The sequence below is a fragment of the Schistocerca serialis genome, chromosome 6 (genome assembly GCF_023864345.2).
Source record: "Schistocerca serialis cubense isolate TAMUIC-IGC-003099 chromosome 6, iqSchSeri2.2, whole genome shotgun sequence".
NCBI classification, from domain to species: Eukaryota; Metazoa; Arthropoda; class Insecta; order Orthoptera; family Acrididae; genus Schistocerca; species Schistocerca serialis.
Window position 1 is genome coordinate 696,397,852 of NC_064643.1, and position 144,179 is coordinate 696,542,030.

General features: G+C 41.2%; 1 protein-coding gene across 4 annotated transcripts; it reads right to left on the reverse strand.

Annotated features, from left to right (window-relative positions):
- Positions 1-32,339: 32,339 nt before the first annotated feature.
- Positions 32,340-108,406, reverse strand: LOC126484355 (zinc finger protein 532-like). Of its 4 annotated transcripts, XM_050107822.1 has the most exons (5): positions 108,228-108,406; positions 69,392-69,467; positions 68,489-68,569; positions 38,298-38,473; positions 32,340-35,394 (listed from the first exon to the last, which is right to left on the reverse strand). In XM_050107822.1, the coding sequence occupies exons 3-5, from the start codon at positions 68,495-68,497 to the stop codon at positions 32,637-32,639; spliced, it is 2,943 nt and encodes a 980-aa protein (XP_049963779.1). In that variant the 5' UTR covers positions 68,498-68,569; positions 69,392-69,467; positions 108,228-108,406; the 3' UTR covers positions 32,340-32,636. The 4 variants fall into 4 exon arrangements, with proteins under 4 accessions (XP_049963779.1, XP_049963777.1, XP_049963780.1 ...); XM_050107820.1 differs by lacking the exon at positions 69,392-69,467; XM_050107823.1 differs by lacking the exons at positions 69,392-69,467; positions 108,228-108,406 and adding an exon at positions 82,086-82,353.
- Between the last annotated feature and the right edge of the window lie 35,773 nt (positions 108,407-144,179).

Sequence of the window (144,179 nt, forward strand, 5' to 3'; positions counted from 1 at the left end):
GCCACGATAATGCGTTCACTATGCTGTTTATAGTAGCTTACCCGCATTCCTATTTTTTTATTCATTATTAAACCTACTCCTGCATTACCCCTATTTGATTTTGTATTTATAATCCTGTATTCACCTGACCAGAAGTCTTGTTCCTCCTGCCACCGAACTTCACTAATTCCCACTATATCCAACTTTAACCTATCCATTTCCCTTTTTAAATTTTCTAACCTACCTGCCTGATTAAGGGATCTGACATTCCACGCTCTGACCCGTAGAACGCCAGTTATCTTTCTCCTGATAACAACGTCCTCCTGAGTAGTCCCCGCCCAGAGATCTGAATGGTGGACTATTTTACCTCCAGAATATTTTACCCAAGAGAACACCATCATCATTTAACCATACAGTAAAGCTGCATGCCCTCAGGAAAAATTACGGCTGTAGTTTCCCCTTGCTTTCAGCCATTCACAGTACCAGCACAGCAAGGCCGTTTTGGTTAGTGTTACAAGGCCAGATCAGTCAATCGTGCAGACTGCTACCCCTGAAAAGGCTGCTGCCCCTCTTCAGGAACCACACGTTTGTCCGGCCTCACAACATATACCCCTCCGTTGTGGTTGCACCAACGGTATGACTATCTGTATCATTGAGGCACGCAAGCCACCCAACCAGCGGCAAAGGGGGGGGGGGGGGGGGGGGGGGGAGGTGGTGAAAATTGTTCAGATCGTAACTACTGTCTACCATTTATATTGTGGTCACAGAAGTCATGGGATAGCAACAGGCACACATACAGATGGCACTATAGCACTATATCATGTACACAAGGTATAAAAGGGCAGTGCATTGGCGGAACTGTTATTTGTTCTCAGGTGATTCATGAAAAGGTTTTCAATATGATTACGGCCACATAATGGGAATTAACAGACTTTGCGCGCAGAATGGTAGTCCTAGGTAGACACATGTGACGTAATCGAGAGGTCAGTTTGTGCACAAAATCGTGCACCAGCAACACTTTTGCATTTGTGGACAGCTATGGCATGGCATGGGATGGCTCAGTATTTCTGCAGGGAAGTTGCTGTACTATGCTGGGGAAAGAGAGGTTTGACATAACATTAGAAAGTATCCCACGACTTTTTTCACCTCAGTGTATTTTCATGGAAAATATGAGATACGTAAAGCACAATAACACAGTTAAATAGGTTAAGATTTCAGCTACATCGTACCACTTTTCCACACAGTCACCATAAATTTTTCTGCACTTGTGCCAACGATGAACAAGAACTTGCATACCATACCTACAAAAATTTAAACCATCGGAAACAAATCACTCTTAGAGCTTTGACAACAGTATCTGAGTCAGGGAAAAGTTGACCACTTGCTTCTTCATAGGCCCAAAAGATGGAAGTCTGAAAGTGCTCAGTCAGGACTGTATGAGGATGTTGCTACCACGTTGAAAGTGGAAGTTTGTCTTATTCTCTGTCATGCCTCTGGAAATTAGTGCCTTGTCACAGTCAGCATTCTGAATTGACAGATTTTAAATTTATTGGTCCTGTGAAACTGCACAATGTACAACAGATATTGCACCATTCTTTCATTACTTTCCACATTACTTGAATTCTTACGCATTATTTTTTAACAAGAAGTAATATTACAAAATATTGTATTACACTGTACACTTTAAGGATGCATTCTAATTGGTGTTATATTTTTGTTTCTTTTTTAGTTCTTTCTCACTGCACAGAAGCTGTACTTGACCAAGCAATACTTTGTAACTGATTTGAAATTGTTCCTATACATTATTATTTTTTGTGGATTTTGATGATGTTACACAATTTGGTGCCAGGGTGAAATATGCCTTTCTTTAATAGTGCTAAATTTGCCTGTTACACATGTGCATCATTTATTGGTCTTAGGTAGTAGCTGTGTACAGATTCACTATCAGCAGAGCATCGACTTTTACTGTTCAATTTTTCTTTTATAATAATTACAGTTTTATTTGTTTTTAGCTGCCTGCATGATGATTTTTGGTCTAGCTTTTCAAATGTAGTCCACGATTTCCCCAAACTGCTGCACCATACTGCTTTAAGCTCAAAGACATCCAAAAGAACCACACCCTGCCTCTCTCAGTAGACAGTGCATATCACTTTATCTAGAATTTCTTCTTTGTTGGAGAATCTGCATGTCACCATGCCACTGACTCTTCTGGACTTCAGCTTGTAGTAGTGACACTGACTCTCATCTCGCACAATGATGGTCTTCAGAAAACAGTCATATACAATGATGTATTGTGTAACGCCCCAAGGGCAGAAAACCCCAGTTAACAAACTTTGTGGAAACTTAAAGTAGGGAAGTGAATCATCTTGACAGTGACAGCAAATATTGACAATAAAATCTACAATGGTAATATTTTGATTAACACCTGTATCATTCAAATACTGAGAACAGCATGCAAAAAGGGGAGATAAAAGGAAAGGATTATCACAGATTCTTTATCAAACATCTATAGAATAAATTCAAAATCACATGAACGAAGGTTAAATCCAAGAAAGTAATTCAGTCAAAGATAACATTTACCATGGAAGAGAGTTGTAGATGCATCAAAAAGGAAATTCAATGCGACTACAATGCAACTTGGATATGGAAATGTTCAGTTAGTTAGTTGCTCTTGACTCGCTCTAGAGTACTTTCGCGATAGTTGTCTGGACGCAAACGCTATTAGAGTGATTCGGTTTTGGAAGTCTGATAATGCGTGAGGTAGATACTGAAGTATTGTTCAGTCATTTGACTGATGAAAGTTAATCTTTACCGTTCTCAACGTGACGATATAATAAGACGAGTGTTAGACTTTGATTGAGTGATATTGGTTTATCGGACTTAGCCTTCGTACTGATAAATAGTTACAAACCTTGAGAGCAATGGATCAATGACAGAAAAACAATTCGTAGTCTTGAGTAGGACACAATAAAACAAAGACATGAAGAAAGACAAGTTTGCCAATTAGTCAAAAGTTGTCGTCAGTGTCATGATTACTGAACTGAACAGAAGTTAATCTTGAATGACATATCGGTGTGCGTGTGTTGTAGGGACAAACAATTTATAACACAAATAACAATAAAATCTGAGTCAAAAGGTAAATCTTACGTGTCGCCTAACTCTTTAAACATTTTAAGTGACTAAGTGAGTACATGAATAATGGACCGCGAAGAGTGATTAGTTTAAACCAGTATTTAAAAAAAAGAAACATTTACTCTAACATAAGTTATCTCTGGAGTTACGTCGGAACGTTGTTAATAACTGGACGTAGCAATGGCATAGCAATGGAATAGTAGACAGCAAAATTTCATCCTCGCTATGTATGATGTGAAAAAGACCGTAATGATGAAATCAAGATTTTATTTCACCATGGAACTAACTGGGCATAAAAATAAAAAATTGGAGTTTACTAGTTCGCACAAACTGAGAAGACTGTTGCGGACAGATAACAGAATATTTCTAAACCACACAAGGAGCTGTGTTCTTATGAGAGTTACAGGTGCTGTTCCTCGTCACACCAACGGGGACAAACATTGTTACGAGTCACATCTCTTCCCGGCAAGTGAAGGAGGAGGGAAGGGATGTCACAATTGGTAGTTCCCAACAAATTTCCATTCAATAATAATCATTTTGTCTTGTGTAAGAATCCATCTCTCATACATTTTGTGATAATCAGTCCCACATAACATCTTGTCTATGACTTTACAGTTGACATTCAGCTGTGCACACAACCCGTTCTTTGTAATTTGCTACTCCTGATGGATGAGTTAACAGAGATTTCAGTATGGCAGACCAAGATGGACATTACAAATTGTGTGCTATCTGCCATTAACAACTGTTGTGATACAAGAGTTACATATTTCCGAAATTTTAATAACATGATTCCTTTCTCTAAAATACACTAGTCAGCCAAAATGTTGTGACCACTGCCCACCGCGCCGTTGGATGCCACCTGGTGACGTTGCGAGCGTGTGACGCGGTAACAGAAGTATGTAAATGGAGCAGACACAGATGGGGGACATCCTACTAAAGATACACGCTGCAAATGGGGAAATTCACTGATATAAGCAACTTTGACAAAGGGCAGATTATTATTATTATGCCTGCGAACGAATATCTCGAAAATGGTGAAGCTGGTTGAATGTTCAAGTGTAATGTCTATGGAAAGAGGTAGAAAAAAGTGAAACTCCCACTAGGTGCTAAATGGTTGGATGTCCATGATTCTTCACAGCATATGGGGTTCGGAGATACGTCTGCTCTGGAAAGAAGGAAGATGATGATTTGTGGCATCTCTGCCGAAAGAGCACAATGCTGGTGCACACATAAGTGCTTTGGAGCACACCTTCATCATGCATAGTTGAACATGGAGACTACCCCTACACGTTCTTACATTGACCCAATGACATCATGTTATGATTGCAGTGAGAATAGATCCATCAGGATTCGATTGTCGGTCAATGGAAATGTGTTGGCTATTTGGGAGAATCGAATTTTTGCTACAATAGATTGATGGTCGTCTCCACAAATGCCGTCACTAAGACGAATGGTGGCTTGAAACATGCAGTGCACCATGGACACAGGCTGGTGAAAGCAGTATTATGTTCTTGGAGACATTCTCCTGCAGTTGTGTGGGATATGTGGTAGGAATTGCAGACATGCTGACAGCTGCGAACCACTTGTCTTCCCTGACGGATTTCAACAGTGTAATTGTCTGCATCTCAGTGCCAGAACCATGCTACAGTGGTTTGAGGAGCATTATAGTGACCTCAAGTTGATGTCTTGGTGACCAAATTCTCCTGATGTAAATCCTATGGAAACCATGTAGGTCACTATCAGGCGCTATCACTGCATCCACAAACCAGCCACCCAATATTTACACGAATTTTATTATCTGTGTATAGACATCTAATGTCACATACCTCCACAAACCTACCAACACACTGTCAGATCTCTGATATGCAGAATCAGTAAAGAATTTTGTCAGTGTATATTGCTCAATATGAAAATTTGAATAGTGACAAACAAGTAGTATGATTCATTGGAATAATAAATTTTGAAAATGCCAAGGTACACAGACACCTATTTTTATGTTTCCTTTAATCTCTAATTTTTCTAATGAAAACTAACTTCACAACTGAGATCCATATGGGGTAAAAAAAAATTTGGAAACACCAAAAACACAATGCATTACCATGCCTAATATAGCGCAGGAAAACATTTGCCATTCCCAACAGCTTCCAGTCATCGTGGAATGGAAATGAAGTCCCATGTTTCTTGGTAGAGTGCAGGGGAACGATGCGGGAGATCCGCTCCACCATACTAGGCAAGGTCCTAATGGAGGTGGTTTGCCGTTGCCTTCCTCTGACCATAATGGGGATGAATGATGATGATGATGATGATGACACAACAACACCCAGTCATCTCGAGGGAGGTGAAAATCCTTGACCCTGTCGGAAATCGAACCCGGGACCCCATGCTTGGAAAGTGAGAATGCTACTGCAACACCACGAGCTGCGGACTCCAGTCATCATGGAGTAGATAAATACAGATTCTGTATGGTTTCAAAGGGAAAGCATTCTCCTTGCAGGATACTGGTAAGTTCAGCTAATGGTGATGGAGATAGATAGCAATTATGCACCCTTCTCTCCAAAGTAGACCTTGGGCTCAATGACATTGAGATCTGGTGACTGGCACCCAGGAGAGACGTGACAATTCATCCTTGTGTGCACAAAACTAGAATGCAATGATGCGAGCTGTGTGAGCAGGAGCCTTCTCACCTGGGAACACAGCATCATCTCTGGGGAAGAAATAATATGCCATGGAATGGACCTCATCAGCAAAAATAGTCACATAAACCTTGCCCAAATAGTCACTGAACCCCAGCCATGTTTCACTCTTGGTATCAAGCAGTCTGCATTGTAGGTTTCAGGTGGCATATGCCAGACATTACATGTGCATCTACATCATACTCCACAAGCTACCTAATGGTGTGTGGCGGAGGGTACTTTCAGTAACACTATCTGATCCCTCCAACCCTGTTCCACTCACTCACAAATAGTGAATGGGAAGAATGATTGTCAGTCCTGAAAAGTGTTGCCCAACATTTCAATAGTAAATCCCTCTACAATGCACAATGCCCCTCTTGTAATGTGTGCCAGTGGAGTTTGTTTACCATCTCCATAACGCTCTCTCGCCAGCTAAATGATCCCACAATGAATCACACCATTCTTCATTGGATCTTTTCTATCTCCTCTATCCGTCCTACCTGGTAGGGATCCCAAACAGATTAACAATACTCAAGAATCGGGCAAACAAGTGCTCTATAAGCCACTTCTTTCATGGATGAGTTGCATTTCCTTAAAATTCTTCCAACGAATCTGAGTTTGGTATCTGCTTTTACACTATCTATTTTATGTGGTCATTCCACTGAAGGTCACTTTGTATAGTTACACCTAGATATTTTACAGCAGTCATTGTCTCCAGCTGTTTGTCATCAATAGTGTAGCTGCACAGTAGTAAATTTCTTTTCCTATGTAAGTGCAATATCTTACATTTGTTTACGTTCAGGGTCAACTGCCAGAGCCTGCACTATTCATCGATTCTCTCCAGGTCATTCTGCAAATTCTTACTATCATTTGGCATTACTACTTTGGTATAGACAACTGCATCATCTGCGAATAGCCTTAAAGAGCATCTGACACTTTCTATTAGATCATTTATATATATTGTAAACAGCAACGGTCCTATCACACTCCCTGTGGCACTTCGGACATTATCTTTACATCAGTCGATTTTGTTCTGTTAAGAGTGACGTGCTTCAGTTCTATCTGCAAAAAAGTCTTGAATCCAAACGCATGTCTGCTCCAATACTCCATAAGCTCATATTTTTTTCATTTAACAGTACTGAGGGACAGTACCAAATACCCTGCTGAACTCAAGGGACACGGCATCAACCAGAGTGACATTGTCCACTGCGCTGTGGATCTCATGGAGGAACAGAGTGAACTGAGTTTTGCAGGACCTCTGTTTGTGAAATCCATGTTGATTTTTATAGAGGAGAAGTTAATTTTCCAAAAACATGATAATTCATGAACATAAAACATGTTCTACAGTTCTACAACATATTGACGTCAATGATATAGGTGTATAAGTGTGTGGATCTGTCTTACGGCCTTTCTTAAAAACGGGATTGACTTGCACTTTTTTCCAGATATTAGGTACCTTTCATTGCTCAAGTGATCTACGATAAACTACTGCTACAAGGGGAGCAAGTTCTTTCACATAATCTTTATAGAATCTTATAGGTATCTCATCTGGTCCAGACATCTTTCCACTACTAAGCGATTGTAGCTGCTTTTCAGTTCTGAGATTAGTGACCTCAATATATGTCATTTTGATGTTCGTATGACGATTGAAAAAGAGGGACAGTGTTACAATCTTCTGCGGTGAAACACCTTTGGAAGACAGAATTCAGTATTTCAACTTTCTCTCTGTAATTTTCCGTTTCGGTGCTGGTGTGGTTGTTGAGAGAATGAATAGATGATTTTGCCCCACTTACTGGTTTTACATACGACCAAAATCTCTTAGGGCTTTTACGCAGGTCAGTTGACAACCTCTTACTTTCAAAATCGTTGAATGCTTCTCTCATTGCTCTCCTTACACTCATTTTTGCTTCGTTCAGCTTCTGTTTGTCAGCTAGGTTTTTACTTCTCTTGAATCTGAGATGAAGTGCTCTTTGTTTATGTAGTGCTTTTCTGACACTGGTGTCTATTAAGCCACGGTGGATCTTACCCATCCCTTAAAACCTTGCTCAGAACATACTTGTTTAGGGCATACTGAATGACGCATTTGAATTTTTTTCCATTTGATGGCACTTTGGGCTACAGCATGTATAAGAAGAAGATGCACACCGATTTGTACCTACATGCAGATAGCTGCCACCACCCGGCACAAAAGAATGGCGTGCTCAAAACTCTTGTACACAGAGCTCACGCCATCTCCGACAGGGACAGTCTCCAACAAGAATTGGACCATCTGAAGACCGTGTTTCGGAGGAACGGTTACAGGGAAGGGCAAATTCAGAAGACTCTACATCCCACATCTGCAGCACTGGCGGAAACTGAGGATGAACCTCAGGAGGCGGCGGCCTTGGCTATTATTCCGTTTTGTGGGGCCTTATCCGGAAAAATTGGACGCATTTTACGTAAACACCAAGTGAAAACCATCTTCCATCCTCCAAGTAAAACAAAGAGCCTTCTTGGTAGTGTCAAGGACAACCTTGGTCTACATAAATCAGGGGTTTATCAGATACCTTGCCAATGTGGTAGTGTATACATAGGGCAGACCATTCGTACCATTGAGGACCGATACTGAGAACATTAACGGCACACTAGACTGCAAAAGCCCAGTAAGTCTGCAATCGCTGAGCATTGCCTGTCGGAACTCCACAGCATGGATTATGACCAAACCTAAGTCCTGACACAGACTTCCAAATACTGGGACTGTGTTATCAAAGAAGCCATAGAGATCAGAGTAAGGGAGCCACAACTAAATCATGACAGCGGTTACATCCTTCGCAAGGTGGGAACCCACGATCACCCAGATTAGGAAGAAAAAGGATATTTCCCAGAAGGTACTGACTTCAGGAGAGGTGGGAAGAATAACAAGAATGGTGCCGGCAGAGCCTCCTGAACGAGAAGACCTAGGACGCAGCGCCCAGACAGTGAGAGAACGGACGCTGTACCTGGAACGCGCGAGAGGTGTGGACCACACCGACTCATAGGAAGGGCCTGAGTGAGGAGCGGGAGTGGGACTGTCCTATATATACGTGGCGCTGGTCCATCGCTAGTCAGTACATCAGCGCACCTGATGATGGCAACGTGGTCGATTGCCAAAATTTTGTGTCCTATGCACACTCATACTAGGCTGTTCATCCAAGATTTATTTCGTCATAAAATACGGCTGGAGAAATTGAAGAATTACAACTCTGGGCACGATGCTACAAATAGACAGCTTAGCCTGCACCCCACATGCATTGCTAGTTGTCTTCACCAAATCTGCCAGTCGACAAAAGGAGCCGAGGATGGCCTCAGAACCCAAGCAGAAGGCATCATTTGTGCCGACATGTGCCACTACCTGCAGCCGGTTACACCCAGTGTTCTCGATTGCCGCTGGCAAGGCCTCCTCCACATCACAGATGAGACCTCCTGGCAAACATACTGAATGGACACTGGAATTCTTCCCCGCCTTGCCTGCTATCTCCCTAGGGGTCTCCAACACCAGCCTAACATTAAGGCTTCCAATGACAAGCATACCTCCCCTCTGTACTTGTCTGGACTGGACAGGAAAATCAACGACTGGATGAACAAGAGAAGCATCCCGTGCTGGCTCAATCATCAACACTGGGTAACACCTCGTACCTGTTGCTAACATGTAGGGAGCCAGCGACCTGGCCTGCTCCCTCTTTCGCCTTCTGTCCAATGACACACAAAACCACCACTATCTGCCACCCACTCTGGACTAAGGACAGACTGGTCAGATGTTGCATGTCAGAAGCTACAGCAATGTCCGGATCATCACGGGATTCCAGTGGCACAAAAGGTGTCACAGGTTTGGCACTGGTGCTCTGATGTCACTGAAACTTTGAGCATTAGCTAGAAGCTTGTTGACAGTAGCCAACGCAGCTTCCAGCTGTTTACGGGCAGCAGGGAACTCTCCTTGTGTCCATTCACAATAGCACAGTCCCTAGCCATATCCTACTGTGTATAAAATAGATATATGGTCTCAGATGGTGCTATTAAGTTTGTATAATTTCAAACTACGGCAGAGGATAATAAAGTAACACTACAAATTTCTGTGCAGGTTTCTCACTGTACTATGAGACTGCAAGGTATTAAACAGAAATTAATTTCTCTACTGAAGTTGATGTATTTACAGATACCTTTCATTAGAAACCATGTGAGCTGTGCGTGGCTCATGTTCCTGCCATCATGTATTTCACACCCTCTTTTTAACGTACTTCCAGCTCATTACGTTAATTTAAATAACTACTGTCACTGAGTTGCTGCTTTGCCTGGCCGTGAGCGGCATTGGCAGCGCATATTGATATATCCCCTCTCGTAGTATCTTTGCTCGACTGCTATTACTTCCCGCTCATTGTCTGTTGTAAGTTAATTGGTCGCAATTCTTGTTGAGAGTTCGGGCCTGCCAGTCAGCTGGAATGTGTCTGCAGCGCAGTCTGGACCTGCCAGATGGGAAGTCGCAATGTGCCACTAGTGCAGTCAGGTTAGAGCAGCAGTGAGGTCTGTGCCAACATGGCACCATTTCCGCCACGCATCACTTGAGCCAGGCCATGGTCTTGGAGGATCATCGGTCAGTTGTCCTACTGGACGACATGTTTTGGCTCGCTAATCGTTCATGAGTGTGTGTGTGTGTGTGTGTGTGTGTGTGTGTGTGTGTGTGTGTGTGTGTAGTTGGCGTTATGTACACTGACGACTGTTTTAGATGTTGTTGGCATTGTGAAAGGAGTCGGTCGGTTGTTGCGGGCAAGTGAAGTTATCTCCACGCGGTGCAGTCAGCTGGGGCTGCTGACAGCCCCTGTGCAGTGTCGGAGTGTGTGTGGAGCTGTCCGATCGCTATGAGCTTCATGCTTCACCGACCCAGGATGTCAAGGTTGAGTAGTGGATTCAACTACCCAGACCATGTCCATTCATGTTGTGGTGGTTCGTTTCGTTTGTTTGCTGTTGGGGAGGCTTTCCTGTGAGCAACACCGAGTGTTTCTACTGCTGAAATTTAGCCACCATATGGTGCAATTATTTTGGTCGACTACAATTTGGGTGCACCAGTGCAATTTTCTGCCTTGTGGCCTTCAGTGTTCTGGTTACCTGCCCTGGCCACTGACGTAAATTCAGGCAGTGTTCTTTTGGGTGAAGTTAACTATATTATCGTATTTCAAATTCAAGTGTACCAGCGGAATTTTCTGCCTAGTGGCTGTTAGTGTTCCGGTTACCTGCCCTGGCCACTTACGCAATTTCAGGCAGCGTCCTTTCCTCACCTGTTGTCGCTGTCCCACATGGTGTGTAATTTTGACAGCTAATACATACTCCATTGTGGATTATCACGTCTGTAACCTTTCCGGTTTGAGTTCTCATGTACTGATTGATGGGAAGCAAGTCATCGTGTCAGTCGGTCCGTGGCTGTCCCCTGGTTGGGTTCCGCCAGTTCAAGTATAGTTGGGTTCACCACCTGGCTCGCCTAAGTAAATGAGGGCAGACCGACCTCCCTGGAGGCTTCTGAGTGCCACTGGTGTTTAATTATCTGTTGTCAGCTACTTTAAATTCAAGGCTTATGGTTTTTTTTCTTAAAAATTGGCAAAATTAATTTTAAATTTATCTTTCAAGCTTGAACATTGCGGCCCTCTGCCTTTAAAAGATTATAGTAATATATCTGAAAATTTTCAAACTTAATTGTGGCCTTCAGGCACTGGTATTGCACCTTGCATATGTATGTTCTATCTGCTTAGCCATGTAGCCATGATATGTTTCTTTATTTATATGATTTGCCTCTGTAATTGCATTTTAATCTTGTTGATTTTTAAGATTTCTTGTTGTTAAACATTCTGGCCTTCTGCCTTTGAAAGTCTATGGTAATATATTACACAAATTTTGAAACTCAATTGTGGCCCTCAGCCATTTATATTGCACTTTGCATATGTTTGCTGGTTTATTTTTAAATTATTTTATTTCTATCTTAATTGGATTTTTATCTTGTTGATTTGTTAAGATTTCTTGTTGGAGACCTTCAGCCATGAAAGAGTTGCATTCGGTAAAGGTCCAGCTATGTGCCGCTTTGGTTGAAAGGTTATTAAATTACAATAAATGACAATTAGATGGAGAAACTGACCTCAACCTTTGGCCCTTTATACAATCTTATTACCTGTTCTGCCCAGTGGGTTTAGTGGGCGTATCACCCTGTTTACCGAAAAGTTACTGCACAAGATAAATATTCAAACTAGAATGCATTAATATAAACTGTATGCTGTCTACTAGCACAAAATTAAAACTTAGTGGTATGACAGTTCCTGGCGACAGGAAAATTTACACTAGGAAGTCAGCCTGCACAAGGATATTCACAAGACATACACAAAAACAAAAGCTACTTTAATGTGGCCACAAGTTGGAAATATTGTGAAACAAGATTGATTGGACCAAATGACTTTCTTCCAATGTTCCATACTCTAGGTTTTATGGTTTCAGCACAACATTTTCCTGTCACCAGCATTTGCATCACTGATAAGCGGCTTTGGAATTCCAGTATGTCCTGCATTTCCCAGCTTATGGGGCTCCTTTCATGCTGTTTTGGTTCTGACAGGACTTGTGAGTGTGACATTCAGTTCTGCAGTGACTTTTTGCAGCAGTTGTCCTCTTAATTTTTCAATCACAATCCTCTTCAATGACAATCTGTCACAACCACTCAACACAAATTTTCGTCTGTGTTGTGACTCAGCAGATGAAGTTATTCTGTTTTCCTTGTACGCATTATATATCTCCACTATGGTGTCTTTTAGATTGGTTCAGGTAGCACCCACTGTATGAGCACCAACACATTGACCACATTTGAACTCCGGTAGCTCCGAAATTATTTATTTAACCTGATCTGATTAGGGTCATAAGGCCCTTTCTTACACTGGACCAGGGTTTTACACGTACAGTACCTTTTCCACATTATAGTTACCTAAGAGATAATAATTTTAATATGACAAATAGTATTAAAATGATTTGAGTGTCTGTAGTGACAATGTGAGTACATAATACTGACTATGAACTAATAAAGTTAATATTGGCAGTAGTTTTATTACTGCAGATGCTACCACTGATAATAATAGCAGTAGCAGCAGCAGCAGAAGCAGCACCAGCAGTAGTAGTAGTAACAATAACAATGATGGTAGTGGCAGATATAAAAAGAATTTGTAGGTGTACAAATAGATGTTTTCTGATACAGCAAGTTCTGGGGAAAATGAAATTTAAGGAGACTGCACCAGCTAACAATAATGGGAAGATCTGGTTGGAAAGAAGGATGTAAAAGGTTAACGACTGCGTGCAGGGCCAATGATAAAGTACAAATAGATGTTTTCTGATACAGCAAGTTCTGGGAAAAATGAAATTTAAGGAGACTGCACCAGCTAACAATAATGGGAACATCAGGTTGGAAAGAAGGATGTAAAAGGTTAACGACTGTGTGCAGGGCCAATGATAAACATTGTTGCTTTAGTATATATGTCATTAACTGCCTATTGAAGCTGATAAGTGCATTAAGGTCAAGGAGAGGTATGGGGACAGTGTACATTGCCAAGACACTAGAGAAGACTGAGGGTATGGATATCTCTGCACGCAGTGACGATAGCTGTGCATATGGTGGTGAAATATGATCAAAAGAGTTGAACATCATAGGTGTAAGAAAGACAGGCATTCATAACCAGTTCCACATGCCATGACCTTTCCTGAGAAAGGCCTTGTAGGATAATTTGGTTTTTAACATTAATTGGGAGTGTAGGTGTTTGTACTGTTTTTCAGGTTAAGAGGAAACAGCTTTTGATATTTTTGTTGGGCACAGAGAAAAGTTGATGCCTTCTTGCATATTGCAGTTATGTGCTCAGTCTAATTTGGATTTTCATATATTATTAGTCCTATGCTCTTTGCTGCAGGAGAGAAGTTGATATTTGTCCCACTTAGGGTTAAAGATAGTAGGAATTACCAATAATTTGGGCTAATGAGCCTAGAATGATCAACCAGTACTGCTTGGGTTTTGAATGGGTTGCAATCACGACTATAATGGGCGTTCAAAAAGAAACGAGCTGGAGGCATAATAACAGAAACCAGTACCTGTATGTTAGAAGTATTGACCCTGGCTGTTGAGACACTTGTCCCATTGTGACACAAGGTGGTGAATGGCTGCCTCATAAAATTCCCGGGGCTGCGATGTTAACCAGTTCCGCACGTACAGCTGGATGTCATCATCGAAGGTGAATCGTTTGCCCCTCAGAGCATTTTTAAGGGGACCAAAAATGGCATAATCACAGGGAGAGAGGTTCGGGCTGTATGGAGGGCAGCTGAGAACATCCCATTTCAATTTCTGCAGCGGTGCCGTGACTGTGTTGGCCATATGAGGCTTTGCATTGTCGTGTAACAGAATAACCCCACAGGTGAAATTGCCTGGTTGTTTTGATTTGATCACTTGGTGAAGGGTGATCAAGATTCGTGAGTAATGCTGGGCATTCTCTGTTGTCTCATGCTGCAGCGAGTGAATCAGGAGGAGGCCATCTTGGTCAAAGAAGAACATCAGCATAACCTTTCCTGCACTCGTGAGGACGACGACTTCCAGCTGCACATGTAGAACTAGTTAGCATTGCAGCCCTGCAGATTTTATGAGACAGCCATTCACTGCCTTGTGTCACAGTGGGACAAGTGTCTCAACAGCCAGGGTCAATACTTCTAACATACAGGTACGGGTTTCTGTAATCATTTCTTTTTAAACACCCCTTATACACAGAACACTGTCTGGCCATGTGAGACACTTGCTATTTATCAAGGGCATTGCACAGTTGCTGTTAGTGGTCAAATACAACAATATCACCAGCATGCTTTGCTAGCATCTGTATTTATGCTCAAGTGTGCATTTTTTGTGATGTTCCATATTTTTGTCGAACCCCTGAACTTTAGATCAGAAAACCATGTATTGCTAGAAATAAAAACCATACTGTAATTAAAATAATTGTGACCTTTTTATTTCTTATATTGTTAAATGACTCATAAAATCAATTTTGGATGTGAAAACTAGCATTTCATATAAGGAAAATGATGTACTAATTTGATAATGTATACGTAATCAAGTGATATATGCATAAAGTAATGGAAATTATATATTTCTAACAGTAAATTAACTCTGAAAAGTGGCGCCCATTGGAGCCCTGGTGAAGCTATGATAGACCCAGGAAGCCAGTAGTAGACAACCTATTTCCTTTCACCAGTCAAATGAGCCTTGGATTGAAACCAGTACCAAAAGTGACAAAGCTTCTGAGCAGATCTGCTAGGTATGACAGTCCATATGGTCCCAATGAAAGACGGATTTGGCTGAAGAAATATATAATAATTGGGGCTATTAATGTTGTATCCTGAGAAAATATGCTCCAATCCAAGAAATCACAAAGATAATGACAGAAAGGAACATACCAATAATGAGAATAAGCAAGGTAAAAAAGAGAGAGAATCGTAGTAAGGTGTTGGAAAAGTATATAAGATGTGGTGGTCAAGAACAGACAAAATAAGAAATGGTGTTGCAGCTAAAGAACTGGTTAACAAAGTGCTTATGTGGAAAAAAGAAGTGACAGAATAATTCAAATGACATTTGAAGTATTTTATTTGTGCTTCCTTCTGTTACCTAATGTTGTTGTTGTTGTGGTCTTCAGTCCTGAGACTGGTTTGATGCAGCTCTCCATGATACTCTATCCTGTGCAAGCTTCTTCATCTCCCAGTACCTACTGCAACCTACATCCTTCTGAATCTGCTTGGTGTATTCATCTCTTTGTCTCCCTCTACGATTTTTACCCTCCACGCTGCCCTCCAATACTAAATTGGTGATCCCTTGATGCCTCAGAACATGTCCTACCAACCGAGCCCTTCTTCTAGTCAAATTGTGCCACAAACTTCTCTTCTCCCCAATCCTAATCAATACTTCCTCATTAGTTACGTGATCTACCCATCTAATCTTCAGCATTCTTCTGTAGCACCACATTTCGAAAGCTTCTATTCTCTTCTTGTACAAACTATTTATCGTCCATGTTTCACTTCCATACATGGCTACACTCCATATGAATACTTTCAGAAATGACTTCCTGACACTTAAATCAATACTGGATGTTAACAAATTTCTCTTCTTCAGAAACGCTTTCCTCGCCATTACCAGCCTACATTTTATATCCTCTCTACTTCGACCATCATCAGTTATTTTGCTTCCCAAATAGCAAAACTCCTTTACTACTTTAAGTGCCTCATTTCCTAATCTAATTCCCTCAGCATCACCCGACTTAATTAGACTACATTCCATTATCCTTGTTTTGCTTTTGTTGATGTTCATCTTATATCCTCCTTTCAAGACACTGTCCATTCCATTCAACTGCTCTTCCAAGTCCTTTGCCGTCTCTGACAGAATTACAATGTCATCGGCGAACCTCAAAGTTTTTATTTCTTCTCCATGAATTTTAATACCTACTCCGAATTTTTCTTTTGTTTCCTTTACTGCTTGCTCAATATACAGATTGAACAACATCAGGGACAGGCTACAACCCTGTCTTACTCCCTTCCCAACCACTGCTTCCCTTTCATGTCCCTCGACTCTTATAACTGCCATCTGGTTTCTGTACAAATTGTAAATAGCCTTTCGCTCCCTGTATTTTACCCCTGCCACCTTTAGAATTTGAAAGAGAGTATTCCAGTCAACATTGTCAAAAGCTTTCTCTAAGTCTACAAATGCTAGAAACGTAGGTTTGCCTTTCCTTAATCTTTCTTCTAAGATAAGTCATAAGGTCAGTATTGCGTCACGTGTTCCAGTGTTTCTACGGAATCCAAACTGATCTTCCCCGAGGTTGGCTTCTACTAGTTTTTCCATTCGTCTGTAAAGAATTCGTGTTAGTATTTTGCAGCTGTGACTTATTAAGCTGATAGTTCGGTAATTTTCACATCTGTCAACACCTGCTTTCTTTGGGATTGGAATTATTATATTCTTCTTGAAGTCTGAGGGTATTTCGCCTGTTTCATACATCTTGCTCACCAGATGGTAGAGTTTTGTCAGGACTGGCTCTCCCACGGCCGTCAGTAGTTCCAATGGAATATTGTCTACTCCGGGGGCCTTGTTTCGACTCAGGTCTTTCAGTGCTCTGTCAAACTCTTCACGCAGTATCGTATCTCCCATTTCATCTTCATCTACATCCTCTTCCATTTCCATAATATTGTCCTCAAGTACATCGCCCTTGTATAGACCCTCTATATACTCCTTCCACCTTTCTGCTTTCCCTTCTTTGCTTAGAACTGGGTTTCCATCTGAGCTTTTGATATTCATACAATTCGTTCTCTTATCTCCAAAGGTCTCTCTAATTTTCCTGTAGGCGGTATCTATCTTACCCCTAGTGAGATAGGCCTCTACATCCTTACATTTGTCCTCTAGACATCCCTGCTTAGCCATTTTGCACTTCCTGTCGATATCATTTTTGAGACGTTTGTATTCCTTTTTGCCTGTTTCACTTACTGCATTTTTATATTTTCTCCTTTCATCAATTAAATTCAATATTTCTTCTGTTACCCAAGGATTTCTACTAGCCCTCGTCTTTTTACCTACTTGATCCTCTGCTGCCGTCACTACTTCATCCCTCAGAGCTACCCATTCTTCTTCTACTGTATTTATTTCCCCCATTCCTGTCAATTGCTCCCTTATGCTCTCCCTGAATCTCTGTACAACCTCTGGTTCTTTTAGTTCATCCAGGTCCCATCTCCTTAAATTCCCACCTTTTTGCAGTTTCTTCAGTTTTAATCTACAGGTCATAACCAATAGATTGTGGTCAGAGTCCACATCTGCCCCTGGAAATGTCTTACAATTTAAAACCTGGTTCCTAAATCTCTGTCTTACCATTATATAATCTATCTGATACCTTTTAGTATCTCCAGGGTTCTTCCATGTATACAACCTTCTTTCATGATTCTTAAACCAAGTGTTAGTTATGATTATGTTGTGCTCTGTGCAAAATTCTACCATGCGGCTTCCTCTTTCATTTCTGTCCCCCAATCCATATTCACCTACTATGTTTCCTTCTCTCCCTTTTCCTACACTCGAATTCCAGTCACCCATGACTATTAAATTTTCGTCTCCCTTCACAATCTGAATAATTTCTTTTATTTCATCATACATTTCTTCAATTTCTTCGTCATCTGCAGAGCTAGTTGGCATATAAACTTGTACTACTGTAGTAGGTGTGGGCTTCGTATCTATCTTGGCCACAATAATGCGTTCACTATGCTGTTTGTAGTAGCTTACCCGCATTCCTATTTTCCTATTCATTATTAAACCTACTCCTCCATTACCCCTATTTGATTTTGTGTTTATAACCCTGTAGTCACCTGACCAGAAGTCTTCTTCCTCCTGCCACCGAACTTCACTAATTCCCACTATATCTAACTTCAACCTATCCATTTCCCTTTTTAAATTTTCTAACCTACCTGCCCGATTAAGGGATCTGACATTCCACGCTCCGATCCGTAGAACGCCAGTTTTCTTTCTCCTGATAACGACATCCTCTTGAGTAGTCCCCGCCCGGAGATCCGAATGGGGGACTATTTTACCTCCGGAATATTTTACCCAAGAGGACGCCAAACCATTATAACAGATAAAACAACACCACATAACAAACCTGACATCATACTCACCAATAAAAAGAAGAAATTAACAGAACTAATCGAAATATCCATACCCAATACAACAAATATACAAAAGAAAACAGGAGAAAAAATTGAAAAATACATGTAACTGGCTGAGGAAGTCAAGGACATGTGGCATCAGGATAAAGTTGACATTATACCAATTATACTATCAACTACAGGAGTCATACCACACAATATCCACCAATACATCAATGCAATACAGCTACATCCAAACTTATATATACAACTACAGAAATCTGTAATTATTGATACATGTTCAATTACCCGAAAGTTCCTAAATGCAATATAACATACCGTACAGTTAAAAGGAAGTGACGCTTGATCAAGGTCCGCGTCACTTTCCATTTTTAACCAGACTTAACGTCTGAGGAAAAAAAAAATAATAATAATAATTGAAGAACAGAAGAAATAATAATATTACTAATAAACTACTGTACCTCTAAATCTACAGTTGTGTGTGGACTGCCATGTCATGCCCATGCGAACCATTCATTGACAACTTCCTGAGGAACAGAAAAGTAATCATTCCACAAAAAGGGACTTCAGTGGAGCACAGGGAAATTAGTGAAGGACTTCCAAAGCAATCAGTCTTGGCTCCTGTTCCATTCAGTCTACATATCACAGACCTCTGGGAATATTTTCACATCAATATCCAAATACTATAATGCACAAATTACATGTGTTTATATGATGAAGATAAACATTTAAAGTTGCCAACTAAAGGAGAATGTAACCATTAGTTGCTTGCATGTATAGTGCATTGATAGTAGACTTGAAATATCTACTAGTACGTCCATTCTGATGAAAATCACTAGACTGTGAATTCCAGCAATGCAACTGACACAATACAACTTCCCAATACCAAAACCAATAATATAGTCAGTTGCGGGTGTGCTGTCTGAATGTCTGCGTGCACTAAACTCGCCATAGTGTCTAGTGCGAAACCTTGATACTGCTTGACTGATTATAAATGAAAATCTAAAATTGAAACACTGTATTACAAATGTTATTAGAAGATTTGAAGAAGCATGTAGTATTATAAGAGTACAACTGGAGTATGGTGGGGTTCTGATCAATGAACAACCACGACTTTATATACCAGAGCCTAATAAGGACACATTTGGTTATGTTCACTTGTGCTATGGATCAGTGCCAAAGAGCATATTCAAGATGTTTTATACTATGCAGTGTTTAGTTACAGGGGCTATTACATCAGTGCCAATCACCACATTGCTACTTGAAGGACACAAGCCATCTTTAAAACACTGAAGAAATTTGTTGAGAAGATATATTTTGACAAATATATGTCAGTGTAATATATGGGAACTGATGACTGACTGTACATCTGAAAAATACTGAGTAAATAAGTAAATTTTACCAAGATAGCAAAACACAAACAGATAGAAAAACTAAGAAACAGAGTACACAAAGCTTCAACAATACCAACAAAAACGGGTCATATGAAACAATAATTCTGTAAACTGATGTTAGTATGAGCTTAAAATTTCAAGATCAAAACAAATTGCAAAATGATTTAGAAAAGATATCTGAATGGTGCAAAAATTGGCAGTTGACCCTAAATAACAAAAAGTGTGAGGTTATCCACATGAGTGCTAAAAGGAATTAATTAAACTTCGATTACACAATAAATCAGTCAAATCTAAAGGCTGTAAATTCAACTAAATACCTAGGAATTACAATTATGAACAATTTAAATTTGAAGGAACACAGAAAATGTTGTGGGGAAGGCTAACCAAAGAATGTATTTTATTGACAGGACACTCAGAAAATGTAACAGATCTACTAAAGAGACTGCCAACACTATGCTTGTCTGTCTTCTTTTAGAATACTGCTGCACAGTGTTGGATCCTTACCAGACAGGACCGATGGAGTACATACACTACTGGCCATTAAAATTGCTACACCAAGAAGAAATGCAGATGATAAACGGGTATTCATTGGACAAATATATTATACTAGAACTGACATGTGATTACATTTTCACGCAATCTAGGTGCGTAGATCCTGAGAAATCAGTACCCAGAACAACCATAATAACGGCCTTGATAGGCCTGGGCATTGAGTCAAACAGAGCTTGGATGGCATGTAGAGGTACAGCTGCCCATGCAGCTTCAGCATGATACCACAGTTCATCAAGAGTAGTGACTGGCGTATTGTGACGAGCCAGTTGCTCGGCCACCATTGACCAGACGTTTTCAATTGGTGAGAGATCTGGAGAATTGCTGGCCACGACAGCAGTCGAACATTTTCTGTATCCAGAAAGGCCCGTACAGGACCTGCAACACGTGGTTGTGCATTATCCTTCTGAAATGTAGGGTTTCGCAGAGAGTGCCGTCAATGCAAACAAGAGGTGACCGAGACGTGTAACCAATGGCACCCCATACCATCATGCTGGGTGATACGCCAGTATGGCGATGACGAATACAGGCTTCCAATGTGTGTTCACCGTGATGTTGCCAAACACGGATGCGACCATCATGATGCTGTAAACAGAACCTGGATTCATCCGAAAAAATGACGTTTTGCCATTCGTGCACCCAGATTAGTCATTGAGTACACCATCACAGGCACTCCTGCCTGTGATGCAACGTCAAGGGTAACCGCAGCCATGGTCTCCAAGCTGATAGTCCATGCTGCTGCAAACGTCGTCGAACTGTTCATGCGGATGGCTGTTATCTTGCAAACGTTCCCATCTGTTGACTCAGGGATCGAGACGTGGCTGCATGATCCGTAACAGCCATGCGGATAAGATGCCTGTCATCTCGACTGCTAGTGATACGAGGCCGTTGGGATCCAGCACGGCATTCTGTATTACCCTCCTGAACCCACCGATTCCATATTCTGCTAACAGTAATTGGATCTCGACCAACGCGAGCAGCAATGTCGCGATATGATAAACCGCAATCGCGATAGTCTACAATCCGACCTTTATCAAAGTCGGAAACGTGATGGTACGCATTTCTCCTCCTTACACGGGGCATCACAACAACGTTTCACCAGGCAACACCGGTTAACTGCTATTTGTGTATGAGAAATCGGTTGGAAACTTTCCTCACGTCAGCAGTTGTAAGTGTCGCCAATTGTGCCAACCTTGTGTGAATGCTCTGGAAAGCTAATCATTTGCATATCACAGCATCTTCTACCTGTCGGTTAAATTTCGCTTCTGTAGCACGTCATCTTCGTGGTGTAGCAATTTTAATGGCTAGTAGTGTAGAAAAAGTTCAAAGAAGAGCAGCACATTTTATATTATCGCAAAATATGGGAGAGAGTGTCACTGAAATGATACAGGATTTGGGCTGGACATCATTAAAAGACAGGCATTTTCCCTTGCGATGGAATCTTCCATGAAATTCTAATCACCAACTTTCTCCTCCGAATGCAAAAATATTTTGTTGATACTGACCTACATAGGGAGAAATTATCACCACGATAAAATAAGGGAAATCAGAACTCGTACAGAAAGTTATAGGTGTTTGTTCTTTGTGTGCTGTACGAGATTGGATTGGTTGGTTTGTGGGATTAAAGGGACCAGACTGCTACGGCCATCGGTCCCTTTTTCCAAAAACTTTAAACACCCACAAAGAATAAAAACGAACAATGGAGTTGACAAGAGATGATACAGGACAAGAAAGACTCAGACAGAGACCAGATAAAAGAAATTAAAATCACACAGATTGTGACAGTGGTTGGCCGACCATAGAGACAAAAAGGAAAAGCCAACCACCTAGAAACACACTAAAAATCCGCAGGCCAAAGGCCAGACTCAACACAAAAAAAATGACAAACACATAGATCAAGTGATAAAAGCCCCATGCCCGAATAAGATGCAAAACTAAGCCTGCCATGGCAGTGTCATCTGTTAAAAGGGCTGGGAGTGTATCAGGAAGCGCAAACGCTGCCTGAGCACAGTTAAAAGGGGACAAGCCAACAAAATGTGGACCACTGTCAAAGCCGACCCACAGCGACATATAGGTGGGTCCTCACGGTGCAGTAAATAGCTGTGCGTCATCTGGATCTGGCCAATGCGGAGCCAACAAAGGACAACTGATTCCCTGCGAGTGGCTCACATGGATCACCGCAACACATTTGTCGTCTCCTGGATAGCACGGAGTTTATTTGGTGTGGTCAGGTTGTGCCATTCAGTGTCCCAAATCGCAAAAACTTTGCGGCGGAAGACTGCTTGCAAATCGGTCTCCAGGAGGCCAAAGAGGAGAGATGGTTTACTGGTGGCCTGTTTGGCCAGGCGGTCAACATGTTCATTGTCTGGTATCCCAACATGGCCTGGGGTCCAAATGAAGGTCATTGAGCGTCCACTCCGGTAGAGGGCATAAAGAGACTCCTGGATTAGCCATAACAAAGGATGCCTAGGGAAGCACTGATCGAGGACTTGTAGGCTGCTGAAGGAGTCACTACAAATGACGTAGGACTCACCAGAGCAGGAGCGGATATGTTCGAGAGCGCGATAGATGGCAACAAGCTCGGCAGTGAATACATTGCAGCCAGCTAGCAAGGAGCATTGTTCTGTATGGTCAAAGTGAGCGTAAGCAAAGCCAACAAGACCGTCGACCAGTGAGCCATCAGTGTAGATGATGTCTGAGCCCCCAAACTCGCCAAGAACAGAGAGAAAATTCCGGCGGAGGAACTCAGGTGGGACTGAGCCTTCGGGGCCAAGAAATAGGTCAGCCGAAGCTGCGGCTGAGGTATTGACTATGGAGGGGTACAGAAACGAGTCTGCAGGAAAGGTGGTAGGGGGGAAGCATCAAGGTCATGAAGAAGTGACCGGACACGGACAGCGAAGGGATTCCCAATTCTGGGCCGCCGTTGCGGGAGATGGACCACCGTGTTGGGGAAAAGAAGACGGTAATTTAGGTGACGAGGTGAACTATGGATGTGTGCAGTATAGTTTGTGAACAATAGTTGCTGCCGGAGCCACAATGGATAAACGCCCACTTCTACAAGGAGACTGTTCACAGGGCTAGATCGAAAGGCTTCCGTAGTGAGGCGAACTCCACAGTGGTGGACAGGGTCTAGTAGATGTAGTACAGAAGGGGCGGCTGAACCATACACCACGCTTCTGTAATCAACACGGGACTGTACAATGGCGTGGTACAGCTGCAGTAGAGTACGACGATCAGCACCCCAGTTGGTGTGGCTCAGGCATTGAAGTAGATTGAGATGTCGCCAGCACTTGTCCTTAAGCTGACGAATATGGGGAAGCCAACTTAAGTGGGCATCGAAGACCAGTTCCAGGAAGCGGTAAGTCTCCACTATGTCTAGTAGTTGGTCATCGGGGTAAAGTGCGGGATGTGGATGGACGGTATGAAGGCAACAGAAGTGCATCACACAAGTTTTGGTGGCCAAAAACTGGAAGCCGTGATTGAGGGCCCGTGACTGCACCTTCCGTATAGCTCCCTGCAGATGGCGTTCAGCTACAGCAGTAGAAGAGGAGCAGAAAGAAATACAAAAATCATCAGCATAGATGAGGGGAGAGACTGACGGTCCTACTGCTAGTGCAAGATCATTGACGGCTATTAGAAAGAGGGGGATGCTCAGGACAGAGCCTTGGGGGACCCGATTCTCCTGTGTATGGGGTGCACTATGGGAAGCACCAACGCGAACTCTGAAAGTGCGGTAGGATAAAAAGTTCTGTCTAAAACCGGGAATGGGCCACGAAGACCCCACTCACGCAGAGTAACGGGGATGTGGTGTCACCAAGTCGTATTGTAGGCCTTCATGAGATTGAAAAAGACGGCGATGAGGTGGTGTTGCCGGAAAAAGGCTGACCGAATGGCAGACTCCAGGTACACCAAGTTGTCGATGGTGAAGCGTCCTTGGCGAAAACCACTCTGGGACAGAGCCAGAAGGTCCTGAGACTCAAGGAGCCAACTCAACTGCCAGCTCACCATGCATTCAAGTAACTTGCAAAGAACGTTGATGAGGCTAACGTTTTTTTTTATGGTTTTAGGGTGCAAAACTGCTATGGTCATTAGCGCCCAGTCTGTGACTTAGGAAAAGCTAAAAAAAACGAAACTGGAAACCAGCAGCAATGGGAGCAAAACTCAAGAAAGTGGGGAAATCAAAAACAGAAGGAAAGCCTAAAAAACACACCTTTGGAGAGGGGGGGATGTTTGTCCCCAAAAAGAGCTTCAAATTACTCATCTCACTGGCACTAATGAACTCGAGAACGCGATCGGCTGATCGCGTGTCATCTGCTAAAACAGAAGATATATCAGGCGACAGCTGTAGATGGGCGCGTAATGGAGTAAAATAGGGGCACTCAAGTAAAAGGTGTCTCACTGTCCACAGTTGAGAGCAGTGGGGACAGTGTGGGGGAGGATCGCCGCTTAAAAGATGTCGATGGCTAAAAAGACAGTGCCCTATCCGGAGTCTAGTTAAAATTACCTCCTCCCGACGACAAGGTCGGGAGGAAGAGGTCCAAGCACAGGGAAGAGCTTTCATGTCCCGCAATTTATTATTGGGAAGTGTCGACCAATTTGCGTGCCATAAAAGAGCAACATGACGACATAAAACACTCCGTAGATCGTCGAAGGAAATCATGCGAATAGCTGGCCGAAGAAGAGAGACTGCAGGCTTGGCCGCTATATCGGCCACCACATTTCCACAGATACCACCATGTCCTGGGATCTAGAGGAACGCCACAGAGACGCCCACCAAGTGGAGCAAGTGGAGGCAGCCCTGAATCCGGTGGACCAGAGGGTGGACAGGGTAGAGAGCTTGGAGACAGAGGAGAGAGCTGATAGTGTCTGAGCAGATAACATACTGTATCCGCTGATGGCGACAGATGTATTGGACAGCCTGGAGAACAGCGTAAAGCTCCACAGTATAAACCGAACACTGGTCAGGAAGCCGAAATCGATTTGGGGTGTCGCCAACAATATAGGCACTCCCAACACCAAGCGATGTTTTTGAGCCATCAGTGTAAATAAATGTGGCATCCTTCATTTGTGGGCAGAGAGCAGCAAATGCCCGACGATAAACAAGAGAAGAGGTACCATCCTTGGGAAACTGACAAAGGTCACGGAGTAGGCAGGTCTGCGGCCGGAGCCAAGGCGGTGCTGTACCCCAAGTTTCCAAGAAAGTTTTAGGAAAGTAGAAGGAAAGAGAATGGAGCAGCTGACGGAAGCAGACTCCCGGATGAAACTGTGGCAACGATGGAAGAACTGTCCGTGGCTGAGACTCATTGAACTTACGCTTGTGAGCAGACACAGTAGATGATGAGGAAACCATTGCGGAAGTACCCCCACGATTACCGGCGTCTCCGATGGTGTGCTCCTTCCTTGTGGGGACCCTCTCTGAGGGCACTCCCGCCTTAGGTGATTGTTCACACCTCCCGAGAAATGGACGGAGGGTCCAATCGGCACTTTCGGAAGGTATCAGCTTGGGTAATCACTCCTCCCTGGGCCTGGCCGATACCAGGGGGTACGTATGTGTCCTACCTGTCTACCCGAGGCGGGGAATTACGGGTTACCCCGTCACCAGCTACGCATGGGAATGCGAGGGTCAGCCTTCAGACATGCACAGGGAGGAAGAAAGAGAAAGGGAGGAACAAGGAAAAGGAAAGGAAAGAAGAGAGGTCTCAAACGCCGCAGTGGAGAAAAGGGTAAAGAGTAGACGTAAGGAAAAAAGAAGGGCAAAGGAAGGACTATAACTGCCAACAGAGAAAGCATTGGAGAGAGACCGATTTACAGTTTCAAGCATCCGTCTACGGACGTAGGCACTAAACGTACCCCCAGAGGGGGAGAAAGGGGAGGGAGGAGGCGGAGGTGAGGCGGAGGGGCAAGATGGGGGATGGGGAAGGATGCGGAAAAGGAAGGTATGCAGCCCGGAAAGGAAGGAGGGCCACACTAGCTCGGGGTCCTGTGCTCACTATGTACGTATCCACAAAAGAGTTGTGGGCCCCACGGGGAGTTTGGGGGGGGGGGGGGGGGGGGGGGAGCTAGGGTGGTAGCTGTCTACCTCCAGTGGGTTTTTGCCAGGTTTCATAACGGGGATTATGATGCTTTCCCGCCATTGCGACGGGAACTCACCCGCAACCCAGATACGGTTGTAAAGGTAGAGGAGGCGTCACTGGCAGTCCACTGAGAGGTGTTTGAGCATCTGACAGTGGATGCGATCGGGCCTGGGAGCTGTATCAGGGCAAGCGGCTAGGGCACTGTGGAATTCCCACTCACTGAATGGAACATTGTACAATTCAGGATGGCGTGTGTGAAATGAAAGGCTCCAACCACTCTTTCAGGGAGCGGAAGGCCAGTGGGTAATTCACAGAAGCAAAACTCTGAGCAAATTGCTCTGCTAAGTGGTTTGCAATTGTGTCGGAGTCAGTACAGACCGCAACATTCAGTGAAAGCGCAGGGACGCTGATGGGGGTCCGAGAGCCATAGAGGTGCCTGATCTTGGCCCAAACTTGTGATGGAGAGGTATGGAGGCCAATGGTGGAGAAATATCTTCCCCAGCACTCCTGCTTGCGATGGCGAATAAGGCGGTGGGCTCGCACATGGAGCCGTTGAAAGGTAATGAGGTGTTCTAATGAGGGATGCCGCTTCTGACGCTGGAGTGCCCGCCTGAAATCTTTAATCCCCTCAGCGATCTCGGGCGACCACCAAGGCACAGTCCTCCGCCAAGGGGACCCAGAAGAACAGGAAATAGCAGAGTCTGCGGCAGTAACGATGCTGGTGGTGATCGAGTGAACCACCGCATCAATGGCATCATTGGAAAGAGGCTCAATAGTGGCAATGGAGGAGAACAAGTCCCAGTCAGCCTTATTCATAGCCTATCTGCAGTGGCGCCCAGAAGAGTGATGCTGTGGCAGTGACAGGAAGATCGGAAAGTGGTCACTACCGCACAAGTCGTTATGCACACTCCATTGGACAGACGGTAAGAGGCTAGGGCTGCAGATCGAAAGGTCGATGGCTGAGTACGTGCCATGCACCACACTGAAACGTGTGAAGGCACCATCATTTAAAAGGGAAAGGTTGAGCTGTGCCAATACGTGCTCAATAGTGCTGCCTCGGCCTGTTGCCACTGATTCACCCCACAGAGGGTTATGGACACTGAAGTCGCCCAGTAACAGAAGAGGTGGCGGCAATTGGGCTATCAGTGCAGCCAGGACATGCCGCGGGACATCACCATCCGGTGAAAGATACAGGCTGCAGACAGTAACAGCCTAAGGTGTCCACACCCAAACAGCGACAGCCTCTAAAGGCGTTTGTAAAGGGACAGACTCGCTGTGAAGGACATAGATGCAGACGCCACCAGATACTCTTTCGTTAAGCTGCCTGGTTCATATAATAACCCCGATAGCAACGAAGGGCGGGGATTCACATTGCTGGAAACCAAGTTTCTTGAAGAGCAATGCAGAGGAGAGGGTGAAGGCTGAGAAGTTGTCGGAGCTCAGCAAGATGGTGGAAAAAACCGCTGCAGTTCCACTGGAGGATGACATTGTCCATGGCCGAGAAAGGCATGAAGAGACTGGGGAGGCAGATTAGGCCACTGGGTCACCTGCTGCCACCGATTGAGTACCCGTGCAAGTGCTATCCATTGTGTCTGAGGGACCGGCGAGATCTAGGTCGTCAGCAGACACCAGAATCTCCACCTCATCTTCAGATGCAGAGCTTGAAGGTTGTGGTGGGGTGGGTGCCACTGCAAGTTCCATGGCCTTAGAGGTCTTCCTCTTGGACCTCTCTCACTGCTCCTTGGGTTTCACTGGCTGGGAGGGCTTCACCGATTCAGTCTCTGGGACGGAGGAGGATCGCGAAGCCCTATGACCAGCTGCTTGTGGGCACTTATGCCACTGTCAGGCGTCATCCTTCCTGCTTCTGGAAACCTGAGAAGGGAGGGACCCAAGGGACCCCTTGCGAGCGAGGGGCGCCGAAGAAGTTGGAAACGGGGACAGACGTCCCCGATGGGTGGGGGCTTGCTGCTCCCGAGGTAGGTGGTGCAGGAACAACAGGGTGGGTAGTGGCCCCCCATTGGCAAGGGGGCATGTGGAGTTGTATGGCTTGGCAATCCGGCTGGAATTCGCTGAACTGATGGGGCTAGCACGATTGTTGTAGCGGCGGCATATGAAGAAGTCATTCACACAGGATGTAGTCGGTCATATTTCCTCTTAGCCTCAGTATAGGTCATTCGGTCCACGGTCTTATATTCCATGATTTTTTGCTCTTTCTGTAAGATCCTGCAGTCTGGCGAGCAAGGTGAATGATGCTCTCCGCAGTTGACACAGATGGGAGGCGGGGCACATGGAGTATTGGGATGTGATGGATGTCCGCAATCTCGACATGTGAGGCTGGAAGTACAGAGGGAAGACATATGGCCGAACTTCCAGCACTTAAAGCACCGCATCGGGAGAGGGATATAGGGCTTGACATCACAGCGGTAGACCATCACCTTGACCTCCTTCAGTAATGTATCACCCTCGAAGGCCAAGATGAAGGCACCAGCAGCAATCTGATTATCCTTCGGACCCGGATGAACGCGCCGAATGAAATGAACAACTCGATGCTCTAAATTGGTGCGCAGCTCGTCATCAGACTGCAAAAGAAGGTGCCTATGGAAAATAATACCCTGGACCATATTTAAACTATTATGGGGTGTGATGGTAACGGAAACATCCCCCAACTTCTCACAAGCAAGTAACCTTCGTGACTGGGCAGAGGATGCCATTTTTATCAATACTGACCCAGAGCGCAGTTTGCACAAGCCCTCCACCTCCCCAAACTTGTCCTCTAAATGCTCTACAAAGAAATGAGGCTTTGTTGACATGAAAGGCTCCCAATCAGCTCTCGTACAAACTAGGAACCGGGGCGAATAACTGTCACTGCCATCCTGAGACTTACGTTCCTTTCCCGGTGTGGCCAGGCAGGGGAACGTTTTGGGATCATATTTCTGAGTGTTAAATTGAGCCCAAGAGTGCTTAGAGACTGTTGGCGGCTGGCCACCTGTGAGAGATGATGTACCATACTTCATTGCGGGTCATCTGCCCTGAAGCCACCCACTCCGACCAAGGGGCCTCCCCACGGGCACCACCCAGCCTCAGCAAGGGCCACCTGGCAGGATGGCCATTGCTGGGAGTCCCGATGCCTCAGGGAGATAGGCATCTACTCCTTGATGCCGTGGGGAGTTAACGGCACAGGCATCAGCAGAGCGGTCCCTGTGTTGTCAGGGGGTTACAACCAACAGGGTACATGGCAGCCCCACCACAACGGGCTGGCTCCCGTGCTGGATATTAGGTGCAAGGAAGTCCATGGTTGCCGTCTCCACAAAAACTAACACTGCACAGTGCATTGTGGAAATCGCACCCAGGAAGGTATCCCCGCCCAAGAGATGGAGAATGAGCGGGACAGCAATGCGACGACGAGAAATCTGGCTAAAGGTCTCAATGCACGATAGACACCACAATGCACCATGTAATGCACCCTTCCTCAATTGGCTCGCTCTTCGGAAGAATTTGGAAATATGGAGGTCAAATCCGACAGGGGACCATCACATATAGGCCGAAACGTTTGAGACTCCTTTTAGTTGCCTCTTACGACAGGCAGGAATATAGCGGGCCTATTCTTACCCCCGAACCTGCGGGGGGAGTACGAGATTGGAGTAATAGAGAATTGTGAAGGTGGTTCGATGAACCCTCTGCCCAGCATTTGCATGTGATTTGCAGAGTACCCATGTAGATGTAGATGAAAACTGTGATCTTAGCAAAACAAATGCAATGGAATTCCTCCGCCAGCACATAGCAGTGTGCATAATATACAGAGATGGATTCAAGTGGTGGGCCCTAAAAAATGAATGACGAGGGTTATACAAGCCACTCCCAGACTCTACCACAACAATAGCTGTGTTGATTATCGTACTGGGATCCTAACTATTTGTGCAGACAACCACTGAAGGAACAACAGTCACTAATATCTGATAGCATTAGAAACCTCACAACCATTTTACAAATATAATAGCTAACAAAAAGTTGATATCATATTCCAGATGAAGAGGAAACATAAAAAAATTATAATGGCTTGGACAAAAACGGCATTCTAGAATCCATGAAAATGAAAATGTAGATGCTCCTGCTATGGAAGCATCTGCAAAGGGGAATCTTTTAGTATGAGAAAATTCCAGAAACAGAAATAATTTACACATTCAGAAAGGAGTTGTCAAGGAACTGGCAAGACAAATGATTAAGAACATTTATTAACAAAGGCAGCCAATAAGCATTAATTTGTCCAATAATTCAAGTAATGCCAGGTTTCATAAGATGAAAGCCTCAAGAAGTTTCACAACAGATACTGCAAGATTGAAGATCAATCATTGCAGTTACAAGAAACACCTAAATAGGGTCAACCTTGGTGTCACATTCCTGGTTGTCCGTGGCAAGGAACAAGATCCAAGCCTTTTTTTCCCCTCAGTGTGTCAGGAATATAGGGAGCATAAATTGATTGAAATTAACCTTAGAGAACTTGTCCAATAGTTTCCAGTTCCAAACCTCATCAACTTCTAACAATATAGCTGTACATAAACTATTTAAACATGTCACAGAAACAGAACTATAGAACTTGTGCACTGTCTTCAACATTTGCAACAAAGTACCAAAACATTTGTTCCTGTAATTTAAGGTAGGCTTATACCCTATGTTTAATGTCTCTGTGTCAATAGAAAGAACATATGCAATATAAAAGAGAATTTATCAGTTTATAGTGCACTGTTAAGACAGACAATTTAATTTGTTCTATATAATATTCTTCATCTTATCCAGTTTCAAACATTGTAAGTGAAAATTTGTACCTTTAAATTTACCATAACTGTATGTACCTTGATTCCTGAAAGTCCATTTTGATACTGCATAATTTAGAAATGTTGGAATCTAAAGCATACAAAATCAACAGTAAGATGGCTGTGTGGGCAAATTCTAAAATCCAGCTTACATAAAAAAGTGCCTATCTCTCATCTTGGCCTGAGATGAGGGCTACCATTCCCTATCCTCTTCATCCAAAATAATATTCTGTTAATAAATGAAAAGCAACAGTTTGCTTTTGTTCTACAATATTACTTTTATTTTACAAAATAAAAGTAATATTGTAGAACAAAAGCATTTTCATTTATTATAATGTTGTTTTACCAAGAACTGACACAAGATTCTGTTAACATAATATTCTGTTGCCCATCAAGCCCAATCCCCAAGCTGCCCATGCTTGCAAGCAATCATGCACGTCCTTGGAGCATTCCCCTGTGGACAACATAGGCTGAAGTCCTATCCTTGCACCAGCTCTTCTGAGCCCTACAGCGAGGAGCTGTTTCTCCAATATATTTTTAATTTCCACAATCTCCCATCACTAAATATCCACTAGCCTTCTTCCCATTCCCTTACCATCTCTTGTTTTCCTATATTCTCATTTCCCTTACTGAATGAGCTTTCCAGGTCAGAGGAAAGCAAATTATGCCCAGTTAAACTGTATTCCATGAAGTCTGCTGCTTGGCGACTGATTTACCTTATTATTTGTCTACTAAAAGCTCATATTGCCTTGTAATGATGTAGGTGCTTGAAACACTAACGAGAAATTAATACAAGCTTGTAAAATTTAATAGATAATCTGGTATGGGTGATGTATATATATATCTACTATATAAAACATTAAATTCTTTTGAACATTGTTCAGACATAAAATCTCTAGTGTAACAAATGATGAAAGTTTTATACAAAAATAATAGTTGTCCAGCAATGAGTTTACTACAGTTACAGAAAACTTATTTTAAAGTGAAATTAAAAGAAAAGAAGGGATATGACAGCTATAAAAGGAACAAACATTTGACACATACTTTTATACTGCAGTGATTGAATTGCACTATTCTACATGTCACATAAGATAAAGCAAATAAAATTGCAACCTACCCCATGGGAGCATAAGATTTTTACATCATTTTAAGACAGAACTTCACATAGCGAAGAAATTAACAGTCATTTGATGAATCTGAGTAACATGTTATAAAACTTTGCTTTTAGACATATTAGCTAATAGCACACATTGAAATAACATTTATTAATGACATACATTGCTATGAAATGTGAGAAAAACTTTTACACAAACAATGGATGTCCACACATTATGCTGTTATTATTTGTCTAAGTTCTCGTTGTTTCTTGAGAAGAAATGCCATCCCATGCACACGGAAATGCTTATCTAATTCTTCCGATGTTTCAAAACTATCATGGCACACACTACATTTGTTTTCATCAGCTTCGTCATCTGATGATACAGTCACTGGGGAGAATCCATTGTAAGGGTCATAACTATCTTGTTTACAATTAAGATTTTCAGTTACATATTTTTCAACATCTCTTATGCCATGGCAGACTAAAAGGTGCTTCTCAAATGATGGTTGGACAATAAAACACATTCCACATTCCATGCATTGGAAAGAACTAGAATCTGTCTTATGAAGGACAATGTGCGATTCAAATTCACCTTTATCAATGTGGGTAAACTGACATTTGAAACATTCATACTTATTGTCTTCTTTTTTTACAACTGGGAATATAAGCTTTCCTGAACTGAAGGGTGTAACAGGTGCAGGTGGTTTGTCTTTGGATCCTAATTTTGACTTCTTTTTCTTTTTAGGTGGTTCAGGAGTTTCAGATTTTTCTCCAGAGGAAGTGTTTAGTGGAGGCTCAAGACTTTCACTGTCTTCTGGTTCCATTTTGATGATAGTACCTAACTCTTTCCCTTTCTGTGAATGTTCAATATTAATTTTTTTCAGAAGTGGAGTAAGTTTATGGATCTCTATGTTTTTGTGCTCTTTGCTAAAATGATCCTGAATATCACTGGACTGTATATTAATTAGCTTTTTGCAAATGTGGCACTTGAACTGCCCAGGAGGAGCTTTGGAATCAGTACTACTATGAGGGCCATTAAATGCAAAACGAGCACTTTCTTTAGTTTCTTCCAATTTTTCTGTCACTATGCTGCCAAGAGGTTTCAATTGCCTGGTAGTAGGTATCACTGTTGTGGGATGTGTGGCTGTAACTGTACTTGAAACCGGAGTTGCCATCAGTTTTGGAGCAGAAACAACAGCTAAAGTTTTATTAGGGCTATTTGCCTTCTGCAGGTGCACAATTGTTTTAGTTCCTGAAGTAAAAATACTTCCTGAACCTGAGAGAGCATTGTGTTTTTTTAAGCAGTTGTAACATTTGGAAGGAAGCATGGAGTATTGTTCCAATGAAGGAGAATGGAACACAATTTCTCTTTTGCATGAACTACAATTACGAATAACTCTACGGACTTTTAATACACCTCCATCTGTGCTTCTCACAGTTGCTTGTGCAGGCAAAATATTTGCTATTAGAGTATTCTTTTTTAAATCCTGCGTAAGTGTAATGTGTTTTGTTGGAATAAATCTGTTTCCATTTGTCTTCACAGTTACATTGCTGAGCCTGTTGTTGCCGTACTGTCTAATAGGTGGTTTTTCAGCCTGTGAAACCGGTTTCGGTTGTATAGTTTTTGGAGACGACAGCTTCTTCACCGGGAAGCTCCGGGTTAAAATTTTTATTGGAAGACACTTTGGGATATCAGACCTTTGGCTGCTTGTAGAAGTAGTATTATTCCAGTTATTATCATCAATATTATCAACAGATGTCTCTAGGTTGTTGGTGCTAACAGAATTATCACTGCTGTTCATATTATCAGTGGTACTGCTAACAGAGGTATTTTTACCCCCATCTCTGCATGCATTGTCAGTACTACAGTCAGATGCTATCATACTGTCTCCTTGTGAGTTAGTCCCCTGAGCACGATCTGCACACGCTGGTGATCCACTGCACTGGTGTGCTCCAAATACAGCCTTCTGCTGGAAGAAGTTTTTGCATCCAGTACACTCAAACCCAAACGCCAGGCACTTTTTACTGCGGGTATGTTCCAAAACATGACCAGCAATTTGTTCTTTTGGGGTGAGGCGATCTGGGCATATCTGGCACTGCTGAAATTGGAGAGTCTTTACATCCTTTTTCACATGGGCAATTGCCTTGTGTTGATCAACAGAAATAGTATCAAAGCATGCTATGGGGCACAAGTCACATTTAAACACTGTCTTGATGTGATCAGAAAAGTAGTGCATTTCAAGCAATTCAACAGAATAAAAAAGTGTTGCACATTTTGGGCATCTGAATCGAATACACCGAGACAAATGAAAACATGAATAATTGAGGTGAACCAGGAATGATGCCCAAAGAGAGAAGATACGTCCACACTCAGGGCATGTGTGGGGTCTCAATTTTTGATGATACCTCTTATGAGCACGAAGACTACATATTGATGGTAAAATTAATTTGCATTGCTGACATTCTAACCCAGGGTCAACATAACAGCTTGGCCTCAGTAAGTGATTCCTTAAGTCAATAAGAAGTTTCATGCCACATTCCTTGCACACCTCTGGCATTGTTAGGTTTTTGGAGACTTTAATATTACTCATAGCAGTTGTGTAAAGGGCATCTTCTACAGCTGTTCTTTGCTGAGCCTGTTCCTCTGTATGCACTGCAACTGCTGCATTTGTAGTTATCTCAGATGGAGCACCATTTTTGTTGAGTCCAACTGTTGCAGTAGATGAGGGTTTCACAAAAATGTTTTGGGTATAATCTTTGTTTTCGAATGTCTGTTGGTCTGTCCTAAGCTGGTCTTCAGCAAGAGGCGTCACTGTGACATGGAGTGTGTCAGTCAGATATCCTCCAGAGTCTGAGTGTTGTTGTAGGTGGTTCAGAAAGCTGCATCTATTGTAATCAGTGATAAAACGATTGCAGTTTTGACAATGATATTTTATTTGCAAGCTTCGCCTCTTCATGTGGAAATCCAAGCTGGATTGCAGCAGATACCTAGAAAGAAAAATCAGGCTGTAGCTTACACAACATTCAATTGGCAGCTAATTACAGGTTTGTATTTCTCACTGTAAGCTGTTCTTCAGAGGACAGTGTATGGTATAGTGTAGTTACTTCCATGTTCTATGGATAAATCATAATTGCAATCTCTGACTATGATAAGGAATGAGATGGTTTCACAAATGCAGTACCCCCCCCCCCCCTCTCTCTCTCTCTCTCTCTCTCTCTCTCTCTCTCTCTCTCTCTCTCTCTCTCTGTGTGTGTGTGTGTGTGTGTGTGTGTGTGTGTGTGTGTGTGTGTGTGTGTGTGTGTGTGTGTGTGTGTTTCGATTTTCCAGAAGCTCAGCACCAATAGCAATCTTGCTTATATGCCTGTCAACCACCAAGCCTTAACTACACTGCGAGTGGTTGACCTTTACTTTTTGTATTCTACCCATAGCTTACAGTGTAGTATTAAGTTATCAGTAACTCAAACACGTACACAGGTAAAATGGACAATAGAAAAAGCTACTCGTTCATTCTGTACCTGCTCCTGTACCTGAGGTCATTAACACATGGTTGTGGGGTGGCTCTGAACTTCAAAGTGGTGGAAGACATTTTCACCTTTAATATTTGAATAGCATGAGTAGGTGAGGTGGTGGTGTACAATTCCTGATCAGCAGACTTTGCACTGGTGTCTTGGATTAAATTCTAGACCTCTCTGCAGTGCCTCATGGAGTGAGGGCACGCTACACTGCTCATGGCGATAGAGCTTGACAGCCCCTTTGGTCTGATTTGGTCACATGAGCATCCTACATAAACAAACCAGCTGAGATGGTTTGAGAATTTGCTAAAAATACTTGACCTTTAAGGTTGCTATTTCATGCTCAGTGTATCTAACCCCACATACATCCATCACATTACCTTATAAAGAATGAACCTGAACTCCACCACCAAAGTTTTGGAGGTGGTTCAGGGACACTTTCTGAGTATTTTGGTGCAAGGAACCTGTGGTCTCTGGTGGCTCATTACACAGTAACTACATTATGTTGAATTTCTTGTTGGCAATTATTTTTCCTTCTATCTGTATGGCAGTGAAATTATCTGCAAATGTAGAAAATATGTACTGTGTGTCTTGTTTGGAAAGAAACTTGTTCCATTCACTCACGATACTTGCTGCTGACAACAGCAATGCCCTCACGATTGCACTCTGTACTGTTTGTGTCTGTCTCAGGTTTGTTTTTCTGAAGCTATTAGTTGCATATGGATAGGTTTAATGACAGACAGTGGCAAAAGTAATGTGATGTGGTTTCATCACTGTGGGAACAGTTCAACATAGTGGAACTGTGCAGCTCTTCCTCTGAATTCAGTGAACCCATACACGAGGTGCATATTGGCCAACTCGTCACGAGTAAAGCTATCCATATTGAACTCTTCATGAGTAAATCTATCCATACTGCAGTTTATCACTGTTAACATACAAATATCACTACCAGAACAACAAAGCCCCAACAGAAACATGTAGTACCAAGTGCGAGATTGGGGGCCAAGAGTGAAGTGGGCCATATTATTGTCAACAACAAGTACCATGAATGAATGGAACCAGTCTATTTCCAAACAAGACACTGCACACACCATTGACATATATGCCATTGTGTAGGTATTTTCAGTCCAATACAACTTCAAAGGTAAATGGAGGTAAGAAATTAAACAAAATGCAATTACTCTGTAATATGCCATGGGAGACAATGGCTCCCTTATACTAAAGTCCTAACAAGGGAACCTCCCCATCGCACCCCCCTCAGATTTAGTTATAAGTTGGCACAGTGGATAGGCCTTGATAAACTGAACACAGATCAATTGAGAAAACAGGAAGAAGTTGTGTGGAACTGTGAAAAAATAAGCAAAATGTACAAACTGAGTAGTCCATGGATGACATATGCAACATCATGGACAACTACACAACAGGAGCGCCGTGTACCCGTGGTAGCATGTGCAGCTGCAGAACGAGAGGTCCTTGGTTCAAGTCTTCCCTATAGTGAAAATTTTACTTTCTTTATTTTTGCATAGTTATTATCTGTCCATTCGTTCATTGACGTCTCTGTTCACTGTAATAAGTTTAGTGTCTGTGTTTTGCGACCGCATCGCAAAACCGTGTGATTAGTAGACGAAAGGACGTGCCTCTCCAATGGGAACCGAAAACATTTGATCGCAAGGTCATAGGTCAACCGATTCCTCCACAGGAAAACACATCTGATATATTCTATACGACACTGGTAACGGCATGTGCGTCACATGACAGGAATATGTTGTCGACCCACCTAACTTGTACACTTGGCGAATGGGTAAAAAGATTCTTCTACCTTGCCCGATTTAGGTTTTCTTGTGGATGTGATAATCACTCCCAAAAAAGTGATGAAAACATAAGAGTTTGTCACATAAACTGAAAATAAAAAATTAAACTTTACACTCGATGGAAGATTTGACCAAGGACCTTGGATTCTGCAGCTGCTCATGTTACCACGAGACCACGGCGCTCCTGCGTTCCCAGTGTCCTTGATGTTGCTTATCTTCCCATGAACTACTCAGTTTGTAGATTTTGCTTATTTTTTCACAGTTCCACACAACTTCTTCCTGTTTTCTCAGTTGATCTGTGTTCAGTTTTTCAAGGCCTATCCACTGTGCCAACTTATAACTAAATCTGAGGGGGGTGCGATGGGGAGGTTCCCTTGTAAGAAATATCCCTAGACAAAATCAAGCATTTTGTCAGTGGTGTTGTGGTTCACCCTGTGGAAATCTTCATTTACCAATGAAAATGTTCTAAATGGTGTCACAATAATATATTAAAATAAAGCTTTATACCTTAAAACACATGGTACACATTATAAAAACTATAAATGAATACAGGTAAAAGTAACTTACCTGTCATGACAAATTGGACAGGTATAGAAATTCTGAGGCTTAAAAGGCTCATCATCTTGTAGAACTGGTTTGTAAGGTGGCAAAGCAGCATTTAGAATCTGGTCATCCCAATGTATCCCACTAGAATTACCATTTATATCTGAGTGATTATCTTCCTGATGTGGGCTCTCACTTACCTGAAACAAATTAAACAATTCATAAAAACGTTGAAGGATTTCAGTTTCTTTCCTGAAAGCGAATAAAATTCTTATACAGAGAGAACAAAAGATACCTTTGTGGTGTGTCATTAAAGATTTGTGTCTACGAAAGCCATTCAGAGTCAACTATGAACTTAAGCTTGTCAACTACCTTTCATTTTGGGACTTGTAAGGTACCCTCCAAAGGGCAAGCCATACAAGATCTCACAGATTAAATATTGACAGAGCTAATGAAGAAGAATTATCCTGTTGGCATATTCTTTGTCTTTGCCAAAGCACCTGATTATTTTATCTCTAAATTCTGGTCAGAAATCTAAAATGTTATGAAATAAATAAAATCCCACTTGTATGGGGGAAACCTTTTAAGCTTCATAAAGAAGCAAGAGACAGTTTTAGTAAGATTATGCAGACTTAACTGGAGAATCACTGCTTGTGGAGAACTGAATGTTGAAGTTAAACAATGAAAAGTGCATGTTGGAATGTCAACAATTCTATGAAAAGAATAGACTGTTACTTACCATAAAGATGATATGCTGACTTGCAGACAGGCACAATGAAAAAGACTATTAGAGGCAACAGGACAAGGCTATAGAGTGCAGTGTGGGGAGGCTGTAAGGGAGGGAAGGAGGGACGAGGTTAATGGGGAGAGGAAAGAAGAGGGGCAGAGAAGGGGAAAAGACTGGTGAGTGCATAGGCAGAAAGTAGTGCAAAATGAGGGTGAGAGGACGTGATTTAGGAGGAGGTGATAGGACAGAGGGGGTGCAAACAGTTGGATGGAGGGTGTGAGGACAATTTGTTACCAAAGGTTGAGGCTGGGGTTATTTTGGGAGCAAAGAATGTGTTGTAAGGATAACTTCAATCTGCGCAGTTCAGAAAAACTGGTGGTGGAGGGGAGAATTCAAATAGCTTGGGTTGTGCAGCAGTCATTGAAATCAAGTATGTTACTTCCAGCTGCACATTGTGACACGGGTTGTCCACTTTGCTCTTTGCCACGGTTTGGTGATGACCATCCATCCTGGTAGATGGCTGGTTGATAGTTATACCAACATAAAAAGCTCAGCAATGTTTGAAGCAGCACTGGTACATGACAGGGCTGCTTTCATAAGTAGCCCAGTCTCTGATGGGGTAGGAGATGCATGTGACATGACTGGAATACGTAGTGGTGCATGGGTAGATTGGGCAGGTCTTGCACCCGAGTCTTCCACATGGATACAATGCCCGTGGCAAGGACTTGGGATTGGGAGTGGCATAGGAATGGACCAGAATGTCTTCGAGGTTGAGTGGGTGATGGAACATCACTTCAGAAGGGGTGGGAAGTATCTTGGGTAGGATGCCTCTAATTTCAGGGCACGAAGACAGATAATCAAGCACATGCGCCTGACATAAATGTCCACACTATGAGGATGAGCGTGATAAGTGTGTGGAATCTTCATAGGGTGATCTCCCATAAAATTTCTCAACACACCCTCAGTCCTCCCACCACCCTCAACAAGCAGCTACGCAAGAGAGCCCCCTTCATCACCCAATACCACCCCAGACTGGACCAATCGAACCACATCCTTTGTCAGGGCTTTTCAGCTCACAGAATCATGAGGGTATCATTGCAGTGTGTGTGAAGTCTGTTGCATTCAGCCCTAGTCAAGATATATGGCAGAGTTTAGATTTTGAAATAATCTGGCACGTTTTGTGACTTACACACACTCCACAATGACTCCCTCATCGTGGCTTTACCAGCTGACAAGGGCAATGCATATGTTATTTTGAATAAAGCTGAATACGATGCTAAAATTCAGTTGATTCTTGAGGAGGATACCTACCGGACACTGTCACGGGACATGACGTCAAGAATAAGGAGGAAGACATTGGAGCTTCTAAAACAGTCATCACTGGAAGATGCCATTATTAAGAATCTCCACCCTCAGGCACTAAGACCACCTATGTTTTATGGGCCACCAAAGATGCACAAAATGGGTTTTCCTCTTCACCCTATTGTGAACACTATTGGGTCACCAGCTTACAGAGTAGCAAAACATCTGGGCAGCCTTCTTAATCAGCACGTGGGTTACTGTATGCATAACATCAAAAGCACCAATTATTTTATACACCAAATTAAACATCTGCTTCCTGGGCAATGTGATATAATGGTCAGTTTTGGTGTGGTCTCCCTATTTAAGCATGTTCCTTTCAAAGACTGCACAGATCCCCTCTCCCAGTTATTTGATAGTACAGTTGTGGGATTGTTTAAGCACACATTGCCATCACCATATGTCCTATATGGCAGCCAGTATTTTAACCAGTTGGATGGAGTGGCAATGGGAATTCCATTAGCTCCATCCATAGCCAACCTTTTTATGGAGAAATCTGAATACTTTGCTTTGGACACAGCTCCCAAAAAGTCAAGTTGCTTTTATCATTATGTTAATGACACATTTATCATCTGTCTCCATGGATGTGAAAAACTGGGAGACTTCTTAGAACACCTTAACTGCATTCATGACCTCATTAGTTTTATGATGTAAGTAGAGACAGGTGGTGCATTGCCCTTCCTTGACATCCTCATTCACCAGAAAACCAATGGACACCTCAGTTACAATGTGTACAGGAAATCTACAATACAGATCGGTATCTGCACGCTCTTAGCCACCACCGTCCAGAGCAAAAACATGGCGCTCATCTTAGCCAAATAAAATCTGGCACTAGAACTACATCACCTTCCAAAAGTCTTCCAGACAAATGGCTACAATCACCACCAGGTATCATGGGCTATTTCTGGCGAGACACACAAAAAAAACACCACTGAAGAAGAGAACAAGAAACTTCCATTTTGCTTTTCTGTGGCACAGTGTTGGGAAAGATTAGCCTCCTCCTGATGAGACACAACATCTCATCAGTATTCAGCTCTTGAGGCCTGCGAAGGATGCTCTAGGGCTCATAATGCCTTGAGTGTACTAAATACCATGTCAGAGTGGCCACTACTACAGTTACCATACAGTACGCACTGTGAAGCAACGCCGGATGGAACACTGGAGATGCTTATGCGTATGCAATCCTGAAAAATCAGCCGTGGCAGCACAAACTTTATAAAATCTACACCCAATTCTACATGATGAAATATTTGCCATTATGAGGATGATGGGATTTTGGGATAGCGTCACAAAAGAATCAGTAGAAATAAAAATATCTGAAAACACCATCAACAAGGATGGCAGTTTGGGGCAAAAACATTATTACACTTGGTGAGGGAGACAGCATCAGTGATGTCACAGCCAGTGGTGCGGCTATATAACAGCGAGGCCGCTGCGACATGGCAGGCATTTATCACTTGACAATTGTTGATGAGAACTCAGCTGAAAGCTTGTGGGATTTTTACCACCTGATGTGGCTGGAAGCCCAAGAAGATTTTGTTAATTCATATTTCCCTGAGACAAGCATTCACACAATGTACAGTTTGTTTCTCCTCGGTATTCTTCCTGGTCAGGATTATCGCAGCCTGCAGAACATATTGCCAATAAAAGTTTATCATACGTACCTAAAAACCTTCCTAGTTACTGGTAAGTTGAAGGCATAGGCATCAGCTTTATTAGTTTATTTTCTCTTCTGTTGGTCTGATCCCTGCTGGCAACACAGAATGACCCAGAAAGTCACTATCATTTGCCATAACTGACATTTTTCTTTGTTCACACCACCACACCTAATTGATAGACCATATTGAAAGCCTGCTGGAGGTGTTATTGATGTTCTCGCATGGTGAAGATGGAAAAATTAGCATGTCTTCAAGGTAAGGAAAACAGAAGGGAAACTTGTGCAGAGAGGAATCAATGAAGCACTATCAAGTCCGTGCTGAGGTTTTGAATCCGAATGCTATGTACAAAATGTTGGACAGCCCAAAGGAGGTAGTTATAGGAATCTTTGAAATGTCGTATGTGACCTTTGGTATCTGTAAGTAAGCCTTTTGACAGCCTATAATTTGAAGACTGAAGCACCTGATAATGGATGACAGAAGTCCTGTATATTCAGTACGGGATACTGGTTGGAACTGGTTCGAGCATTGACGGCTCTGTAATCTTCACATACCTGATATCTACTGTCTTTTTTACTGAACCAAATGAATCAGGGAAACCCACACACTGTTGGAAGGTCATATGATGCCTTTTGTTAACAAATCATCTACTGCAACTTTCACTACATGCAACTTACAAGGGGGACAGTTGCTGTGCCTTATAAAAGATGGGAGGTCCCTCTGTAGTTTCAGTCGTATGCACTGTAACCTCTTAAAGTTGTGGCCTTGGTGGGTAAGGGGTTGAGAAGTGCTAAACGTGTGTGCATGGGAGACTGTCACTAAGTACATAGTCACTAACTTATGGGTGAGTCACTGATACAAAAGCAAGGTTTTTGTAGAAGATAGGCAATGTCATCTGTGATGATTCTGAGTGATGCAGTGTTAGCTATTTGCACAGCTTCTCTTAGGGAGGAGTGTGTGTTCTTGTCATATTTAGATTCTACACAGTCCAAATCAAGTAAAAGGAGTGTGTGTTCTTGTCATATTTAGATTCTAGAAAGTCCAAATCAAGTAAAGCCTTGGTGGGCAACTCACCAACATATCTACATTTATTATCATCCTTTTTGGTCCCTTCCTACCCCTTATATATATATGTGAATGACTTTCCACTTAACATTCAACAATCAAAACTGGTACTTTTTGCAGACGATGCTAGTGTTAAAATAAATCCCATTAGAAAGAAGGCAGTAGAAGTAAATGATGTTTTACAAAGAATTATTAACTGGTTCTCTGAAAATGGACTCTCTCAAAATTCTGAAAAAAGCCACTACATTCGATTCTGTACAACAAAATGAGTTATACCAAAAACTGATGTAGCACATGAGGGAGAGTCAGTAAGTAGGGTACAATGCTCCAAAGTTTTTGGTGTGCATATTGACGAAAACCTAAACTGGAAGAAACATATTACTGAGCTTCTAAAACAATTAAGTTCAGCTACTTTTACTCTACATGTAATCACTAATCTAGGAAACAAACATATCAATCTCCTGATACATTTTGCATATTTTCAGTCAATAACATCATACAGTATAATTTTCTGGATCAAGAAAAAAAGTATTGATTGCAAAAAATCGAGCAGTGAGAATAATATGTGGTGTTCACCAACAGACATCATGTAGGTACTTCCTCAAGAAGCTAAGCATTTTAACTGCACTGTCACAATACATATTTATGCTAACAAATGTCATCATAAATAATCCATCACAATTTGAGAAGAAACATGATGTACATACCTACAACACTAGATGAAAAACTGATCTTTATTACCCATTGTTGAAGCTGTCCTTGGCTTAGAGAGGAATTCAATAAGCATCAATAAATTTTTTGATATCATTTATCCAACATAAAATGTCTGACAGGTAGCAAAGCAAGTTTTAAATTTAATTTAAAATCATTTCTCCTGAACAACTTCCTCTATTCCATCAAAGAATTTCTACTTAAAACCTCGTAGCAAGTAAAAAAGAAGTTTTTAAGTGAAGCCGTATGAGTAGCGATAAAATGACAATGTGTTTATTAATGTTAGTACCGATCATGTACAAATATAACATCATCTCGACAAAAGAATCATTCAAATGATCTATGGAACAAGTAACTAACTAACTAACTAATGAAATGAAGTGGTGTTCGGGATCATGCCGATTTTGGAACCTGAGTCGACAAGAAAATATTGGTTGGTACTGCTGTGCTGTGGCTCTGTGTCTACACTGCATGCAGCCCACAATACACCCAGACTGCGTGGGCATCTGTCTTCCTTTTACATCACACAAGCCTCCGGCCATGTTCTGCATGGCCACCAGATGGCAACCCAAGCATCATCAGAGGTTGCTTGCCCCACAAACCTTTTCCTTACATGAATCATGTGACTGAAAATAGAACCAGCTGTATCCTGGTGCCTGGGACTGTATTTGGGCCAGCTCATGGGCCCTGAGCAGCCGGTTCACTGTCAGTCAGCTTCCTAGGCCAGGCGCCAAATGCAGTTGCATTTCATCAATCAGGAGCCCACTCTGGAGTCATCGCTACACCAGCATCACAGTTTGCTTCCGTATTCGTGTCCTAGATCTTCCAACATGGCTGCACCTTGAAGAAGATGTTCCCCTGTGCAGTAACAAATCTTTGGATTTGTAATTTATATTTATTCTGTTCTTGTCACCAGCTTCCCCGAACTTAGCTTTGGACTGAGATTTTGATAAATCCCTGAGCCTTATTTTTTTTACCACCATTGGTGGGCACATTAATTACTACTGTCAAGTACGTAGAAGTGGCCACTGTAGTCAAATGCTGGAAGCAAAGTAGTTTCATTCATGTAGATCGATTTTTAGCATAGTTTCATAATATAATGACCTCTAATGCCTAATGAAGTGTTTGGTTTCTTGCACTGAGGGGAGCACTTATGCATGGCAGTTCTGAAGCACATGTGGAACCAGCATAATCATGCAATCTGTGGCCACTGGTAGCACCCTTGGTGCTGAGCAGCACTGGTCAGTTTGCTGTTGTCAGCTGATCACAGTGCATCTTGGTCGCCGGAAGGTACTGACCTGTGGTGGGAGCATATGGAGTCTAATGCGTTTGATCGTGCTCAGACACTGTCAGCCGAGGTGAAAGCCAAGATAACTGCTGCCATTCCATGTATATCTGGTCATGACACATTGGATGCGGTTGGCCTGCTCAGTAGCTGCCAGCTATGCTGTAGCACTTCACATCTGCCAAGTATATGTTCTGCTGGTGGCCAGTGGATAGCAAGGGCACCCCATCTTGTAACACAAAAACACGATCTACCATCTGTAATTTAGCCTCTTGTGTGAGGCCTTCATTACAAATTAAGGACACTTTAATCCAGTGAGGCAATTTACTTTCCCATGTGCCCACAGCATACTGGCTGGTACTAATGCTGGATACACTAGACTTTGTAGGTAACATCAGAATGTTAGGGTGCCCATCCATTCAACTGCTCAGAGAAAATTGGCAGTCATATTTGTTGCTCAGGTCAGTTTCACAGTCTTGGCCATCTCAAATCTGTTAAAAGTAGATGGTTATAGGACCTCATCATTTATGATAGAAGCATACTCTCCTGTGCGATGTAATAATGTGGAATATTTCACTGTATTCTCAATAACACTGTGAATGAAGAACATTTACTCTATGGTTGCTAACCATGTTTGTGATTGATCTGGTAGGAATTGAGGCAGTTTTGATAACATGTGGTGAACAGCAGAAACATTGCTGGAAAAGTGTCTGAATGACACTAAAGTGAGTTGATCTGGGAGTGTCATCAGGCATAAGCCCATCGACATGGTAAGGAACATGGAAATCTTTTGATGTGGCTTGACCAGCCAAGCCCCACCAAGGAGTAAAAATGGATCTGTCACCTCAAAAACTGGTGCGGTAGCACAGTTCGAACTGGGAGGAGTAAGAATGCAGTGTTGCACCTGCACACTAGGATCTAATGTAGGTCCTGTAACACATGCAGGTATCAGTTTCTGTTGTACCTCCATGAGATAAGTCAATCAGATCTGTGGGAGGCACTTTCACTAGCATCTTAACACATGGGTGAATCATTTTGTTCATAGCACTACGCAATCCATGAGAATCAAAACTGACGAAAAGTCCCAATGACCTTTGATGGTCCGCAGTATTCAATATATTGTCGGGAAGGTTGGTAGTGCTGCATGTTTGTCAAGTTTGTAAAAAAATGTATAGCTGTTGGCCACCAACATGGGATCTTCGTAGCAGTTAGTATGCAGAATAACATGTGGATAATGCTGCCATTTTACCACTTTATTCATGTAAATCCATAGAATAATAAATGGACACTTCAGTCACTTGAGTACACAGCAAGACAATAACAACAAAAAAAAACAAAGACAATAATTAGTTTACAGAAATACACTCTTTCACTGTTCTTAATGTTGATTTTGAAATGTCAATTTTAGCAGTCAGTGCCGCCACAGATGTTTATGTACAGGTCATATTGCAGAAGTATGCTGCAGCACATTGGGAACCAGGCACTGACTCCATCTGAATCACGTTAACAACATATCTGACTGTGATCCTGTGCTGGTACTTAACAAAATTTTGCTACATACAAAAGTGCAAGAAATTCCAGTGGCTTTTCTTTTTGATACCAGCACATCAGTTTCAGACATGTACTTTTATGCGGGCACTCCCTCGTCTTAGCAAAACGTAATCAAAGTTGTGGGTATGTGGCCATCATTAGGTTCCACCTTTAGGTTGTGTGCAACTGGCAGTCACCTATAGTCAGTTGTCTCAAATGTTGTCATTTGTGGCTGTGGAATATTCAATGGTTGAGTACATTTTGGCCTTATTGAATATTCTGTCTCTGGAGTTTCATTACATCATGAACTACACTCTATCAGTTCAGCTCACTGGTTCTCTATGGGGTGTAAACTATCTCGCGTCCGTGGAAGAAGTCCACATGTGCACGCTGGGTAATGCTAAATGAGCTAGAATGATAGCTGGCACCAAACTTATCTCCTCTAGAGGATCTCCTGGCCTTGCGCACATGGAAGCAAGCCTGTCAGATAATGGCTCCTGCAGGAGCTGCATGATGTATCCTTCACTTATGTATTTTATAGTGCATTTTATCATATAATTTCATAATGTAGTAAGTGTAAACCATGTGTGTAGCACCATAAGCTAAATAAAATAAATACTGGTTCTCTATGAAGCCACTGATACACTTTGTTAGCAATATATGTGAACCAAACCTGTGATTTTTCTAAGCTCACCTGATACCACTGGCCATTAAGTATGAGGTTAGGATTGCAATAGACAGATTAGAACCTAAATAGGTTTCCTATTTCTACAGTCAGTGGGCTTTGCCCTTAGTGGTCCCTTACTGGTGGTTAGGATGCCTAGGGGCTTTCTTAAGTTGTGAGGAGTCTTCAAGCAAACCAGTAATGCAGAAGGCTACATTGAATCTTATCCCTTGCTTAGTCTACATGAAATGTCTTCTAAATTTTCAGAGGGCAACTATTTTCTAACATCAATCTTGCAGAAGCGTACTTTCAGTTACATCTTGAGCAAGATTTTAGTTTTTAACACGCTTTTCAGAATGAACCAATATAACAAGTTGCCTTTTGGTGTCACCAGTGACCTCTGTCATATTCAAGAGGTTTTGTGTACTGACTACTGCAGTGATTTTGCATTGTCTGAATTAGCTTGATAATATTCTTGACATTGATGCACAAAGGAAGAACATGTCACAGTCTACGCCATATTTTTGCAGCCCTTGCACAAAAAGGTGTTAAGTGTAATTTTTACAGATACTCCTTCTTTCAACCAGTGGTCAATTATTTAGGCTATATCCTCAACAACAGGGCCTTTGGCCCACCAGTGAATATGTAGACATCATTCAGAACATGCTTCTGCCTAAATCCATAAAGGACCTTCAAGTATTTCTCGAAAAATTGAATTAATATGCTTGTTTTATTCCCAGGCAGCCTCCACAGCCCACCCACTAAATCATCTGTGTAAAAAGGGAGTCCACTTTCAATGGTCAGAAGAATCCCACCTGGATTTTTAGAAATTAAAATCAGCTCTTCATTCAGCACAATACCTTATGACTAATCAGCCCCCACTTGCCATAGGTATTGGCAAAAAATGCACCTCCACATGGCACCAGGGCTGTTCTCTACCATAAACTAAACATACATGTCATACACCAGCTCTTATGTAAACACTGTTTGGCCTTTTACATCAGCGTGACTACCACCCAGTTATCAGTCAGGATGAATGGGCATAGGCAGAGGGTATATACAGACAACACATAATATACTGTTGCAGAGCATGCACTACAACATGACATTCATGATCTTGGTGCCTGTTTCATCACACGTGCCATCTAGATTCTTCCCCCAGACACCAGTTTTTCAGAACTCTGCAGGTGGGAACTAGCACTACATGTCCTTGGTTCTCGCCACCCACCTCACCTTAATTCCTTCTGTCTCAGCATTTCTTCATAGTAATTGCTCCTTTCTTCACTCCATTTTAGTTTTCTACATCTTCCATTTTCTGACTTGTCTGTTTTTCACTGTCCTGCCTCTCACCTGTGTTGCGTACAATGCACTTAGCTTTACACTCTTATTAACTGATGCACAGTGTTTTAATAGCAATCTCTGTCTTGCAAATTGCCCTGTCTTCCACCTTTACGCTCTCAGGTTTTCAAATCTCATCTGCTGCAGTCCCCAACAATCAGTCTTTCCTTCTCATCCCGTCTGGTAAGTCTCCCCTAACCCGGGGTTTTGGACGACTTTTCTGAACTATACCCCTTTCCCTAAGCCTCTCCAGACCTTTTCTTTCACCCCTCTTTCTTCCCCTTCAACTCTTCTGCCAGAAGAAGGAGCTACTGGCTCCAAAAACTTGTAAAAGTTAAATCCTTTTGTGTGTGCGTTCCCCGCTGGTGATTGGTGAGCAGATTTTGTATCTATCCATTTACATTATATAATCAACACCTGATTATTTTTGTTGTTATAAATTAAACAATGGTACGGAGAGGCAACCAAATTATGTGCAAGTCATTTACCCAGCACAAGAATGTTATTCACAGATCAAAAAGGAAGCATTAGCGATCTTATTGGGTGTACATAAATTTCACACTTTTTGCATGGTCACAAATTTCATCTTATTATTGACCACAAACTGCTATTGTCGCTTTCTGGACTTACGCCAAAATTGCTGGAGTGAACACCACATCGCCTTCATCAATAGGCTCTCTATTTGACAAATTTCCAGTAATCCATTCACTATCATGCTTCACCTCAACATTATCTACTGGCCTTGTACGGATGGCAATTTTGCACAGGTGGGTTGCCAGTGTGCCATTTGGCAGGCACATCAGCCATCCACGCCCCAGTCAATCTCTCTGTGGCCAGTGTAACACAGCAGTGGGAGCAATTTCACATCGGCTGCAGTGTTGTTTGACAACACTGGTGGCCACGGTGGAAACTTTGGAACTGATATTCGCAATAGAGGGTGCACCCTGTACTCTGGTGACTGACAATGGTTCCCAATCCACAGCTTCTAATTACCAAATGTTTTGCATCCTCAATGGAACTAAACATTTTACCACAACCTTCTTCCATACAGTCCCAAATGGGTTGGAAGAACGATTTATTTATACATTCAAAATTTAAATGCTGAAATCATTAGAGCCTCCTAAATTGACTTCTGTGCTTCTCATCTTCCTATCTTCTTAACGGTCCTTGCTCGTCATTGGTCGAAGCTTGGTGGAGCTCCTATGACACTTTTGGATGCTGGGTCCTGTTTCTGCATCCAGAACATGAAGCAGATGCGGCCTTGCCATACTGTGTGGGTCACTGAGTGTGGGCATGCATATTTAGGCAGAATCCAGGATGGATCAAGGGATCCATGGAATATCTTTTCTGAAAATTACTTCAAGCAGATAATTAAAGAACCAACTGATGAAGGTAACATCTTAAACTTCCTAGCAACAAACAGACCTGAACTTATCGAACAAGTTAGTGCAGAGTAAGATATCAGTGAACATAAGGCTGTGATAACAACTATGTCTACGAGCATTAACAAAGAATGTTACAATAGGTAGAAAAATATCTTTGCTTAGCAAGAGTGACAGGGTGCACATTGAAAAGTATGTAAATAGTCGCATCAAATATTCAGTGCTTAGGATGAAAATGTGGAGCACAAATGTAAAAAATTCAACAGTATCATTCAATATGCCTGAAACAAGTATGTTCCAAGCAAAGTTTTAATACGTGGGGAAGATCCACCACGGTTTAATTGCCATGTTAGAAAACTGCTATGTAAACAAAGAGAGCTTCACCAACACAGATTCATGAGAAAACAAAACCTAGCTGACTAACAAAGGCTGAAAGAAGCAAAATGCCATATGGAGAAGAGTGGAACAAGTGTCCAATGACTCTTAAAGTAAATCTTGTCAACTGATCTGACTAAAAAACCTAAGAGGTTTACGTCTTACTTAAAACCAGGAAGCTTTTGAAACTCATCTATTAAGCCAATCTGTGACCATACTAGCACTGAAATGGTAGATAACAGAGATAAAGCCAAAATACTGCAGCAGTTTATCATAATTCACAGGATCAATGATGGGTACCCAGTGAGAGGAAGAAAGTGCAGATCATTCTCATTTTCAAGAAGGGTCGTAGGACAAATGCACATAATTTCAGGCCTATATCATTGATGTCAATTTGTTGCAGAATTATGGAATATGTTTTATGCTGGAGAGTTATGATTTTTTTTTTGGAAATGAAATCTCCTCTATAAAAATCAACATTGTTTCTGCAAACAGAGATCCTGCAAAACTCAGCTAGCTCTGTTCCTCCATGAGATCCACAGCACTGTAGACAATGGCACTCAGCTTGATGCTGTGTTCCTTGACTTCAGGTAGGCATTTGACACTGTCCCACACTGCCATTTAGTTAAAAAAAAAATACAAGTTTACTGAGTATCAGACCAGATTTGTGACTGGATTCAAGCCCTCCTTGCATATACAATGCAACAGATCACCCTTAATGGAACAATACTGACAGATGTAAAGGTAACTTCTGGAATACCTCAAAGGAGTGTGATAGAATCGTTATTGTTTGCAATAGATATAAATGAAGGTGTCGGGAGCTCTTAAATACTGTTCACAGATGATGCAGTTGTGTAGCAACGTCAGAAAACAGTATCAATTTGCAGAGTGACCCACAGAGGATTGATGAATGGTGCAGGCTCTGGCAGTTGACCCTGAACATCTATAAATGTAACATACTGCAAATACATAAGAAAATAAATCCACTTCTGTACAACTATATTGTTGATGAGAAATTGCTTGAAATAGTGTCTGCCATGAAATATCTAGGAGTAACCTTAAATATCTAGGAGTGACTTTAAATGGAATGACCGCATAAAGCAAATAGTCAATCTGGGACCTTTAGCAGGTAGAACTCACAAAAGAGGTAGAGAAGATCCAACAATGAGCAGTGAAAATCTCCTCTATAAAAATCAACATCATTTAGTCAGTGCGAGAGCATTACAGAAATGCTCAACAAACTCCAGTGACAGACCCTACAAGTAAGGTGTTGTGCATCACGGAAAGGCTTACTACTGAAATTTCGAGAGAATACTCTCCGGCAAGTGTCGGACAACATATTACTTCCTCCCACATACATCTCGCAAAATGATCATTATGAGAAAATTTGAGACATTACAGCTAATACAGAAGCTTACCAAAATCATGCTTCCCACACACCATTCATGAGTGGAACAGGGATCAGTTAGTGGTACCAAAAGTACCCTCTGTCACATATTACCAGGTGGCTGCAAAGTACTGATGAAGATGTAGATGTAGGAACAGCAGGGGCACCACGTGATGCTGGTGGCTACATTATGAGGGTTGCTACGTCAGCACCGCAACCAATACCAGTAGCATCACCCTAGTCAGCAGCCTCGTATCAGGGATTCCACCATGGGCACAGTCACAACCACATCGCAGTGTACTTCACTTGTGGGTCACAGAGGATGGCCATCTGGTTCCCCCTTCCAGCAGGCTGAAGAGCACACCCATGGACGTTTTTCTGGTTTCGCCGATGGTTGAATTATCAGATCTGCTGAGTTCCTCAGGATGCCTCTGCTTCCAAGAGTGATGAGACTGTTATCTGCACTCCATGGGCTGGTATAACATTTCCATATAGTATGTGTGGTTTCCATCACCGTAAAACGTATTTGGAACTGTGGCTAATATTATAATTTCAATACAGAGGCCCAACAAAATAGTTGTGCTTGGTCTTATATTAATTTCGTTGAGAAACTATTATTGTTTGTCCTGCTGGAATTACATATTCTTGGAGACATACTGAGTCTCAACTTTATCTTTGATAAGGGTAGAAGACCCCCACCCCCATGAACCATACACCTTGCCGTTGGTGGGGAGGCTTGCGTGCCTCAGTGATACAGATAGCCGTACCGTAGGTGCAACCACAACGGAGGGGTATCTGATGAGAGGCGAGACAAACGTGTGGTTCCTGAAGAGGGGCAGCAGCCTTTTCAGTAGTTTCAGAGCAACAGTCTGGATGATTGACTGATCTGGCCTTGTAACACTAACCAAAACGGCCTTGCTGTGCTGGTACTGCGAACGGCTGAAAGCAAGGGGAAACTACAGCCGTAATTTTTCCCGAGGGCATGCAGCTTTACTGTATGGATAAATGCTAGAAACATAGGTTTGTCTTTTCTTAATCTAGCTTCTAAAATAAGTCGTAGGGTCATTATTGCCTCACGTGTTCCCATATTTCTATGGAATCCAAACTGATCTTCCCCAAGGTCAGCTTCTGCCAGTTTTTCCATTCATCTGTAAAGAATTCGCTTTAGTATTTTGCAGCCGTGACTTATTAAACTGATAGTTCGGTAATTTTCACATCTGTCAATGCCTGCTTTATTTGGGATTGGAATTATTATATTCTTCTTGAAGTCTGAGGGTACTTCGCCTGTCTCATACATTTTGCTCACCAGATGGTAGAGTTTTGTCTGGTCTGGCTCTCCCAAGGCTGTCAGTAGTTCTAATGGAATGTTGTCTACTCCTGGGGCCTTGTTTCGACTTCCGTCTTTCAGTGCTCTATCAAACTCTTCACGCAGTATCATATCTCCCATTTCATCTTCATCTACATCCTCTTCCATTTCTATAACATTGCCCAGTACATCTCCATTGTATAGACCCTCTATATACTCCTTCCACCTTTCTGCTTTCCCTTCTTTGCTTAGAACTGGGTTTCCATCTGAGCTCTTGATATTCATACAAGTGGTTCTCTTTTCTCGAAAGGTCTCCTTAATTTTCCTGTAGGCAGTATCTATCTTACCCCTAGTGAGATAAGCCTCTACATCCTTACATTTGTCCTCTAGCCAAGCCTGCTTAGCTATTTTGCACTTCCTGTCGATCTCACTTTTGAGACATTTGTATTCCTTCTTGCCTGCTTCATTTACTGCATTTTTATATTTTCTCCTTTCGTCTGATGATGGCATCCTCTTGGGTAAAATATTCCGGAGATAAAATAGTCCCCCATTCGGATCTCCGGGCGGAGACTACTCAGGTACGACGTCATTAACAGGAGAAAGAAAACTGGCGTTCTACAGATCGGAGCGTGGAATGTCAGATCCCTTAATCGGGCAGGTAGGTTAGAAAAATTAAAAAGGGAAATGGATAGGTTAAAGTTGGATATAGTGGGAATTAGTGAAGTACGGTGGCAGGAGAAACACGACTTTTGGTCAGGTGAATACAGGGTTATAAATACAAAATCAAATAGTGGTAATGCAGGAGTAGGTTTAATAATGAATAAAACAATAGGAATGCGGGTAAGCTACTACAAACAGCACAGCGAATGCATTGTTGTGGCCAAGATAGACACGAAGCCCATGCCTACGACAGTAGTACAAGTCTATATGCCAACTAGCTCTGCAGATGATGAAGAAATTGAAGAAATGTATGATAAAATAAAGGAAATTATTCAGATAGTGAAGGGAGACGAAAATTTAAGAGTCATGGGTGACTGGAATTCAATAGTAGGAAAAGGGAGAGAAGGAAACGTAGTAGGTGAATATGGATTGGGGATAAGAAATGAAAGAGGAAGCCGCCTGGTGGAATTTTGCACAGAGCATAACTTAATTGCTAACACCTGGTTCAAGAATCATAACAGAAGGTTGTATACATGGAAGAAGCCTGGAGGTACTGACAGGTTTCAGATAGATTATATAATGGTAAGACAGAGATATAGGAACCAGGTTTTAAATTGTAAGACATTTCCAGGGGCAGATGTGGACTCTGACCACAATCTATTGGTTATGAACTGTAGATTAAAACTGAAGAAACTGCAAAAAGGTGGGAATTTAATGAGATGGGACCTGGATAAACTGACTAACCAGAGGTTGTACAGAGTTTCAGGGAGAGCATAAGGGAACAATTGACAAGAATGGAGGAAAGAAATACAGTAGAAGAAGAATGGGTAGCTTTGAGGGCTGAAGTAGTGAAGGCAGCAGAGGATCAAGTAGGTAAAAAGACGAGGGCTAGTAGAAATCCTTGGGTGACAGAAGAAATATTGAACTTAATTGACGAAAGGAGAAAATATAAAAATGCAGTAAATGAAGCAGGCAAGAAGGAATACAAATGTCTCAAAAGTGAGATCGACAGGAAGTGCAAAATAGCTAAGCAGGCATGGCTAGAGGACAAATGTAAGGATGTAGAGGCTTATCTCACTAGGGGTAAGATAGATACTGCCTACAGGAAAATTAAGGAGACCTTTCGAGAAAAGAGAACCACTTGTATGAATATCAAGAGCTCAGATGGAAACCCAGTTCTAAGCAAAGAAGGGAAAGCAGAAAGGTGGGAGGAGTATATAGAGGGTCTATACAATGGAGATGTACTGGGCAATGTTATAGAAATGGAAGAGGATGTAGATGAAGATGAAATGGGAGATATGATACTGCGTGAAGAGTTTGATAGAGCACTGAAAGACCGAAGTCGAAACAAGGCCCCAGGAGTAGACAACATTCCATTAGAACTACTGACAGCTTTGGGAGAGCCAGACCAGACAAAACTCTACCATCTGGTGAGCAAAATGTATGAGACAGGCGAAGTACCCTCAGACTTCAAGAAGAATATAATAATTCCAATCCCAAAGAAAGCAGGCGTTGACAGATGTGAAAATTACCGAACTATCAGTTTAATAAGTCACGGCTGCAAAATACTAAAGCGAATTCTTTACAGATGAATGGAAAAACTGGCAGAAGCTGACCTTGGGGAAGATCAGTTTGGATTCCGTAGAAATGTGGGAACACGTGAGGCAATAATGACCCTACGACTAATTTTAGAAGCTAGATTAAGAAAAGACAAACCTAAGTTTCTAGCATTTGTAGACTTAGAGAAAGCTTTTGACAATGTTGACTGGAATACTCTCTTTCAAATTCTGAAGGCGGCAGGGGTAAAATACAGGGAGCGAAAGGCTATTTACAATTTGTACAGAAACCAGATGGCAGTTATAAGAGTCGAGGGGCATGAAAGGGAAGCAGTGGTTGGGAAAGGAGTGAGACAGGGTTGTAGCCTCTCCCCAATGTTATTCAATCTGTATATTGAGCAAGCAGTAAAGAAAACAAAAGAAAAATTCAGAGTAGGTATTAAAATCCATGGAGAAGAAATAAAAACTTTGAGGTTTGCTGATGACATTGTAATTCTGTCAGAGACAGCAAAGGACTTGGAAGAGCAGCTGAACGGCATGGACAGTGTCTTGAAAGGAAGATATAAGATGAACATCAACAAAAGCAAAATGAGGATAATGGAATGTAGTCAAATTAAGTTGGGTGATGATGTGGGAATTAGATTAGGAAATGAGACACTTAAAGTAGTAAAGGAATTTTGCTATTTGGGGAGCAAAATAACTGATGTTGGTCGAAGTAGAGAGGATATAAAATGTAGACTGGCAATGGCAAGGAAAGTGTTTCTGCAGAAGAGAAGTTTGTTAACATCGAGTATAGATTTAAGTGTCAGGAAGTCGTTTCTGAAAGTATTTGTATGGAGTGTAGCCATGTATGGAAGTGAAACATGGACGATAACTAGTTTGGACAAGAAGAGAATAGAAGCTTTCAAAATGTGGTGCTATAGAAGAATGCTGAAGATTAGATGGGTAAATCACATAACTAATGAGGAGGTACTGAATAGGATTGGGGAGACGAGGAGTTTGTGGCACAACTTGACTAGAAGAAGAGATCGGTTGGTAGGACATGTTCTGAGGCATCAAGGGATCACCAATTTAGTATTGGAGGGCAGCGTGGAGGGTAAAAATCGTAGAGGGAGGCCAAGAGATGAATAAACTAAGCAGATTCAGAGGGATGTAGGCTGCAGTAGGTACTGAGAGATGAAGAAGCTTGCACAGGATAGAGCAGCGTGGAGAGCTGCATCAAACCAGTCTCAGGACTGAAGACCACAACAACAACAACAACAACAACAACAACAACAAAAGGGTAGAAGATAAACAAATGAATTAAAATTTGTGCCACGCTGGGACTTGAAACCAGGTCTCCTACTTACTAGGCAGATGCGCCATCCCCTAGATCACCAAGGCAGCACAGCTGCCGGACTACACTAGTCCAATGCCCCTCCAACACAAACTTCAACTTCAACTTTAATTCATTTCTTCAGCTTCTTGCTTTATCGAAGATAAAGTGGAGACTCAGCATATCTCCAGAAAATTGTAATTCCATCAGATCAACAATCACCCACAGCTGAGGTATACACAGCATTTCCCCCATTAGTACAAAGCTGAGGTCCTATTCCAGTATCAGAGAGTCCTGGCAATACTGATGGTTTAAAAAGGGAATATCAAGGGGACCGGCCTTGGGACAAATTTTACTTCATTTTTTCAGCTTTTATCCACCATGGACTGCAGGCAGTGGCAAGCAAGGAATTACATGGGCCCTCTACATTCCTAATAAATAGGAGGTATAAAAACACTTAATTAAAAATGAATATTATGAAAAGGATAGATAACTACTTAGCATGTAGAGGAGATGCTGAGTCACCGACAGGCACAATGAAAAGACTGCTATACATTTAAGCTTTTGACTGAAAGGCTGTCTTCTGAATTAGAAAACACAAACACAAGTCTCATACACATGACAACAGTTTCTGGCTACTGAGGCTGGACTGCAGACTGCATCAGTGCTTCATGGAAGCAAAAATTTGTCATGGTTGGTAGAGGTAATGAGGGGTCTTGAGCGGAGAAGGGAGGTGTAATGCTGCTTGTGGGATTGGTTGGTTTAAAGGAGGGGAGGAAGGGACCAAACTACGAGGTCATCGGTCCCTTGGTCCGAGGGAAACAATGCCACAAGGGTGAGAATAAGACAAAGAGACTTATAAGACAAAACAGAATGAAAGGAAAAATCACAACGATGACTGAAGGGCAACAAAGACTTAAATGGACAAAAGGGGACAAGAAAACGACAAAGACACAAGAAACAGGCGGAAGAGGTTAAAACAAGATAGCAGGTTACCATGGCTGGCTGACCTTGAGGAAAAGGAAAAGCCAGCCACTCTGCAACACATTAAAACATCCACCCTCAAAGCACTAGGGTGGAGGACACACAGGGACAAAGGACATGTGCTAAAACTTAGAGCAAATGATAGAACTCACCCTCACAAATAAAACGTAAAACTAAAAGCTGCTGTTGAGGCACCAAAGGTAGGGTGCTGGGAAAATTTAAAGTCTGCCGCAGAGCGGCTAAAGGTGGGCAGACCAGCAAGAGATGGACAACCATCGTTCATGAGCCACACCAACACCAAGGTGGGTCCTTGCGATGGAGGAGATAACCATGCGTCAGCCACGTATGGCCAATGGGGAGCTGACAGAACCACAGAGTCCCTGCAAGAGGTGTGCACGGAGGTCTTCCACACATTTGTAGTTTCCTTAATGGCACGCAGCTTGTTGTGCATACTGAGGTTATGCCATTCCGTCTCCCCAAGCAGCAAAACCTTGCGGCATGATACTGAATGCGGGTCAGTTTCAGAGAAGCCGATCTCCATAAGCGGTTTTCCCATAGCCTCTTTGGCCAGCCTGTTGGCAATTTCGTTGCCTGGGATTCTGACATGACCTGGGGTCCAGACAAATACCACTGAATGACTGGACTGCTCCAGGGCATAGATGGACTCCTGGAAGGTCACTACCAAAGGATGGCAAGGGTAGCACTGGTCGATAGCTTGTAGGCTGCTCAAGGAGTCAGTACACAGGAGAAATGACTCGCCTGGGCATGAGTGGACATGCTCAAGAGCACGAAATATGGCAGCCAGCTCTGCAATGAAAACACTGCAGCCATCTGGTAAGGAGTGCTGTTCTATATGTCCTCCATGAACATAGACAAAGCCAATGTGACCATCAGCCATTGAGCCATCAGTGTAAACCACTTCACAGCCCCGGTACATGTCAAGAATCGAGAGGAAGTGACAGCGGAGAGTAGCAGGGTTACTGCACACCAGTTGAGGTTGCTCAGGCGGCAGGGTTAACTCAGTCCTTAGGGCCATGTGAAAGGTCCAGGCGAAGCTGCAGCCTAGGTGTACACCATGGAGGTGTTCATAAATGTGGTAAAGGCAAGGACTCCAGTTCAGAGAGCATGGATCACACATGAACAGGAATTGTAAGCCCTGACCTGGGCTGCCGATGAGGCAGATGAGCCGCCATGGGCAGGAAAAGGAGACGGTAATTTGGAGAGAGAACTACAAACATGCGCAACGTGACTGGAGAGAAATTGCGCATGCCTAACCCGCAATGAAGGGACTCCGGCCGCCACCAGGACGCTGGTCACCGGACCCATCCTAAAAGCTCCTGCCACTAGGTAAACGCCACAGTGGTGCACTGGGTCGAGTAAATGCAACACTGAGGGTGCCACAGAACCATAAATCACACTCCCATAGTCAAGGCAGGATTGAACAAGGGTTCTGTAGATCTGCCGCAGCGTAGAGCGATCTGCACACCAGTTGAGGTTGCTCAGGCGGCAGAGGGCATTGAGGTGCTGCCAGCACTTTTGCTTAAACTGATGGAGGTGAGGAAGCCAAGTCAATCACGCATTGAAAACCAGTCCTAAGAATCGATATGTCTCCACAACAGGGAGGGGATCGTCATTAAGGTAAAGTTCTGGTTCCAGATGAACAGTACGACACTGACAGAAGTGCATAATACACAACTTTGTAGCTGAAAACTGGAAACCGTGCACTAGAGCCCATGACTGCGCCTTGTGGATGGCTTCCTGTAGGCATCGCTCAACAACACCAGTACTGGTGGAGCAGTACGAAATGTAGAAGTCATCTGCATACAGAGCCGGACTGCCCTACAGCTGCTGCTAGACCATTATTGGCCACTAAAAATAGAGATACATTCAATATGGAGCCCCGTGGGACCCCATTCTCGTGGATATGGGGGGGAACTATGGGAGGCACCAACTTGGACATGGGAAGTATGAAGTGACAGGAAATTGAGGATAAAAACTGGGAGCAGGCCTCGGAGACCCCACTCGTATAATGTAGCAAGGTTATGATGTCACCAGTCATATGCTTTTCGTAAATCAAGAAAGACAGCACCAGGTGTTGGCATCTGGAAAAGGCTGTTTGGATGGCAGACTTACGGGACACAAGATCATTAGTGGTAGACCGAACCCGGCAGAAGCCACACTGACATGGAGCCAGTAGGCCATGTGACTCCAGGACCCAACCCAACCGCCAACAAACCATACATTCCAGCAGCTTACAAAGAACGTTGGTGAGGCTGATAGCTATCCACATTAAGAGGGTTTTTACTGGGTTGTCCTTAGGGGTCTTATTTTTTGGACTTTTCTCACTGCTCCTTGGATTTCTCTGGCTGGGGGGGGGGGGGGGGGGGGGCGCTTCACTGATTCAGTCTCCAGGACTGAGTCTGATCGTGAAGCCCTACGACCAGTTGCCTTTGGGAACTTCAGCCACTGGTGGGTGTCATCTTTCCCATTAGCAGAAACCTGGGAAGGGAGTGACCCAAGAGACCCCTTCCTGGCAAGAGGAGCCGAAAAAACCTTACACTTCTCTGGATGAAAAGTGGCGACTTGTGCATTGTTACACTTAAGGCTGTTTGGACCCATTAATGGCATTCTAAGGTATGAAATGAGAGACACAATGCAGAGAGCAGAGAAAAGTGGTATCATTTACCGGAGCTAAATAGTAATACAGAGCTCTCAGAGTAATACAATAATACAGAACCTATACTAGAGCCCTACAAATAGCAGATGCTCTGGGCATCTGTCTCAGGGGAGAAGTTTTACCTCAGAGAATTACCTGGTAACTCCATCCACTGCCTAGAAGCTTGTTAAGTGCCGATGAGTTGATGGGTCAACTAAAGGACGCAAGAAATAGTGTGCCACCATGATTCCTGAAGAGCACAACTTTTTCTATTTAGAGAGAGTTTCCAATCAGATCGCTGGAGTGCTCATGGCTAGCCTCAGTAAGCTCTGACATGTCTGTTTTTCTCACTTGGAGTGCTCCTCTCAAATTTATACTTAACATGCTGCTAGTGTTCTCTACTTCCGTTAGCACCCATACCCCTGGATTCAGACACTGTTGAGCAATCAGTTGCCTCCTTAGCTTTTTCTAATGTTTAGAATTAGCCTTCAGTGTAGTAGTTAATCTGATCGCTAACAAATAGTGTTAATCAGACTCCAGAATTCCATGAGTCTCCTGCTGCAAGCGTCCTGTTGAGTCCCAGAACCAACGCCTCTCGTAGGTGTCCTGTGACAGTGTTTGGCGCTGATCCAAGGCATCATCCTGCCTTCACTGGGAATCTGTCTTTCTGCATTTGCTCCTCACTGCTTGGAAATTGCAGACTGACCTCAAACCCCTGTCTTCCCTTATCTTGTGTTGGACATGACACTCAGAGGTCATCTGAGTCATTACAAGGGTCAATACATTATTAATATGAAGATATATCCTTACAACACAATCAATGTCTTATTGATATAAATGTAAGAGCTGTCATATGTTAGTAGGTTTAAGGTGAAGAGAAGAGTAGCTGATTCTCCGTGAGGATGAGGTAAACATCAAAGAAAGTGGCATGGGATATGGAATAGGATCACATGAAATTTAATTGGGAAAATGTACATAAGGATTCCAAAACCTTTAAAAGGGCATCCTCACCGACGGTCAGCTACATGCTTATGTTCACATTAAACTTAATAACAAATGATGATACTTACATTTTGAAAGTTCCCATCCTTTCCACGTCAAGCATTCCTTCCCATATAGCCTTTACATTGAAGCCAAAGGTACTTGTTCAGGCACAGATTCTTTATGCAAAACACCACAATTCTGACTTCAGCTTCACTGGACATAATTACTCCATCATCCCAGTTCAAAAGCAGATTTCCAAGGCCATCACATTCAATCCTGGTACTGCTGATCCCTTTAAAAAACAGCTTAGGAGTATAGTTCTTGTCACTCAGTATTATCCTGGTCTTGAATGTAACAATCAGCTACTTCGACAAGGCTAAGACTTCCTAAAATCATACCCAGAGATGAGGTGCATTCTATCTGACATTCTGTCCACCACACTTAGAATAGGTTTTCGGGACCTCTCAAATCTCTGCAATATCCTAGTCAGACACTATTCTCCTTCTGCACCCATTTTCCTACCCTAATGGCTTCTATCCCAGCGACTGACCCTGCTGTAAGAATTGTCCAATGCACCCTCCTACCATCACCTATTCGAGTCCTGTGACTGACAAAACATACCCTATCAAAGGGAGAGCCACCTGTGAAACAACCCATATTATGTACGAGCAGTTATGTAAACACTGTTTGGTCTCTGAAACTGATATGACTACCACCAAGCTACCAGTTAGCATAAAAGGACATAGACAGAGGCTGTATACTGACAACACACAATATTGTGTTGCATTGCATGCTCTACAACATGACAGTCATGATCTCAGTGCCTGTTTCCCCACACATGCCATCTGGATTACTCACCAAGGCAAAAGTTTCTCAGAACTCCACAGGTAACAACTAGCATTACACCATGTCTTTGGTTCTCACTATCCACCTTGTCTTAATTTACATTAATTTCGTCGGCCTCTGTATTTCTTCAGAATTATTATTCCCTTCTTCACTGCCTTTTAGTTTTCTATATCTTTTATTTTCTGACCTGTCTATTTTTTCCCATCCTCCACAGCCACCCCATACAACACACTTAGCTTTCTGCTTTTAACAAATCTTGCATGATATTTTGTCAGTAATCTCTGTCTTGCTTATTACCCTATATTCCATCTGTAAGCTCTCAAGTTTTCAAATCTTGTCTCGTGCAGTCCCCAACAATCAGTCTTCCCTTCTCATCCCGGACAGTAAGTCTCCCATGACTTGGGGTGCTGGGTGACTTTTCTGGACTCTCCCCATTTCCTAAATCTTGCCAGTTCTTTTGCTTCACCCCTCTCTCTTTCTTCTCCTTCGACCTTTCTGGAAGGAGAAGGTGCCATTGGCTTCAAAAGCTTGCACATTTATTTAGCATTTATATATAAGTTTTCTCTCACCACTGCTTGGTGAGTAGCTTGTTTACCTATCCAATTACATTATATTTTCAAGTATTGATTATTTTCAAAGGTTAACTTTGACATGATATTTAGTCAGAATGTTTACTTTCACACTCATGTTGTACACATCACCCACTTCGTACCCACTGTGCATATCTGTCTTTGTCTGTGCTGTAAACGGCTCACTGTACACTTCAGCCACTTGCCCTGCAAGATTGTGATGCAGCACTTGTGCTCATGCTACATTTTGAACTCTGGCATACCTTCTGCAACAGATTAAGCTCTTTCGGATTGATCATTCGCTCTACAAACTCGTCTCCTCTTCTTTTTCCTCTATTCACCCTTCTTCTGAGGAAATCTATGTGCCAGTATCATTTCTGCCATAACATCTGCAACACAACTATCAACAACTTTTTGCCCATTCCCTGTAGTATCTATTAAAATAATATCATCATCTGCAGTCTTTTTGCTGCACTCAGCACTGCATCCCACACTCATTCCCACTACCTGAGACTCCACAATTCCACTTGGTATTAGAGCTGGTACTCCTTACTTACTCTCCTTAATTTCAACTATATCATTACTCTGCACCACATATAACTTCTCAATTATTTGTATTACTACACACTATACAATTATTTTAGTGTTCACACTCAAACGATCGTCCACCTTTTCACAACATTCTACGCTGCTCTTCACAGGATCGACAGATTTCACTACATCAGTGTTAGTTGGCTGTCCTGCAGGAAAAGGTATACTACCGAGAAGTCTGCTCCTTCACCTTTCAGCTTCCTCCTTCTCCCTCCTCACTTTCCCCTCTTTACATCCGACTCATAATCAACATGTTCCTCACATCCCAAGGCCTGTTTTTGATCAACCAGATATCGCTAGGTATCATGCTCTCTCTGCAACTTCTCTCTGTACTCAGAAGTTTTGAGGTAAGCTATTTCCTTCACCTCAGCATCAAGTGCTTCTGCTCTATAAGACCGCTCTGCATTGCTTGCTCAACACTGATCTACTTTGTCTCTTAAAATTCTCAGCACCTCACTGTGCTTGCCCCTAACAGTATTGAAAACTCTGCTCCCTGTGCTACTGAAATACTGAAAATGACACGATTACCTCTTATCAATTTATCAATTACATAAACACAAACGTGGGGGGGGGGGGGGGGGGGGGACCTTTAAACATACCACTTTTCCAGCTTCTCACTACCCCACTTACCCCACCATGTATTGATGAAATTGCACTCCTGCAGTAGTTGTGTTGTAACCTTCATCCATGGATGACAGCTGTAGGCACTATTGCTCCCTCCCTACCATTAAACAGTGCCACGGGCTTGAAGATCCTGCTGTGGACATTACTCTGTGGAGCGCAGAAGGCACTCAGTGAAAATTGATCTACTTCAGAAGCACCCAATTCCATTTTTTAAAATGACTTTTCACTTTGACTTTATGAACTGTAAACTACTTGATGCCAAGGTATGATAACTGTGGAGTGCAGACAGTACTTGTTAACGTAAGTGGTGGAGTGATGGACCGATGGGCCCAGTGACACACTGGTGGTCAAGAGAAATGTTTTACTCAACTTCAAATACATGTCACATTGTTAATAATGTGAGGCAGACATGGCCCCACTCTGGCAACCCCGGCCGGCATTGGCTCACAGGCAGTTGGCTTCGACTCCAGTGAAGAGACGCAAGTGTAGGCACCCTGTGATGCTGATGTTGAGCCAAGCAACGGCTGGCTGCCTGTCAGTAGGCCACAGCTTTGACACCAGTGATGCTCTCTTACTTTCGCTGTGATAGCGTTCCGCTTGTTCTGCTGTGGAATAGCCGCACCCTGTGACGCGGGCCCCAATCATGTCCACCGTAGAGGCGGGTCAAGACTGCTGTGCATGGAACATGACCTGCTGCCCTCTGGCAGGAGTTTATCAATGGCATGTCAGTGGCATTGTGACACCAAGTTCCACAAGGAGACTCAGCACACAAGGTGGCTGGCCCAGTTCAATCTCAAACCAATGATTGTAGCTGGTGGTGCCCAGTCATCTCAAGGAACATGTGTCATGGCAGTGCTGCTAGACTCCGAATGAATCTGCCCCAAAATTCACATCTATTTATATGGCTGTGAGGTGAATTTGCTGCACTATTACTGAGCCCCTGTTTAAGTAGTTCACAACATGCATCTTTCCCTGGTATGGTGATATCATACAACCTACTTCGGCTATTATCGATACTTAGTGGAAGTTTTGTCAAGCACGGCTGGTCCGTCTTCCAATCCTTTTTAACGTATGTTATCTCAACCTACATGTGACAACACTGTAGTACTGGCCCACGGTTGCTACTGCAACACTTCGCAGCATCTTCCTTACACATTTCTCTAAAACTGGATAGCGGCACTAAATAATGAATGATTTAACTGATTTGTACAGAAAGCAGTTTTGTGTTGTGTATTTACAATGGAATGATGTTAGGCCATATTTGTTTCAAGCATTGTAGTTTTAAAGCTAATTGCACTTTCAGCAGCCGTGATAGATCCCCTCGATGTGGCTTCGTATACTGTATAATAAATAATTACAATAAAGTCACAATTTGAAGTCTTCTAAACCTGAGTCTACGATAACCTCTAGGAGCCTTGTAGCATATTAGCCTCGCTATTTTCTTTTGTAATTTGAAAGCACCGGATGCGCTCTTACAGGTGCCCACAGATGATGCCATATTACTGTGGATTAATAAACAATTGAGAATGAAAATTTCAGTAGCCGATGGTCACATGCCCATTTTTAGTCTTAGTTGACGATGTGATGTTTTCAATGGTACATGCATGGGTCATCAGCTGCAGAGGCCCATTGTTAGGATCTTCGGTGCACTGTGTGTTCAGACGCACTTGTACTCTGTCCAGCATTAAGATCTGATGTTAGTTCTGCCACAGTTAGCAACTTGTCCTGTTTTACCAGTCTACCTGGCCTTCAATATCCAACATCTGCAATGAAGGGTGGCCGCCCTACCCCCCGAAGTTTGGACGTGGTTTCACCACATGTTGAAGACACTCACCACAGCATGCCTCAAACACCCGACAAGTCATGCAGTTTCTGAAATGTTTGTGTCGAGCCTCCAGGCCATCACAATCTGCCCTTCCTCAAACTTAGATAGATTGTGCACCTTCCCCATTCTACACACAGACAGCACACTCACTGATACTACATGCACTATGCGTGTGTCTGACTAGCAGTCATTCCTTGCCAGGTGATGCTACTATTGCCTGGATGGGTTTATATCGATAGTAGGTCAGTGGTCATAAGTTCTGGCTGATCAGTTTACGTGTTCTATGTTTGTTCTGTTGACACATTCAACATAACGTTTATTGTGGGTGTGTTCTATGGAACAAGTAACTCACTAACTTACTAATTAACATACATTTTCTTCATAGCGGATACCACAGCAATGACGTTATTAAAAGAAGGTGGCATTTTCCATTTATTTGTTGACTTAGCATTATACCAAGGAAGAAAAGCAAATAAATATCTCAGAAGAAATTGAAAGTATCAGTCATTTAAAAAGTTAACCTGACACACTGCTTAATGAGTAAACAGATCTTCAGAACAAAAAGTTACTTCATAGCATCAGCCACATTCAGTTAATCACCAATTAGAAATGATCTACACAATAAAAGGAAATTTAAAACTTAAACTTTAATCTCACCTTACCATAAATTTTAATATTTACTATATTTTCCATACAACTTTATTTCCATCTTATTTTTTAACTTTCCTCAACTACATACATATATTAGGTTGGTGCATATGTCCCTAGCATTTTTCCGTATATTTATTAAACGCATCAGACTTTAATCATCAATAATATATTCTTCTTCACTATTTACAACTGTTTGTCAATGCTGGTAACTTTTCAATTCCATGATTTTAGAAATCATGTAGTTTTGAGGCGAAGAACTCATACAGCTGTGTTCAGAGTGCATTTTCATCTGGAAAGGAAATCCTAAAAGGATGGTTGATAGAGAGCAGAAAAGGTGAAAATCAGAGGGTGCAAGATCAAGTCAACAAGGCGGGTGTGGAAAAACTTCCCAACCTAACTTGTGTATAATGATTTTTGACAGTCTAGCATAATGCAGGTGGGTGTTATTGTGGAGTAGCATTGCTTTACACAGTCTTCCTGCTCATTGTTCTTGTACTGCATCTGTAAGACATCTCAGTTGTAAACAATAAATATAATAGTAATGGCAAAACCTCAGAGAAGCAATTCACTGTACACCACACCGACGTCGTTCCACCAGATGCATAACATTATCTTTTGTGGATGCACACAGATCTTTGTACAGGGAGTCGGTCCTTTGGAGTGAACCATTCCTTTATTTTCCATATGTTAACATAAAGGCACTATTTCTCATCACCAGTAATGATACAGAATAGGAATGGTCAGCATTGTTCATGAGCCAATTGACGATGAGCAAGCAGAGATGCACATATGGCCACCTGCTGACTTTTGTGATTGTGGCTTAGAGCATGCAGTGTCCATACACCCGATTTTTGAACCTTGCCCATTGCATGCAAATGTGGTGTGCATGCATGGTGGAATGATCACAGTCATCAAATTTGCCAGTTCTCAAGAACACTGATGTGGATCATTGTGGATTAATACATATAAACTATCTTCATCAAACCCAGGTCTTCCTGAACATGGAGAGTAACTAATGTCAAAATGATCCTCTTTAAAATGAGAAAGCCACGTTATGGCTGTGCTCTGTCCATTGGGATTATGCTCATCAAAATATTACAACTGATAAACAAACCCATAACAGCCAGAATACCAACACACAAAACAACAGCACTATGAACTTCTGCACCAACCTAATATATACAGTCATAGTATTTGAAATTATTATTCCACTTTACCCTTCGATAAATAATATCTTCACAAATACCAAGCTGTCAAATCCAAAAGACAGCATTTGTGAACCAAAATGAATAGAGAAACATTGTTTTCTATTGCAGGTGTATGTGTGTGTATTCGCAGCATTACATTTCTATTTGTGGAGATAATATAACTTACTCTCTTTTTAACAGGGTACTTGTGAATGACTTAAGGCCGAAATTGTGCAATAGTGTACAAATAAACTGAAATTCCAGATCTGAGTGTGGCATGGCCTCATCTGAGAAAGATATGGAAAGAGACGATAATTTCTAGCAATTTCATGTTGTAGCCAATAATGTCTGTTATGTTACATCAGAGCTGAATTTAATCATTTGAAAATTTAGTTTATGAAAAACAAAGGCACTGCCATCAGAAGCAGTCAACTATGTACAAACTGAGTGCTTGCAATCTATCTTCAGTTTAATAAAAAGATCTGAGAATTCAACAGGATCATATCATAGAACCACCATTGTTGATGTGGCAGGCAGTTGTTTGTTAGCAGTTTAGAAACACGTGCCTCACACTCATTGCTCTTTAAAGACCCAATACTGCCTGAAATATTCATTCCCAACTGTTGGTTATGTATCTCAAAACACTTGGTTTAAGGTCCTCTTCCATTTACACATTTTTTGTCCAAAAGTTGGGAACAAACTATAGTGCAGCAGCTTTATAATAGATGCGTTCAGCTGATGTCAGTTTCACTATCCTGTGTTCTTGCAAAATTTGGAATTCCATTTTTTAAAGTTTTGTATACTGAGATAAAAAGTTTTGTATGTTGAGATAACAGCCACATCATAGGCACTAACAACAAAGATATACAATATTCATTCAGAAATAAAATGTACATGTGTTCTCAGTGTATGACATCCTGTATCTTCAGTCTTAGTTGTTCTGTATTCTCACATATCTGTACTGGAGTATGAATGTTACTTACCTCAGACATAATGACACATTCCTCAATCAGATATCTTCAAATGTTATAACAAAAGTTTCTAGAGAAGTAAACTTTGTAAATCTGGAACAAAAAGAAAAGAAAATTAAAAATATAATATAAGCTAAATGATATTAAGCAAAAAACTTGCAAGCTATAAGGGACAGTCAAACTCAGCAGTAATCTCTGCATGTACTGAAGCCAATACTGTGAACGGAATTGAATAAGATAAATAGGTGAAAGATGGCAAATGTCATTTGGCAAAAACTTTAATTAATATAGACGATAGTATCCTGTAATAAGTAGATAATGTAGACAACATGTAAGAAGTGTGGTGTGAGTCACTGATTAATAAAGTCATTCCATCTCTAACCATTTCATCACTGTGATCCTACCTAGACTTTGAGATGGTTTCTTATACTAGGTCCTTCAAAGACATATAGGATTTGTTATGTTAATGGCAAGACTTCTAGCTCACAGATGTAAGTCTCAAAACTGTTCTTGTTAAGTGTGGAACTAACATTTCAGTAACATTTCATCTCTCTCTTTTCTCTCTGTTATTGAGTGAGGTTACTGTTAGGATGAGCGTGTAAGTAAAAGAACCGAATGGAACGAACACACAGACTCAGTCACACATAATGCAGATGGCAGTTTCAAGAATCAGTATTAAATGAGGAAGCGATGAATATACTGCAGCCTCCTACATATCACTCCAATAGGTGTCATGAAGACAAGACTAGAATAATTACAGTAATGCAGTGAGGCATTCTCCCCTCACTACCAATGTGAATGGAATGGCTGAACTCCCTATTACAATGCCATCTGTCATCTTCTGCATAGTGATATGGATGTAGATTGTAAAGCATTGACTTCCATTACAGCACCTTCTTTTGCTCGAGAACTTACTGGAATTTTTTCCATCTCCTCTTTTATATTTTAGTCCAGCTCCTGTTTTCTGCATTTTCCATTACAGCGATTTAGCCTGGGTAATAAAAGTAAGAATATAACACCACAATTTTACATCAAGAAATGACAACAGGTAAATAATGACACTGTAAAAGCCAGGGAATATCACAGCAGGAGAGAATGGTTCAGTAAAAAATCTTCACCAGAAAGATGAAATAAGGCTGAACATGTAACTGCAAAGTTGAAAAGCCAGAAAATTGTAGCAAAATTCAGGGAGACCTACAGAGAACGGACATCTCCTGGAAGACACAAACAGTTGAGCCTCAATGTACATAAGTGTAATGTGTAACAAGAAACAAAGAGGCAGAAAGACTTATTATCATTATTATTTGAATACACTATTGGCCATAAATAAATGGAAATAATAACAACCATAAAATATCTAGGCAACTGTGAAGAGCAGTCTACGATGGAATGACCACATAAAGCAAACTGTAGGAAAAATTTGTGCCAGATTGAGATTTGCTGGGAGAACCATAGGGAACTGTAGTTCAGTTGCAAAAGAAGTGGCTTATAAAAAGACTCATTCAACCATTTCTTGAATGTTGCTCATCTGGTAGGAACTGTTACCAGGTATGATTAATATATATATATATATATATATATATATATATATGAGAGAGAGAGAGAGAGAGAGAGAGAGAGAGAGAGAGGGGGGGGGGGGGGGGGGAGGGGGAGATGGAACATCCAACTCTGTGCATCACTGAGGACATTATGTTAAAATTCTAAGAGTACACTTTACAAGGAGAGCCACACAACATATTACTCCATCTGATTTAATTGGATAGATAAAAAAATTTACTCACCAAGTGGTGGCAAAACCCATACATAAAAGGAGGTTGCAAATAGACAAGCTTTCAGAACCAGTGGCTCCTTCTTCAGCCAGAAGGGTTGAAGGGTTTAAGGGGAAGGAAGATGGATGAAGGAAAAAGACTGGAGAGGTCTAGCAAAATGGATAGATTTTGGGAAAGTCACCCAGAACATTGGTTCAGGGGAGACTTACCTTCTCATCCCATGCAGTAAGTCTCCCATGACCCACGGTACTGGGTGACTTTCCCAAAATCTCCCTCTTTATCTAGACTTCTCCAGCCCTTTTCCTTCACTCCTCTTCCCTCCCCTTCAACCCTTCTGGCTGAAGAAGCCACTGGCTCCAAAAGCTTGCCTTATTACAACCTCCTTTTATGTGCGTGTTCTGCTGCCGCTTGGTGAGTAGATTTTTTTATCCATCCAATTAAATTATTCTGTCAAAAATTGATTGTTTTTGTTGTTATATTACTTCATCTGACACATGATTTGCAAATGGACCACAATGGGGAAACTCAGAGAAATTAAATTTCATGCAGATGATTATCTACAGTCCTTCTTCATGTGAATCATTCGTGAATGGGAGAGGGAAGAGGAAAATAGTGTACTCTGTGTTGCACACCATCATGTTGCTTGCATAGCATGAACGTAGATATAAGGATCTAATAGCCCATATGTGCATGGCAATTTGCTATCTCAATAGTAAAAGAGAGAGAGAGAGAGAGAGAGAGAGAGAGAGAGAGAGAGAGAGAGCAGAGGAGGAGGGAGAAGGGGGGGGGGGGGAGGAGAGTCATTAGCATCCATATCCATATCCTCTCTCTCTCTCTCTCTCTCTCTCTCTCTCTCTCTCTCTCTCTCTCTTTCTTCCTTTTTTACACACACGTCAAGTTCTGTAGGACCAAATTAAGGAGCAGATCTTCAAGGGCATGGAATATGTCAGTACATGAAATTACACAATAAAAGTAATAACAGATAAAAATAAAATGTTTATGAACACAAAAAAAGTCAATCCACAATACAACAAGAATCAGCTTAAGTTTTTAAGGAACTCATCAACAGTATATATATATATATATATATATATATATATATATATATATATATATAGAGGGAAACATTCCACGCGGGAAAAATATATTTAAAAACAAAGATGATGTGACTTACCATACGAAAGCGCTGGCAGATCGATAGAAACACAAACAAACACACACATACACACAAAATTCAAGCTTTCACAACCAACTGTTGCTTCATCAGGAAAGAGGGAAGGGGAGGGAAAGACGAGAGGTGGGTTTTAAGGGAGAGGGTAAGGAATCATTCCAATCCCGGGAGCGGAAAGACTTACCTTAGGGGAAAAAAAAGGACAGGTATACACTCGCGCGCGCACACACACACACACACACACACACACACACACACACACACATATACATACCCATCCGCACATACACAGACACAAGCAGACATGCCTTTAAATATGTATGCTTGTGTCTGTATATGTGTGGATGGATATATGTGTGTGTGTGTGTGTGCGCACGAGTGTATACCTGTCCTTTTTCCCCCTAAGGTAAGTCTTTCCGCTCCCGGGATTGGAATGGCTCCTTACCCTCTCCCTTAAAACCCACATCCTTTCATCTTTCCCTCTTTCCTGACGAAGCAACCGTTGGTTGCAAAAGCTTGAAATTTTGTGTGTGTGTTTGAGTGTTTTTTATTGCACCTATAGTAGACTAATTTTCATGTCGAACCATCACTCACTTCAGATACTGTTTGAATAGTAAAAATGGCAGCATTAAGTCTTTGAATAAGATCCTGAACATGCGCATTCCACGAGAGTTTACTATCTATCTTAACATCTAGATATTTGAATTGTTCAGCTTCAATGCTCATATGCCCAATCTGTGAAATTAAAATGTCAGGTTTTGTTGAAAATCAGAGGGTGCAAGATCAAGTCAACAAGGCGGGTGTGGAAAAACTTCCCAACCTAACTTGTGTATAATGATTTTTGACAGTCTAGCATAATGCAGGTGGGTGTTATTGTGGAGTAGCATTGCTTTACACAGTCTTCCTGCTCATTGTTCTTGTGTGTTAGAAACTGTAAAAACTGAGTCTTACTATGATTTAGCATTAATTTATTTTCTACAAGCCATGAACTTAGATCATGAACTGCACTATTTGAAACCGAACCAATGTTTTACACAACATCCTTTACTACCAAGCTAGTGTCATCAGCAAACAGAAATATTTTAGAGTTACTCGTAATACTAGAGGGCACATCATTTATATAGATAAGGAACAGGAGTGGCCCTGACACTGATCCCTAGGGCGCCTCCCACTTGACTGTACCCCACATCAGCCATTCTCAACATTGTGAATAATAACCTTTTTCTGCCTGTCGCTACTCCCCATATTCCGTAATGGTCCCACTTCTGGAGCAATATTTTGTGATCAACACAATTAAACGTCTTAGTTAAATCAAAAAATATGCCTAGTGTTTGAAACCTTTTGGTTAACCCATCCAGTACCTCACACAGAGAAGAGAATATAGCATTTTCAGTTGTTAAACGACTTCTACAGCCAAACTGTACATTTGACAGCAAATCGTGCGATATAAAATGATCAATGATCCTGACATACACAGCCTTTTCAATAATTTTAGCAAACACTGATGGCATAGAAATAGGTCTAAAATTATCTACATTATCCCATTATCCCTTTTTATAAAGTGGCTTTACTACTGAGTACTTTAATCGTTCAGGAAACTGACCATTCCTAAAGGAAAAATTACAAATATGGCTAAATACAGGGACAGCATGTGCAGCACAGTACTTTTAATATTCTTCTAGGTACTCCATCATAACCATGAGAGTCCTTAGTCTTCAGTGATTTAATTATTGATTCACTCTGCCCCTTGTCTGTATCGCAGAGGAGTATTTTAGACATCAATCTTGGAAAGGCCTTTGCCAAGAAAGTTATATGATTAGCTGTAGCAACTAAATTTTTATTTAATTCACCAGCAATGCCCAGAAAATGATTGTTAAATACTGTACATATATCTGATTTATCAGTAACAGAAATATTTTTACTATGAACTGACTTTATATCATCTACCTTGTGCAGCTGACCAGACACTTCCTTCACAAATGACCATATGGTTTTAATTATATCCTCTGAATTAGCTATTCTATTTGCATACCACATACTCTTGGCCTTCCTAATAACATTTTTAAGCACCTTACAGTACTGTTTGTAATGGGCTACTGTAGCTTGATTGTGACTGCTTCTAACATTTTGATATAATTCCCGCTTTGTTCTACGTGATATCCTTATCCCACTTGTCAGCCACCCTGGCTCCCTGCTACTGCTAGTACCCAGTTTAGAATGTTCTAATGGAAAGCAACTCTCAAAGAGCAGAGAAATGTGTTAAGGAAAGCATTATATTTATCATCTATGTTATCAGCGCTATAAACGTCCTACCACTCTTGTTCCTTGAAAAGGTTTAAAAAACACTCTATTGCTGCTGGATTAACTTTCCTACATAGTTTGTAATTATATATGACATTTGTTTGAGTACAAAACCTTTTAGTATTAAAATTTGTGCATTACGATCTGAGGGCCATTCACCCTTTTACTAACAGAATGCCAATCTAGTAATGAAGAATCAATAAAAATATTGCCTATGCCTGTGCTACTGTTCCCCTGCACCCTAAATGGAAAAAACACAATCTGCATCAGACATGAATTTATGAGGTCCACCAACATCCTTTTCCTTGCACCATCGTATGCAAAATTTATATTGAAGTCACCACATATAACTAATTTCTGGTACTTCCTACAAAGTGAATCAAGAACCCCATCTAGCTTGAGCAGAAATGCTGTGATGTCAAAGTTAGGGGACCTTTAAACAACAACAACAACAACTAGAAGTTTAATCATTCCATGTAGGCTTTCACGGCCGGCGTCTTTATGAGTAAACTCTTCCGGGCTAAGTTGCCGTGGTCGATCTGTAGAACTTCTTCTCCCTGACGTTTCGTTCTCAACTACGGAGAACATCTTCCGAGGTGAGTCGACGACTGGCTGCTAGGAGCTGGGGCCGCCGCTTGTATAGAGATCATAGGGGGCGCCACCACACGTCACATGGCGTCGATGTGCAGCTATCTCTGGCTATCGTCTGTTCTCTCGATTGCAGGCAATCGATTGTCACGTGATTGATGCAACGTCGACTGCCATATCTTATCCAATTTTAATCCTTCTTCTTTACGATTAAAATTGTATTGATGTTTGTGGATTTCAATTGCCTCTCTATACATACATGTATAATAGTGCGACGTCCTCGCTAGCACGCTTGTTTCACCAAATTTTATGTCGTGATCTCCATCCTTAAAAACATGTTCCGCTACTGCCGATTTGTCGATATGTCCCAAGCGACAGTTTCTTTTGTGCTCCGTCAACCGTGTATTGATGCTTCTTTTTGTAGTTCCTATGTAAACCCTGCCGCAACTACACGGAATTTTATATACCCCTGGGGTGGCTAGGGGGTGACGAGCATCTTTTGTTGATCTTAGGCATTCACTAATTTTCTTAGTAGGTCTAAAAATGGTCTCTACCTGAAACTCGGCTAGTACTTTTCCAATGCGATCCGTGATATTATGGATGAACGGAAGAAATACTTTTCCAGCTGATGGTTGTTGCTGTCTCCTATTTTTAGGCATTTTTCTATTTGGGTGAAGTGCTCGACTAATCTCGTTTTTTGTATAACCATTTTTCGCAAAGGCCATTCGTAAATGATTTAGTTCTTCTTGTAAGTAGCCTGGTTCACAAATATTATTGGCCCTATCCACTAGTGTTTTTATGACCTCCCTCTTTTGCCTAGGGTGGTGGTTTGAGTTCTTATGGAGGTAGTGATCGGTATGTGTACCTTTCCTGTAGACCTTATGGCCTAAGGTCCCATCCGCCCGTTTGATAACTGATACATCCAAGAAGTTAAGTTGTCCATTCTTCTCCTTCTCCATAGTAAATTTAATCTTTGGGTTGATGCTATTTAAGTGTACCAGAAAATCATTCAAGTCTTCTTCCTCATGATTCCATATTACAAAGGTATCATCCACATACCGATACCACTTCGAGGGGCTTTTTTTGGCCGACTGCAATGCTTGATGTTCAAAATATTCCATCAATAAATTCGCAATTGCGGGACATAGGGGGCTTCCCATGGCTACCCCATCGATCTGTTCATAAAATTCACCATTGTACTGAAAATAGGTTGAGGATAGACAGTGTTGGAACAAGGCTACTATATCAGTAGGGAACATATTGGCTATATGGGAGAGAGCTTCATCAACTGGAACCATCGTGAACAAAGACACTATATCAAAACTGACAAGTATGTCATTAGGACCGACAGTAATTTCCCTCAATTTCTCAATGAAGTGTAGAGAGTTTTTAATATGACTCTCAGTTTTGCCTATGTGAGGTTGTAACAAAGAGGCAAGGTGTCTGGCTAGTTCTTGGGTAGGAGCTCCAATTGCGCTGACTATTGGTCTCAAAGGAACATCAGGTTTATGTATCTTTGGTAATCCATATAATCTCAAGAAGATCAGTGATCTCCTGGAACCCAGCACATACAAGAAGTTGAAAAAGGATCCCACAACAAATGTGCTGAATGCCACCAAGCGTCTGATAAAACAGTCTTCAATTCCTACAGAAGTTAAAAAGTATCTTTGTGAAACGGAGGTTTACCTATCAATTGACTTCAATCTAAAAAAGGTGTAGCTCTAACACCAACTGTATATGCCATCAACAAAAAGAAACTTCAGAGATATGCAACAAGCCAAAATATGTGACTTAAATGATGACAAACTACTGAATAGTAATCAACAAGGTTTTTGAACAGGTAGAAGTACAGAAACAGCAATAATAGATTACACGTAAGAAATAACTAGAAACCTAAATAACAGCAATAGTGTCATAGGAGTTAATTTAGACCTTTCTAAAGCTTTCGATACTGTTAGTCATGAAATTCTTTTACATAAGTTGGAAGCAATGGGGATGAAAGGGATAGAAAACATGTGGTTTCAGACATATTTGCAAAACAGATCACAGGATGTAGAATTCACTTCAGCTCATTCTGACCATTAAATCAGATTAGTATCTGATGCAAAGAAAGTTGAAATAAGTGCAGGAAAAGGTGGTTGTTGGACCCCCTTCTGTTCCTTATTTATATAAATGACATGCAAGCCTCAGAAACTGCTGCTAAGATCTTATTGTTTGCAGATGACACTGCTGATAGAATAAGGAATGTTAAGGAATCTCTGTATACAACAATTGAGCAAGTCCTTAAATCCTTGCACAGTTTAATGACAACGGACTGACCCTTAATGAGAACAAAAGAAATTAAATTCCATTAGGACAAAATGAACCAAAACCAAGATCCCCAGCTGGTAGTGGACAGAAATGAGTTAGAAACGGTACAATGCACAAAACTTTTAGAATGTATGTTGATCAAAACTTAACCTGGGAAGACCATGTAACAAAACTATCCCCATACTCTGTTCTGTAAATTTCACTCTGAGTATCATGTCCAAAGTTTACTCCACAGAAGGTGCTCCACTGGCTTATTTTCGTTACTTCCAGCCCATTGTAGCTTATGGAATGGTATCTTGGGGTAAAACTAAAAGTCCAGTTAATGAATTTTTTTACATTACAGAAAAGGGCTATCCCAGTGTGGTTACATGGCTCTATAAGTGCTCACTCAAGCACCCATTTAAAAAGCTGTGTGCGCTTACAGCATACATATAGAAATCTGTGTTGATGGCAAGGGCTAATCTTGGAAGCTGAAAACTAATAGCGAATACCATAGCTATAAGACTCACAACTGTGGATCTCTCCATGCAGAATGAGCTAAGACAGCTTGTACACAAAGACGTGTGGACTACTTTGGTGTCATTTTTATAAGGCACTGTCAACATATATAAAGAGGTTAGAACAGGAAACAGCTTTTGGAGAGGTTTTAAAATAATTTCTTGTTAAGAAGTGTTTCTACTGTGTAAATGAATATGTTAGCTTACAATCAAACAATAGAAAATCCAGGATTGATTGCAACAATACCAGAGAAGGAAAGTTGCTACTCACCATATAGCGGAGATGCTGGGTCGCGATAGGCACAACTAAAATTGTGTGAATCTTTTTGTTGTGCCTATCGCGACTCAGCATCTCCGCTATATGGTGAGTAGCAACTTTCCTTCTCTGATATGTAAGATTACAGTAATACTAGGCTCTCATTTATTGTTGAGAACTTTTTGAACTGTTAACAAATGTACCAACTATGTCATGCGTGTCTTTGCACAAGAGTACATCTGCTACAGGTTTCCTGTTTTCTCTGTTACAGAAGCAGTGCACTACACTTCCTAAGAAAAGGATCTTCTGCAAGATCAGCGGTGATAGATACAGCATTGGCAGATATTTGTGTGTTTATACTTTTCAGCAATATTATACAATGTGTTATTTGGTTTATATCCCCCCCCCCCCCCGAAGAGCAATGTAACAGAAGTTTCATGTTCTAGTTATATCACTGATTATATTTCTTGTGCATGTTATAATCTCCTTTTCTTTCCAAATCAAATGCCAGATGTGGTGGCTAGACCAATGTTAATGCATTTGACTCTCATTTGGCACGAGTGGGGTTTATAATCTCTCTGGCCATCCTGACCAGGGTTATCTACATCTATACCCTGCAAACCAAGGCAAAGTGTTATGTCCCATTGTACCAGTTGTTAGGGTTTCTTCCTGTTCCATTCACGTTTGGAGCACAGGAAGAATGATTGTTTGAAGCCTCTGTGCGTGCAATAATTATTCTCCTTGTGATCCCCACGTGAGCAATACATAGGGGATATCAGTACATTCCTAAAGTCACCCTTTAAAGCTGGTTCTCGAAACTTTGTTAATAGACTTTCTCGGAAGAGTTTATCTCTGTCTTCACGAGCCATTCAGTTTAGTTCCTTCAGTATTTCTGTGACACTCTCCCACTGATTAAACAAACCTGTGCCCATGCTGCTTTTCTCTGCTATGTTCAATATCTCCCATTAGTACTATTTGGTATGGGTCCCACATACTTGAGTAATATTCTAGGATGGGTCAAACGAGTGATTTGTAAGCAATCTCTTTTGTAGAATGATTGCATTTTCCCAATATTCTACCAACTCTGTCTATGTGATCATCCCATTTCATATTCCCACATAGTGTTACACCCAGGTATTTGTATGAGACAGCCGATTACAACAGTGACTCATTAGTCATGGGATACTATGGTTCTTCATTTTGTGAAGTGCACAATTTTACATTTCTGAACATTTAAAGCAAGTTGCCAATCTTTTGCACCACTTTGAAATCTTATCAAGATGTGACTGAATATTTATGCACCTTCTTTCATATATTACTTCATTACAGATAACTAAATCATCTGCAAAAAGCCTGATTTTACTGTTGATATTGTCTGCAAGGTCATTAATATACAGCATGAACAGCAAGGGTCCCAACATACTTCCCTGGGGTACATCCGAAGTTATTTCTACATATGAGGAAGACTCGCTACCCAAGATAACAGCCAAAAAGTCTTCAATCCAGTCACAAATTTCATTCAATACCCCATACGATTGAGCTTTAGACAATAAGTTTAGATGTGCTACTGAGTCAAATGCTTTTCGGTAATCGATAAATTCTGCATCTATGTGATTGCCTTGATCCACCGTCATGTGGGAGAAATGCAAATGATGGTTCAAATGACTCTAAGCACTATGGGACTTAACATCTGAGGTCATCAGTACCCTAGACTTAGAACTACTTAAACCTAAGTAACAGAAGGACATCACACACATCCATGCCCGAGGCAGGATTTGAACCTGCGACCGTCGCAGCAGTGTGGTTCCAGACTGAAGTGCCTAGAACCGCTCGGCCACAGCAGCTGGCAAGAAATGCAAGTTAGGTTTCACATGATCGACGTTCTCGGAACCCATGCTGGTTGGCATTGAGGAGGTCATTCTGTTCAAGACATCTCATTCGTCTGAGCTCAGAATATGTACAAAGATCCTACAACAAATCAATGTCAAGGATATTGGACAGTAGTTTTGTGGATCACTTCTACTATCCTTCTTGTAGACGAATGTGACCTGTGCCTTTTTCCAAGAACTGGGCACGATTTTATGTTCAATGGCTCTACATTAGATTGTAGTTAGAAAAGGGGTTAACTCAGCCGCAAATTCAGTATCGAATCTGACAGGAATTCCATTGGGCCCTGGAGCTTTGTTCAGTTTTAATGATTTCAGCTGTTTCTCAACACCACTGACACTAATATCTATTTCATTCATCTTTCAGTGGCAAACTGGGTTAAATTGGGGAAATTCTCCTGGGATTTCCTTTGTGAAGGAACATTTGAAAATGGAGTTAAGCATTTCACAGCTTTTGTTTTACTACCTTCAATTTCAGTTCCTGTCCCATTTACTAGGGACTGGACACAAATTTTGGTGCCACTAACAGCCTTTACACATGACCAGAATTTCTTTGAGTTCCTAGAAAGATCATTTGACTCTATTCTGCTATGGTAGTCATTGAAGGCATCACACATTGCTCTCTTGACAGCCAAACTCATTTCACTCAGCATCTCTCTTATATATGACCCTACACTTTATTTTAAATCTATTATGAAGTACTCTCTGTTTCTTTAGAAGTTTCTTTACATTATATTCCATTATGGACTGTTCTGCTGGGTACTTATCCATCCAGTGCGTGGTCAATTATTCTTTTAAACTTGAGTCCTAGTTTATCTAAATGCTCCTGCCCTGTGTTGAAAGTTTCAGGTTCCTCATTGAGATACAGCACTGCTGATTTTTTTATCTAAATTATTGAACATATATATCTTTCTGCTTGTTTTAGTTGTCCTTTGGCAATCACTGTTGCCACAACCACAACATGGTCACTGATACCAATTTCAATGTGCTCGTCCTCGAAGAGGTCAGGTCTGTTTGCTGCATTAGAGCCAATATGTTTCGATCTAGAGAGGGATTCCTAAGTATCTGTTCTAGGTAGTTTTCAGGAAAGGCATTTAGTACTGATTCACAAGATGTCATATCATGCCCTCAAGTAACAAAACTGTAATTTTACTTACTTACAAGTGAACTGAGGTCTTCTCTAAAGTATTCGGTTACATCAGGAAATGAGTCTGGTGGGCGATAGAAGGATCCAGTTATCATTTTATGCCCAGCCCTGATACTGCGTTGTGCTCAGACGACCTCACATGCAGCTTCAGTTTCTATCTCTGTGGATTTGAGTTTGACAAATACACTACTTCCATTTCTCATTTGCATATCCTTTTGAAGTACACTAAAATTCTCCCCAAAAATATCTTTCTTTCGATCTTACAATGATACTTCTGGGTTTCCTACAGCTATCGTTAAGTGGATTGGATGAAGAGTTGTCAAACATAAAAAGCCCTTGCATGCACCTCATACAAAGTCAGTTACCTCAGTAGCAGCCTCTGATGTGTAGTGTGCACCTGACCCATTTAGGGGGGACCCTACAGTTCACAACCCTATGGCCCAAGTCCAGGAAGTTGCAGCCTACCTTGTCACAGAACCTCCAGAGTCTCTGATTCAGTCCAGGGGAACCAAAGGGCCATAATTAGTTCTGGGGACAATGCTACAAATTGCGAGCTTCATTGAACTCCCCGAGCAAGGTTGGTCTTCTCAACCTTCTCTACCAGTTGCTGGTATGATCCAAGTATGACCTGGAGCACAACAGGCATAATCTGTCCCAACGTGTGCCACAATCTGCAGTTGGTTGCAACCTGTTCCCTCAACGTCTTCTGGAATATAGTCTCTTCAACATGTTGAATGAGGCCTCCAGGCATACACACTGAGTACACCTGGTGTCCATTTCGATTCCCTGCTGCCATTTCCCTAAGGGGTACCATCATTTGCCATACATTTAAAATGCTGACAATTAATAGACACTATCCTTTTGCGTTTGCCTCCTCTTGACACTGGACAAAACAGGTTTCCCCCAAACAGCCCACTGGCTAAGTTTCAGTGTGTGTGTGTGTGTGTGTGTGTGTGTGTGTGTGTGTGTGTGTGTGTGTGTGTGTGTGTGTGTGAGAGAGAGAGAGAGAGAGAGAGAGAGAGAGAGAGAGAGAGAGAGAGAGAGAGACACAAACTTGTTGGTTAGAGATATCAGTACAACACCTTGAGTACTCCCTGGTCCCTGTCCACCCCGTACAGGATGCCTAGATCTACCATTGACACACCACTCACAGTAAAATGGACAAGTAATGACAGATCCTGTACTTTCTGGAGAGGAAACAGGATCCACAGGAGAGGATAGGTCTTGGGGCACCTCTGGTACTGGTGTCACAGGTACAAGTCTCTCAGGAGTTCTTCCAACACACCGATTCGTAACAGCTGCCAATTGTTTGACAGCAGCCAGGTGATTTCCAGCTGCTTATAAATGTTAACCAATTCATCCTGTGTTCAAGGACAGCATTCACAGTGAGGCTGCATTTTGGCTGGTGCCACGTATAACAAGGCAGTGGAAAAAAAAACTTTACATTAAGCTCACTCAGTGCTTTTTTTCTAAAAATAAAGTTTGAGGGTACCCCGACATTGGATATAATGAAGCGAAAATTACTTATAAATAAAGCATAGGACATCACCCATCTGCTTTTAGCCATGACGTCATCAACATGTCACTACAAAAGAAATAAAAAAAGGTATCAGACTCTTCAGTTGACTTTACTATAGCAGGAGAACAAGTAAAATAGTTTTTTAGTTTTCTGCTCATCTCTCACCTCCAACTTAACTTAAAAGTTGCAACGAAAGACAGGACACACTGTAAAACTTCGCACAACCGACAAGAACGGAACAGCAAACACAAACGAATAAAGAACAACAAAACAAAGATGGCAATGAATTGCGAAGGATCATGGTAGTGGGACCGTAGAGACACCTATCGGTAGCTCGGCGTTTGAGCGTACGCTTATCCGTTTAGCACTACCATCGCCCACTATTAGCGGGCGAGGGCACTACATGCTTGTCGAACTGGCTGCCAGCGATTCAGTAGTCGAGAACGGTTGCCGCAGCTTCGAAATGCTTCAAGTTCAAACAGTCAATGACATCGCTTTTCCCACCAAAAGCTGCACTGGTATCGTTCCTATTGCAATTACCAACACGAAAAAATGAAATAAATTTACGTCAGGTCTTCGGCACTCTTCCAAGTTCTCAACATCATAAAAAAACTACTTTGTCGATGAAAAAGTTTACGGGTACGCATCCCCCGGCATTCCCCGAGAAAAACAGCACTGAGCCCATTGATTATCTTTTAATCTATTGAGCTAAAATGTTGCTAATTCCCTACGAGAATTAAGGCAAACACACAAAATGTGATTTCTATTAAGGCAACAAAAAAACTTGTGTTAAAGATTACTAGTTTCCTAAAATGTTTTGAGGTTAATTATAGTTATTTGCAAACTCGAATAAAGGGTTATTTACAATGATGCAGATAATATACGGGGCTACTCCTCTTTAAGCGAAAACAAGATGTAACACAATATATTAGTTAGAATATCTGCTACAGTAATTAAATGACAAACGCCTATTAACTAAAAATTGCTCGTGGTTTACGCAAATGACAATGGTAGCTTCGAAAAATCTCAAAAACGCACGTTTATTTGCATTGATACAAAATGAAATTCAGGGGTGATGGATTCTTGGCAGCACTGTGAACCACAAACGCAGACCTGCTACGAAATAAATCACGTACGCAAAACACTCGTACCAGTAACTTACGAAAATATAGTTTTGTTAAGTGTCCGAAAATTTTCAAAAATAACCTATTTTCCACGTAATTATGCAATGAAACGAGAGAATGCGAGGTTAGTCTTAGTGTTCTCAAAAATTTTAGAAGAGCACAATTAAGTTTAAGCCTATAATTGACGAGAACAGTACGCGATTATTGCGGCATTCGCGAGTGTTTGAAATTTCAGAATATACCACAATACAAACGGGTACTAATACAATCAATGAAAGGTTATGCAGAAGCGACACGTTCAGCAAAATAAGCGAATCTAGAATTTCAGATCGGTACACAGTTCTTGTACACGAACTTTCACACAATGCAAAATTTCGAAGTCGGGTTTCATAAATAAATCAACGTACGTATTGCACACACTTTTTCACTTGGCTGATTCTGTGTACACTTCTACATTGGCGTACCGAAGAAGATCACTGCAGCGCCAGTTTATCTCGGTGAAAATCGTTAAAATGTGCAGCACCAAGAAAGCACGTCTTCTACCTGTAGCAGCTTATAATACAAGACAACATAGTTTTCAATGGTTAGTGGATTGCTGGGATGGTTCCATTTATAAGCCCATGGATGACTTCCTGTTCTATGCTCGCCTAATTCTACCATACTCTATATAAGTTTTATATATGTATATATTATTTCTATAATCTGATATGTTTAACGCTATTATGCTGAACAACAATTCAGACTCACACCAATGACAATACGTTACTGCCTCCTCACTTACACATGGCTGCTGTGTATTTGCTATTTCTATCTTAACATCTACTTGAATACCACATCCTATTTAGAGTAACTTACTATGTGTCCATATCAAAGAAGATAATCAATTCTTTACAATGTAAATCTATAGATAAAAAGGTCTACTCGCAAAGCAGTGGCAGGCGAAAACACATGTGAAAGTTAAAGAGATGTGCAAACCTCTGAAGCCAGTGGTTCCTTCTCCTAACAGAAGGGTTGAAGGAGAAGGAAGAGGGATAAAGGTAAAGGACTAGCAAGGTTTAGGAAATGCAGAGAGTTCAGAAAAGTCACCCAGAACCCTAGATCATGGAAGACTTACCACATGAGATGGGAATGAAAGATTGATTGTTGGGAACTGCGCCAAACAAGATTTGAAAACCTGAGAGAAGTGGAAAAATGATTACTAAGCAAGACAGAGATTTCTGAAAAAACTTCATTCAAAAGTTAATAATAGGTTAGAGTTAATGAGCTTTTGGAGCCAACAGCAATAGGAGAAAACACATGTGCAAGCTATCGGAGCCAGTGGCTCCTTCTTCTGGCAGAAGGATTGAAAGGAAACGAAGAGGGATGAAGGAAAAGTACTATCAAGGCTTAGAAACGGGGAGAGTTATGGAAAACTTGTCCAGAACCCTGGGTCTGGGAGACATACTGGATGGGTGAGAAGGAAAGATTGCAATGGACAAGATGTAAAAACCTGAGAGCTTAACGGTGATGATATAGTAATAAGCACGGCAGAGATAACTGACAAAACATCAACGCAATAGCTAGTAAGATTGGAAAGCTAAGTATATTATTTCATGGTAGACAGGTGGAGATGGAGGAAAAATGGGCCACTCAGAAAATGAAACACACAGAAAACTAAAAGGGAATAATGAAAGGAATAGTTACTGAGAAAAATGATGAGAGTGAAGAAATTAATGTAACTTAGGGCCAGGAGGAAGGCGAGAACCAATGACATGATGTAGCACCAGTAAGGGCAACTCTTACAGCACGTATGGTCACAGGGGGAGGAGCCACAGGGTAGGGAAATGGATGTGGAAGGAGCACCAGGTCTCACCAGGATATTGCGGGGATTGGGGATGGGGGCAACGAAAAGTTGTTCTATGTGTGATAGGTCAAATGTCAGACAGATAGGACCTCATTGTCTCTAACCTCTTATTAACTATTACACATTGTTTTTGTCCAGAAATGTCTGTCTTGTTTACTACCCTATCTTCCACCTCTAAGCTCTTAGGTTTTCAAAGTTTGTCTGGTGCACTTTCCAACATTCAGTCTTTCATTCTCATCTCTTACGATAAGTCTTCCCTGACCTGTTGTTCTGGGCAACTTTTCCCAACTCTCCACATTTCCTAAACCTCGCCATTCCTTTTCCTTCATCTCTCTTCCTTCCTCTTCAGCCCTTCCACTAGAAGGAGCCACTGGCTTGAACATTTCCTTAACTTTTATAAAAGTTTTTTCCTGCTGCCACTTGGTCAGTAGACTTTTTATCAATCCAATTATATTACTATGTGTCATGTAATTTTACAATGAACACTGCTACTTGCCACACTTGCTACTTGGCTACATCCAGCCAACAAAACTTTTCAATTCTTGAATCTAAATATGCAGATAATGTTTAGAAAGAGCGGCTGATGACTTATGTTTTTCTTTTTCTTTTGAATAGTAGGTATTCCTAATTTCTTGCTTTTCATTAAACAGAGGCTTTCTCATGTTATAACACAGAACAAGAAATTTGCAGCCAGACAGTTATATCCAAGTCCTGGATTAGTACTATTGCCAGCATCCAGTCTCATTCTATTTCGTGTCCAAAATAATGTTTCCACAAGAAACTAAATTCAGTGCTAAATGTCTACCAAAAATTGGCAAATTATTCTTCTCAAGTCCAGGTCTAGCTGAAGAAGTACCTTCTCTCCTAATAGAAGACATTATTTGTGCTGGTTTGGATTTGCTTCATTATAATTATGAGGATCTTAATTCTTTTTAAGCCAATAGTCTTTCAAAGAAGCATTTTGAATGTATTTCCTTTTTTTCCACCTGTTTCATGGAAAAGTGTTTCACCTAGTAGCAACTGGAGGTAGTCAGTTTTTCCAATCAAAATTCTACACTTTTTTATGTTATGGATATCCCTGAAAGTGGTGTTTAAGATCTTTAAATCTTTCTCAACTAATCACAGCCACTTACATGTCATTGACTTCCCTCTGTAAAATAGCAGTGATAGCATGAGTTTTGGTAACTATAACCTAAGAGTAGTCAGTCGGTGTACTCGTCCAGTCTCAAATGCTCCTTCAGGTGATTGAAGAGGATAGAGTATAGCTATGCTTCTTTTCTAACAGCTCATTTGATTTCAATTTTCTTTGACAGGACTCTGTCAAATTTTAAATTGGAGATGGTGTATGTGTTTGGGTGGCTTCTAGAAGTATATGAAAATTCTTACATATGGTGAAGTGCCAAAGTTCCTGCTGGTATACGTACATTTGCGTTTCAGAACCTGTTCTACACATGACCTTGTCTTTGTAAATCCAGTGGGGTGGTATTCTCCTATACCAACAGCACAGTTGTGTTCTTACTGTATTGAGTAATATCTTGGAGAGGATTCTGAAAGGTACATATAGAAAGACCCCTTAGTAGCTGCTAAAGATCAGTTTTTCCCTTTGCCACATACTGGGTGAATGAGAGTTGAGGTACAATGATTTGAAAGTGTTTCTGCTGTGGACTGAGTCCTCAACTGCTTGTTTCTACAAACTTGCAATGATTCTATTTTCACATGCAGCTTTATTTGTTTCTGAAGTTGAAGGTGACCTGGCCAATTCTCTCATTGGTAGATGTGTGAGAGTCCAGGTCAGTAACATTTACAATGTAATTGTTATTTACCATCAAGTTCCTAAGTACATATGGGACTTTTGTGTTCTCTGCAACAGCAATTGCAGCACAGCTCAGAAGACGATAATCTGAGATTTCGGTTTTGTACACATTTCTTATGTTGCCCCTCTGGAAGATATCCTCTGTTTCATCAATGATGTGCTTGTTATGGTGTCTCTTGGCAGTTTTGATAGTCCTAGCAGTATATTTCTTTATTATTAGGAATAATGTGTGATATACGGTGAGCTTAGATGGTTCTATGTAAAACATACCTGTTTTCTTTCTTCTCTTGCTTTATGACACAATGACATATGCTACAATTATTTATTTCTTCTTATTGAAGCAATATTTTATGTCAGTTCTTCTATTGGTACTGTCTGTGTATCCGATCAGTCATTTTTCTCCTTGCTATTTCCTGGCATGCTAGTAAAGCTATTGTCTTTCAGTTGTGTTTTGCTGTATTTTAGAACTGTGAACTGACTGTCTTTATTACCTCTTCACTTTGTGAGAGGAATAAAATTAGTGTTGATCAGAGACAAGCAGTGGTCTGAACTGATGTTGGCACTTCCTATACTTTGATACACTTCTTGGTATTCTTTCTACTGATGGTGACATGGTTGAACTAGAACTACCTTAGCAGGAATTTGGTCCCTAGAGAAGTACTCTCAGTAATACTGATTTGAGGAACATGCTGTAATTTTGGTAAAGGTACATCAGTCACTCCCTATACTGACAGGTCCTCAAGGATACAATATGGTCTTACAATATTACTGAATATTTGCTACATAGCAATCTGAACTTGAAACAGTACCGTGAAAATAATCGCATTATGTTCTATGTTGTGAAATCTTACCGATTCTTTCTTTCAGTCCTTCCTAAAGCATTCTACATATTTCTTGTTTGTTTCACTGGTAGACACTTGAAAGTTTATGGTTTGAACACTGACTGATCTTTCACAGTGCACAGTGGAACTTGGGGATACATGGTTTCAGCCAAGGGTGACCGCTGGCAATGACACGCAGTCACAAGGTTTTCCTGTCACGAGGACAGACCCAACTAAACTGCCTACACAGTCATTAATATTCAAATCATGTGAAAGTGCTACAGGGAAGTTTCTTTGGGTGAGCAAAGGTACAAGGAAGCATAGCACTGCAAGAAACAGACAGTTTGTAATTAGCATTGAAATAAGGAAATAAGTGGAACTACTGACCAACATCTTGTGTGTGGTAGTGCCATATGTGTTTTTTGTGTGAGCATCATTTTAGGGATGTATTTACTGGCAAAATGTAAGGGAGACTTTTGTTGCAAAGATGACGTTCCTGATGATTACCAAAACAGCGGGGGTGGTTTTTTTATATGAAAAACCCTGACAAATAAGAGAAATGCTGTGCATGAGAAATAAGGTCGAACAAATTTATTTGCTGTTAGATGATGTGTAAAGAAGAAAGAATTTTTTCAACATTATTTGTTTTTGTTCTTTCTGGTTGTTAAGTGACAATACAATGGAGTAGTGTCTATGTCTGAAAAATGACGGAAGTACAGTGAGCTAATATTAGAAAATGCTGTTTAAATTATTATGCAACCAATGAACAATGTGGTTCACACTACATAAGAGTAGAGAGACGCAAATAATATTGTACTCTATGTGTCAACCCATGAAATGTATGAAGATCTTTTTTCAGAAATGTAAACAGTTCGCAATCTGGAGACCACATTTCTTAAAGGGGAGAGAGCATAGCACCACAGCTTTGCCTGGTGTGATAAATGTTTCCTGTATGGATTCAGCAGAATGATATCATTAGTTGAAAAGCTCACATCAGCTTGATAACTAAATACTAGGTGTTCAGTATACAAGAACCATATGCAGTACACTGACAATGCAGAAGCAGCTAGCTAATTAGCTAGCATCTCTGACAGCCAAGGCTGTCCTTACAGCACCAACACAGCTTCTGGAGGAGCTGAACAGACACGAAAACCAGGGCAAATGAAGTCATAGTTTCCAAATCATTATGCCTGGCCATTCCACCCTGTAGTGACTTCTGCACTGGGAGTGCTGTCATTTTAGAGACGCTAGCCAACGTAATTCTGACCCTCAGTCTCAGTGCCCTCAGTAGTGTTGATTGTGCACAGTATGTCCAGTTACCTAGTCAATGCCAGTTGCTAGTTTTGACAGGAAGGCTGCTTACACACCAAGAAGAAACAGCCGACTGTCAGTGTCCGACATTGCTATCAGTAGCTCTGCCTAAACTTTAAAGTCCGAATGGAGTCTACTAGGTGCCTACAGATCATTGGCTCACCCACTGGGTGACTAACATCCACTGCTGGACACCCTCCTAATGACACATGGGTTTGAGTCTGGGCCATCCATTTGACCAGCCACAACTACCCAAGTGGGCACAGCGTCACTGTTGCTGTCGCTGTCAACCACTGCATGTGGTCACAGATTTTTGCTGTCCAGCATGTAGGGAGGGCACATGCCGTTATTGTCAGCTGTGCAGGAGGCACCTGTTTAACCCTGCTTGCCCTATAGGTCAGCTGCCATGGCTGCCTTCTGTGACCCGTCACCAGTTCATGCCTCTGCTTAGTGTCAGCGTTCTGTTACTGTGCTGACTGTAACACCTGCCACCAGCACACAAATGCTGCCTTCTTGCGGACGACTACTAACAGCATGCCTCAGTGATCGTGCCTGATTATGTCACAGAGGCTACAGTCTACCCCTCCAGCTTCAATTCTGTCACTGTAACTATCATGAATAAATGACTTTCTTAATCAGCAATGTTTCCCTGACAGGCCACTGTCCAACACCAGCTACAACCACTCCTGCAGACACGGCCTGCCAGGTCTATTGCTTTACATCCTAATGTACCAGCAGCCCAAATCACCAGCCACCTTAGGGATCATGTCTTTGCCACCATACTTTGTTGGGAGTTTTGAAGCTTATGATTGATGTTATCCCATTTAGGAGTGAGAAGGAGCATTGTTTATTATATTATTAACTAATAATCTGAGTTTTCATACTTTTATATCTGATAAGTTTCTAAAACTGGCAGGAAATTTTGTCAAATGGCATCATTACATGTAAGTAAGATCCTTGTAGCAGTTGTAAATGAGGTCTACATCTGCATCTATATCTATATTCTGCAAACCACTGTGAGGTGCATGGCAGAGGGTATGTCCCTCTGAACCAGTTATTAGGGTTTCTTCCTATTCCATTCACGTATAGAGTGCAGGAAGAACGATTGTTTGAATGCCTGAGCAGTAACTATTCTAATCTTATCTTCATGATACCTGTGTAAGTGTTATGTAAGGAGTTGTAGTATATTCAGAGAGTAATAATTTAAAGCCAGTTCTTGAAACTTTGAAAACAGACTTTCTTGGGACAGTTTACATCTGTCTTCAATAGTCTTCCAGTTCCGTTCCTTCAATGTTTTTGTGACCGTTCGTGCCGCCCTTCTCTGTATACATTCAATATCACCCCCCCTCCCCAATCAGTCCTATCTGGTATGGGTTCTACACAGTTCAGAAATATTCTAAGCTGGGTCACACGAGTAATGTGTAAGCAATCTCCTTTGTAGGCTGATTGAACTTCCCCAGTAGTCTACCAATAAAATGAAGTCTACTAACTCCTTTATCGAGGACTGAGCCTATGTGATCATTCCATTTCAGATCGCTACAAAGCATTACACCCAGGTATTTGTGTGTGTTGGCCGATTCCATCAGTGACTCAGTGTATAGTTTTCAGTTTTGTGAAGTACACGATAACTGCATCATCTGCAAAAACCCTGATGTTACTATTAATATTGTCTGCAAGGTCATTAATATAAAACACAAAGAGCAAGGATTTTAACACACTTCCCAGAGGTACACCCAAAGTTACTTCAACATCTGACGATGACTCTCCATCTAAGATAAAGTGCTGTGTCCTCCCAACCAAAACGTCCTCAGTCCAGTCACAAATTTCACTTGATACCCCATACGATCATTGGAACTCAATGTGTCAGACAGGCAACTCTTGACTCTTATCAGAAGAGAAATGTGGAAGAAAATGAGAAAAAAGAAGAAGATGAAGACGAAGAAGAAGAAGAAGAAGAAGAGAGAAAATAGGGAAACCCATGCTCTTAGTAAACATTTACATCTGAAGGGTTGAACAACGGGACAAATGAAATCTGATTTGGTTGGGCTCAGCATGCGTTGGGGGTCTCCCTCCCATGGCCGTCCCTCCTTCGATCTGTTATAGTCTATGTGTTAAACATGGGAGCAGAACCCACTGCAAGGTCAGAATGGGTCCTACAGAGAGTGGATTCTTATTCAACTGTCTTTTTGTCATAAGTTAGTATTAAAGGTAAGGAATCCTTATGACCTTGCCCTCATCAGAGTGCTGTATCAGTGGGCAAAGGAAAAAAAAGGGACTAACTGCATCTAAAAGTAATCAAAAACAGGGTGAAAGAGGGATAATCTGGGTGTCTGGTGGAGGAGGTACAGTTGAGGGGCCTCTGGCCCAAGGATGTGGTGGAGATACACCACACCCCAACTACTGCCCCAAAAGCAACGTAAATCATTCAATCAGAGAGTAAAAATCACTTTCTCAGAGAAAATGAAGAACCAGTTCAACTGTCCATATCTCATCTGTCAACATTAGAGGCAAATAATCTAAAAATCCATGCTTGACTTGGATACTCTGAAGGAGGGGGCATTCTCCCAGGACATGAGTTACTGTCTATAAGGCTCCACAATCACAATGTGGGTCATTACATAAGATAATACTACAGAAAACCTGGTATGACTGATATGGAGGTGAGAAGGAAGGTAGATTCCTTCCAGAAGGAAATAGAGGCTGGATCTGCACTGGCAAATCCATGCTTGGTATCATCAAAGTGAATGTTAGGTGAATAATCACGTCTACAGCCAGACAGTTGGATAGTTCATTTCCTGTGGTATTTACACAACTTAGGACCCAGATAAAGGCAACTGAGCAAGTAGTAAGACTAAGGTCAGAGAGAAGATCACAAATAGCAGATATCACAAGGTGACAAAAGTAACTCTGATCAATAGCCTGGAGACAGCTCATTCAGCCGCTACAAATTAAAACACAGCTAAGGGAAGTCTATTCAATAATAAATGAAGCTCTTTTAGAGGCTGTCAGCTTCACCATAAGAAAACTACATGTTCATGGGAGCTAAGACTGTTCCTGATCAATAGGATGTCCAAAAAGGTTTCCCACCCTATTCATGGTTTTAAAGCCATCAGTGTAGATGATGGTAGCACCCTGATACTCCTTAAGAGGTGATGATGATGATGATGGTGGTGTTAGGTGAGAGGTATTCAACATCATGGTCATCAGTGCCCTGATGGAAAATCAGCATGTCAATCTCATAGGTAGGGATTAAGGCTGTCCCCACATGCTGAACAGTTTATAATGCATTAAAGTCTGCCTCCCTTCCCTGCCAATTTAGGCCTGACCGTTCACAAAATGTCACCACTCTTGTAACACTGGACCAGTAGCAGTGAGGATGGTGGGCAGATCTCCATCGAGACTGAGGACTATCCTGATATCAGTATACAAGACACACACTGCCAAAATACGGTGAACTGAAAGTGATGCACGTCAAACCTCATGGAGTGGTGAATTCTCCTGCTGGAATATGGAGCTTTGTGTTAAAGGGCTATGTCCAATGCGCAGCCTGGTAAGCAGAACCACCTCCCAGTGGTGAGGCTGACATGAAATCTGCAATGCCTGTGGGGTCAATTTGAGTTTGTTTTCTGTTGCCTTCAACCATTCAGTCTCCCACTGACACATGATGCATCTGTCAGAGAAATGAGATGACGGTGTGCAAGGGGATGGGGCACTGATAACATCACCATCCCGACATGCTGCTTTGCCTGCTTCCACAGCCATGTCATTTCCCTGTAACCTGATGTGGCCAGGTACCCAGCAAAAGATCACCTTCCTGCCATGGTGTTGGAGCTGCCATAAGGAGTCATGGATATGCTGAACCAACTGGTCCACTGGATACATTTTATGAAGTACTTATAATGCACTGACACTCAACCCTACAGATACCAGACACTCAGATCGGTACCAAACTTTGTATGTGGATAGAGTATCAACCAGAACTCTGATTTAGTTTGTACTTTGTGTTGTCATCCAGCAGAACGGGTGTAAATGTTAATTAAAAGTAACGCCAGAACTATGGAGCACAGGAAAAGCACAACTGTGAGTAACATACGTATAGCTTCTGTGGGGAAGTTGGTAGAGCATTAGATCATTGTACCAAGGGTTCTGGATCCATATCCCAATGATGACAACTATTTTTACTATATTATGAATGAAATTGTTGTATGGGACTATAACTACTTTCACACGTTATGCAATTTTTTCTTTGTTCTACTGTTCCGATTCTTTATGTTTATTCTGTGAAACTACAAATGCACTAGCTGCTTCATCACGAATGGCGTCTGTTCTGTTGTATGTATCTGACAGAACACTACACCTATCTATACAAATGCACTCTATAGGCTTGCTACTTTCAACTGACAAAGCGACAGCAGACTGCCAAAATACCATTGCTACAAACTCCAAAAAGTATTTTTACATGTCAGGAAAATGTTCTCCCCTACAACATTTTCATGCGTAAACAGTTAAAACAAGTTGTCACCAGTGGGATTTGACATGACTGAAGTTTCAACATGATGACTTAACGCTCTATCAACTCACCCATGTGATCCACAAAAATGAAAAACAATCATTCACAGATATGCCTTTCCACTGCTCTGTAGTTCTGATGTTATTTTTAATTAGTATTTATCCATGTTCTACTAGATGACAGCACATAGTACGAGTGCAGAGTGTCTCAAAATTCATATCAACTGGGAACCCCATCTGTATGAAAGTAGAATCTGACAAGTCAGATGATTAGGAAATTGTTGCTTGGCATTGTGAGCAAGAGTTGATACCACTGGAAATGAAGAGGAAGATCCTCGCTTCGATAAGGAAACTGTCTATGGGACAAGTCCAGAAAGTGGCAGTGGCCAGTCTTACTTGATGATGATGATCTTGGAAAAATAATTTCAAAGCCAAAGGGGTGTTGCTGATTTATAAACCTGACAACCACTGTTCAGTCAGGACAAGATTATGGTCTGGTAAATACAGAATAGAGTAGCAGTATCCGCCAAGAAGTGTGGGCAAGGAAGCAGACAGCATTGAGCTTATTAATGCAGCTAGTATTAAGCTGATGAATATGGGGCAGTCATATCAGCTTTTTATCAAAGAGGAGTCCCAAGAATCGGGACTACACAGCATCCAAATGCCTGAGTACCCAAGGAAATTTCTGGGTCAGGATTAAATATGATACAACGATAGAAATAGATAACTCCATTTTCACAGAAGAAAACTGGAAGCCATTAGACAGGGGCCAAGAAGAGGCCATTCCAAAAGCTCCTTGGAACTGGTATTCAGGCAAGACTACAGGTTGGGAGCTAAACCAAATGCGACAGTTGTCAAGATACAGTGCTGGGGTAATCAGTGGTCCAACAGAACTCACTAGCTCACTGATTGTGATAAAGGTGAGTGGAGTCCCTAGGGACACAGTTTGCTTAGACTTATGGGGAGCTGAGCGATGTACCATTTCTGAACTGAAACAACTGGAGAGATAAAAACAGTTGAAGAGAACATGGGAGGGAGCCTTAAAAGCACCGGTAAAGCGTGATGGGGGCACACGGTGTTGGGTGGTTATAACTGAAGAGCAGAAACTCATGGAGGTCCAATGTGGGCTGTAATTATTGTATGGCAGTGAAACTTGGTAGATATGCTAACGCATTCATGTGGAACCGATTTATGTTGGAAAAAGAATTAGTCTCAATTTTGGAATTCAGGTGAAAATCTGGTGCTCTTGATCAAATAGTTTTACAAATGCACCATCTTGTTGATGCTTCCAGTATTCATACTGAATAACTGTATAAGCAATGGTTAACAATAAAATCAACATTATGCCTTTCTCACTGCTTCACCTTTCCTGCCCATGTCCTGTTCCTAATCCATTACATATGAAAACATTTCTATATGTCTTTCTTGCATTCACAACACCAGATTTGCACCCGGTGGCCAAAATTATAACTAATATTTTTTCAGCGTATATCAGTTACGCATTATAATATTTACTAAGTTTCACTGCCATATGATAATTATAGCCCATACTGGACCTCTGTGAGTAGCTGCATTTTAGTTATAACCACCTGGTACATCTTATGTAGACTTCAATGAGATTTTAGTGTTTAGAAAAAGCTTGTCAGACTACTGTCTCTGACCTAACCAGATGGTCAGTTGTGGATTGTTCCTCCAGAAAACCATACTGATATGGGGATAGAAGGCCCTGTGATTCAAGAACCCAGCATAATAGTTGGGCTACCATCCTTCCAAGCAGTTTGTAGAGCATGTTGATGAGGCTAATCAGTCAGTAGCAGTTGGTGGACATTTTACTGGTTAAAGGATTGGGATGATAACACTACCCCTCCAATACAAAGAGGAAACACCCTTTGATCAAATGCAGTTGTAGACCCTGAGTAGACTGAGTCTGTGAATCTCATTCAGATGCTAGATCATCTGATTATGAACTGAATGAATCCCTGAGCCCATAATGTGTGATGTGTCAAAAGCCTGAAGCAGTTGCATTTAGTAAAATGTTCATTATTTAATTCAGGGTTATGACAGAGGAGGGGAAGTGGGGGGAGGATATTGGGATATCTTCATCTTGTCTATTATGTGTTGAAAATGTAGTTGGACAAAAAGAGGACACCAACACTGTCACAAATGGCCTGGGAGGTATCAGCAAGAAAGGAGATGATGGACAAAACTTGGAACAACTGTTGATCTTTGGTGGCCCATAAAACTACAGAATTCATTCAGACCTGGGTTAAAGATGTTCATGCTGCCAAACAGAAGACATAGTGCTCCCAGAATTCCTTCTTTTAATTAGGTAGTGAGCCCTTGTGAGGAACCTCATGAAACTGATGAGGGCGGACTGTGAAGGATCTTGCTTGAGACACTGCAATGCCTTCAATAGCATGAATAGCTGCTGAAATATCTTTGTCAATCACGATATCAGCCATTAGAGGAGGGGACCTATGAAAAGGTGGATAACAGTTCCAGGAGTGCAGGTGCTTGCGTCAGAGAGATCTCTGACAATCTGGTCGATACACTCTGATGGAGAGGGCATGAAGGTGATGGCAGAGGCATACAGCTGCCAGTTCACTCTTCAGAGAGCCCAACATAGCAAATGGTCCAACAGGCAGTGACAAGGATGTGACAGGATCACCAGAAAGTGATCATTGCCATGAAGATCGTCATACAGTGACCACTGTGGTGAAGCTTTGAGACTGAGGGATAAAGTCGTAAATTCAATAGCTGAAAATGTGTCACTGGTGGCACTGAATTGCGCAGAGGTACCTTCGTTATGGAGACGCAGATCGAGATCAGAAAGAAGTTGATCTATCCAAAGGAACCTGCCCCCCCCCCCTCCCCCGCCCCCATATGAGGTGGTGTTCACTGAAATCCTCGTAGGAGAAAGAGAGCAGAGAATTGTCAGGTAAAAGTGTTCATCTCAATGTAGTAAGTGAATTAATGTTGGTGACTGCTGATGTTCACACTCACTCTGCCACTAGTTCCAGTGTTAAGTGAAGGGGAATCCTCGCACTGGTAATACCTTCATGAACCACCATCCAGATACTCCTTTAGGATCAGTATGGTTCCAACAGATAGCATGGTGATCTCAAAAGGCTGGAGAATAGTCATCAGCTAATGCAACACAGACTGCAAAACATAAGGTCATCAATTGTTATATTTCTGGCAGGTGACCGTAATATTCATTACAGCTCATTGTTATCATATTAAAGGAGTCCTGGTTGGGCATTGACGGGCCGGCAGGACAGGTCACACCCTGGCACCATTGTCTATCATTTGTGGGGATGGAACAACATCTGCAAATATAAGTTCTGAGTTTGATGGTGAAGGAGGATTTGGCGCTTCCAGGTTCACCAGAGCAGTCTTCACCCAAGATTTCTTCTGTATCTCCTTAACCAGTTTAGAGGGTCAGTACTCGTGTGAGAGTTTATCCACTGTGGTGGCAGGGATTGAAGAGAAGCAGGCAGCCATGGAACCGGCAGTTCATGCGTCCTTCAGCCATTGGCTGGTGATAGGTAGGTGGTCTGTGATTTCCAGAAAGAAGGTTCCCAAAAGGAAGCCTTGTTACTGGATAATGCTAATGGAGGAGGATGTTTCTCTCACCAGGTGTGGTGAGCTCAGGTCCCTGAAGATGGGTGTTACTGGAACAACCAGAGGGGAGGATCTATCTCCCCATCTCATATAACTTTCGCTACTGTAACTGATGTAAGAAATATTTTGGTTGCTTTATGTCAATAGTCTCTCTTTCTTCTCATTGAAAAATACAAATATAAAATGATTTGCGAGGTTGATGAATAATGTAGTCCACATTAACATATTTTAAGACTCACTGTTTTTATTTTATCAAAACTGTTACAAAAACATAAGCATGCCTCTCTTTGCATCCATTCAAGTCCATAGTTACCAGAACAAACAAATTAGGTCTGCTTTTCTTCATTTAACAATTGACACTGAGATGGTGGCAAAAATAGAACTGCTCAAGTGAGCACATAATTGCTAACAAAGGATACCTTACAGGAGAAACAAAGACAAACATGTTACATAAAACCACAAAACTAAATGGAACAAGCTGTGTTGCAACTACAGGATAGAAGTAATTACACTTTCCTTCAGTTTCAAAATCTGAGAGGTGATTGCAGACCTTAAGCTCCTGCATTTCACATTCCTCAATTAAGGCAGCACACACATTAGGGATCAGGGAGGGTGATCTTCTCTGAAACTTACACAGAATAGTGGTTGCTCACATGACAAATTTCCAAGTGATGGCCAACAAGTCTCCACAAAATGAAGAGTTTGTACGGTGGAAAGACATATACCTGAAGTGTTGGTACTTGAAGCACTGCATTGGGACTGGGATATATGGCTAAACATCACAACTGTAGAGACGATTTTAAGTTTTTTCAAGAGTTGGATTGGATACGCTGTTTTAATTACGACATAACTACTTTGTAGTTTACTGAGGGAAGCTATTTCTCCTATTAGATTTTTTTTATATTCTACAAACAACATAGACTTATTATTACGTAGGTTGGAACTTAAATAGTGGCAACACTGTTGTGGAGACACTATGCGATGGAATCTACTATTGTCGCTGATAGCACACGTTATTGACATACCTACCTTACCTCCAGCAAACGGACTTGCCCGCCCCATGTCACCGACGTGGGCACAGTCGAGGGAAACACAATCACTCATGAGTGAGTGGCCTAACTTAACGGTGTCACTATGTTTTTGAAACAGGAATAACAGAGCTGGCACAAGATTGAATGTGCCATAGGTCGTACAGCACGACAGTGTCATCAAGGTCTTCAAGAGATGTGCGGGCATCAGCATTGCCATACAGAACAGTGGCACATTGGATAAAAGCCTTCAACGAAGGTTGGCAAACTGTGGCAGACGTGCATCGAGCAGGTCGCCCTAGCATCTCTGAAGAAGAAGTGCAAGCTGTTTCCGCATTAGTGGACAGTGATTGACACCATACAATTCGTGAGCTTATCTACGATACTGGATTAGTGCATACGACTGTGCTTCGAATCCTGAAGGAACCACTGGGCATGCAAAAAATTGCATCATCATGGGTTCCGCATGACTTGACGGAAATGCAGAAATGGATGCATTATGACACTGCTCAGACGCACTTGGAGTGTTATGAGCACGAAGGAGAGGCTTTCTTACACCATATCGCAACACTGGATGAGAGATGGGCCACATTGTACGAGCCAAAACTGAAACGCCAATCCAATGAATGGCGTTATTATGGGACGCTGCGAAAGTAGAAAGTGCACAGAGCCCCAGTATGGTGAAAGTTATGGTGATTCTCGTGTACAACTGTGATGGTGTTATCCTAATGCATTATGTTCCTCCATGGCAGACCGTCAATGCACAGTATTACTGTTCATTTTTGGAGCGTCACCTGTGACCAGCTTTGTGAAAGAAGCGGCAACACTTTCTGCGCAAGCCACACATCATTTTGCATGACAATGCATGGGCGCATACAGCACAAGCTGTGGCTACTCTGTTTGGTCGATGGGACTGGGAAGTGCTGTACCATCCACCATACTCCCTGGACTCAAGTCCTTGTGACTTTGATTTGATTCTGAAGATGAAGGAACCAATTCGTAGCATTCGCTTCAGAAGTGTTCCAGAGATTCGACAGGCAGTAGACCGCTCCATTCCCACCATCAACAGAACAGGCTGTGATAACGGTATACTATGGCTTCCACATGGCTGGCAACAGGTTCTGCACAATGCTGGTGACTACTATGAAGAACAGTAACAGGTGCAAACATGTTACTCTTCTGTATCAGTTGTGAATAAACAGTTTTCACTATTTAAGTTCCAACCCTCATATATAGAAAAGATCCTCCACGAGTTCAGTGTAAAGGAGGAAATGGAGGGGGATAGTATGTTTGCAAAGTGGTCTCTTAATTGTTGAAGAAATTACAACTTATCTTGAGTAACTGTAGTGAGCTGGCCTCGACAAATTCCTAGGGAAGATGCAGTGGTTCTCTGTAGACTATTTCTGCAGCTGAAGAGTCCAAATCTTGTTTATCCATCATTTTTAAGCCCAAGAGAATGATCGGAATGGTGGAAGGCCAGAATGTACCATGACATTTGAGCACTCCCTCCATGGAACAGTGCTATCTCTTGACCATGCTATTATTAGCAGGGTGGTAGATAGTAGTTTTATGATGTACACACATGCAAAATGTAGCCAGCTGGGTGAACAACTCCAATTCAAACTGCCTGCCTTAATCAGTAGTTATGTGGAGTGACCAGCCAAACCTAGCTAGCCAAGATGACGTGAAGCCAGAGGCAATGGTGTCTGTGATAATGTTGTCCACAGATGTTGCCTCCAACCAGCACATAAATTGGTCAGTCATTGTAAGGAGATATTGCTGGTTGTTCAGTGGAGAAAGCAGTCCCACAACACCAAGTTCCAGTACTCATTGGTGTGTGCACATGATGGGGCACTTTGCAAGTCTGGTATTGAAGGCATGTCCACGTCCACCCTGGCATGTCCATGTCCACCCTTGGCAATCCCTCTCCACATATGGCCAAATGAAGCATTAAGCATTGTAACATGAGGTGAAACGTGGGAAGGGCTCCAGGGTGACTTAGGTTGTGGACACTGTCGAAGGCTTGTCGTCGGAAAGCTGACAGAAGAAAAGGATGAGGTCCTCCTCAGGAGATGTTAGAATATAGTCTGGCATCTTCTCTTTGAATGACGACGAGTTGCAGCTGCAATTCTGATGTGGTATCGTTGGTGAATGTTTGAAACTCTCAGCCATCCTGTTGTGCATGTGCTTTAAGTCCACACTAAATTGCCTTATAAATTCTAGATGATTGAACTGGTGGGGGAATGTTTGATGCTATTCCTTTTGAATGTGTAGATCATTGGTTTGTGATCTGCATATATCATGAATGTCCTTGCTTTATTTGTGGATGTAAATATTTAACTACTTCACACACAGCAAGGAATTCACGTTGTATGCACTCCACTTATGCTGATACAGTGACAATTTGTGGGAGAAATATGCGAGTGGTTGTCACGAATTTTGTGACCTTTGTTACTTAAATACTTCTTGTAGATGCCGATGATGTTGCTCTCTGGTGACAGAAAACAAAGGTATGTCATCCAAGTATGCGACACATACGGCAGTCCTCATAGAATGGAGTCAATAAACTTCTGTCCGGTTTGTGCAGCGTTCTGTAACCCAAATATCAGTGATTATCACTGTCTTCAGAATGTCCTCTTCTGCCACAGGTATGTGTGTATGTGCCTTGGTGTAGCCTAAAACAATGAATATCGTTGCAACATGGAGATCATAATTATAGACATACAACAAAGCCATGGGATACCAATTACGCATGGTTGTGGTGTTGATTGCTCAACAGTCACTGCATGGGCGCCAGGTCTCTCCTTTCTTCAGAAAAAGATGCAGTGCAGATGACCACAGGCTACTTGCTGGCCAGATTATGCCTTCTTTAAAGATCACACTGAATTCTGCTTTAACAATGGCCAAACAATCAGGTGAGAATCTCTTTGGTCTACAAGATGCTGATGGACCATCTGTGTGCTGCAGTCAGCCTGGTAATACTGTCAACCGGTTTGGCATTGGCTATATCTGGTAAAAGATGGTAATGTGCCAGGAGATCAGCTCCACAGTGTCAGCAACAGTAAGGTCCTACATAAATGGACGCAACAGTCCCACATTCAACTTTATCCACTGCATTCAATATGTATAGACAGATGAGTTGTTCACCAAAGGTAAACGGAACACAGTCAGCAGTCTACAGTGGTGGACTAAACTTCCTGGCAGGGTGCTCTAGCCTGAGCCAGTGTCTATTAAATATTCCTGACCAGATCTCCTGTCAATAAAACACAGGCATCATGACTTTGTTGAGCAGTCAGTTGCATCTACCACCAGCTGCCGCTGGCATTTGGGTGCAAACACAGTGCTGTACATTTACGCATATGTTTGCGGAACCTACAGTTGTTCCAGCATGTAAAGTGACATGTGTTTGAAAAAGCAACATTTGTTGATGATCAGCTACTGGATCTCTGGTGATTACATCCTGTACCATTCCAAGCACTACCCTAGGACAATAGCATGCTGATCAGTGTGCATGGCATATCTACTTCCATTACCAGTGAGTCAAATTCCGTGCATGTGACGATTGGTGCCCCTGTCACACTGACACATGGCACTGTCACTGCATTACTGCATAACTGTATCAAATTTCCTCTGGAGATGATGCAGATATTGCAACAGCTTATGATCACTGATGTCTTCTTGTGTTAGTACCTGTCTGAACCAGTTTTGAACAGCACAGCCACTCTCCAGATTAATTCTGATTTTCATATCAATTTTCGTGTGGCAGTGCAGTGATCATTTCTTGTACCTCTGCAGCTTAGTGATGGGCGAGTTGGCTAACAACATGGGTGAATTTTGTCAAGTCAGTCATAATCCCTGGATAGCTAAAACTGGGTTCAACTTGAGCAAACCATAAAATTGGGTTGTTTGGCCAGATGGATGTAAATTGACTGCTAGTCTAGACACTGTTGGCATGCCTGAATCTTACCTGATATTTAAATACTGTAGTAGTCACTCAACCTTCTTCTTTATGTCAGGGTCACCATTTGCCAAGACTACAGGATTTGAGCTAAATGATCTTTGCTTGGCATGAAGAAAATAGAGTCTGGAGGTTTCGCGGAACAAAACAGTGTCTGACAAATAGATTGGACAAGCACTTACTCTCTAAGTTGAACACAAATCCAAACATTTAACTTTCAGGTGAAACGTTCTGAACATGCCTATAACTCAGGAAGAGGCAAAAAGAAAAATGGTCATTAACACTGTATAATTGAGAGACTAATTCTGAATGGAACATATAAACATGGAACATACAAATCGTATAAAAATTCACATGTGAAAAATAAACAATACAAAAGAACATCAAAAACAGCACCCCTGGTAGTTGGAGTGGAAGCTGTTTGACTGCTGCAGCTCATCTGTTAACACAGACCACATGCATGACACTGCACCACTGATCACAATGACATTGCCTATTGGAGCGAACTTCGTAGCAGACACTACAATGCAATTATGATTGTAATGAAACCGAAATGTTTTGTGGGGAGGACATGTAACCATGTGAATACACAATAGATGGGCAATACAAGATTTTGTGTCAAAAGGAAAATCAAATTGAGTAAACAATATAATTATAAGAAGACATATATAGTTTTGTGCTTTTATGTATGTGTGTCAGCAGTACTTAGAATTTCGGCTCCTGAAGGTATGTAATGGTCGGCCTTTCTGTCTCTGAGCTTTAAGTAAGTTCTTTGCTGGTATAAGAAAAGACAGCCTATGATGTAATGGAAGTTGAGTAAATGATAATAGAAAACAACCAGGGGCTGCATTCAAGTGTACAGTTGAAACTTACAATGCATAGGAAAGTCAAGAGAAAGGTGGCGACCGGGGTGGCCGAAAAAGCAGTTCCAAGTTCTAGGGGACTAATGACCTAAAAAGTTAAGTCCCATAGTGCTCAGAGCCATTTGAACCATTTATCTTTAGGTGGAGTGGATGACAAATAGCTAATGATAATAAAACAAATTCTCCTACTACCACAAACAAGTTTATTCCTCATGGATGATATCCTAGCTGTGTCAAAAATGTTTTACAATTGAAAATTTCAATGATTATCCCCATCCCCTTCATCTTATTAAGGGCCTAGGATAATCGAATTGAGTTAAGTCTGATTAGTGAATGTCGAAAAGCTTAATATTGTTTGGTGAGAAGTTTATGATTTACAGTAATTATGTTGTAACTGTGCAAATGGAAAAGCTCATGGGTTGAGAGAATTATGTATTTTGGAAGTTTGCAGTAGAAGCCTATCTACAGCTGGACAACTTTTGGGATGTCACACATGGAACCTTAAAGCCCACAGAACAAAGATTGTAAAACAAAATTCAAATTAATTCTTCTAGTTCATCTTGTAAGTTACATTCATACAGAAAAGGCAAAGGAAATCACCACACATTTAGATGAATGTAAATACTGGTATGTTGATGTATAGGTAAACAAAATCATTTCCATTTTGAATAGTCTGAGAAATTATGGATTCTACATTACTGAAGAACAGATTGGTACCTTGTTACCAGCAGGACTGCCTTATAAGTAGTGAACTTAGAGGGTTCAGGGATACCAATTACAGGCAACACTGTAACAGTCTAGGTATTACAAGCGGTTAAGAATGTACAAAAACATTCTATCCAGGACAGAGAAATGGCTTTGTATTTTAAAATACGAAAAGAAGAAACACGTTTAATGTTATAAATGCCAAAGAATGGAAATTTTGTAACGTACTGCACAGAAAAAAAAGAGTTCACAAGAAAAAAGTCATGTTCAAAAAGGTCAGGAAATGATGGCAAGCAATCACCGAAAAGAAGGTAAGGTACTTACTGTGTGTTATTCTTATAATAAAACTGAAAGTAAGAGTACATACTGGTTCCTGGATTCTGGTGCATCTATGCAAATTACCACAGATCAACTCAATTTTATATGATGTTTCTGCTAAAACACAGATTGATAGTTCCACAGTGGATGGTATGATGTTTCTTTTAAAACACACATTGATTTTTTTGCATGGAGAGCTGCATCAAACGAGTCTCAGGACTGAAGACCACAACAACAACAACATTGATTTTTTAACATGGATGGTGTGATGTTTCTCCTAAAACACACAACACACACTGGTGTTTCAACAGTAGATGGTTCTCAATTACAAGTGAACTGCTATGAAATACAAACTTTAGTTTCTATGTCAAAGGAGATGACAAGGTATTACAGAAAATGATGTAGGCCTACATTATTTGAAGAATGTGGCCACAAATTTGCTTTTAATGAGTGAAATGGTGAATAAGAGCAGCGAGGTGTTTTTTTTTTTTTTTAATGGTGCAGAAATAACTGATCAGAGAAGCAGTGTGATAGCCACAGCAAATTAAGAAAGGGGTATTTATAAATTAGATGTTCTTAAAGTTGGAAATGGTTACTCAGTATATTCTGACGTTTATTTCCTTATAACCTAGCACAAACTGAGTAAAGTATTTGCCAGTTTTCGCACTGTTGTTGAAAGACAGACTGGTAGAAAGATAAAAGTTCTCAGATAAGACAATGGTACAAAATATGTCAACAGTTTAGCCAACAACTGAGTGAAGTTGGAGTCAGACATCAAGTTACAATTTGCTATAGTTCTGCTTGAAACAGAATAGCAGAAAGGACTAACACAGCAATTGTAGAGAAAGCAAAGAGCATGTTAAAGGATGCAGGATTACAAAAATGTTACTGGGTAGAAACAGTATCACTTGCAGTGTATCTATATAATAGATTGCTTACTAAAATTGCTCCAAATAAGACTCCATATGAAGTTTTGACTGGAAAAGAACCCAATCTAGATCATCTATGAATGTCTGCTTGGAAGGCCATGATACAAGTTCCCAAAAGCATTAGGAGAAAACAGGACTCTAAACCTGATTTTTTTGTTGTTGGATACTATGAAAATTACAAATGTTACAGACTCATAAATTCTAAAAACAAAAGGGCAATAGCTAGAAAAGATTTGATATTTTTAGAATCTGGTGAAAATGGAAAAATTTTGAAAAAGTATGTGTAGATATCCTGAGGAAGATGTCCAAGAACATGCAAAGGCTGCAGTAAACTTAGAAATTAAAGCACCTGAAGGAGTTCAGGAACAATCAGATATGTTTATTGAAGATGTACTGGGTAATGAGATATAGGAAACTCCAGCAGCAGAGGTTGTAAATTTATGGAGTACAACAAAACCTAAAGTTGTATCCAGTTTATAAGATAGCTGCTCAAAAAATCAACAGTGAACCTCTTACTGTTGAAGAAGCCTTGGCCAGCCTAAATGCAATTGGAAGAAAGCTATAGAAAAGGAATTACAGTCTTTCTCCAAGACTGATACTTACGAGTGGGTTGATGCACCACAAGGAAATAAACCATTACGAGTGAGATCAGTCTTTAGCATTAAAAACCCTGAAGACGCAACATCAAATTTTAAAGTTTGTTTGGTAGTTAAAGGCTGTTCTGAAATAGAGGGCACAGAGTATAAAGAAACATTCTCATTTGTTGTGAAATATGTTTCCTTAAGACATCTCCTGTCCCTTGCTATAAAAGAAGATTTATTAAACCACCACATCGATGTGAAGACCAAATATCTCAATGGAAAACTGAAGCAAGAAATTTTTGTGATTCCACCAGAGGAGCCAAGAAAACTCCTCAATAAAAGAATAAAATCTGGCATCCCATAACGAGCATGTATGGTCTTAAATAAAGCGGTTACCTTTGGAAACAGCGCTTCCATAAAGCGTTAACAAGGATGAACATGAGCCATTTTGCAGCTGACCTTGGTATATATCACAAAAGAAATGAAGAAGAAACTATAATTTTGGCCATATGGGTTGATGATATTTTTATTTTGACAAGAAGTGAATGTTCAATGAATAGTTTCAAGAAAGAACTTCAATCTGAATTTCATATGCATGGAAAAGTGAAACAATAGCTTGGTATGAGGATCATAAGAAGTGACGATGAAGGAGAATTGTCTACTGATCAATCAATGTACACAAAGAGAATGCTAGAAAAATTTGGTATGAATAATTGTAAGCCAGTTTCCACACCTTTGGAACAGAGTGTGAAGTTGTTAGTGATAGAAAATGATGAAATATGTTAAAAGGAAGTGCCTTATATGGAGGTAGTGGGAAGTCTTTTATATTTAGCTCTAGCTTCCAAGCCAGATACTGCCTGTGTTATAATACTGCGAGCAAATTTTTCAAAGACCTTAGAATTAAACATTTGGTTGCAGTTAAAAGAATATTCAGAAATTTAAAAAGGATCTGTTGATTATAAATTAAGGTACTGTAAGACTGGAATTTTATAGTGAAGCAGACTGAGGAAGTGAACTGTATAACAAACATTCTGTTACAGGTAGCTGTTTCAAGTTGGAGATCCTGGTCTTGCAAGAAACAAATTACACTAGCTTTAGAGTAGTGTTTAGACTGAATATATGGTGTTGTCTTTCACCATACAAGAGGTGTTATGGTTAAGAACTCTTATAAGGTGTGTGTGTGTGTGTGTGTGAGGGGGGGGGGGGGGGGGAGGGGGAGAGGGGGAAGAGGGGAGGAGACACCAACAATGCCATCACATACACAACTGTATGTTTATGAGACTTTTTCTACTTACCGAATTTTACATTCAGCAGCATGAGTTTAAATACTGACTGGATTGGCAACTATCTTACTTCACTCATAAAGAGATAAATGCTTTATAATGATCAACAGAGTTTTTGGTGTTTATTTTGTCTCATGGCTTTCAAAAATTTAATGTCTAGTCCATTTCCTGAACCGAGTAATAGTCATCCAGCAGTGTGGAAAAAAAGTACTTCATTATACAGGTTATTATCTAACAAAATTGTAAGAATAGCCTGTTTATTTGTGATGTAGAATGTGTAAGACATTAATAAACACAGGTTTTTAATTCCTGTACTGATATTAACAGATACTACTTCATACTTTATGAACTTACTGTAAAACATTTACCAGCTGAATTGTATGGTGTACTGAAGCATATCAAATTCTTTTCGATTTCTGTAACGGAAATGGATATACAATTTGATGCAGATTCCAAATAACTCATTCTCCCCTTCTACTTGTGGCAAAAAGAAACAAACACACACACACACACACACACACACACACACACACACACACACACACACACACACACACACACACACAAAATTAAATGTACAAGAGCAGAGAAGTATTTGTGCTAAACATATTTTATTTATTTCTCCCACCTTTGATTTCCTGCTAAATTATAGGTCTGTTTTCCTGAAGTTTTCATTTTCATTTATCGTGAAGAATTTACTTATACTTTGCAAACTGGCAACAGGCTGTGGCAGTTGTTCCCCCACACATCCTTGCACTAGGCCCAAGCTGTTATATTATCAAAACTGTTCAGATACTCAACAGATCTGTTCCACCATCATTACAGACAGTGTTTCAGTGGGCAAATTTTATTAACTAGTGTGATTTCCAAGAATTCTTTGAAAATAAAAGAAATGAAGAATTGTGTTCAAATTATTTGCTTTTACTCAGAAGCGAAACGTCCAAGTATTTATTTCCCCCAACTGCCCAAAGGACATCAATAGCTAGTGACAGTTCAGATATACTGTTTCTAGGTTTATTATACACAAGCTTCCCTTAACAACAGTGTTGTGTAGGGAACACAATTGTAACTGCAGTGATTTCCACAATGGAGACATGTTATCATACATATGCTGGTATTAAAAAAACATTTATAATGTATTGAAAGTGAAAATTAATGTAAAATGTTGAATACTATACTTCTGATATCCGTATTTAGTTTTATGGTAGGGATGTTGCAAGCACTGGATTGTTGGTTGTGTTAGAATGGCAAAATTGATACATGGGCAAAAATTATACTCCTAGTGTCTTAAAACAGTGGGAAAAACGAAGTTGATTGTGGAATATTTGAAGCAGAATGCAGATAATGAGTTGTTATGTCTAGTTTCTTTGTAGCTTAAATACTGCTCTAGTGTGCTTCAAAATGTCCTGTAGCATTATTGTGAAAATACCAAGTAGTCTCACAATGCACAAAACACACAGGACAATAACAGCAATTTTCAAGCATCAAAACTATGAACAAGTAATGGAAAACGTTTTAAAATGACATTAACATTGGTAAATATCTTAACAAACCGTGGTAATGCAAAAATACCAAAGATATCAAACGAACTTCTTACCAGATCGCAGTGTCGAGTATCAGACACAGGTAATTAGATCGTCTCACAGTGTAAAATAAGTTGCTATTTACTGTTTTCAGAGTCTTGTGTGTACGATATTATTTACTTTTAAATCCTACAGAAATAAATTTCACGTACGTCCCACAATGCTTTTCGTCTTTCCGAACGGAACGACATTAACGACATCTAGCGTGTACCACAAAACTTTTGATCGTTGCTTCGCTATCTTGTGTGGAACATCACATGTAGCATGCTAAAAACTTTTAAAACAGTACGATATGAGTTACTGAAACGTAGGTGGGTCTTCTAGTATAAAAAATATGCAATTATACTTTTAAAAATCACAGCGTAAACAACGATCGTTTTGAAAACGGCGAGGCTGTAAAACCCAATGTATTACTACATACTACATGATACTGATGATGACGATTAGGATACGGTCACATAAAACGAGAGAACACAGCAATATATTAACCAATGCAGATATGTTAACGAGTGTTAGCTTCTCACTGTTTTTTTACACGTTTTTGCGGAAAGAGTTCAAAAGACGTCCATTTTCTCTCAAGAGTCCAGTGACAAAGACCTTCCAACATTTTCTTTTGCTCTAGGCCTCGTAAATATTGAGCTAACTTGAACAGAAGAACGCTACAGTGTTGTTTGGGACAAGAAATGTACTTATGGTTCTACTTAGCATGTGAAAGAGACTTCCACCCTGTTATAAATTTTTAAAGAAGGAGAAATGCTCCATAAAACGGAAAACTGAGTGTTCGGATCCCTTTTTTTAGTAATAGAAATCTCCTCACACAGTCTTCAAAATGTTGTATTTTATCTCTGACATATATATTCTTTTAATGTCTCTGACGCTAGGTTATAGAACCTATGACATTTGCTTCATGTATATCTTTGAACATGCGTTGTTTGTTTTAAATTATAGGTAGTATAGAATAAAATTGGGAAGTGGTAGCTTAAGAAGTATACTATGTTACCTAGAGAAAAGTTATATATCATGTAGATATTCCACTTTTATTTGCCAAGTATTTCGACAAGGTAACAGATAATTTGCGCTCTCATCAGCTAGTTATAGAAAGAAGTCAAAATACATTCATTGCCTGTAGCATCAAAGACATCCTGTTAAGAAATAAGAGACGTACATGACGTTACTTCATCTTTCATTGTTGGAAAAAATAGAGTTGCGTTGATAGTGCTGTTCTGCACAGTCTAGATGTGTATTCTGTGCTATGCTTCTCCCGGAACCGTCGCATTCTTATCAGCGAAGACGCGTATAACACTGATACCAATGTTTAATAAATGAAAAATGACTTTTGCCATCCAAATTGAATCACTTGTTTGATGCATCTTACCTGCTGTTATATTTTAGCACATAAATAGTTAAGTGCCTGGTCACAGCTTTATTCTTTTTTAAATTACTCTGATGAATATAAACATTTCTGGTGGAGTGAAGTGCAAGTTGGTAGGAGTAAACATGGAATGCTGTTTTTGCAATTATGTTTCAGAAAAAGTGAATTGTACAGGATGATTAAATGATATACCGTACATAAAAACTTTGTTCCATTTATACCGTACATAAAAACTTTGTTCCATTTATCAATGCACGAGTAGTAGTTCACGAAATTCTCATTTCCGCAGCTCGTACCAAATTTAACCTGGCTCTTTAGTTAATTGTAGAATATATTTCCATGGAAGGCTATTTATTTGTGTAATAATGCTATGTACTGATAAGAGGGCTCGTATTTATTAGGCTAATAATACATAATTAACTATCATATTTCTAATCAGTAATTGTTGGATCAAATATAAATAAATAAATATTGATCTCATGATTTCGGAAGCCATTTCGAGATGAAGTCGTTTGCGATATTAGCAGTATTGCCCAATGCCCAGATTCATCTAAATGTGTGAACTATTGATGCGTTGCGTTTACAACTAACTGTAAGTGAAAATAACATAGTTTCAGATGAGAATTATGTGATGGGTCCTAATAAAAAAATTGAGTTTTTCCTTGCTACTAATGCCCAGGCAGTTACTCCGCAGTTCAATGCCCCACTGAAGATAGATATTCTGATTTGCCAATTTTTGAGAGGCCGAAGAATGTCACTTGGGATGACTCTTCCTGTGATTTGAGTGTTGTGTATCTGATATCCATAAGTAATTGCTGGCGTTCTGGGAAAAAAAAAATCCTAAATTCTTTCTCAGTCCGCCTAGATTAGGGTAAGTTTACAGAATGCGCTAATTATTTGTGGGATATTAAATATTGTCAGGAAAATAATGTACCAGATAGTTAGTTGTCTTATGGTTGGCTAATTTTTTTGTTAGTATGCTAAGTGTTTATCTTCCATGGTACCATAAACTTCTTAAAAACGAGTGTAGTTGATGTTTCTGATGTATCTATTTAGTTAGCAGTCTATCCTTATATTTCCATGGTAGCAACACTGGAGAAGTCACATTGTGCAAACAGAATTATACATATTAATATGTGCAGATTGTTTACATTTGACAGAACTGTTCTGCTGTTATATTACACTCTGGAGCTGTGTTCACACAGTATCCATTTACATGAAGCGTACAGTAAATTTCTGCTGTAGGCTATTCCTTGACAAATATTTGTTGCATTTGATGATCTGTTAATGAATTTTAAAAGTACCGTCAGAAAATAACTGCTGCTTGTAATAAAATTCACTGTCAACAGATTGCTGCTTTACCTTTGTGTGTATTCAGCTCAAAGTGAATAAAATGAAGTTAGCAGAAAAGCTGTGACCTTGAAGAAGACACAACTACTTTAGTTATCTCGTTGCTTGCTTACGGTACATTGAGTTATCGAATATTACCAGATAATAGTAGTTGTGTAGATGCTATAAGACTCATGCTACCTAGAGGACATTTTGATACAAGGATTTAGATAATTAAGTAAATACTGGTAAGTCAATATGCTGTGACACTATGTTTAACTGTTTGTCGTAAACCAGATGACTGTTAGGATTGTTTGAAACCTTGGGTAGTATACTAGCATTAGTGAAGATAAGCCTTGGAATAGGCCTTAAAAGTCCTTTGGGGGGGGGGGGGGGGGTGGCTGCAGTACAAACAAGAGTTGAACAGAGTTTAATTTAGATAAATGTTCCGTAAGCCATGGTTGTAATAATCATTATAATGTGCAAATTTATATAATCAGTTGAACAGAAGTTACACAAGTTTATTAACTTTTTTTTTTTTTTTTTTTTTTTTTCCCATGCTGACTGTTCGTGGGTTTGTATTTGATCATTAATTTCTATTCAAGAATTCTTCTATAGAATAGGAGTTCTCAGTTTGAAGCAATTCTGCATTTGTAAGCACTTATTTTTACACTATCTGCCAGATGCTTTATTCCCACGGACAGACTGTCAAAGAGCATTGTAGGTGCACTTGTCACTCCTTTCTGTGCAAAATGTATATTCATTTGAGGGTAATTTTCTTAGTACCTTGTTTTATTCTGTTACACTCAAATAAATGGCCATTAAGTTTCATACTTGATTGCATATACCATGAACCTGTGTTTAATACTCCCTACTGTTTGAACAAAAGCCTGCGAGATGACCATTTGCGAACCCACCACTTTTTCAGATATTCCCCCCCCCCCCCTCTGTAAATGAGGAGTTACTCCAAAATTTTACTGTGTTGGACACCAATGTCTAAAAAAACATGTATTGTTCAATTTGTATGACCCAGATTTGGCCATTATTCTACTAGCATAAGTAGCTCACCCTAACATAGCAGTTTGTGTAGGTCAGTGTCAGGCTACAGATCCAAAGATCTGGGGTGACATCCCCAGTCGGTCCTAGCACTTTTTCTGTCACTCATCACATTTTTCAACTTTATGAGTGATTTGTTATGGGAAAAATGCCCATCTTATACCAGTTTTGGAATTTGCATAAATCTGTAGGTTCCTGTAAACTACCTGGGCACACCAGTTCAAAAAAGTGATGGTAGGCAAGGGCATGCGTCAGTAGGACCAATGTTAGTAAAGCATAGTGATATTCACCAACCTTCGGTTTGAAGAATAGCATTACTTACTAAAACATGCCATATTCTTCAGTACCATTTTTCACCAATTTGCGTATATGTGAATGTATACCTCTCCACTTAGTTGATTAATTCTTGTGGTATCCTACATTAATTGAAGGGGATGTATTCTTGACAGAACAAAGCTAGATAGTTGTATTTTTATTTTGTGTACAAAGAGTACAGGGGGCCTGTTTAGGAAAATTAGTTACATGGGGAACTAAACTAGGTATTTTCTGATTCATACTTTGCATAAAATAGTAAATTTCTTAATCATGAGGTGCCTTTAGTAAGTCCAGAAGACCACAAATCTTTTTCAAATTTCCTCTTAGTAGAGCAGCCCTTTTGAAACATAAACTGTAATTTGGTAAGTATCCCAATATTGTCCAAGTGTGTGACAACTTGTGAGGGGATTATCTTCTCTACAATGTGGAATGTGATCAGTAGAGTTACTCTTTACATAAAGGAGCTAAGGTCTAGTGTGGATTGGTAATTTATTGTGTGTTATGTATGTAATTAAGAATGTAAGATGTTATAGTGCTACAACTTTTTAGTGTCTTATTGGATAGATCTTTAACCCTTATGTAACTGTTATGATCAGGACTCTTGATGTGGAGCTGGTCAGTAGATACATTTAATAAGGAAGTACCTTAGAGTCTCTGGGTACTTCTGCAGGAGACCACACCACGAGCAACTCAGAGCCGGGCTGGGGTATACGTGGGAAGTCAGTCATTTGATAGTATAGCTAGTTAGCAGATAAAGTCTCTCTCTCTCTCTCTCTCCCCCTCCCCCCCCTCTCCCCCCTCTCCCTCCCTATCCCTCCCTCTCCCTCCCCCCCCTCCTCTCCCTCCTTCCCTGCCTCTTAGTTATTTAATAAGGTTAATATAACACACGTTCGCCATTTTATGACTCCAGATTAAATGTGAAAATAGATTCATTATCTTTAAAGTAACCAAAGTGAAGTATAAGCCTCACCCTACATGTGCGATTTGAGGAATCAAATGCCACCTTAAGATCACAAGGCTGTATCTGTGAAATTCCCTCAATCATTATTTATCTAAAGCAGCTTGTACCCCAGAACTGCAATGGTGCAAGTTTTACAATATAGACCCAAAATTGCCAATCTTGTTGAATTGAAAAAAGGTGTTGGTCCACAGTAAACTTCATTGTAGTCAAAAATTTACAGGCTTCCTCTAAAGCCTCCATTGATCATTAATCAGCCTCTCTGATTTCCTTAACACTTTCAAAACTAAATGCAGCTTAGACTGTGTGGAATTCATTTAACACAGAATAGACATGTTTGGCAGAATAGTTTATGGGCTAGACGTCACTGTCCATTGCATGTAGTATTTTTGCAAGTGACCGCATTACTGTCACCAGGTATGGTGATGAAGTTCTGGTGTGAGAGAGCATGGCTTTATCTCTATGCCCACTTCCACCCAACTTCTTAATTCTGGGAGGTCCTTTGTTTCTTTGTGTGAGGTTCGCACTCAAGTGGTGTGTATATAAACAGCATATGTGTCTGGTGCTTTGCCTGAAGCAGAACTCTACCAGATAAACCCAATAAGAAGTAGTGGTAATGAGCACCAATTCAAACAAGACATCATGGTCTTCTCAAGATTGATAATGACAGGATACCATTATGCCAAATCATAAACAACATAAGAGCCCCTACATACTATCATTCTAAGTACTTCGAGAACACCCTTAGCCTCTACTTTGGTAAAAGTAATCATCATCATCAAACTCCTGTTGACCTTATGCATCAGTTCGGCAAAATCAGATTGTTTCTGACAGTCTTGTTAGCTCAGTGAGTGTTACATGATGTTCCTATAACTTGCTTTGACTGTTACTTTGCTGACAATATGTTGCTATTTACTTTTTTTTACAGTAGTCAGAGTATCAAGTCTCAAAAAATATTCTGTTTTAGCATTTATCCTATGAAGACAATAAAAGGGTTTTCTTCCATTGAAGGACTGTGGCCAGGAGTGGCAATTTTGTTCATAGCAATAGTGTGTTCCACCATACCACACTGCTTTTCACCATGTATGTTGATGTGAGAACATGTGTCGTAGCAACACAATGTACGACACAACATTGCCAAAGTACGTATCTAAAAGACTTTTGGAAACCTGCTTATTTGTCATCTACCAGCTTTTTACTCGCAGCTTCGTCTGTGTATGCGTGCATCACATATACAGCGTGCACGTATGTGATTGCTCCCCCCTGCCACACCCCCACTCCCACCACAGACCTGCACACCCACATGCACACTGGAAAATCAAGAATGGAATACTGACAGTATTACGTAAAGGATAGATTGCTACTGACGATATATGAGTCGCAGCCAGGCACACCAGAAAAATTGTTAAATATGTGAGCTCTCAGCAAAAAGAACTTCTTTGAAAGTGAGTGTGCCCACAGCACAACTCACACACTTGACCACTGTCTCTGGCCCCTGAAGACAGACTCTGTGTCTGTGTGTGTGTGTGTGTGTGTGTGTGTGTGTGTGTGTGTGTGTGTGTGTGTGAGTGAGAGAGAGAGAGAGAGAGAGAGAGAGAGAGAGAGAGTGTAGTAGTAGTAGTAGTAGTAGTAGTGGGGTGGGTGTATTGGTGGAATAGAAGGATAGAAGGTTGTGTAGTGTTGGAATGGAAGCAAGGAAATGGATTGGTGGGTAAAGGACAGGAACTAACCAGGGTAGATGTCAAGAGGGTTAGGGGAATGTGGGATTGATTGCAGGGAGAGTTCCCACCTGCACAATTCAGAAAAGCTGCTGCTGAGAAATGCTGAGACAGAAGACGTAAATTAAGGCCAAGTGGGTGGTGAGAACCAAGGACATGTACTGCTAGTTCCCACCTGTTTAGTTTTGAGAAACTGATGTCTGGGGGAAGAATTGAGATGGCGCATGTGGTGAAACAGACACCAAGGTCACAACTATCATATTGTAGTGCATGCTCAGGATACTGTGTGTTGCCAGTATACACTCTCTGCCTGTGCCCATTCACACTAACTGATAATTTGGTAGAAGTCATGCTGATGTAAAAGGCTGAACAGTGTTTACATAACAGCTGGTATATGACGTGTCATTTCACAGGTGGCTCTCCCTCTGGGATTGTATATGTTTTGCCAGTTACAGAGCGGCATAGGTGGTGGTAGGAGGATGTGTAGGGCAAATCTTGCAGCAAGGATGGTTACAGGGGGTAGGAGCCATAGGGTAGGGAGATGGGTGCAGAAGGAACATAGGGCCTGCAAGAATAATGCGGAGATTAAGATGGCGGCGGAGAGCTATTCTAGGTTTGGCAGACAAAATCTCAGACAGAATGGATCTTATTTCAGGGTGTGATTTTTGGAAGTCGTGGGCTTGTAGAGGTAGCTGATTAATACATTACAGACCAGTAGTGTGCTCCGAAGCTGTTTTTTGTAGGGATCAGCAGTACCAGGGTTTGATGTGATGGACCAGGAAATCCTAATGTGGACAGAAGTGTGTGGCTGGCCTTCAGTGAGGATGAGATCAGCATCAAGGAAAAAGGTACAGGTTTCTGAAGGGGACCATGTGAAATTTAATTGGGAGAAGGTATTCGGAGATTCCAGGAATTTTAACAGGTCAGTCTTACCATGAGTCCATATGGTAAAAATGTCATCAGTGTATCTAAATAATATGAGATGGGATTCATCATGGTAAGAGAGCACAGTTTGGAGTGTTAGCTGCACAGTCTCAGGCGCCTTGCCATGGTTCGCTTGGCTTCTGCCGTCGGAGGTTAAAGTCCGCCCTTGTGTGTGTGTGTGTGTGTGTGTGTGTGTGTGTGTGTGTGTGTGTTTGTGTGTGTGTGTGTGTGTTGTGCTTATCGTAAGTTAGTTTAAGGTAGATTAAATAGGGTGTAAGCCTAGGGACCGTTGACCTCACCACTTTAGTACCGTAGGAAATTACCGAAAATTTCAAATTTTTTTGGAGTGTTAGAAATTGTGGGAAATTTGAAATGAGATTCACCATGGCGAGAGAGGACAGTTTGGAGTGGTAGAAATCTATTCTAAAACATGCTTTTGCACTATCAAAACCAAGGTCCCACATTCTGTTTGCCGGCCGGAGTGGCAGAGTGGTTCTAGGTGCTTCAGTCTGGAACCGCGCAACCGCTATGGTCGCAGGTTCGAATCCTGCCTCAGGCATGGATGTGTGCCATGTCCTTTGGTTAGTTAGATTTAAGTAGTTCTGAGTTCTAGGGGACTGATGACCTCAGATGTTAAGTCCCATAGTGCTCAGAGCCTTTTGAACCACATTCTGTTTCTTGAAGCCTCTTCGACCCTTGGAGTTACTCCAAAAGGCCTAATATTGAAAGTTCCTGTTTCTGGATGTTATCCTCTCTACACCAGGCTCTTATACAGTTTGAAATACAGCAATCTCTTGCCCTTACACAAGTAATCTGTGACCTCTATGCCTCATCAGCCAATTTCCACTCCACCAGACTTCTCTCCTTCTACAAAATCCTGCAATTATCTGCCCCTCATGTTTCCTTGGATGATTTCCTCTGCTGAGCGAACTTCAAACTGCAACAACAAGCCAGACATCACCTCAAAAAGCTATCCCACCTTCTGCTTAAACTACCTCAACAGTGGCGTTTCCCTTCCTGTCACTCTGCAGCTCCCTAAACAGCCATACCTTCAATCACCACTCCTCTCCTACAAACCAAGCTTGCCCAACCTCCGCCACGTGGTTAGAGGTGCCATATCACTAATTGTGTGGCCCCTCCTGCTGGAGGTTAGAGTCCACCCTCGGGCATGGGTATGTGTGGTGTTCTTAGCGTAAGTTAGATTACGTTAGTTTTAGTAGTGTGTAAGTCTAGGGACCGATGACCTCAGCAGTTTGGTCCCTTAGGAATTCACACTTTTTTTTTTTTTTTTTTTTTTTTTTTTTGCCCAACCTCCTTTACATTCCACAGCCTTCACCATTGCCTTCCAGACCAAGAATAACTCATAATCACAAGAACCAGCCACAGCAGTACAGTGTCCTCAACTTTTCGTCTAAAGCACTCTTCTCTCTTGACTTATCTATATTGTCCAAGGGTCCCACTTTCAGCCCTAAATTTGAATTTGATCATGCTGCTTTGATGAAGGAATTCTTTCCTTCACACGTAATGTCAACTGGAACTTTCACTTTGCAACTCAGTCACAAAACCTTTCCAAGAGCAAACCTGATATTGAAAGCCGCCTTGAACAGTCCTGACCATGATCCCAACCTGATCCACCACCACTACCTCAAAACTATTTCTTACAAGCGTTCCAAGAAATCCTCACATCCAGCATTGCTTCAACAACCCTTCCTCAGGTCCCTACAACATGACTCTAACCTGTCGTCTGCAGAACTCCTGGCTCGTACGCTCTCTAAATGCTGATGACTCCATGATTATGGTTCCAGTCGACAGAGGATCTACCACTGTGGTACTTGACCGAAAGGAGTATGTTAGTGAAGATGTACGCCAGCTGTCTGACAACTCTGCATACAGCGTCTGCCATCAAGACCCCATCCCTGTGAGTCAAACTGACCTTCTGTCGCCCCTAAAAGCCTCTGGCCCTTCACATGGACTAATACCTCAGTCCACAGAACATCTCACTCCACCTGAACCATGCACCCCCACCTTTTACCTTATTCCTGAGATCAACAAACCCAATAATTCTGGCTGTCCTATAGTTGTTGGTTTCAAAACACCCACCAAACATATATCTGCCTTTGTTGATCAGCACCTGCAACCCGTAGTACAAAGACTTCCCTCCTATATTAAAGACACCAACCATTTCCTAGTTCATTTGAAATCTGTGCCAGTCCCACTCCCACCACACTCCTCTCTTGTTGTCATTGATGCCATCAGTCTCTATACCAGCATCCCACACATACATAGTCTGTCTGCTGCTGAACATTTCCTCAGTCAGCACCCACCCAATTCCAAACCTATGACATCCTTACTACTCACCTTAATCAACAGTATACTTACTAACAACTATGTCACCTCTGAAGGGCACACATACAAACAGATCCGGGTTACGACAGTGGGAACTAGGATGGGCCAAACTTTTCATGGATTGCTTGGAAGGGGCATTCCTGGGATCAATATATCTTCAACACCTGGTTTGATTTAAATACATTGATGACATTTTTACCATATTGACTCATGGTGAGGCTGATCTGTTAAAATTCCTGGAACTTCGGAATACCTTCTCCCAATTAAATTTCACATGGTCCTCTTCTGAATCCCGTGCCACTTTCCTTGATGTTGATCTCATCCTCACCAAGGCCAGCTTCACACTTTTGTCCACATTAAACATAATAACAAACAACAGTACTTACATTGTGACAGTTGCCATCCTTACCCTGTCAAACTTTCCCTACCATACAACCTTGGCATTTAAGGCAAACATATTTGTTTGGATGCAGACATTTTACAGCAATATACCACCATTGTCACCTCACCCCTCATTAGACGTAATTACCCACCAGCCTAGTTAAAAAGCAGATTTCCAGGGCCATCCAATCCTGTTACTGCTGATCCCTCCAATAAAACAGCTTCAGAGCACACCACTGGTCACTCATAGTGATTTTGGTGTGGACTGTATTAATCAGCTATTTCAACAAGTCCATGACTTCCTAAAATCGTGCTGTGAAATATCTGTTCTGTCTGAGATTTTGCCTGAATCGCCTAGAATAGCTTTTCACCTCCGTCCTAATCTCCACAATGTTCTTGCAGGCCCAATGCTTCTTCTGCACCCATCTCCGTACCCTATGGCTCCTACCCCTCTGACCGCCCACGCTGCAAGACTTGCTCTGTATGCATCCTCCTACCACATGTCCACAGCTCGTGGTCTAGTGGCTAGCATTGCTCCCTCTGGATCACGGAGTCCCTGTTTCGATTCCAGGCTGGGTTGGAGATTTTCTCTGCCCAGGGACTGGATGTTTGTGTTGTCCTCACCATTTCATCATCATTTGTGAAAGTAGCTGGACTGGACTGTGTAAAGAGTGGGACTTTGTACGGACGCTGATGACTGCACAGTTGAGTGCCCTCCAAACCAATCATCATCATCATCCAACCACCACCTATGCCAGCTCTGAAATTGGCAGAATGTATACTATCTCAAAGGGAGAGCCACCTGTGAAATGGCACGTCATATACCAGCTGTTATGTAAACACTGTTCAGCCATTTACATTTGCATGACTACTATCAAATTATCAGTTAGTATGAATGGGCATAGGCAGAGCGTGTTTCCTGCAACATGCAGTATCCTGTTGCAGAGCATGCACTACAACATGCCAGTCGTGAACTCGGTGCCTGTTTCACCACACACGCCATCTCGATTCTTCCCTCAGACACCAGTCTCTCAGAACTCCACAGGTGGGAACCAGCATTGAAACATGCCCTTGGTTCTTGCCACCCACCTGGTCTTAATTTACGTTAATTTCTTCCATTCGGCATTTATTCACAGTATTTACTCCTTTCTTCACTCTGTTCTTTTTACATCTGTGTTTTTTTTTGCTGCCCTCTCCCACCTCCCCACCTCTGTTACATACAATGCACTTTGCTTTTTGCTCCTATTAACTCGTGCACAATGTTTAAGCAGTAATCTCTGTCTTGCATATTACCCTGTCTTCCACCTGTAAGCTCTCAGGTTTTCAAATTTTCTCCGGTGCAGTGCCAACAGTCAGTCTTGCCTTCTCATCCCATCTGGTAAGTCTCCCCTGACCCTGTAGTTCTAGGTGACTTTTCCGAAATCTACCCCTTTTCATAGACCTCTCCAGCCCTTTCGCTTTGCCCCTCTTCCTTACCTTTCAACTCTTCTGCCTGAAGGAGGAGCTACTGGCTTCCGAAAAGTTGCCTAATTAAAATTTTCTTTTATGTATGTGTTCTGCTGCTGCTTGGTGAGTAGATTTTCGTATGTATCCAATAATACATTATTGTACGACGCATATCAAGTAAACAGATGAGCTAGTGCACACTATGTATTCAGAATAAAGGTGTCAACAATTGTTAAATGTAGGGAGCAGCAGCAAGCACGTAATATTTCCTCCTCAAAGTATGTGATGCATTTTCATGTATTTGCTCAATATTAGAGTCATGTATATGATAGTGAGGAGAATATTTTGCCGTCTGTACATATCCAATAATGTATGATGTAGTAACGTTGAATATGTATTCTGACAAGCTGCTCTGCTTTAAGGACTATGGTTTATATCTCAGTGTTATGCTCACTTTATGCAGCCTCATAATCTTTTTAGTTCTGTCAATTTCTTATATTTGCTGTTATTTTGTGATGCCATTTTACAATATGGTGTATTTTTATTGAACTGACCAAAATGTTTTTATAGGTATTCTACAATTTTATAATGGAATTTATACCATGATGCCGTTCTAGGCGCTTCAGTCCGGAACCACGCGGCTGCTAGGTCGCAGGTTCGAATCCTGCCTCGGGCATGGATGGGTGTGATGTCCTTAGGTTGGTTAGGTTTAAGTAGTTCTAAGTGTAGGGGACTGATGACTTCAGATGTTAAGTCCCATAGTGCTTACAGCCATTTGAACCATTTTTATACCATGACAGCAGTATACACATTACATTGTGTTCCCAGTTGTGGCTCCCACACATCTTTCTGCAAGTATTATGTATTAGCTGCCCCTTCCTACATTTAACCATTGTCGGTACCTTTTTTAATTCTGAATAAGTAGTGTGTATTATCTCATCTGCTTACTTGATATGCGTCATACAATAATGTATACCTGTTCCCGTCTTAATTCTGCTATTGGTTGCAATATATCCTTCATCAAAGAATGTAATGTGTTATCAGGTATTCGCTCTATATTAGAGGCATGTATATGATTGTGAGAAAATTATTTTGGAAACCCTACATATCCAGTAGTGTTTGATGTAGTGAATGTCGAGGAACAAACTGATCTTCCTTAAAGAGTGTGATATTAACTTTTACACATTTTACATTTCAGTGTTATTTTTAGTTTTGTGTGGCTGCATAACCCTTCCTGTTTTGAGGCTTCTTTTTCTTGTAGTAGACCGATCCCATGGTTTTTTAATGTATTTGATATTATGATCCTATGATACGCTGTAAGTCATTAAGTACTAAGTTCCTTTCAGATTGTGGTGATGCAATAGCTCCATACTTAACAATCATATACAAGTGTTTGCTCTACGAAAGATCCGTTTACAAAGACTGGAAAGTTGCACAGGTTACACCAGTATTCAAGAAAGGTAGTAGGAGTAATCCACTAAATTACAGGCCCATATCATTAATGTTGATATGCAGCAGGATTTTGGAACATACATTGTGGTGAAACATTATGAATTATCTTGAAGAAAACGGTCTATTGACACACATTCAACACAGATTTAGGAAACATCGTTCTTGTGAAACACAACTAGCTCTTTACTCACATGAAGTGTTGAGTGCTATTGACAAGGGATTTCAAATTGATTCTGGATTTCTGGAAGGCTTTTGACACAGCAGCACACAAGCGGCTTGTAGTGAAATTACGTGCTTGTGGAATATCATCTCAGTTATGCGACTGTATTCGTGATTTCCTGTCAGAGAGGTCACAGTTCATAGTAATTGATGGAAAGTCTTAGAGTAAGATAGAAGTGACTTCTGGTGTTCCCCAAGGTAGTGTTATAGGCCCTTTGCTGTTTCTTATCTACGTAAATGATTTGGGAGTCAATCTAAGCAGCTGTCTTAGGTTGTTGGCAGACGATGCTGTTATTTATTGACTAGTAAAGTCATCAGAAGATCAAAACAAATTGCAAAGTGATTTAGAAAAGATATCTCTATGGTGTGGAAATTGGTAATTGACTCTAAATAACAAAGAGTGTGAGGTCATCCAAATCAGTGCTAAAAGGAATCTGTTAAACTTCGGTTATGTGATAAATTAATCAAATCTAAAGGCCGTAAATTCATTTAAATGCCTAGGAATTACAATTGTGAACAACTGAAATGGGAAGGAACACACAGAAAATGTGAGGAAGGCTAGCCAGAGACTGCATTTTATTAGCTGAACAAATAGGAAGTGTGACAGATCTACTAAGGAGACTGCCTGCACTACGCTTGTCCCTCCTCTTTTAGAATATTGCTGCGTGGTGTGGGATCCTTACCAGATAGGATTAATGGAGTACATCGAAAAAGTTGAAAGGAGGGCAGCATGTTTTGTATTATTGCAAAATAGGGGAGAGCATGTCACTGAAATGAGACAGGATTTGGGATGGACATCATTAAAACAAAGGTGTTTTTTGCTGCTGAGCAATCTTATCATGAAATTCCTATCACCAACTTTCTCTCCAAATGAGAAAATATTTGGTTGACACTGACCTACATAAGGAGGAATGATCATCATGATAAAATAAGGGAAATAAGAGCTTGTATGGAAAGATACAGGTGTTCGTTCTTTCCGCTGTACTGGTTCCATGCTACTTACGGGGACACTGCCTGCAATTGCTGCACGCCCTGCGCCTACCCAAAAGAGACTGGTGGGCAGGTTTAGGTGCCATGTCCCACCATGTGCCTTCACGGTGCATATCTTCTGACGCTGCACCACATGCTTCAGCAACGCGACGCTTCTGTGCCACAGATATCTTGACCGTCATGTGCTTTCTCATCGACACTAGCACCGATGTTAGCGTCATCCCGGTCAAGCACGCTGTCGACGCGCCATCCCCCACTACCCCCGCCTTGATCGCCGCCAACCGTTCTCCCACTGCAGTCCACGGCTCTATCAAGATGTCTCCTCTCACCCGTTCAAATCTTCCCTTGGACCTTCCACAATGCCGACGTGGGTGAACCTGTGATGGGTTGGTTTTTCTACACCATTTTCACCAGACTTGCAGGCCACTGCAGTTTGCCATGCATCCAGCTCTACAGTTCCGTGTACACCTGAGTTCAGCACCAATTCGCTCTCCACCCCTTTGGCTGCATTTTCCAAGTATGGTTCCCTGGTTGAACGAATAACCACATGGCTCTCTGATCTGTCATACATGCGCTTCCAGATCGACAATCGTCACACCCAGAACGATGACTTAGGTGCCCGCATTGCCTCTGCCTCCGACGAATTGTTATATGCACGGCATACCATATTTCGCCTATCTACAGCCCTGCAGCGAGGCGGCCCAGCACATGCCTGTACAGTCTTCTCAGAAACCTGCTCCAATGTTGAGCATTCCACAGGCTGCTGTTTTTTCGCATCACTGTGGATGACTCTCCAAGACACACCTGCATTTGCCTTACCAAATTCTTCGTCACTCCTGTATCACGCTTTCTGTCGCTGACTACAGCCGACGCCCCGACTATCGCCCTGGTTCATCAAGGTCATTGAACCGACATTACTTGTGGATCCCTTCTTGACCCTCATGCTGACTCCCCCATGCGATTATCGGCCATCAGTAATGCACTTGCCATAAGATCCGCACCATCTACGGTCCACATGTTCATTATAAGGCCAGGTGTCTTAGCGCTTCCAAACTTCTGGACGCCAAGGAGATCATTCAGGATCTGTTGGCTTTGGGTGTGCTCTGTTCCTCTGATAGCAACTGGTCTTTCCATATTCAACTTGTTCCCAAAAAGGACGGCACCTTACGCATGTGTGGGGACTACAGGTCCCTTAATGCCAACACTGTTATCAATAACTACCTCATACCACGTATTCAAGATTTCATGTAGATGCATCGTGGTTCTATCTTTTTCTCGATATTAGATTGTTCCAAAGCGTATCACCACATTCCTATGCATCCACCGGATATTCTGAAGATGGCCATCATCAGAACCTTTGGCCTATTTGAATACTATTACATACCCTATGGATTAAAAAATGCTGCACAGATGTGGCAGCAGTTCATTGATTCCATTTTGCTCCCTCTGCCTTTTGCTTACACTTAGTTAGATGATATCCTTATCTTTTCTTCCTCGGCTGAGGAGCATAAAGTTCACCTCGCTTCAGTACGCTCAGCCCTCGCTGCCAGCAGCGTGGTGATCAACAATGTTAAATCTCAACTATGTTCCACGGCCGTTACCTTTCTCGACCATTCCGTCTTGGCCGACGGCCTCCCGACGATGAGCTCTCGTGTCGAAATTTTACTTAAACTTCCTCTTCCTGAGGATTGTGCTCAGCTCTGTCGTTCTGTGGGTATGACAAACTTTTACCGCCGCCATATTGCTCTAGCTGCCTCAGTCCAAATGGCCCTCAACGACACACACTCTGGCAAGAACACCACTGGAAAACGGAAGTTGGAGTGGACCCAACCAATGCTCGATGCTTTTGGTAACCTTAAAACTGCCTTAGCCAAAGCTGTCACACTCGCCCACCGTGACTCTGAGGCCCATGTCTCGATCACGACTGATGCCAGTGATTTAGCTGTGGGTGCCGTTTTACAGCGGCACACTGCCAATTCCACCCATCCCATCCAATTCTTATTCAAGAAACTGACTAAGAGCCAGTGCAAGTGGGTGGCATTTGATCGTGAGCTGCTCGCAGTGCAAGAGGCAATTAAACATTTTTGTAGTGACCTTGTGAGAGGTGACCCTTCAGGATCTATACCGATCACAAGCCACTTGTGGACCCTGTTTGTAATCCAGCTAAAGACCTTCTGTCCAGGTGTTTCCGCCATATGGACTACATCTGTCAGCACTGTATCCATGGCGCAGAGAACATTGTGGTAGACTACCTTTCCCGCATCTGTGTGCTAACCGCACTGCTGAATCTGGAGGAGCTCGCCGACTACAAGCTGACGACAACAATACACAGCCACTAATATCAGACAGTGGCTCAGTGCTCTCTGTACAGCCCAATATACTACCTGGTTTGGCAATCCCTGTTCTTTGTGACGCCTGTACAGGCCCACTTTGCCCCCCGGTCCCCGCCACTCTTTGCCATAGGGTCTTTACCACCTTGCATGGCTTAGCTCACCCTGGGACATGAACCACGATGTGGCTGGTTACAGAGCGCTTTGTCTGGCCTGGTGTCAAGCACAACTGTCGCGCTTGGAGCCGTGCGTGCATTCCGGGCCAGTGTAGCAAGGTCAGTAGGCATGCCCAACCTCCGCTGGGCGAGTTTGACATCCATAAGGGGCATTTCTGGCACACCCATAAGGATGTCGTAGGTCCCCTTCCTCTGTCCGAGGGCTACAGATATATCTCATTGGTCATCAATCGTGTGACCCACTGGGACGAGGCAGTCCCCCCTTACTGACATCACCGCTGAGACCGTCGCCCATTCCTTCGCCTTGGCATGGGTTGCTCGCTTCGGCTGTCTCCTATCTCTCATCATAACCCAAGGACGCCAATTTGAGTCCTTACTCTTCGCACAACTCTGTGGTGTCGCCAAGTTTTGTATCACAGCTTACCATCCACAGGCGAATGGCTTCGTTGAGTGGTGGCACCGCACACTCAAGGCCGCCCTGATGTGCCTATGGTCAGAGGCCCTCCCGTGGATCCTGCTGGGTATTCGCTCAGATTATAAAGAAGATCTTAATGCCTCACTCTCAAAGGTTCTGTATGGCGAGCCACTCCTTCTCCCCTGCAAGTTCGAGGATTCACCTCCCATCACATCCGAGGATTTCCTCGCCCTGCTCGAGCATGTCCGCACGCGTGTCACACACCTCCACACCGCCGCCGTCCCGCCCCCAAACCACCCCGTCTGTGTTTGTCCACAAGCTACATGTGACTTTGTTATGCTGTGGGACGACATTGTGCAGGCGGCCCTTCAGCCGCCCTATTCGGGCCCTCACCGTGTGATATGTCGCGGTACCAACACTTTTGTCATCCACCTCCACAGACGGCCCCAGACACTCTCAGTTAATGTCCCTCAATGACGACCTTCCTCCTGATGCAGCCGCCCTGCCTTCGGACAAATCGTGTTCGCTTGTCATCATCTCCCATGTGCAGCTGTTGGAACCACGGGGCTGCAGCACCGCTGACGCTGCTGCCCCCACTTCCTGCGCCGGCTGCCATCTACACCCGCCGCCTGGGTACCAAGATTACGACTTCATCTTGTGAGCCTTCCCTCTGCTGCGCTCCGCAATACCTTGGGGGGCGGGGGGGGGGGGTTGTCTCTGTGGTGTCTCTTGCGCAGAGTGCCCTATCTTTGTTACCTTTTTTCTTTGGACTAGTCTGTCTTACGAACTTTCAGCTCGTGATATGTGTAACAGCAATAATTGTCATATGTACAAGTGATCAATAAATGTATATTTCATATCAAAGTGAGTTATCTCTCGACTAATCTTCCATGATAACCACAGTTTCATCGAATTTTCGGTGCTAGGGAAAGTGCCAATTAGACAGTGCTTACTGCCTTAACATATGGAAATATGAAAATGTCTTAAAAAACTGGCATATCTTGAGAAAACTGAAAAATTACATTAAATTTTGCGGCACACTCGAGCTGGCCTTAAGGATACCGGGTACTTATAAATGGTGGAAAAATCGAAATTTTTTATGACTGTATTAAATTCTATAGCCTTTCCTGATTACGTTGATATATACATTATAGGGTTTCAAATGAAAAATGACCTATATATACCAAATTTTAAAGTTACGGTCATGTATGCCGCTATGCCCCCTTTATTTCTGTCACAGAAACCAGTATTATTTCGAAAATAACTGTGAACCTTCTGTTTCCAGCGATTATATGTGTGATACACTACATATGTTAGTAACAGTGCAGGCTTCTAGTGTCTGTAAATGATCATCTTTGCTAGTTTTTACTTTTGTTTCTCTGAAGCAGTTTGCTCACATGTAACTGAATGTTTGCTGCCCAGTTGCTACATATAGTTGTGGAAGTACATATCCTTTAGTGTGCAATAAATACGAACTATATCACACATCAAGAAACTCAATAAAAGGAAATTCCGTGGTAATTGGTTCACAAACAAAGCAAACTGCACTGTTGAAAGTAACCTATGTATCAGTTCTTCAGGGAAGAAACTCCCACATGGCACGCCTCCTGGTGATTCAAATTTTTGTGTTAACAATGACTCTGTTTGTAGTGGATTTGTTGTTGTTGAGTTGGGCATCTTATCTTCTTAGATAAAGGAAGTGGCGAAGTGTAAACAATGTGATTGTATAGGCTCTCTGGAAATAACTGAAAAACAAAGTAGCAGGAAGGGTTTAGCATCAAAATTAGTTGTTCTGTGTAGATCCGGCAATAAATCTACCCCAAAAATAACTTCGAACATTGTGCATAATTCACATGATGTGAATTTGAATTTAATGTATGCAATGCATGCAATAGGAAAAGGAAAAAATGCTGCTCAAACGTTTTGTGGTTTGATGGACCTCCCTCCTCCTCCCAGTAGGTTCAGCAAGTACGTAAAAATACTTTTAGGTGCCTTGACGGTTGTGTGAAAAGAGCAGTAGAAGAAACTGTAAATATTTGTGGAACCAGGGTCATTGCTGTTGCACTTGATGGGACATGGCAACCTTCAAGGACATTGTTCTTTTCATTGTCCCTTGTTGTAAGTTCTACTTCTCTGGAGAATGCAAAAGTTGTTGATGTTGAGTGCTTATCTAAGTACTGCCACACCTCCCATGGTAACACTGAAGGACATATTGAACATCAGTGTTCTAAGAACTATGATGGTTACAGTGGAGGTATGGAGTGTCATGGAGCTCTAAAAATATTTCAGAGGTCTGTGCTGGTTTATAATGTTAGATATACGACGTACTTAGGCGTTGGGAACTCTAAAGCTTTCAATAAAATTAATAAGTTCAATGTTGATGGGGATACCTTGGTAACAAAACTGGAGTGTTGTGGACATGTGCAAAAGAGGATGGGTGCTAGATTGAGGAAGCTACAAAGAGAAATGAAAGGAAAGTTGCTATCTGATGGAAAATCTCTGTCTGGCCGAGGCAGATTGAGAGAAACTGAAACAGGCCTCCTTCAGAGTTATTATGGACTGGCCATTAGACGAACTTCACCTCTGACTGGTGTTACAGCAATGAGAAAAGCTGTATGGGCCACCTACTTTCATAAGTTGTCCACAGATGACCACCCTGTTCATGGACTTTGTCCTAAAGGAGGAGGTTCTTGGTGTGGTTACCAAAAAGCAAAAGGAAGTGGTCAAAAACACCATCATAAGCATTCTCTTTTCGAGCCTGTTATGGAAGAAATAAAACCAATTTTTAGAGACCTGAGTGACCCTGCTTTGCTTAGTAAATGTCTTCATGGGGGCACTCAGAATACTAATGAAAGTTTCAACCATTGCATATGGGAAAGATTACCCAAGAGTGTTTTGACGGACTAGATACATTAAAAGTTGGTGTACTGGATGCAGTGATATGTTTCATTGATGGAGTGATAGGAAGGTTGGCACTCCTGAGAAATTTGGGCATAAAATGTGGTTCTAATATGGAAGATGAATTGCTTGCGTGTGACAGACAACGGGTGCATGAAGCTGAAAGATTCGCTCTTCAAGTTACCAAAGAAGCAAGAACTGCTAAAAGGAATGCCAAGAGGAAGCTTGAATATGAAGAAATGCTGCAGGATGAAGATTATGCTTCAGGAAAGTTCTGGGGCACAGTTTAATTGCACTCGTATCTTCATTTGCAATTTCCTGCAAGTTGTATTTTTCAGAATTCAGGTACAAATAATTCCTAAAGTTTATAAAGCATTGGTCTATTTTTTATGTAACTTGCAATAGTCTATACTTATATGTAGTAGACCTAAGCTTTATTTCAGAATCAGCTAAATTATAGAAAAAATAACATTTTATTAGGAAAAAATTATAAAAATTAAAAATGTAAGATGTGATATTTTTTTATCATTGTAATATGCATAACAGGTGAAATTAAAAGGTCTAGTACCTCAGCCATCATGTCATGCATATCTGGTAAAAATTTGGTCTCCTTCAAATGTATAAAATTGGATTAAATAGTACCTCAATTTGAGGAAGAATTTTGGAAAAAAATTGCATCACTTTCTTTGTAATTATTTTTAATAACCCTAAGCAGGTTCAAAAATATTCAAAATACTTCTAATTTGTTTACAAATTGTGCTGCATTACCTGATATCAACAAGAAATCTTTAAAACATATACATTATAAACAGTGCCTGAAAGAAATAAGTATTGATTTTTACACAATATTGAGTCGGAAAAGTACCCTGTGTCCTTAAGGGGCCATGACCAAACAGAAAATTCCAAGAACCCTGGAACTTTTTGAAGACTAGTTGATCTGATAGCAGAATTTGACAGTGTCTTGAAACAGCACATCAAAAAATCGAAAAACCAGGTTTCCTTAGGCCTCTCTAAAACAATTTAAAATGAACTACTGGAATCAATCTACAAGATATGCCTAAATCTGATCAGGAATGAATTGTCGAAGACAAATTTCCTTGCTATCGAAGCTGACGAAACTATTTACTGTAAAAAATTCTGTCACAACTGATCATGATAATTCGCTGTGAGCTGTAGGGGAAAATTAATGAGATTTATTTCCTTTGTACGATCAAAAATTCACACTGCAGTAGATGAAACTGCAGCTGTTTTCAGTGAGCTAGAAAAAATGAACGTAGATGGAAGACCTGAGAAACTGATAGCTCAGTTTACGATTGTACTCCTGCTACGAGTGGCCACAAAAGTGGAGTTCAAATCAGGATTAAAGAAATGTATAAAAATGCTCACTTCATTCACTGTCACATACATCAGTGAAATTTGATTGTTGAACATTGTGTGACAGGCAGTAAGTAAGTGGGGATCTTCAAAGAAATTTGTGCCTTTTCTCCCAGTCTCCTAAATGCACAGCCATTCTTAACGAGATAGTGAAGAAACGTATTCCTACGTATCCTCAATCCATCGGATGGAATTTCAAATCACGGAACGTAACAACTACATGCAAAGGAAATTGTTGAGTGCATGGAAAAAGTCGATGATGATGATGATGATGATGATGATGATGACGATGATTACAAGAAAATAAAAAATGTTATGGGGTTCAAGGGTTTCCTGCAATATGAAGATTTCCTCTTCTGGCTACGTCTTTTTAAATAAGGTTATGCCACCTTGTGACATGTGATAGTCTCTTCAACCAACTCCAGCAAAGGAATATTGAAGCAGTGAAAACTGTTGAATTTGTTTCTCAGTTTGCAGCTTCTGTCCAGCATGTTAGGGTCTCACTAGACCTGACAATCACTGGGAACAGGAAGAGCCAACTGAAAAAGGTCGTCATTTCACTGAATTGAGAATGGTGTGTGCACGAGACGTCGTAACAGCATGACTCAGATCTGTGATCGATTCAGTTTTAATGATCATCTGTCAATTGTACAACTCGTTTAACCATCAGTGTTTTCCAAACATAAAATTGTTTTCCCAGAAAAAGAACCGAATGTAGCTGTAAAATTGTAAAAATTGCAGTGTTTAGACTTGATGACATAAACTGAATGCTCTATTCGACCAAAATTATTTTATAAAATCGTCAGATGCTTTGACTTAGTTGAACTTTCTTTATGAAAAAGATTTGGCGGCAAAAGTGTTTCCTGAAAGTGTTAAACTTCTACAAATAATAGTAACCTTTTCAATAACAACAAAGGTGGCAAAACGCTGCTTCTCTGCATTAAAACAAGTGAAAACATTTATGCACAATACTGTGCCTGAGAACAGACTTTGTGCACTTGCAATGTGTTATCTTGAAAAAGAATAACTGAATCAGTCAAATTTCAATGAAATGGTCATAGAGCATTTTGCAAGGCAGAAGAGGAGAGGAGCCGATTTCCTCTACAAACAAATGAATTAAGGTAAGCGAAAGTTCATTAATAGAAGATAAGAAGCAATTCCTTTGGTGTAAATATCAAATTAGCTTCTGAAGGTTAGTGACATGTTCTAACACTGGTGTTACACCTTTGAAAATTCATCTTCATTCATAGTACGGCTTCGTGTCCTAAATGTCAAACTAGCCGACACTTTAGCACACGGAACCATACTAAAAACTACATGTTTGGGAGAGATCTTTCATGTGCTAGATCACTTAAAATGCATAAACTCGTATTACACAAATATAAATAGTATGACAAATACGGTATGTAAATTAACAGGCCCTTGGTTATGTCAGCTAGTCACAGCACAAGACTTGCAATGTCACAGAAACATCACTGTTTCGCCACGCGAGCTCGAACTCCGCGGTCTGAGCATGTCAAGCATCCAAAATTTAGAAATAAAAACACCAGAGACATTAAGCGTGCAAGAAGTTAACATGTACCGCATGGACTATCTCGCCTAAACGTCGTTCAATACGATTTGTTGTGGTAAACTGTCGGGAAATGCGACGGCAGGGGATACATAAGCTACCTATAGGTTTTATCTTGGAGTTAGCTTTCAATGTTATTTTGTAGTTCACTGTGAAAGGGAAAGAAGATATGGTATGCAAACATTTGGCTAGTTTGCCCTCCCACCAAATCGTGGTTGTAGTGACACACAGTTCTGTAACGTAGTCCAAGGTCTAGTCTAGTTCTGATGGATTAATGTTGCAGCCTTCTCCAGTATGGAAACCAAGAACCGCGCCTGCACAGGTTTATTTAGCAATGAAGCATGCTCCTCTGTGAAGACCCCCATACTCCACTTTAATAGGCACAAAATTAATGAACCAGATGCATTAGTGGAGCTGTACAATATTTACTGGTGATTTTGTTTCTATCGGTTGGCACAGTCCCCTGGTAGCAAGTAATAATTTTTTGTTTTATCCCATGGGGTGTACAGACTTTTAACATCACCCATTGTCCTTTTCTATAATCTGACAACTTCCCCACATGTTTTCATACCTCTTCCTGATGGTAAAGAGTGTGTACACATTTTCATACTTATTTTCGTGTCTAGGTGAAAATATGAACTGACTGCCCCTTCTTCCCAATTTAGGTCTGATTATGTCTATTAGTGAAGACATCTTCCTTTCACGTACTACCTCATAAGGAGGTAGCCCTGTATAAGTGTGAACATTGCTGCTGCTACAAATGACAAGTAATTATCCCAGTTACTATGGTGGGAGTTGACTTCGTAACTCTCTGTGAATCGTTTGACGTACACATTCTGTTCTACCATTTGCTTGCAGGTGTAGAGGGATAGTTCTTATGGTGCATTTGTATCTAGCACTTTTTGTGGAAATGTATTTCAAGTATCAAACTATAAGGGGGTAGTTTGTGTTGTTGCCCTGGATGATGATTACACGAATATTTTGTTAGGATTTGTAAGCAGTGGGTCCTTGAGGTACAGCAATAAGCGAACGCGAGAAGTAAGTTTAAATAATTTTATTAACAAATGCGGATTATAAAATGCATGCCAGATGTTGTCATCATAACTGTGTCTGACATCCTAACACTAGCTAATTACAGTTGTATCGAAAGGCTCCATGGTGAGCTAAGAAAAGAGACACATTCACACTCGCAGCCATACTAGTTAATACTGCTCGCTACAGATGGCGGCCAGTCGCGTACTTGCTGTTGCAGTGTGGGTGGACACATGTCTACTGACCAAGCAAATTGTCAGCATTCCAGACAGGTCGGCTGGCGAGCACGTGTTAACGTACTGTATGGCTGTGCGCAATCCGTAGACCGTTACATCACTCTCCCCAGGGAAAAAGAGCCGCCATAGGTGGCTCAAAACGACCTCCTGGGCATTATGAACCTATTTCGTCATTTGTGGCATCAGAAGGCATTGCAACATGTATTTCATTTGCAGACACAGTAACGTTCGGTACGGAGAAGCGTGCCTTCAAGATGACAAATTTCATACATGACAAATGCTGTTGACAAGAGACAAATTAATAAAAGCAATAAAAACACAATACTGACAATCAAGTATGCATTAACATTACTGGATGAATCGAAGGACTTAATTCTATTTGCTGCTTCAATGAAATTTAACTCATTGTTTGAAGAGGTTACATTTTCATGGATGTCCTTGATTATTGCCTTCAGAAAAATGTGATAAGGAATGCTTTCCGTATGTTAATATGTGTGAATCATTGTAATAAACAGATAACATTCTAGTTAATGGCAAATGTCCAGTTGCATGAAATGTAGTTGGCAACACACTAGGCATATCAAATAGTTCACATGATAAATCACAATGTGTGGCATTCAAGATTAATCTACTATTGTCCAATTTTAGTGTAAAGGGTTGCTCAGGTGTATCACAGGTTTTACATGTAAATGTGACATCAAGGGTGGTGATAAATGAGAAAATTATACCTTCAGAACATCGTTTAAGAAATGGATGATAAAGATGTGTTAAAATTCTAGGGCAATCATCTCTTGGGGGATGATTAATAAACAATGCTTTCTCACAACTGTACACACTACTGTCTAAGAATACTGCCGATTCAAGGCAAGTTAACTTATGACTACGTTTACACATATGCTAATTATTTTCATTTAGGGACACAAAATATCTTCGACCCTTGCTGATCAGTAGATAATCATTCAGTACATACTTTACATGAATACCTGCTTGTTCTAAATTCTAGAGAACATATAATAAATGAGTTTCTTGTGGTAACCTGTGGAATAAAAGGTTTAGTATCACTTGTGCACTTTCTCAGTAGCTTCAATACTAAATTTTCACACCTCATTCACACAAGCACATGGCTGAAATAAACACACACATTGCACTCTCACTCACTACACATGTTTACACAGATTGTAGGGGTGTCTGGAACAGGATCGCTCAGAACGTGGCGATGCCTCAGCCACGAAGTCTGGACTGTGACCTTGCGATTATCACTTCCTGGGTTTGAGAACAGCAGGTCTGCCTCTCGGTCGGTCCTCATTGTCTTGCAATATTACAGGAAATCTACCCAGAAATGGCTTTACATGTTGGAGCTTAAGTGACTGGTGACAACACCTTCAAGATTGGATATGGTCCTTTCCAAAACTTCTTAAACTTTTTGACTTGACTCTTCTTTAATGCCATGTTGCTCAGATGCACAAGATCTCCAACTCGATAATGTGACACTGCTGCTTGGCGGTCGTGTTGTCTTGCTTGCTGAAGAAAGGATTGATGATTTCGCTGTTTCACTCCCCTCCATGCTTCCTTTAGCTTACATGCTAGATCCCTTACGTGTTCATTGCTGATTCCGGCAGTCGGTCGTGCAAAGTCAAAGGGTGAATGCATTCTTCTTCTGTAGATGATCGCATATGGACTTAGGCCAGTTAAGCTGTGCATTTTGGCATTGTAACAACTTACCAAGTACGGTAAACAGACATCCCAGTTGTCTTGTTTGCTGCTCACATAATGGCTAACCATTTTAATAATTGTTCTGTGGACTCGCTTGACTCCTCCATTTCCTTCAGGGTGTGCTGGTGTAGTCCTTAACTGAGTTATTTGCATGAGCTAACAAGTCTGTTTAAGTAATTCACTCATAAAATTCGTTCCTTGATCACTAATTATATTTACTGGTGATCCAAACTTAAGAATCCATTCTTTTACTAAAACTTTAGCTATAGTCTCAGCGCTGTAATTCATGAGAAGATATCTAGGGAAATGATATGTGTTTGTTTCCATCTTTAGTATTAGGCAGCGGTCCTACGACATCCAGTCCTACTCATTCAAATGGTTCACTTGTTTCTGGCAGCTCTTGCAGTGGTGCTCTACTTTTTCCTACATTATTCCGTCTGTTACAGGACTCACATTGTGAAATAAACTCGAAAACATCAGCTTTGCTGCTTGGCCACCAAAACATTTGGTCTGTAGAAACTTGACAATCCCAAGAATGATTGTAGTTCTTTCAAATTGTGTGGAGGAAAATTCCTTACATCCTCAATTAATTTTGGTCAGGTCGAACACCTTCACTGGTTATAACATGACCAAGATAGTTAACTTTACTTTGTGCAAAATGACATTTATCTATTGATAAAGACAGGTTTGCGCTTCTTATACGCTCAGAAACGGCTTGTAGCCTCTCAGTGTGCTGCTTCATGTTTTCACCAAAAATTATTGCATCATCAAGGTAAACAAGTGCTTGTGTTGGGATGAGCCCTTGTAAAACTGAATCCATCAGGCGCTGAAATGTAGCTGGAGCATTACGAATTCCAAACGGCATATGAAGATACTTGTATACTCCTGTTGCTGTTACAAATGAAGTTTTTGCTTGATCATCTGGATGCACTGTTAACTGGTGATAACCACTTGTTAAATCACATGCTGAAAAAATTCGACATCTGCCCAAGTAAGCCAAGATTTCCACTAAATTTTGTAAGGGGTAAATGTCGGGTGTGGTCACAGCTTTCAAAGATCAGTAATCAACACAAAAACGGAACTGTTATTCTCCAGAAATTGATTTCTTCTTTACAATTACAACAGGCGAACACCATGGTGGGTCTGAAGGATCTCTTCGTTTTTTTAATTCCTTTAACGATGTCTTCTACCAACTCTCTTTGACTAAATGGTATTCGGTAAGGTTTCTGGGTGATTAGGGCTGCATTCCCTGTATGAATACGATGCTGAACTAAATAAGTGACAGGTAAATTTGCATGTTCTCGGAATAAGTGTGCATACTCCAAGAAAACAGGCGCTAAAACCTTCTGTTCATCAGCTATCAGATGTTCTATCTTCTCCCACCAAATCTTGCTCTTCAGTTCATTATTAACTTCGTCTCCTCGTTGTAATTTTGTGGCACTCTTACAAAAATCTGTGTTTATAACTGCAGCATTTGTTACCTCATCTGTAATCTGTATTACGTCACTTCTAAAACACTCGACACTTCAGCAACTGTCATTCCTCGTGGCAAAACAGCATCCTCGTTGCTCATATTCATTATTGTAACCGGAACTTTTGTGACATTCTGTCTCACCATTGTAGCGACACCTACACTCCTAGCAACATAACAATGCGTTGTATCCAGTAACTCACTTTTCTCGGATCGCTCAATTAATAACAAAGTTCCTTCCTTGCACCGGGGTGACTTAACTTCGACGTAGATTGTCTTTCCTGCTCCCTTTAGAATTTGCTGAGGCTTATCAATTTAAACATCAACTCAGACGGTTTGAACTGGTGCGTCGTTTGGGCGGTCCATTCCCACGACGTCAGTATTGCTGCTCCTTTGAGTACGATATGAAGAACGATTTCCTATATTGCAGTTACTACGGCCTAGTCTGATCCTTCTTTCTCCGACAAATATATCTGCCTCATTAGCAGACAAGAAATCAAATCCAAGTACACTTTATAACACATTTCGTTATTTGAAACTACTTGCACCCTTGCTGTGTTTATCTTTATTTTCACCTTCGTCTTGGCCTTGGCCAAGAATTAATTTTATGCCAACTTCTCCATAGTTACATAGCTTTCCTCCATTTAACCCTTGCACTTTTAATAGCGGCGGTTTATGTTTAACCCATTTATCTATGCAACACCGCATATTGAGGTCTGTACTCCTGTGTCAATAAGTAGTTTGATGTTTCTCCCATGATATACAGCACCTATCACAAAGTCATTTTTGGTCTGATTTTTGTTGGAACTAACAGGCATCCCTGTCTCTGGCAAGGGGCGGATGGAGTGGTGGCCCGTACGTCCCCATACTCATTTAAAGATCTGGCAGATTGTCTGTTGTTCGCATTACCTTTCTTCTTGTTGTGACAATCTCTCGAAACATGACCCTACATTCCACAATGATAGCAGATTCGATTCTCTTACAATCCTTACACTTGTGACCCAGTTTATTGCATCTGTAGCATTGTACTGTTGTGTTGAAAACTCTGTGTTCTTGTTTCAGCATGCCATTCGGTCGTCTTAGTGCTTCAATGAAACCAACAGCTGATTCTTCTGCTTCCTGAAACGTTTTACATCGTGCCAATCTAACAGCTTTGCGTACTTCCTCTCCGTGCAACCCATGAATGAATTTGTCCAAGGCTCTCTGGTCAGCTTCGAACTACTGAATGTGATTTTCATTGTCATCTTCTACTAACTCGTACGTTTGAGCGTTGATTTTTCGAATTCTGTCAGCAAGCTGCTCGATAGATTCGTCTTGTCACATTCGCAAACTGTGAAGCTGCTCTCTGTAAAATATGATCACGTTTTTACGTTTAAATCTCTGAACAACAATAGTTCTAAACTCATTGTAATCTTCTGTTTTCACACAAGTAGGCTCTGAGCTAATGAAATCTTGTGCTACTCGCTGAAGTCTTAATTTGGCAACCACTAGCTTATCTGAATCTGTCCATTACGTAAAAACACTTTCACATCATCTTGGAGTTTCCCGCTAAACACTGGTACTGATGGCAATAATGGAAAAATTCTGTATTGTAGTTGTACCTGTACTGCATGAACTATCATTTGACAAGTCTCTCGGAATGTTACGGTCGCTTCTTTCTGCTTTTAACTGTCGAATCTCTTCTTTCAGTTCGTTAATAAGTCTGTAGATTGACAACGTTATTCCGACTGGGTTGCGACATTTCGTCTAATTTAACACCAATGAGTCACTCAAATGTAAAATAAAAATCGATCACTGTCTTTCATTGTTGTTGTTGTGGTCTTCAGTCCTGAGACTGGTTTGATGCAGCTCTCCATGCTACTCTATCCTGTGCAAGCTTCTTCATCTCCCAGTATTTATTTATTTTATTTATCCATCTTTAAGCATTTACATGCAATCAATATTGTCATGAGTAATGTACATTTTATACATTAAGAAATATAACTATTGTGAGGTATCACACTAAGCTAAAGTATACATTTTAAAAGAACATACATAAGAAAGGAATACATTTGACACACAAAGATATCCCACATAACTAAAGTGTGCATTTTAAAGAATGTGCATAATAAAAGAATACATTTCATACATAAGGATTTCTCCACATGTTTAACAGTTAAATGTGGAACTACAGAGACAAAAAAAGCTTAGGAAGAGGTACAAACAGAATTCCAAGTTGTTTCGTAAGTCAGGTCTATTTTTGAAGAGTTTTCAAATTCTTAAACACTGTAAAAAGCTTTGTCTTTCAGCCATTTTTTAGTCTTACTTTTAAATATATTAAGAGAGACACAACGTGCCTGCACAGGTAATGTGTTGAAAAGCCTTATTCCCATGTATTCATAACTGTCTTGTGTTTTCTTGAGTTGAGTTGTTGGTATGTCTATCTTAAATGTTTGACGAGTGTTATGATTGTGAACGGACTGCCTAAGGTTGTAACTGTTAAAGTTTTCTTTTATATACAAAAGGCAGCTGTATATAAAAAGAGAAGGGACTCATTATGTGTAATTCTTTGAAGTATGACCTACATGATACGTTATTTTTGGTAATCCCAGAGATGCTCCTGATGGCTTTCTTCTGCCAAATAAAACTTTTCCTGGACCATGGAGAATTACCCCATAGAAGAGTACCATAGCTAATATGGCAATGAAAGAATGCATATAGGAATTAATCAGCAGGCTTTCAGAAACATAGGTGCGTAATTTTTTCAGTAGATAGATAACTCACGAAAGCTTTAGAGACATGTTGTCTATGTGACTCTGCCAGGTTAATTTCGTATCTAAGTATATGCCAAGAAGTTTGGTAGAAGTGTACTCAATATCAGCATTGGATAAGCTGAAGGATATATTTACAGTCTTTTCACAGTTAATAGCTAACTCATTGGCTTCAAAGCACATATTGGATAATCTGAGAAAATCTTTACTTTGCTCCTTCAGTTTATTTATATCCTTCCCTGAATTGATGAAAGTTGTCTCATCTGCATAAATCACATATTTGCATGGCATATTGCGGGGCAGGTCATTTATAAATATTATAAACAGTAATGCCCCAAGCACTGATCCTTGGGGTTCAGTAACTGTGAGTTTTGACCGTTGTAACTTACAGTTTGCTTTCTGTTACTGAGATATGATTTAATGAGGGAGAGTTCCAGATCTCTAATGCTATAACACCATTGTTTTTCCAGCAGTATTGTGTGGTTTACAGAATCAAATGCTTTGCTGGCTTCAGCAGATAATTTGGATTCAAATGAAGATTGCACAATAGGAACAACATTTTCAACAGCATTAATTGTTGAAAACTGGGCCCTAAAACCATATCGAGACTTACATTGTTTTTTGACAAATGCATGTTAATTTGCTTTTGTATACAATATTTGAATATTTTTGAAAAAATAGGTATCAGAGAAATTGGACGATAATTATTAGTGCAGGATTTATCACCCTTTTTGTGTAATGGAATTACTACTGTCTTCTTTAGACATTCTGGAAAAATACCACTGTCAAATATCCAGTTTATGGGTGTGCAGAGAGGGAATGATATCAAGTCGATTATTTTTTTAATCACAAAATTTGAGAGGCCATAAATACCTACTGCAACCTACATCCTTCTGAATCTGTTTAGTGTATTGATCTCTTAGTCGCCCTCTACGATTTTTACCCTCCACGCTGTCCTCCAATACTAAATTGGTGATCCCTTGATGCCTCAGAACATGTCCTACCAACCGATCCCTTCTTCTAGTCAAGTTGTGCCACAAACTCCTCTTATCCCCAGTTCTATTCAATACCTCCTCATTAGTTATTCGATCTACCCATCTAATCTTCAGCATTCTTCTGTAGCACCACATTTCGAAAGCTTCTATTCTCTTCTTGTCCAAACTGTTTATCGTCCATGTTTCACTTTCATACATGGCTACACTCCATACAAATACTTTCAGAAACAACTTCCTGACACTTAAATCTATACTCAATGTTAACAAATTTCTCTTGTTCAGAAACACTTTCCTTGCCATTGACAGTCTACATTTTATATCCTCTCTACTTCGACCAACATCAGTTATTTTGCTCCTCAAATAGCAAAACTCATTAACTACTTTAAGCTTCTCATTTCCTAATGTAATTCCCACAGTATCACCCAATTTAATTCGACTACATTCTATTATCCTTGTTTTGCTTCTGTTGATGTTCATCTTCTATCTTCCTTTCAAGAGACTGTCCATTCCATTCAGCTGCTCATCCAGGTCCTTCGCTGTCTCTGACAGAATTACAATGTCATTGGCGAACCTCAAAGTTTTTATTTCTTCTCCATGGATTTTAATACCTACTCTGAATTTTTCTTTTGTTTCCTTTACTGCTTGCTTAATATACAGATTGAATAACATCGGGGATAGGCTACAACCCTGTCTCACTCCTTTCCCAACCACTGCTTCCCTATCATGTCCCTCTACTGTTATAACTGCCATCTGATTTCTGTACAAATTGTAAATAGCCTTTCGCTCCCTATATTTTACCCCTGCCACCTTCAGAATTTGAAAGAGAGTATTCCAGTCAACACTGTCAAGAGCTTTCTCTAAGTCAACAAATCCTAGAACTGGCTTTCGTATTCTAGCCAAACTGGAGTAGACCAACCTGAATTCCAGCGTTAGATGTCCCCGCGTAGTCGGAAGATGTTCATGCTGCTGCTGCTCACGTTGTACTGCACCTCGTCAGGATTGTAGATTTTCCATAATTATCCCCATCCTGACATCACTTCTATAATGGGGTGTAGTTTTGTTTTTTTGCCCCGGATGATGATTACACGAATATTTGGTCAGGACTTGTAAGCAGTGGGTCCTTGAGGTACAGCAGTACACGAATGTGAGAAGTAAGTTTAAACAGTTTTATTAACAAAGGCGGATTATAAAACACACACGCTAGGTGCACCCATCATCATGGTGTCTGACATCCTAACACCAGCTAATTACGGTCGTATCGAAAGGCTTCATGGTGAGCTAAGAAAAGAGACATATTCGCACCCGAGGCCACGCTAGACTAGAAATCTACTCTGTAGGAATCAGCATGGGTTTCGAAAAAGACGGTCGTGTGAAACCCAGCTCGCACTATTCGTCCACGAGACTCAGAGAGCCATAGACATGGGTTCCCAGGTGGATGCCGTGTTTCTTGACTTCCGCAAGGCGTTCGATACAGTTCCCCACAGTCGTTTAATGAACAAAGTAAGAGCATATGGACTATCAGACCAATTGTGTGATTGGATTGAACAGTTCCTAGGTAACAGAATGCAGTGTGTCATTCTCAATGGAGAGAAGTTTTCCGAAGTAAGAGCGATTTCAGGTGCGCCACAGGGCAGTGTCACAGGACCGTTGCTATTCACAATATGCATAAATGACCTTGTGGATGACATCGGAAGTTCACTGGGGCTTTTTGCAGATGATGCTGTGGTGTATCGAGATGTTGTAACAATGGAAAGTTGTACTGAAATGCAGGAAGATCTGCAGCGAATTGACGCATGGTGCAGGGAATGGCAATCGAATCTCAATGTAGGCAAGTGTAATGTGCTGCGAATACATGGAAAGATAGTTCCCTTATCATTTAGCTACAAAATAGCAGGTCAGCAACTGGAAGCAGTTAATTCCATAAATTATGTGGGAGTACGCATTAGGAGTGATTTAAAATGGAATGATCATATAAAGTTGATCGTCGGTAAAGCAGATGCCAGACTGAGATTCATTGGAAGAATTCTAAGGAAATGCAATCCAAAAACAAAGTAAGTAGGTTACAGTACACTTGTTTGCCCACTGCTTGAATACTACTCAACAGTGTGGGATCCGTACCAGATAGGGTTGATAGAGGAGATAGAGAAGATCCAACGGGGAGCAACGCGCTTCGTTACAGGATCATTTAGTAATTGCGAAGGCTTTACAGAGATGACAGATAAACTCCAGTGGAAGACTCTGCAGGAGAGACGCTCAGTAGCACGGTACGGGCTTTTGTTAAAGCTTCGAGAACATACCTTCACCGAAGAGTCAAGCAGTATATTGCTCCCTCCTACGTATATCTTGCGAAGAGACCATGAGGATAAAATCAGAGAGATTAGAGCCCACACAGAAGTATACCAACAATCCTTCTTTCCACGAACAATACGAGACTGGAATAGAAGGGAGAACCGATAGAGGTACTCAGGGTACCCTCCGCCACACACCGTCAGGTGGCTTGCTGAGTATGGATGTAGATGTAGTTAATGCTGCCCGCTGCAGATGGCGGCCAGTCGTGTACTCGCCGTTGCAGTGCTGCTGGATGCGTGTCTATTCACCAAGCAAATTGTCAACATTCCAGACAGGTCGGCTGGCGAACTCGTTTTAACGTACTGTATGGCTGTGCGCAAATCGTAGATCCTTACAAAACAGAAAATCACTTTCTGTACATACTGACAGAAATGACTAGAAATCTGTGACTTGTGTATATGTTGGACAGTTCCGAAAATGCTATAATTTGCAGCGAATGTACAGGGCAGATAGGCATGTTTACATCTGACAGTTATTGCATGATACATACAAATGTGTCCTGCATCATACACCTGTTTCATTCTGCTTGCTTTGTTGATAGCATCAAAATGCAAAATAGCAGACTGCATAATTATTCTAAGGATGTCAAAAAAGAAGGAAAAAAAAATTCTGTGTTGGTTCAAGAGAGATTGGAGATGTGAAAATTTTGATGCCAGCAGCCAATCAATGTCTGAGCTCCATTTTGAAGATCCAGTAAAATTTTTGAATTTTTAAAGAATAAAGCCAGCTTGTAAAATTGGTCCACTTATACCAGAGTAAGAGACCAAACCCAGAAAAGCTATTAGCGTAACAGAGAAACTTGCTGTAACTTCACAATTTTTAGCATCAGGTAAGTAGGTATTAGATTGGTGCATAAGTTCATAGCATTTTTGTTTTGTATGGTGGTACTCCAGTTGATATGAGTTTATTTATTGGTTTTCATTTTTTATTTGTAGTTAATTGTTGCTGTTTGAGTTTACATATTGTCATTTTGAGATAGTGACTGGAACTGTGGATGTTAGAAAGCAGAGTGCCAAGTGGAGAAATTGGAACATTTCCAACATATTCATCTGTTTGAGTTTATTAAATGGGTGATAGCGGCGGAGCCAGCCAGAAACATTAGCACTGTGTATCGGAATACTGTCATCGGATAGAGCGTGGCAAGAAAAAGGTTTTTTTTGTTTTATGGAGGATCGTTTTGACAATAGTTACTCTCCGTGTTCAGAAAGATCTTCAGGATTTGATGAAGATGATTTAAATGCAGTAATCTACAACGACCTATCAGTGTACTCGAGAAGTGGCAGATGTGATGAATGTGATCATTCCACCATCATGCGAATTTGCAAGCAATGGGGATGGTTCAAAAATTGGGTGTATGGGTACCGCACATACTAAGCCAAAATCACAAAAATCTGCAGGTGGCCATAAGCACATCTCTGCTTGTTCATCAGTTGGCTCATGAACAACACTGGCCATTCCTGTCCTGTGTCGTTACTGGTGACAGAGAAATGTTATCTTACTGCTAACTTAAGGAAAAGAAAGGAACTCCCTGTACAAAGACCTGCGTGCATCCACAAAAATAATGTTTTGCACCTGCGGGGAACAGTGACGGTGCAGTGTACTACAAATTGCTTCCAATAGGCTGTTTCCATCACTGCTGACATTCATTGTCAACAATTGAGACTTCTTCAAGACGCAGTCCAAGAAAACCGGCCAGGAAGACTGTGTGAAGTGATGCTACTCCACAATAGCACCTTCCCACATCCTGCTAGACTGACAAAAAATACTATTCATGAGTTGAGAATACATTATTGATGACTGTTATGTATCTGATGTATTTATTAAACTTATGGAAAATGCTACAAACTTTGGCACCAACATAATACTGGCACTACTTGATGAAATGGTATTTTATTTCATGAAATTTGTAATAGAAGTATATTGTTTGAATCTGAACATTATTTGTTTATAAGCAATTCTTACACAAGTCTAAGTTATTTAGTCACAATAGCAAAATGTACATTAAGCCTCATTGTTCGTAAAGTATGAAGAGCAATTATATTAGCATTAAAAGAAGATTACATTAAGGTAACTGTTGTTGAGTACGTGAGAAGGTACTTTCAGTTTCAGTCAGTGTGTAAGGGGCTGAGGTTTTTGATGGTTGTAGATGTA

Excerpts from the sequence above, each read along its gene's own strand:
- LOC126484355 (XM_050107820.1), bottom strand. Across the intron at positions 35,395-38,297 it reads TGTCCAATTTGTCATGACAG|GTATCTGCTGCAATCCAGCT; the intron begins GTAAGTTACTTT and ends TTTTCTTTCTAG.